Genomic DNA, 144,179 nt, shown 5'->3' with positions numbered 1-144,179 from the left:
TTTTTCTTTCCTTTTTTTTTTTTTTTTTTTTTTTTTTTTCCTTTTTTCCCCTCATTGGGTTTTTAGATGTGGATATGAAGAAACACTGCTGGTATTTAGCAGGCCTTTATCCTTTAAGTATATCATACCTTTTTCCTTAAGGGTTTAATATTCTTAAAGTAGGCTTGGCTGTCTATGGATGGAGATTGCTTCAAACAGATATTGGACTTATGCGTGTATGACTTTATGCAGGATTGAGACCAGGTAGGATATACGATCCCAGCTGCGGTGTTCAACTGGAGCTTTGTGTCCCCCAGATAATCTTGCCTTGAATATTTCAAATGCTTCTGATTGTTTCATATGATCCAAAAGATTGCTAGTGGCAGGTAGTGCGGTGTTGTTGTAACATTCAGAACATTGGCCTCTTTTAATACAAAGAAAATTGGATAAAGCTGGAAACGGTATGACTCACTCATTCTCTTCTAGAAAAAAGAAAAAAGACAGGACCCAGGAGCTTTCTTAAAATTGGCAGGATATTGGATTTGTCCATCTAATGGAATAACCTGCAGCCCTTTGTAAGGGAACTGTTAGAGGTCACTGTGCTCTCCCTCTTGAACCTGAATCAATTCTTGTATTATTGAACTTTTTCTCCTTCACCAATTTCCCCCTTTTCTTTTCCCCATTTTCTTAGCTTGTCCTTCTCATGACCTTTCTCCAGTCTTTCCACATTTTTCCTTCCATTTTTCCCCTCTGTTACTTAACTTAGAAACAGTCAACTTTGTATTCTTGCATTTCTTCTTTATGGAATTTAACTTTTTCTAAACTTCAGAGTAGAAATAGGCAAGCTTTTATTTGTTACCATAGAAGTATTAGGGGAAAGAAACACAGTTCAGAAGCAGCTTTGTCACCCAGTGCTTGTAACCACGAAGCATCATCATTAGAAAATGCAGTGAAGTACTTCAGAGAAAAGTAATCCAGTGATGTTTGCTATTCTGGTATGCTGACGGTATAATAGCGAATGGCTAGTAAATCTTAAACCCACACAAGGAGAATAAAAAGAAAGTCTTACCAATCAGTTTGTTCTCCATTGACTGCTTGAAAAGTTTGTTTTAAATGTCTCGATCCTGCAATAATAAAACAACACTTTGCAAGTGGTCTCCTCGTGTGTCCACAAAGCAAAGTAGGATACTGTGAGGTGAAGGCTGACTACTGCAAGCGATGTGGAAACGTAAAAACCTCCTCTCCCAAGTCCTTGTAAATTCTTAATTTAGACAATGATCGAACAAACCACTTGAGTAACGTGCTCGTCCCCTGGAGCTCAGTCGGAATGCTAACCTGCTTAACGGGAGCGTGAGCTTGCTTGCTACAGTGGATTAGGGCTCATGTGAAATGATTATACTCTAAACAACAACAATAAAATTAGAAAACCTTTAAATACACAGTATTATGGGATTCTTTTTCTTTGCAAGGGGCCAGGATATTTATAGTATCAGCTAAAGCTTTACCTTTACTTTATGCTTGTCAGAACTTTCTCCTCCAGATTTTCATGGACTTGGAAACTTAAGAAATGCTTCTGGTATTTCAGTAATATTATAGGTATCTGATAAAGCTATTGTTCTTTCGGATAAGTGTGCTCTAGGCTAAATGGAAAACTCAGTAAAATATTTTCTGTTGAGAATTTACAGAGAGAAATTTGTAAGTAAGGGTAAGTTGGAATAAAACAAAGCAGATACATTCGCACCTTTAAAAATATTAATATTTTCTGTATTTATTATAGCAAATGGAATGTGGGCATATGACTATGTGGATCTGTGTGTGCTTGCATCGCTGTAATGTTTATCATAAAGTCAAGCTTATTTTTGTGAAACAGACAACATATTTTGTTGTGGATTTTAGAATTTGGGCCATGTACTTTCTTTAATCCCCAGCATCCTCTCTGCTTCAGCAGCAATAATTTGAGAAATTTCAGTGCAGCTTGTATTACTAGCCTATATTCCAAATAGAGCTGAATGTGCTGGTGTGATTTTTGAACTTGCATGATGTTTCTTGTAAGATGGTGAGGTTCTTATGGCCTTGCAATCCCTATCAGCAGAACTTGTTTAGGATCTAAGCCATAGTATTTTATTCATGAATTCAGCATCGGTAGGTAATAGGGCTGGGGGTGACAGTACAAGGCGATTGCACTGTCCTTGCAGTTGCTGCTGTTTTTCTACACCATTTTTGCATACCTACTCTGGATTCGCATAGTTGCGATTATATAGATTTACAGTTAAACTCCAAAAAATTCTCTTCAAATGTCACTGCTAGCTTTCAGTTTTGAAAGTACCCTTAGCTGTACGTGTAGTTTCACAGCTGCTGTAAGCCTACAACGTCAAGAAGATATCAATGCACGGTGTTTGACTCTTAGGCAATATTTAGAAGCTTTTCTATTGAGAGCTTGAAAGATGACTTGAAAATAAGTGCATACTGCTGAGTTTGTAATTCAGCGGCTTGTGGTTTGGGATCATATTCAAGTGGCCCAGATACATGATGTGACTCCTTGTTAAGGAGAGCCTGGGAACTCCTGATTCATCGCACTGCTCTGCCGCCCTACAGCAGGTCACTTAACTTGTCTTGTACATTACAATTTCATATCCTTCCCAGAGCTTAATGTTTGTGCAGCACTTTGGAGATTTATAGTCCTGCTCAATCTTACACTGATGCAAAGACTTGAGAAGGTCTCTATGCATCTGTGAAAGGTGTCTTTTTATTTCAGGTGGAGTAAACAATAACGCTTATGAAGAATATGTTATTGTTTGTACTATCTGTTTTTTAAGTAATTTTTTACTGGAGCCTTTTTATGTCTCTATTTACCTTAATGCTATTCTTATTTGATATAGCTGTCATTAATAAAGTATTCTTCCATTTAATTTCTGTCCTAATCTCTAATTAATCTTATTTAACAGTGTAATTTAGTCTTCATGTCCTCATTTGTTTTGTGTAAACCAGGGCCTAAACATTTATGCATACCAGGGAGCTTTTAAATGAAAATAAAATCTATGGCCTCTTGCCACATGTTGAAAAGATGTAGATTTTATTTAAGAAATGTAAAAGACACCTGTTTAGCTAAACCCTGTGGTACATTTTTATCTCTGGTGAGTTGCTTTTGTCTGCTTAAGACATTCTGGAGCAACGGATTAGCTAAAGGGTTTTCTTTCAAATTGTAATTGGGCTTTGTTTGTTTATTTTAAGTCTACTAGGACTTATTTATAGTTTCTTTATTTCTCTTGAAATGGAAAACGCCAAAAAGGATTGCTGGTAGGAATCATAGCTGTTGGGCAGTTGTAGGCATACCCATTATATCATGTCAAGTGATAAGTGATTTCAGTGTGAACTTCAGCCTGAAAATAACAAGGTGTTTGACTGGCTTTTGACCCTCAAAAATTTTTTTTTTTTTTTTTTTTTTTTTTTTTTTAAGGAAAGGCAATGAGTTAGTGAAATTCTCTGCATATAATGTTAAAATGAGTGTTGAAAACTCGGTGTTGAATGCTTGATGCTTAAGAAGAGAGTACATGCGGAAGCTGGCTTTCAGGTGAACCAGTAGTTCATTTTTATCGAGTCAGCCAGGATCAGGCACAAACCATTTCTATGTTTGTATTTAAACCTGAGTTAAAAATATCCCCTTTTCATTGCATTTGGAGCTTTCTCTTCTTTTACTTGGTGATAGTGTGGAATGCGGCTGTTATTCCTGCAAATTACACTTGTAACTAATTCGTAATTAAATATTCTTGTACTATCATCCTTGCTTAGCAACATCCCTTTTGAGATGTTTTTGGAGACGTTACCTGATGCATAAAACAATGTCTGTAAATTAAGGAATGTTGCCACATCCTACTCACTTACATTGTTTAATACTTTTTATATTACTCTTCTTGAGAAAACCTAACACAATAAGTTGCTCCAGTTTATTGTAAGACGTAACTGCAAATGAACTCAGACCTGATCTTTGAAATATGCTTACCATGTCAGTGTAGGTTGTTTATGCAAGTCAATAGTACCTGCATGGGTGTCATGGATCCAAGCAGCAAGTAGTTTTCACATTCCAAAATAACCTGGAATTAAAAAAAATTATTAGGCTCTTAGTTCTTATGCTGTAGAAGCTCCAATTTGCATTTTCCATTTCATTTAGTTGCTGAAAAATACGCTATCTCAAAGTCATATGTTCAAAATCTAAATGCGATGTGATAAGCCTCTTTTGCCATAAACCCTGGGTGCCCTTTATGCTGCATGGAATTAACCTTTCAGACACCATGAACAGTTATTTCTATATTTATCCTCTCATTCTGCTGTTGGATCCCTTTCTATTCTTTTTTTTTTTTTTTTTTTTTTGAAAGCTGTATCTGTCCTCTGACTGAAGTGTGCATGTGGGATTTTTGTTTTGCTAGGAAATTGCTGCTCTATTTCTATTTCATCTATCTTGCTGCTCCACTAGGAGCTCCGTCCATACAGTGTTCAGGAACCATACAGAGGTTCTTTGTTGTAGAGTGTTGTGAGAAACCCACCAAGTACTTTTCATAAGAAAATAACCTTCCTAACTCTAAGAATCAAAGAGGACTAGTGTATATGTGGCTAAAACAAAACAAAACAAAAAAACAAATAACCCCCAGGATTTAACTCTTCCAAGAAATTAATAAATTGGGCCGCCAAGCTTATCTGGTGATAAGCTGATTGTAGACATTACTTATTTTCTGGTTTTGGACAAAAGTACTGGAACTCAGTGCTCTCCCTGACAGTTTCAGAAAATGTTGGCTATCACTATTATTTTTAATCTATGCCCTGTGACACATATTCCCTCTCCTTTCCCTCTAAGAGCCTTGGCCTTGCTGTGCTTTTGTGGTATTGTTCAAATACTTTCTCTGCTGAAAACTCTGTTGTCTAATAGCTTTTTTTGATCTTTTTGGTCAGTTCAACTCTTCATCTCAATTCAAATTTCAGTGGAACAAACCACTGATTTACATACATTCTGGGCTTTTCTGCCCGTGTATTTCACTATAAACGTTTACATATGGTTGTGTTAGTATGCTCTTTGTGCAAGGCAGGTTGAGCTGGCCTTTAAATGAGGGTTACTATAAATCATAGGCCTGTTGCATGTTGGTGATAGAACTGTGATTGATCTTCCGAGGAGTCTAATCAAAGCCTTTAGGGTTCTGTTGCAAGGTCATGAAATTGAGAAGTTTCATGAAATCAAAATTGAACCAGAAAATCCTAAATTGCTTGTATTAATTCTTTCAATTGTAAAACTGCATACTTCTCCATTCTGTTCTATAGCAATAAGGAAAAATAAAAATAAAAATGCAGGTAACCAAAGCTATCTTAGCTTGTTGAGGAGGAGGATAAATGAATAATAAGTTTTAAAAATAATTTTGAGGTTATCTATTACTCTTGAATTTTAAGAGGCTTTTCAAGATCTTTTTTATATATTTATCAGTACACTAGTTCTTGAATTATGCCATTATGCTTCCTATAAATATAAACTTTGTCACTAACAATATGAAGTGTGGAAATGAGGAATTGAGGTATCATTTATTATTTAACATTTGAATAAATACTGTTTAGTCAGATCTAGAACAGCTGTTAATCTCTCTGGTTTGTAGTGAGCCTGAGCTGCAACCAAAAAGGTACAGGTTATTTCTTGAGTGGTAAAGACAGGTGGACAAGAGGAGATGGCTTTATGCTGCAGGTGAAAATAGGCAGTAATCTTCTGGAAGAGCCCTGTGATCTTGCTGTTTCTGCCTTGCATGAACTGAACTTCCAGCTCCCACCTGTGCAAGCTGAGTTTTGCTTACCTTAGCATAAATTGAAAAAGTCATAAACTGCTGGTGTATTTGTCTGTAATGAGATATATTCAAATAGGGACAAGGGATTTCTGAAGAACTGTTAGCATCTTCAGTTAGCTAAGGCAGCTTATGATAATGCTCTCCATTTAGCTGATCTTGCAGTATATTATCGTGTGCCCATAGGTGTCTAGATACAGGTTATTAGCTATAACTATCTGTTAGGGAGGCCACTTCTAAGGTTTGGGTTGTTGGCAGTAGAGAGATTTTTATGTTCTCTCTGTTCCACCAGTTTCACAGACCATGCTGGCTACTTTCTATTTTTTTTTCTGGCAAGTAGTGAGCATGTTAGATAGTGCTATCCTTGTTCCTAGCTGTCTTTTTGCTGCCTAGAGCGTGAATCACAACAAAATAAATTTACCTTATATTTTATGAAGTGTTATGTAGAATCATAAAGTATTGCATTGGAAGGGACTCCTGGAGTTAGTTCATCTGGCCCAGCCTTCCGCTTGATGGGAAGTCAATACAGGTCTACAGCATGTTACAAAATATGCAACACCCAGGTCTCAGCTCATTAATGCATAGGAAACGTTGATCTTTATTAGCAGTATCTGTGACAACAGCATATAGCTCTGCAAAGCAGGTGATGCAGTGTCAATTTACTGTATGTTTGCATAGTCCTTTACAAATACAGATCTCCCAGAAATCTGTGGTGAAAGTTCTGCATCCTAAATTTTCCACTTCTGTAACAATTTCCTGTTCTTAGACTGGTGTTAGAAGTGCTCTAATTGCTTGCATTCAGATTCAGGCCAGAGTACTAGCAAACTGTCTCTTGTTTAAAGAACCTGGAAGAGGAAAAGAACATAAAATCCATGATGTATGTTGCTATTTCTTTATGTTGTCATTTGCTCTGGCAATACAGAGACATTTATCTTCCCTCTAGAAGAAGAAATTTGAGGCAATTTCTCTGGGGGTATGTAGTTAGCAAGAGAATTGTTAGTTGTAGTAGACTACACTGCTTCTCAGGTACCATTTGTTTCTCATCTTACAGCTTTTGTTGTCAGCACAAGCAAAATAATGTCTAGATAAGAAATGTCTTGTGAGCGGGACCTTTTGAGCTTCATCCTGCAAGTTAGTTGGGCACAAAGGTGTTCAGGTACCCGATTTCTGTAAATGTTATTCAGCCAGCATTGAGCAATTGTGGCTGTTTGCCAGACAGTACTCTGTGCATGGAGCACCTTGCTTTTCTTTCTTTGTACAAGCTGCGGATCCGAATCTGAGAAGTCGGCCTACCCAGATGCTTAAAAATTAATTAGAGGCAGCGAGAGACCAAAAACAGCTCCTGGTTCCTGGAGCTGTCAATGCCCATAAATCAGCTCTGTTTTTCCTTTTGAAGCAGGACAAGAGAATGGATTTAATTAATGGGTTTGACTTGCTTTGGAAACACGCTGTAGAGAAATTGTCCTCCCCACACCTTTCACAGATGCTGTAAACATACAAATGTTATTGTGTATTTACTCACGAATGCTTGCCAGCCTCATTGTGCTAGATACAGTTGAATGCCTCAAGCAGGTGGCAAGCCAATGATTGCAACAAATCCTTGTTCTTTCAACACCCAGATCGTAACCACAAAGCAGCAGCAGGTTTGAAGGTGTTGGGCAGCTGGTGTCACTTCCTTGGTTCCACCTGAGTTCTGCTCAGCAATAATGGCTGCTATAGGATATGGGAGGGGAAAACAAAAAGGCTGTTTTTCATCTAATTGGGAATTTAATCATGTATTGAATTCCCCTATATATGTAAAAAAATTGGTAGGTTTAATCTGCCACTCTGTTTAAAGAAAAGAAAAGCTTATTCTTTTTAAAGCTGTTCCTACAGTGGATAATCAGGAGTATTTCTGACTTTATTGTTTGATTTTCCTTGTATTTTTAATTCTATCTTGTGATATGTAGAGAGACACCGAAACTGCCCAGCTCAATCAAACCTAATTTTGGTCCTGTGGTCAGCATTAGACACCTTAGAAGAAGTTGTGCAAACTCCCCTCAGGGAGCTGATATGCAACTTGTACTTCCCATCAAACCTGGCTTAAGTCTCTGTAGTGTGAAGGCTTGTATCTCCTGGGACTTTTAGCTTTTTTAAACTTATGTTTCGTTTTGTCATATTCACTGCTGAAACACTTGATAATGCTCACTATACTCTTTCCCTTGGTGACAAATTTATAGATGTCAGTCAGCCAAGCTAGTTGTGCTGGAGGAAGAATTTCATTTGCTCCATTCTGAATTTTTCCCTATTTTGATCTGACTAAATGTTTCCTGGAATATATATATATTATATAACAAGACAGCTATGCCTTCCCTATAGTCTGTACTGCAGTGTATGTTTCATGCCCCTAAAGGGCATCTAGATAACTTTGGAAAATGTATACTAAGAAATGCTAGTTATGCTAGAAGAAACAGTAATTCAAAGCATTATATTAACTTTTCTATGTGGATGAGTTTTATTTTGGGTTAGTGTGGATGTTTCTGAAATGTGGGCCCAGTCTCCAAGGAAAGAATCATGGAAAACAGTGGTGCTTTATTCAAATTCTGAAAAAAATAGCTATAATGGCTGACTGCTGCCTTGTATTAAAATCTGAGTTTTGTTTTTCAGAGGTATATATGTGGAACCTAAGATTTAAAGTGAGTGTTAAAAGTGCAGGTCACTGCACATTTTAATCTGGCAAAATTCTTAGTCCTCTCCTCCTTTCCATGAAACGCTCATAGCTTGAAAAGATCCATGATCCTTCCCTTTTAAACCTTTATGCCAAAACAAGAGCATGTATAACAAGAAATGTTTGCGAAGAATGCCAAACACCAGGTGACTGGTATGGTAGGTCTCTGTGTTTGTTATGAGAGAACATTTTTTCATTAAACTGTAGAATAAATATTTTAGCTTTCTCATCTGTATGTAACAGCTGTGAATCAAAAGATTTTAATCATTCTTTAAATGATTGAATTGTTATTAAAGCTATACTAGGAGGCACTTTATCATATGAAAAATCCTCATCAGCCCAGTTTCAGGAGTGCAATTTCCTGTAAAGGCTCTGTGTTGCACGCTCTAGTGTCTCGCATAGGAACGGCTGCAAAAGTCACTGTCCTCAGCTGTAGGTCCCATCTCATCATTGGGCAAGGCCATTTTCGGAGTAGGGAAGGTGGAAGAGGCAGCGTTTCTTCTATTCATTTGTCACCAGACTTCACAACACACATCAATATGAAAAGAGGTTAAACTTAGTGCTGCCTGTTCTGCTGTGTCTTCTCTGTGGCAAGATCCAGTGGCTCTCCAAGAGGCAGAAACTTGTGGCCTCTAAGTTTGATAAACGCTGGACTGTGAATCATTTAGACTTGAGTCTTAGACATAGCTTTGTGTTGGTTTACTACGATATTGCTGAAGACTGACGAATTAAAGGCAGGTTGTTTGTTGCCTTATCTACAGTTGTGCCCTGCTTTTAGCTGTCTCACCCATCCCTGCATTGCGTCAGAAGCTTAATGGGTACGTGTTTGGGGAAAGGCTTGTTTCCAGCCCTTGTGTGCTCTGCTACGAAGCGTTGGGGCTCAGTTCCTCATTGTCATTTCTTAGTGTTATGCAACAGTAAGAGGTGAATTATATGTGGGCAGAGCCAAGGGCATCCTGCAAGTCCAAACACGTTGTCTCCCTCGCGTTCAGCTGGAGAGATGGCTCGCTAATGTGCCTCTCTGCTCCACTGCGGCTGGGGGCATGGTGTTTTGGACCGTAACCTTGTTTGCGTTTACCTAGGAGCTTGTGCGCTCTACATTCTTACAACAAATCATGGATTTGTTGGGGGGGGAAGGGGCAGGGAGGATGGAGGGAGGGAATGGGGGCAGGAGGAAGACATTTGTGCACTGTGGGTGTTTTCTTTCTCTTTCCGCTGCCACCTGCATTAAAACTACCTGATATGTATGTGTCCAATGCTTTCTACTTTGCCAGTTTTGATCTGGACTTGTCCATAATTTAGAGTGAGAAGATTGCAGAGTGATTCCATAAGTAGAAAAATCCCTTAAGAAAATACATCGGGTCTATAATCCTTTCAGTTAGAAGATTAGAGAGTCAGTCAAAAACAAACATATAGAAATGGCTTAAAAGTCAAGCTTTTGCTAATAGAGGTAAGAAATAGATGATACTGAAGGCTATGAATATTGGAGAACTTTGAGAAATGGTATTTCCTGTGGTTGCAAAATGTTCTGAGTTATAATTAGTTGAACATGACTCTTCTAGTGCAATATTTGAAATAGATTTGTGGTTGAAAGCATCCTGGTGTGCTCAGCGTTTATTCATATGTTTGGATAACACATGGAGCCTTTAAGGCCTCAACTTCAGTCTGGGACTTACTCATTATAGTTCCTAATTGTGTAGTTATTGCACTGACCCAACTGAAGAATGAACTGATGTGGAACACAAGTGCTTCAGCTGACGTTTTCCATATTCAGTGCTATCAAACACAGGGCTGAAAGCAAGATTCTCTGATTGCGTTTGCTATATCTGTCCCTAGTTACTGTGATTAGTTTGTAGATTTTATATACATGTCATATCAATATCATACTTATATATTTTCGTACTTATATATATATATATATATATTTAAGTGCTTATTTCTCCATTAAGATAGAAAAATGCATCAAAATGACTGCTGCCTCCTGCACTATCCTTTTGAAAACAAGATTTCATTCAGAGGGTGGAGCCAGCTTTTCCTCTTGCTTAAAAAGTATGATATTGAGTGGAACAAATAGAAGGATCCTTTTTTATGGTTAGCATACATTTATGTATTTCATCTTAGATCTGTAATCAATACAACCAACATAGGCTCAAAATGATATGTGTACTTGCCGTACAATTTTCTCTGACCTGTTTGCCTCCACTGCCTCGCCACCGTGGTCACCCCTAGGAGGTGGTGACAGCACCCAAGGGAGGTCCACTGTGAGCTAAGAGGTGTGCCTGCACCTTTCCCGCACACCCACGTGAGGCCGGGCCGGCCTTCAGTGGCGTGAAGGGTTACTGCGGGGTGTATTGCTTTTCCTTAGGTTGCTCAGGTTGCATGGGGGAGAGGTAACTCTGTGCCCAAAGGCCAGAAAGCCCCATTGCCAAGGTGTCAATTCCTCTACCCTTTTTTCCTTCTGCTCCCTGTGTAGGTAGTATTCTGAATAAACCAAGACCAGCTTGGAATAACGTAGATTTTCTGGGTGAAAAAACAAGGCATTTTTGAGGAAACCTAATGTGCATATAAGGGCATAATAGGCACGTAAAATCTCACTGAAACTACTTCTCCTGGTCCATTTGCAATTTCTAGGCTTAATGCTAGCGATATTTGTATTCTCCAACCAAATTTCCATCCAGGAGGATGCATCAGCAGTGAGTCCTCTGAGCAAGGCAAGCAGTAACAAAAATAAAGATTTTGAAAATGAAAACATTTCCCTAATGTGGTTTCTTAAGCCTTTCAAAGTGGACAGTAAAGGTATTTTTCAGACAAACTACTGCAATTCAATTAGACTGACCTAATTTTCATTCCTTCTCTCCCTGCAAGAGTTCTTGCACAATGATAAAATTTAACTTTCTTAAGATCTTGTTGTACCTTGGTGGGACTTGGGTCACAGCACTACTGACTAACATGGTCAGTATATAAAAATATAAAACGTTGTCTGAGTGGGTGTCACGTGTGTATGTTCATCTGAGCTAAGAAAACTAAAAAAGGACTTTTTTGATATGGGCCGATGAAGGGAAAGAAAGGGAAATGCTGTAGCCCAAAGTAAATGCTATGGGGTACGATTTATAAACTTGTATACTTTTTTTAATTGGAGGAAGTAGAGGCCATAGACCCATTCTTCTATATTTATAAAATATAGTGACATATTAAATGGCACAGAAGTCTCACTAAATACCTATCAACTCCATCATGTGTATCACATGCCACTGAAAAATTGGTTATGCATTTAACACAGTTCTATTTAGAAATGGAAGTTCTTACTGGGCATTTCTTCAGCAGCATCTGTTTTCTTTATTTAACTTAATTAAATGCTGTTTGAAAATGCATTGACGACATCAACATTTGGATAAGATTATGGAGTGATGGTTCTAGGTTCCAAGCCTTTGAAATAAATGAAAGTTCTTGTTGGAGCACTAAATTACTTTTCACTAATTTATAATTGTTAATTCTAAGAGAGTGAATTATTCCAAGCATCTATGGCCTTGTTTGCCCACAGAAATAGCACTGTTATGAAGCAAGAGTAAACTAATCAACATAAAACCGATTTTAAAATCAGTGCATCACTCTTATGTATAAAATTGCTTCAATTTATCTATGCCAGTGCAATACCACACTTCAATTAAAGCTGTGTATGTAGTATGAATTGGTCTTTCTGTGAACAGCTCTGAGCAATGATTTTGCAACTAAAGCACTGCCATTACAGCATTTAATAAAGGCTCGATTCTCACATCTTCTCTGCCAAGACCTGCTCAGTGTCTGGGCATAAGACTGGCTTCCTTGGGTTTTGCCAAATATTGGTATTTACCTACAATTTTCATATGCAGATTTGAGACCAATGGGATAGTTTTAGGTGGAGAGAGACTTCCTTCTTGTTCGTGGTCTTTGCATGATCTGCAAAGAATGCCTCAAATTTAGATATTCATTTTTCTGTTGTGAGTTTAACTTAACTAAACTGGTGTGATTTATGTGTATTGCCATAATTTTAAGTGTTTTAAGTGGACAATGCGGTGATCGTTGTAAATCAATATTCCTTCTGACTTTATGCTAACAAATGCTATGTATTGTATCTTGTATGAGTTTTACTTAAATTTGGGACTTGCAGAGGACCATTAAATTTCTGGCACAGACTTTCTTTTCCTGCACTGTACAGTAATTATTGAGATTAAGGTATTCTCATTAGAATGAAAATTGCTGCCTTTTGTTATTTGGTCCTTCAGTCATGTGACTTGGTTCTTCCAATGAATGGAAAGCTAATTAATAGCTCCCCAGCTTTGACAAGACCTAAATTTTTAATGTTAAAATCAAAGAGTAAAAATTAAAATCTTAGGCTTTCGTTGCACGTCACAAAGCCAATACTGATGACATATTTTTCTTTCACAGAGCTCTAAATGCTCTGTGTGAACCAAAATGAATAAAATGCCCAGTGAAAAGGATTTGTTTCCCCTTGGCTGCTTAAGTTTCAACATGTCTTACTGATATGGGCACCTGTGACCATATGGACTGGGGACACTGGAGCACATAAGGGTCTGTGCTGTCCTTCACCCTGCAGTGTTCTAGGTCTCTTGAATGAGGATGATTGAATACCAGTCTTGACTGAGTGATAACTTACCAGATACATTGCCCAACATTCTATCATCTAAAGACATTCACATTTATTGTATATATATTTTTTAAAGGTATGGAGAGAAGATGAGTGGAGAATTCTGGTTTACAGAAGATAAAAGAAAGCAGTTTTTTCAATTAAGAAAACACATGGGTTTTTTTTTGTGGTTTCCCTTTTAAATTTTCTATGAAATCACCATTTCCCCCTTAACTTTATAGGATGATTTTTGTGGTGGTATTTCCCCGTTCTTGAGAGCACTGGGACCCCTGTACTCTAGGAAAACCATCAGAGCTTAACTTTTCTGCTCCTTGTCAGGCTGTTGGGTTCACTGCCAGAGAACTGAGCATCTTTCCATGTTTGGATCACAGGGCTAGTGAGAGAAGATGGTGAAGTGACAGGGAAGTGGTTGAGTTTCTGATGGAGACCTAGATGGCATTCCAGGTTCTATCAAATCCTGCCGTGTTCATGTCAAAGAGACACCAACGTTCATTTCAGTTATGTAGAATTAACAAATCTATGTAAAAATATAGGCAGCACTTTCCTAACAGTTTTGTTACCTGGTCAGGTTTCAGTCCACATTGCTTATTGTGGTGAGGAAGGGGTCTGAGGAAAAAAGGTATTTTTGTCCTTTGCAAAAAAGAATGCTTTTCCACACTTTGTTATCTGGTATATTATCTCTTGAGATATTTTAGATGCATCAAACTTATTTTCTTTGTAGCAGAACTTTTTTTCCACCAAGGGTGACATATGACTGACTTAAGGTGTAGTTTGCTGTCACAACTAAATTTCTGTAATGCTGAATTGCTGCCAAGAGAGGTCTGCTCTCACCAATTTCCTTGTGCTGTGCTAGATGTATTAAAAAGCAAAAAGTAAATATTTATTTGAAGGTTTGTCATGGAGGAAAGTACCCCCTAAAAAACCCAGTCTGCTCCAAATACTTTACTCTGAACTCATAAGGTGGTAAGAGCCTGTGCACTAGAGACCTTGACAGTGGTGAAACTTGTGCCATCCTAAGACGGCTGGAGTGAGCACAGCCCGGAGGTGCCTCTGGGGTGCTGGCTCAGATCCCCACAGCCTGGAGCCAGGCAAAGGGTTTGCCTGAGAGGTGAGGGAATACAGAGGCAGCACAGCACTGATTTCCTCCTTCCTTCATTTAACAAAAAAAAGCCTACTTATTCAGATAGTAATTAATAGTCAGAAAACAACAAGGAGTTTGCAAAGCAAGTGTACTGTTTAATTTGTAATGCCTGTACTGTTGTGACATAGTTTAAAACAAGAGCCTTGCTACAGACTGTAGTAAAGTGAAATTCTTTGTTATTGTCTCTGGAGAAAGGAAAACTATTGTGTAATATTTTCCAACCAAAACAAAGTTTGGGTAGTTCAAACTACTTTGAAAGATCGCTGATACTGTATTTTTTCTATTTGTTATGTTTTCACGTAGCAGAAAGTTTTATAGACATGACAGAAGTGTGGAAACTTGGGAATTCTTAGGGAAAAGATGTCTCCATAATCAAAGTCTATGAAGGAGGAAATAGGTGAAAATTAGTATTAGAGCAGTTACTTGTGTGGACTGGGAAGAATAATGAGTGGGAGATGACGGCTTTGCGATTAAAAGGGCCAACTAATCTGCTTGTGGCCTTCCTTATGACCTTGTGGACCAGCATTCTCCACTCCTATAGCAAGTGGCTTCTGGGAGAAGCCAACAAAAGTCAAGTGCCATGCTCTCAAGAAACAACTCGCTAAAACCCTACCTATCTACTTGGGTACCTTAGTGCTTAGTTGTAAGCAGTTGCCATGAAACGTGTAGCTGTAAAGTCCTGTTAATGCAATGTGCCCGTGGCATATACACTTTTGGTAGAGCTAGTAGTTTGACAGCTGGGTTGCCAAGGTAATTTAAGGTTCACAAACTTGGTGTTCCCTTGACCTTGAAGAGTCCTTTCTGTTGGGTGAGCTCTGAGCCTGCTTAATACACACTGTAGACATCTGGATCCAATGCTGACAAAGCGGCATGTGGCAGTGGCAGCCCACCTTGCACAATGGCCACCTGATTTCACCCATTGCTTGGGATTTGAGATATCTGTGGTTAAGTCCCTCCTAAATCCAAAGAGACACAGAGCTTTTACTACTTGGGATGATAGTTTCATCCATCATCCATTTTGGCCATTTTTTTAGGTCAAATGGGACTGGGTTATTATTGCCTTTTCTCCCTAAAGTAAGTGGATGCTAAGTATCTGGATCCACTCTGGATTCTGGAGCTACTCTGTCTGTTTAATCTATAAGTGTTTAAATAGGCTATGCCTTGTTGGGTGTCTCTGTGACAGCTAGAAGAACAAAGAGGCCTTTATCTCATCTGGTGCCTGTAGATGCTGCCGTAAAGCAAATAAGGAAATACTGTAAAAATCTGAACCCAACTGTCTTGTTCCTGATAAGCTCAGCTGCAAAGGACCTACAACCTCCTCATAAAGGGAAATCCTGTATGCCTGTTCAGTGGTGACCTTCCTCTGTTCTTACTGAAGGGGAGGGAGCAAAAGCCAAAAGTATAATGGGAAAAGGGTAATTTCACACTGAAAGGCAAACATGTCAGAATTGTTCCAGGCATTTCACCTGAATGCTTCAAATAAAGGTCATTCATGGAAAGCTTTATTGCAATCAGCTGCAATCTTTGCTTCCATGAAGAGATTTCAGTCCTCCTGGAAAGTAAAAGAAACATGTGGAGGAAGAAGAAAGGAGAAGCCCAGACTGTTTCAGGCGTATCTGAAAAAGAAAATTATCTAGGGGAAAAAGCCTGTTGTCTCACTGACAATTCTTTTTGAAATAAGAATTTTTCAGGCTTTATGAGGTTTTACTCTTTATTTTCTATGCAGGTGTGTTATTTTTTCCATGGCAAGAATGTAGGAAAAGATCTCTCTGTGTGGGAAGATGTCATGGTGAAGCTAATTCTGCAAACAGACTTATTTCAAATACTATCTTGGAGAGACACTTCAGATTTTTGGGGGACTAGGCTCCATGTGATAGGTGTGAGAATACTCTGTACTATTGATTAATTTCAAATTGTGAGAGATTCTTTTGGCATAAATGAATATGATCTTTGCCAATTTAGGCTTAATTTTTCTTCAGTCAAATGAGCTGTGAGACCTCTATAATGAGGAAGTTTTGAAGATGTTTTGAGAATGAAGAACTCCTAAATCTGCAGGGCTTAGTGGGGTTGCTTTCCATTTGCCCAGGAAAAGGAGCCCTGCTTTTTCTGGACAGTAGTATATTTACTCATACATACTCCTTTGCAAAGTTTTCAGCATCCTTGTTCAAGAAACCCTACATGTCTCCTGTACCACAAAAGGTTTTTTTGAGATATCTTTGGGTACTGTGCTCTTTACTGGGTATGACACAGAGAAGAGGGAAACAAAAACAACATAAATAAAGTACAAATCCTGCAGAATAACAATACCGTCTTGCACAGACTGAGGAACAGAAGGCCAAGCCTGGAAAACAGGTGGCTCTTGGTAGACTCAATCCTTGGGATAGAGAATTTGTGTCAGTATCTAGGTGAACTGTTCAACTGTGTTGAGACTGTACTGTGCAGTGGGCTCTGTGGACAGAGGAATATTGCAGGCTGTAAGAATGCCAGATAAAAAGGAATTGAACAGGCCAGGAAAAATCTGTTTTACGAACAAAGAAATCTCAGTCTATGATTAACTTTATTTCATGTCAAGGGTGGAACATGTAAGTCTAGGCTATTTCATGGCATGATACTGAACAATACAAGCCCTGTAGCAGAGCATACCGCTGCTGGATTATCTGTGCTAAATGTGCTTTAGAGAAGTTCAGTCAAGTTTACTTTATCCTAACAAATACTCATTTAAAGCAGTTATTAGGAAAAGTGCAAACCACAGACTTTCAAATGAGCCATGGTTCTGGGGTTCATCTCAAGTACTGGTATTATGAAAACAAGATTTTTTACAAATTTGTCTTTTCTGCATCAAGCTGGAATGATGCAAAAAACAAGGGAATTTCATAAGATTTAAAGAATTAAAAATTTGCAGACTCCAAAACTGTAAGACAAAGACAACTGAACAGGCTTGGTAACCTGACAGATTTGGGGAAAAACATGAAACTAGCTTCTTAAAAAGCAAATAATGTCTACAGGGAAAAGAGTTTATGTAGGTTTCAGTGTTCCAAAGGAAATCTAGGTAGCAAAAAAAATCACATTTTGCATGGCCAGGCTAGAAAATCTTCTGGGAAGATTTCAAGTTACAACTGGATATTCAAATTGGAATGTAAACAGCAAGAAAAGATACTGAAACCTGTTTATAAATACCTTGAGTTTGTAAGAGTTACATCCTTGATTTATTACTGCTGACCTAAAGCGAATCCTACACAAGGAGTAGATATGACCCACAAAGCATGTGCTATAAGTTCGTTGCTCAGCCAAAAGGTAATCTTTCTTGGCAAGACCGAAAGAGAGGGCACCACGAGTTAACAGCTCAGCCTTCTGCCCGAACTGACGGCCGCTAGCAGAGCTGAGAATCAGAAGGCTGCGCACAGGCCTCAGGGTTTGGGCTCAGGCGTTCGTAGAAGAATGGAGTGGAAAAAATAAATGCGAAGGCTGAAGAACATTCTGCTTGGTGCAAATGAGTCAGTGGGTTTTACAGAAAAAAATTAACTTTTCCAATCTCAAACAGAACTCTCTTTACCCAGTTGTCCTGTATGGCAGCAGTGGTAAAATAGGTTTTAGCACCCTAACTGTGATTTCTTACCTTGTTTTTTGTTAAATTGGATCGCAAGATAAACTAAGTAATATAGCTTATGTTGGGACGCCTAGAGAAGATTGTTTCCTCCGTGGAAGATTTTGACAATCTGTGGGTACAGAGTTAGCTTGTTTAATGAGCAAAATGGGAATATTGCCATTTGTGTTAGATACTGGTTGTCCACAGTTCAGAGAAATGCCAGCACTAGCATGGAGGGGAGCACAAGTGCTCAGCGTCGGTGAACGGTAACGCCGCGGCGCTCCTGGCTCAAGGAGTTATTTCCGAGGCTGTTTTACAGCCTGCTTAAATCCCTTCAGCTCTGGGGTTGTTTGAGAATGATCACATGTAAGAATAAAAGTATGAATAAAAAGTAGAATGAAAGTATGAATCTGTCTAAAACGCTATATGTAAATCAGTTTTTTAATGGGATGTATCCGTATCAGACAGCTCTCAGATCAGACATAGCCTGAAATGCATTTTTTTTTGCCTAGTCCTTCCCTTTTCACCTGCCTTTTTCCCTTTCCTCCTTTTCCTTTCACCTCCCCCCACCCCTGCTTTTTTCCCTTTTCTAGCTCTTTTCCCTAGTTTCATTGCTCAGGTTGCTCCCCTACTTTGTACTGCTTCTACGTAGGTGTGGGGAACATATTAGGAAACACTTTTTCCTTATTGTTCCTGAACATTTCACATAAAGAGTGGTCAGCACAGTAGGAAAGCAGATGATTATTTAGACTGTAGTTTCAAAGTACTATGAAAATGTATAGAAAACCTTTTTAAACCCATAAATAAAGAAAACACTAAAGCTACCTAAGGTCACACTCAGAAATCTTCAAGAAAAGGCTCTGATACAGTATCTTAATAAAAATTCTTTCATTTCTTTTTTCTCCCACTTGAGTTCTTTTAGACTGAAAGGATTTCTCTTTTCTTTTAAATACAGTATGGAGATAATTTAATGTAGAGCTCTTTAGAGTGCCTGTAAACTGTCCCATTTGCTTATTTTAAACCAATTTCCCTAAAAGACACTGACCGATGATGGCTGGCTAAGGGAATGATTAGACACAATGATTTAGTGAATAAGAGTAAAGGGTTTTTATTTGTAATTACAATAATTATTTCTCAGCTCAAGACAGATTCAAAGTATTGACCAGTGCATTAAAAAGGTTCAAATGTGTCTAAAATATGGTAATGGTGAGAAAGCCGTGAAATACAACTGCATCTCCATTTTGTTACTGAATTGTAACATGCTTATCTTGATTGTATTTGCAACCTTTTTCAGTCCTGCACTGGAACAATACTTGAAAGCTACAAAAAATTACTCATTCCCTTAAAAGACTTAGTGTTGTCTGGAATCAAGCCAGCTTAGCAAAAAAAAAAAAAAAAGAAAAGAAAAAATTAATTCTGTGTGAAAGAATGGGCTGTATTCACCAAAGTTATCACCCAAAATTACATATTTAAGTCTGACCCGTGGAAATCCGTTTTGGTCACGGAGCAGCTTATGATGCCATGCACTAGGATCACACTGACGTTTCAAGCCGAGCTCCTTGTTCCAAAGAGTTGTGCTGGGCTATGAAGGATGGGTCTCGGGTAGCTCTACGGTAAAACAAATATCTGCTGCCCGTAAGAACTTTGCATGTTGGCCCCTCTGACATACTTCCTCATGGCGAGGTAGTTACTGGCAGTGATAACTGATAACACTGGTTGAAATTTAAAAGTCTGTTAGTAGCTAGAGGCAGCTCGCTCTGTTGCACAGAGCATTCGGGAGACTTGGATGCAAATGCTGCCTCCCATGCGGGGCACTGCGCCAACCTAGCTCCTCGCTCCCCAAACCTGGTGCGCCCCACGGGCGAAACAGCCGTATATATTCTGAGTTACAGTCGCCCCCTCTCCAGCAGGGAAGCCCAGCCGTACCGATTCCAGTGGTGCCAGTGTAAAGCTCTGTTACGGAAGCAAAGCCGAGGCGGCAGCGTGGTGAGCACTTGCAGCTGGGACCGGCTCGCAAGCTTGCCGTCCCAGGACGGGGACGGGGCTGCCGGAGGCGCGGGGCGAGGCGGCAGCCCTGCCCGTGCTGCCTCCCGCGCTTCCCCTGGCAGCCCGGGCAGGTCGGGGCGTCCATCCTGCGAAGGACTTATCCCCTTCTCCACTGGGCGCTGCTGCCTTATCAGCTATGAGCCAAATTAGGTTCTTGGTACTGACTTCACGCAGCAGAAGCAGTTTATTTATTTATGCCTAGGTGAGAGCATGTCTGGGGCATGGTGATGTAGCGTGAAAACTTTTCTGTCCAGACCCAGAGACGCAAGTGCAAGCCTTGCCTGTTAATGGGTATTTGGTTAGTCAGGCCAGGCAGCCCGTGGGCCTGCCAGACAGTTTTGTCAAAGGCCCCTGGGGCAGCAGTATCCAAGTCTCAGACTTAAAGGCATTTTCTTAAGCGATTGATTTTTCTTTATGTTTTTTGATCAGTTATGCATTAGTAAATTTGTGTGTTTGTGCTCTATATAAATGTATACATGGACAGAAATATTTTTATGGAAGATAATTAATTAATTGGATAATTGCACCGAGCATTAGTTTTTAATGCATATTAGTCAATATGGACTAGCCTATTCACAATCTGAGTGCATTCATCCAATGCAATGGAGAATGTTCCCAAACAATTTTAATTTAAAATGAGATTTTAAAGACAGAAGTCAGACCTTGTACTATGGCTGTAGCTTCCTGGGCCTCTGGAGACCTTCAGTCTGGGGTTGATGACTGTAGCTTCTGCCTCATTTACATTTCAGATAAAATCTTATGGTATTTTTGTCCTTTATGCATCTTTCCCTGTGAAACAGTGCCCGGCAGTTGCATGTGTATCTTTGCCACACAGATGCAGCCTGTTCACTGCTGATGCTTAGTAGAGACATGCGCGTATTCTGACAACAAAAACGCAGTGCGGATATCAAGCCATGCAACGTCTGCCAAATTCACATTGGGAAAGAGAACACAAAAACAACTACACACAGGGCATAGCTACTGAGATGGTAAATATTGTTTTTTCCATGCCACACCCAAAGCAAAAATAGAGGCAGAAAGGACCTTGACAAAGCTTTATTCAGTTTTCTGAAAGCTGCCAGTAACCACTTTTTCCACTGAGCTGTGAGTGAACAAGACCATCAGTTTGCTTCCAAAGCCTGGCATTGCCCGGACCTTGCTCTGCGCTGCTCTTCCTACAAGCAGGTCAGGACGGCAGCTCCTCGGAAATCAGTAGTGTTAAAGTCCCCCAAGCAATATTGCCGCCAAGTGCGCGTGCCTTGGAGTAGGAGGGTGCTCCCAAACGTGCCGCTGATAAAACTGGGCTGCAGAGCGGCTGCAGGAGGAAGAGGGAAGCGAGAGCAATGACCGCAGCCCGGTGGAGCGGGAGGATGGGCTGCGGGAGGAAGGAGGCATCCGCAGCCCCCGTGTCCCGGGTGCTGTGGGAGCGTGGCGTGGAGGCTGATCTGGGAGAGCCTCTGCCCCTTGGCTGCCTCGGAGCAGCCTTCAGAGCCTCCACACCGGCGTGCGGCCCAAAGGGACATCAACATGACCCTGCCTGGGCAAAGTGCCTTAACATCCACCTGCATCTGTCCTGAGCGTTGGAGGAGTGAAATCACCTGTTCTCGGGTGGACTGCAGCTTGGAAGGGTTCGCAGTCTGTCTTTGTGGACATGGGATGCTGCTATCCTTGTGCTTAACTTGCAGGAAAGCAGGTTGCCTGCTGCTGCAACAAGGAATTGGGTCTGTTTGTATAAAACGCAACAATTCAGCAACTTCTTAAGAGAAATTCACGTCTACCTTAAATAATCGAGAAAGGGTTCAAGGTGAAGCCAAGCCTGTTTGACAACACCAAAGAAAGTAAGCCCCAAGGAGGTGGCTTACCCCTCACTCTCCCCAGGGAAAAAGCAACTTGTGTGGATTATTAATAAAATATTCAACAAGCAATATTGTTCTAACCATAAAGCATCTGTGGCTTTGCAGAAGGCATTTTTAGTTAAAGTGAAGAATTGAGAGTTAAACAAACTCTTGTATAAAAATTGCAGACAGAGAAAGATCACACCAAAAAGGATACTTATGCTTTTTGTTTTTCTGCTTTCTTTTGTTACAGATTAAATGTTTAATTTCCAGTATTCAGTTCTTAATAAATTTTTAAAGTTTCTCTGTATGTTCAAGTGAAAGTGACTTGGAGGAGAGCTTACAGGAATATTGTTACTATTTCTTCTCTTTCTGATAATCCCTTTTGACCTTTCCACCAAAACTCATTTTGTCCATTTGATATTAAACTTTCAATAAGCTAAAAGCTACATTGTCTCATTCCAATTCTCATTAGCTTGTGTGCCAGCACTTTTCTTCTGTAGCAAAAATCAACTATTTACTTGCATCATTGCCTGCAGCCGTACATGGGAGTTTGGACATTATTTCTGCAGCACCATGAAGTGAGAGAGCCATTGCTGAATACAGTGGTCCTAAGCTGGGAACTGGGATTTGGTTTCCTGCTCTATATTCAGCCAGGGCCCAGGCCACGACATTTCACAGCACCGCACATCCGCTGAGAAACAGAAATTCTCACTGTTCTGTTTCAAATAGAAATCTCAGGGGATTTCTGGAACAACCAGCCAGTGCTAAAAATACCAGCAGTTTTTCCTCGTGAAGGGAAGGAGACCCAGACAAAATGCTAAAGATTTTACTATTGCAACGTTTTTGTAGGAGTTTCAGGCATAATCTACTGACAGGTGACCATACGTAATTTTCAGATGAACCAAGTTAGGAGGAGAAATGTTAATTCAGATACAGAAGTGAATATTCATTATCTGGCTAAGTTTCATTGTGTTTTAGTGGGTTGTGTGTGTCATTGAGTTTCTCTTCAATCTTCCCCTGCCCCAGAAGACATTTGTGAAGCAATAGCAGTGGAAGATGTAGACAATATTGAGGCCGTATTTTTGTACAAACAGAAAAAGACTATGCCTTCCTGAAAAAGCTTACTGTCCAAACAGAGGTAAAGAAAGATTTTCCTAAGGCCGTATAGCAGGACCGTGGCAGTGTTCGAGGTGGCCCTGACTGTCACTGCAGGTGTCCAGAGCCTCCTGAGCTGCCAGTGGGAGCGGGGGTACAGAGTGCTCCTTCCCCGAACTGGTCACCCTCCTTCTCTGTCCCTGCTTCCCTCCTTGCAAAGGTGCACCAGAGGGCTGTGCAGGCGTTTCACACGCCTCAGCCCCCCCCTCGCTTCTGCCGGCTCTCTTTGCTGCTTCGCTTTGGAAAGGAGATGATTGCGCTCTGGAGGGAACGCAGCACCTCAGCTTTCGGGCAGTAAAGCCTTGGAGCAGATCCTCACTTTGAAGTAAGTTTGTTTCCCTGGGATCAGATGTGCACAGCTGCATACTTAGAGAAGGGCCTCAGCGCGCAGATGTGTGCCAGGAGTCATTCCTGCATGTTTGCCTCACGCAGTGACCCCTTTCTGCTGGGCTTCCCAAGGAAGCCACAGTTCACTTCATCTGATGGCTTTGGTCTCTGCTCACCTGCCTGGAACTGCACAGAAATAATCAGGTTGATGATTTCTAGTGTAAATTTTAAAACTGGTACATCCTGATACATAGAAATCTTCTGGCAAATCAGAGTTGGCTTTTGACAAATGCTTTGTTTAGCTCTGGTTTGGGAGTAAAGTGTAAACTGTTCCATACTTCTGCAAGTGTTTTAATTTGTGTTTTTACTTGATTTCCCCCAAGATCCAAATGCAAAGTCATCTGTTGGGTTTCCAAAACTATGTTTGCAAGAATCTCTCTCTCTCCCCCCTTGTATACCAGAATGAAAATATTTGAACTGTATTTTTGCCCCATAAAACATTGCTACCGTAGACTTTATGTTGATGTGCCAAAGCAAGATAATAGGTTGGATTATTTCTTCAGCAACAAGTAATAATTAAAGTAGTGCAAATTACTGTAATGATTGTAAAATTGTTGGTTTAAAGAGCATCTGAACTGCTAGAGTGCTGGAAAGCAAATGCCTCATTTATATTTCTTTCTTTAGGAAATGAGTTACTTCTCACTCTCATTCAATGTCTAGTCTTTCTAGTTGCAGAGTAACTATACCATTCCTTGTGTGCTCAATTTCAATGTGCGCCCAATTTAAAAGGGCACTTTACAAATTTAACATACAATAAATTTAACTACTGAACTGCTAAGTGCTGGTTTTCCCGTGACCTGCTGAATTTGTACAAACATTTCTTTAAAAAAATAGCCATGATAGGCTTTTCTTAGCCATTGAGACATAATGTTCCTTTCAGTGAAAAACTACGTAATAGGATGGCTGTTTGTTTGGGAGCTGGTTGCATTCCTCTCTCTTCCCCAAGATTTAAGTGTAGCTATGCAAATAAGCCCCTTATCTACAAAAGTTTCTGAGTAGGTTCAGAGGTCAGTTACATAAGAGTAAATAACGAATAGTTCTTTTAAAGTGTAGTGGCTTCTCTACATTCCCAGCAGTGTAGTTGTGAGCTCCTCTGATGGGAGCTTAGAAAAAGAATTAGTTTGATAATAAGATTTTTGATGTCTTAGACTGGACATACTAATTTCATTTTCACCCTTCTGAACGTTGGGCCTTTTATGTTTCAAGTTGAGCACCCTGGAAATGAATGGTAATACTCTTTTTTTTTAAGCATTATTAGTAAGCTTGTTGAGGCTCAAATTTTTTTGAATTTCTTTTAAGTACTGGTAATGTCAGAATACATTTTTACAAAGCACTTTGAGAGCTTATCTGAACTAGAGTGATATATATATATTGTTGTTCCCCACTTCGTTTCAGCATGTGTAGGAAGAGGAAAAGCTGATGGGTTTTATAGAATAAGTGAGGAAAAGACTTTGCTTGCAATCACCACTCAGTCATTATGTGAGTAAATTAGTAAACCTTGCTTGCTTCTTCTATGCAGTGGGAATCCCCAGGAGGTGGAAATCTTACGATGCAATAGAGATCTTCTAGTGTAATGTAAAATCTGCAGCTGTATAGAGTAGTCTATAACTACATTCTTGCAAAGGAGTTAAAATAGTAGTTAGAACACAATGGAAAAGCTGTGCTGAGAGAAAGAACTTTGTGATAAAGATTGTACCCTGGAAAAGTCCTTTAGCACAGGTGAAAAAAATTAACTCTTGCAATACTGTCAGCAGTGTCAGTGAACCTTTATCACTCCATGTGAAAATTGATGTGCCTTTATGTAATTTCAATTCTTGATCAACTGTGTTTTAACTGAAGTGACAAGGTCACTTTCCTCCTCTATTTTGTAATTTTTTTTCCTTTTATGTAGCACTGAAATACACTCCTCATCTCCCTTGTTGTGCCTTTTTAAGATTTTTTTTTTAAGTGCACCAAATTATAGGAGGGAAACTCAGAGCCCCTGTAAGCTCAGTGAGGAAACCACCTCCATTAGAATACATTTTCACTGAAGTGACTGAAACAATATGCAATTCAGACTGCAAGTAAAGTCAGAAGAGCTCTAAATCCCTTCATTTCAGACATCAAAGATGTATTAACTCCCCCTTTACTCCACAGACTCTAACATATCCAGTTCAATAACTAAACAACCTTAAAGAATGTTACTTTTAGCTTTATAATAATCAGATTTTGTTTAAAAAATTGGTTTATTTGGATTTCCACTGAGCTGACTGTGTTTCTGAGTATAAAAACAATGTTAATTCTACAACAGGTGAAACAAAGGAAATTGTTTCCTGAAAAAAGGTGTTTTCAGGATAAAACTAATAGAATGTTCTGAAAGCTAAAATATAAAGAGAGTACAAAGTAAGTGCAGTAAACAGCTTCTCTTGTAAGCACAATGTTGCAAGTTTAAAGGAACAAGAACTTTTCCTACCTGTAGCTTTTATGCTGATCAGGAAGTGCAGCTCTTCTCTGATTACAATCTTCCATGGCTTAGCCTGGCTTCTGCATTTGAATGTTAAATATGTAAGAATGCCTTGTTTAGCTTGGGAGTTTGCATGACCTCTTAATGAGATACTGTAGTTAGTGTCATTGGGTATTAAGGCGTCATGTGACTGTAGATGAAAATAAAATCCTTTAAAGTTTGCATTTAATACTTCCTAGAATCTGTAACCCTTTACCTGCAAGCTCGTTCAAACATCGTAGACGTCTCTGTTCTCTGGTCAGAGTTGAAAAACGAAAAAAGAAAGAACATGCCAGATCGTTCCTTTCTTCTAGGATATCACTTAGGATAACAACAAAGTCCAAGCCTGTCAGTGTATTAATAGTGTCATTTGCATATTCTTGAAATTAAATCTCCCTGTGTCACAAATTCTGCTAAAGGATTTGGCAGAAAGTTCCTCTGTTACATCAGATAGTTTTGCCTAGCAATGAAATCTTGTCCTTGCTGTATTGGGTGATGCTCTGTAAAGGAGCTCTGATCTACGGTAGGTATTTGCAGGTATCATGTCGCTTACCTGTGAAAGTTGCTGACTTTTCTGGAATCATGTTGTTCTGCTGCCCCAGTACATTCAGGAAGGTGTTCCCTGTGCAGGGATTTAATTTAGACTATATCTGCAAGCAGCTGGGTCAGGTATTTTCCGTTTGCAATCTTTAATGTATATCGATGTACCTGGAAATGGTAAAGTAAGTCCTGGAAAGAACTTGCCAACTCACACTAACATTGCATCATCTAACTGCGTGTCACAGTCTGCCGGTCCAAAGCTGTAGAAAGAGAGTCAGCTAACTCGATAGTGCTTGGGAAATGTTCTATTAAACCTTTTGGGTCGTTAAGCCTTATGGAAGGGATTGTTTGAGGTTTGGCTGCTCTACAAGAAGGTGTGCTGTTTTCACCCTACGTAGTCGTAGCCTACGTAGTGAGGTGCAGCTGCCCGTTGTTCTGCCTGGCCGGTGCTGCCGTCCTGCCCTCCCTGGGAAGGAGCACGTCCAGTCCTGCTTGCCTTTCTCATGCCGAGCGTCCTCCAGATGTCCCAGTTCGGGAGTGAGCGTGGCTGGTCCCCTCACACGCGCTGCGGTGAGCTAGATCTGAGGCTGTCAAACTCATTCCAGTTCTGAGCTCAGCGGAGCGCGAGGGGGTCCCCATGCCGAGACAGGAGGAGAAACAACTGCGCCACCTAGCCTCAATGTCCCTTCGCGCCGCCACGAACTGGAGCGAGAAACATCAGATGCCAGTAAACAAATCAATAAGAGCTGCTTTGGCTATGCTTATTTTAAACGGAGAAATGTGTCATTTAACAAGGCCAGACATCATGAACAGTCTGAACTAACTCCAGCAAAACTGCTGACTCCAACAGCTCTGCTCTCTAACTAGAAGTGTTAGTTGTGCTAACTCTCTTCTGCTAACTTAGCCAACTCCTACAAAACTCTGCAATTGCCTCTTTACAGAGTTTCTTTTTTTCCCTACTACTGAGTTTTTAGCATTAGCTGAAAATGGACTTGAGGTGCTAGAGAGCGTCTTATTACAAAAGCCTGCAGTGACCTCTCCAAAAGGCTCTGATCAGTAAGTAAGGAGGTCTTGGGCCCATATGCCCCAGGGTGCTGGAGGCTGTGGGGTGGTGGGAGGTACAGCAGGGCTACCCCTGCAACGTCTGAGCCGTGCTGTGCTCTGAGCTCAGTTAAGCTGCACGCCTGGTGTACAGTCCTACAGAGTCGGAGTCAGGCCCAGGTCTGCTTCTGGGGTTATTTTGCCATTACCTTTGGTGGCAGTTAGGCTACTGAGCTGGACTAGTAGGCTGAGAAACTCCCCAGCTGAAGAAGCGTGCTCCAGGACCGGGGCTGCCGGCCGGACCTCGGGAAGGCTGCCTGCGCCGTGCAGGGGCACTCTGCACGAGGACGGTGGCAGGCGCTGCCTCCCCATAGTTGGCCTCCTTGTCAGACTGATTCCCTCCTTTCCAGGGCTACTGTGTTTTTGCCTTCTGAGAGATTTTTTTTGGAGCAAGTTCTGTGTCCCTTGGGATTTTGTAGCTTGTGTACAGGAACCTGGATGCAGTCGCCATGCTGCAAGTGCATGCTGTGAGTGAATATTGTGTGATAGGTGCACATTTTGGAGCATACCTGGCCTATTGCAAAGGCATGTGGGCATGTCTGGGTTTCTGGCAGAACATCAGGCTTTTCTTGCTGTAAGCATTGGGCAGGTGTTCCTCAGCCCCCATCTATGTGGACAAAAAGTCCAATGTTTTCCATATGAAAGGGGTCTCACACTTTGGGGAATTGCAGAAATATAGTAAATTCTCTGCATCTCTTCAGCTGAAAAGATTGGTGTGCTTAGTATTTCCATTCTCTTCCACAGTCCAGGTCTATCTGAGCAGGCTCTCTTAGCTTTTCCCTGTCCTGGTTCCCAGTATTGCTCCTTATTTTCACCCTGATTTGTGGTACTGCTCTCCTCCTTGATCTTCAGCCTCAGTCTCCTCCCAAGAAGAGACACCAAGTGCCCACATCCCTCACTGGGAGCTGCTGCCTACCTCTGTCCCACCTGTTCCTGCAGTAGTGGAGAAGCTCTGCATCAGCCCCTGCAGTCCCTAGCGGACTGTGTCTGTTAGGGCCAAAATAGGTATATGATGCTGTTTCTGAAGCCTAACATTTTCTATGAACATGTGCAAACTGATGGGATCTTTCCAGGCTTACAGTTTGGTTAGCTTTTCACAGATGTGTCCTGGATGAAATGACCACTTGTTTCAGTCATCCAAGGTCCTTATTCTAAAACACAGGTATGAAAATATTTTTTCAAAAGAAAAGTCATTGAGATGTTCAGCCTACAGAAATCGGTTTCCTCTAGCCTCCTTCTTGTACTTTACTATATTATTTTGGCTGAGGTTTTTTGGAGAACATTCCTGCTGAGGTAGGAGCCTGCCTTGAAAAATTACAGCCCAAAACGTTAAATTTGTAAGTTCAGATACTAGTGTCATGATCTTAAGAGTGGGAAGTGGTGGGCAGTTTACTTGCCTGTGGTGAAACAGTAGAGACCAGTGACAGTCTAGAAAATATCCCGTTGCTTTTAGGATCTTCTATTTTCATCTGTATTGCAGTGTGCCTATATTTTCGTTTCATCCCTAGCCTTGGAAATGTAAATATACATATATATATATATATACACACATATAACTTTAAATATATTGACTAGATCTGTTTTAGACTATACACTTTCTCATATCTTTAAAGCAAAGAACGTGCTGAGGTGTATGTAGAATCATGACTGTGGCATGAAAGCAGGGAAGTGGTTTCCTGAGTACCCCGCAGCTTTGCTGGATGCTTGGCCTATGTTTTCAGGGCAATTTAATGCTGTGTAGATGGTTCCAAAATCACTTTTTCACAGAATGGCAGTGGTGCAAACTGCTCCTCTGTAAGAGGCAAAACGCCTCATCCTGCCCCTGGAAGGACCACGATGAATATGCTTCCAGCCTTTGAACCTGAGAATTGAGACTATGATTTAGACCCCTGCTGCGATCATCAGTTCTTTTCATATACATTACTAGACCACCTCCAAAATGCAAGGAATGATGTTCAGTGACCAGACTGGAAAGGTAAACCAAAAGAAAAAAAAGTAACCCCTGCTCTCCCTGCAGCTACTTGTGTTCCAAAAGGAGATATGGAGTAATTTCCTTGGTAGGGTATAACAACTTCAGAGGGTCACATTTAGCCTCATGTTTGTAGTCTAAAGGCTTGATAATGTCTCTTAATAACAAATCCTTCATATTCAAAACTATCCAAGGCCCTAGTCCACCTTTTGATATGATTACATGAAAAATAATGTGTGAAAAAAGTCTTTAGTCTTATAACTAAAAGAAATAAAAATATATTTCAAATTCTGTCCTTCTGCAGGCTTAATATTGATGTTAAAACGTATTTTTTAAACTTATTAACAAATAAAACATTGCAGACTGTTGTAATTGCCCAAATGCCTGGAGTCCCATTTTGTGACATCTCATACAGACACGCAGGATGCATCAACCTGCCCTAAAGAGCTTTCAGTGCAGTTTTTGGCAAAGCCACAGTGAAATCGCAGGAGTTTAAGCTGAAATCTGGGGCTGATCTGGGGCTGAAATAGCCCACCCTGTTCATGAAAGCCATTTTAGTGGTGTTTTTTTGTTTCAAACTACCTTCGTTAGCTGGCTAAAATTTCTGTTCCCACAGGTTCCTGCAGAGCACTTGAGTATGTGCTATGTAGCAATTCGGGCTGGAGAACCACTGAGACCTGAACAGACCTTCTGAATGCCTTTTCTAGGCTACATGTTAACTCACATTTTGATGTTATCTGATAATAATGTGAAAAAGTCAAATGGCCACAGGCTGTATGAAATGAAGTCATGGGCTGTGCATTCGCCAGCTGTGGTGCAAAGGAAATGACTGATAAAAATATTTTTTTCTAGCTGACCTCTGGCTTACCTTTGTCTACCAAAGAATTTCCGGCTAATTCCACTTTGAAGCTTTCTTCCAGCTATAGCCTTTCTCTAGCATCTTCTGTGTTAGAAAACACGGACTCCATGTGAGCATATTTACTGATATGCTTTAGATAAGGAATACATTTATGCTCTGTTCTAAATGTGCAAATAGTGCTCCTTGAAAGAAAGTAAATTGCTCTATTCCTATGTGGAGACAGAATAGTATCTGGCATTTTGGTGGCTCAGTGTTGAAGAAACTATTTTGCCTTTGTGCAGCAGAACAGAGATACTTGGGGACAGATTTGTGAGGGGTCTGTGCAATGTTCCGTTTTGCAGCAGCAAGTATTTCAATACCTAGCAGTCGGAGGACATTCAGAGCCGAGGCGCAGTGCACGTGAGGAGTTTAACACCTAAGAAATAGATTCAGGAAGCTGGAAAGCTGAAAGAGGTACAAATATGTTAAGACATAGATAAATTATGAAGAGGGATGGGACCTAAACTGCTTTATTTAGCAATAATTATGAGCCCAACACCAGGCTGAAGGAATTAGGTGTCATGGATTAGGGGTCATATTCATGTCAAATCATGTTAGTCTTTCTGTTTGATAACAAAGGAGAAAAAGTGGGGCTGCCTGACTCCTGATGTCCTTAGCTAGAACAGAAGACACCAAGGTTCAAAACATGAGGAAAGCATCCAAGCCTTTTGATGTACAGCATCACTGATTTTATGTTTTAGTCTATTGCTTTGACCAACTAGCGAAGGGCCTGGGATCAGTCCCTGCTTTGGCCTGAGATCCGGGAAAGACGGCTCTGGCTGGCAGGCTGCTGCCCTGTTTTGCTAGGGACTATCTTCTCCTGCCCAAAGAAGCTGTACCATTGTCCAAACTGACCACAAAGTTCACTGAGCCAGAGAACTAGAGGAGCAAGCTACTCTCTTGGTAAGACCCTCTGCTGGAAGTAGCAACAGCTGGCTTCTGGTACTGCTTCCCAGAAAGGAAAAGTTTCTCTACATCTATGTTTTACTTTGCTTCTGAGTCATACCCAATTACTGTCCAATGTTAGCCACTTCCCTAGCAGAGAAGTGTATTTTTTTACTCTTCCAAGATAATAAAGGAATTAACTCTCCAGCATGATGTAGTTATACATAAGGAGGTCGGGTCACCAAACCTATGTTGAAATGTGTGAGTCATGCCCAGTTTTTGAAAGAAAGTGAAGTTGCTTACCTTCAGCTCTACAGCTCTAAAGAGGAGTGGGGTTTCAGTACTCCTCTCTTTTCTGTGCTTTCTAGTGGGTAGGCTGCACAAGCCTTTGCCCTGCTGGTTGACTTGCATGTTGGCAGTGCTGAATCTAGTCACAGGCAGCAGCTAATCTCCTTTTTTTTTGTGTGTGTGTGTGTGTGAATTTCAGTGACTTTTGAATATTTTATTTGGGTACCTGAAGTGGAAAAAATACTGGATTTTTTCCTTATGAATATAGTCCTTTAAGAATTATTTAAATACAGGCTAATGGAAGCTGAAAATGTCTTGTGTCCATCTGACAGTGAAATTTGCTGTTGTGAAATAGCCAGTATAAATTTGGCACATCGTTCACTTCTTGAGAAGTAGCATCAGCTGAGGATATTAGTCTACTACTGGAGCTTTCCCTTAAGATAAAACTCTACACACACACACAAGTCTGTTTCCTTAATTTATTAGTACAAACAATGCATACACAAGACTGTATATTGTTTGAAGACTGCAATAGATTTCTAATTTAACAACTCTGTAACAAAATTTAACTAAATTTAACATTTATGAAAATATAAATCTCTGATTGGGTAGGTTTTCCCAACAATACAAAGTTTACATAAAAACATTCAATATGATCTATTAGTTGCAAACAAGTTAGGAAAAATCATTCAAGTCACTTAATATACTATATTGGCTTGTACATAGAACATTCACACACTACATTAAATCCTAGCTTAGCATTCATTTCTTGGAAATTTGTGGCATGGATTTCTGACTTTAAAAATAAAATTGTTTCATTTAAATCATTTGAAAAATTTTTTACAGACGTGCCATCTTTAAAGATAAGTAAGAAGGGAAAAATTTTATCACCCTTTCAGATGTTGTCAGCCTGGGTGAAATGGAATTTTTTAAAGTGTTTGTTAATATTTCACAATTTCTGCCTTAAAACTGATAAAACTGTACAAAAGGCTCAGAACAATTTTAAAGCAGAAAGTGAAACTTGTAAATATGTGGAAGTAAGAAAAACTCATTACAAATTGGAGCAGTAAAGAACCTTTGGATAGCCTTTGTATTTAGTGGAATAGTTCAGAACATATACAAGCATATTCTGCTAGTCCCAGAGTGTTTGGTCATCTGATCTGCCTTTATCATGAGAAAGAATAGAAATGATAGTAAGGCAAATGTATCAGGATTAATACATGGCATGTCTGAAAACTTTCTATTAAGATTACTTTGGAGACATGGGAGTTACTTTAGACTTTCCTACAACAAAAAGAAGAGCAACCTTTTAACATAAAGAAGTTAACAGGTGTTTAACTGTGTGTCTGTAATGCCCTTTTTTTGGGGGGGGAGGGGGGAGTTTTCATTACACCCTGTACTAATACACACTGTGAAGACAAAAGATTCCCCAAACCAAAAAGAAAAAGAAAACTCCTATATTCCTGTTACGACCTAGGTTTTTATCATTTTTATCACAATACAGAAACCTGAAATCCCTGCATGCAATTAAAGAAAGATCTTTCAGTCCTTTCACTGAGGTATTTATCACCTCAAATGTTGACATTTTTGCAGCTGACTGGTGCCTACTCTGTTCAACCCAAAGACTAATCCTAATTTAAAAAAAAGTAGCTATTTTTTATATGATGATGGAATGTATCAAGTGTTCCAGGTTGGCAGATGACATCTTGTCATTGCACCATCAAGCAGAAAAACATATTTTTGCAAGTGGGTATAAAGTTGGCTGTTAGCAATAGACCCAGCTCTGACCACATCTAGGCGACTTGGTTTAGAAAACAGTGGTCTGCCTATACTCACAGGTCATGTGGAACTTTAGTTCTAGTTAAAACATTTTGCCAACCCCAAATAAGATCTCCTAACTTCTATAATAGTATAACAATTTTGGTAGTATTGCTAGAAATTTTCAATCAAGGCCCTGGATGGAATATTGGACTGAACCTTGTATTCCGAAATTTAAAAAACCCTGCAACCCATTGGTTAAATGCTTCACGTTTGCTTTCTTTGTTTACATAAATGTAAGAATATTTGTTGAGGAAAAAAGCTGGTCTGCCCTCTGCTGTTTCTGTCTGTCTTCCAAGAAATGCACTGATTTTTACTTGAATTCAGAAGACAAATCTATGCATGTATACTATTACTCAGGTAAACTAGTCCAGACAGATACTCAGTTGTCAGCAGCAAAACTGTGTCCTCTGCAATCTATGGCTGAGCACACTTTCTCATAGCAATAGTTGTGTTTTTTGGTTGGTGTTGCTTCACTTACCTCAGGCTCTGCAACTGTAATGGGGCTATCCCTTGCAAATACTTCAGTTGATTCCCTCCAAATGCAGTCTGCAGTCACTTTGAAGCTATAATTGTGACATTTGGGTCTAATCACTTGTGTTGTGTTGTTGAAAATTTGACGGCTGTTTGAAGTGGCAATTTTGATTTTCAGTGCGGCATCTACTCGATCAACTACTGTGTAAGTACCTATACTTCCGTCATCAAATCCAATAATAATATTCAAATGCCTCTGTGAGAGTGCAAGGAAAGTGGGAGTTTTATAAAGAGAACAGGCACCTATGTTTTTGCCATCTGCTAGCCTCATGACTATTAAAGTAGAGACTGCACCATTGTCGTCATCATCTTCACTGCGAAAACAGATGTACACAAGATAGCGGCCATCACGAGACAGCCTTTGCCGCCAGATGACACCTGGAGCATGAACCACACGAAGTTTTCCGCTGTGTAAATCAAGTACATTGATGTTCTCGTCCCCACGAGATATAATTCCTAGCTTCCCATTTGGGGATATTTCAAAGTCTTCCAAATTTTTTAAGAAATTGTTAGGCAATTGTACACGTCTGCAGATGACTTCCTCTGTTAGGCTCCAGATGTTCACAGATTCAGTAGATGTTATAAATACAACAATATCTGGGCAATCTGGTATCAGTTTAATATCCACAATGCTTGCACCATCATCACAGGAAAACTTCTTGGTTATACTGCCTGTCCAGAGACTCACTGCCAACACTTTATTCTTTGCCATTCCAACTACAAAGGTATTTGCAGTAGTTATAAATGCATTCTGTAAGGCAACTAGAATATTGCAAACTCTGTGTCCTGTAGCCAGCCGCCAAACTCTGGATGCATTCTGCTCACAGAGGGAGACTACAAATTGATCATTATGTGTAATCATCAGTTCTGAGATTTTCTGTCCATTAATGCGAAAGATATTTTCTCCACTAACAGTGTGCCATACATACTGGCTGCATTTATCATCTGATGTAACCATTATTTCTCCAGAAGAGGTCAGCACACAGTTTTCAACAATACCTTCATGCTTGAACACAGCCTCAATAAATCCAGTACTGAAATTCCACTTATGGACGGAATCTGATCCATCCAACGTATAAATTAATTCACCTCTGGCTGGCAACACCAGTCTTTGGATAGGTTTGCCAGATTTGTCAATATTGGACATAGCTGTTATGATATCTATATCCCAAATAGAAAGGACACCACTGGTGGATAAGGATAGCAGCATGTTATGATGATTTGATTTAATTAGCCTGACTATAGTTCCTGAGATTTCCTGTAAGCTTGCCATACACTGTCCCGTATCTCTTCTCCAAACAAAAATGGCTGAGGTATTTTCTATTGAAGCAATTATACAGTTGCCGTTTTTGGACAGCACGGCAGATACAAAACGCTCATTGTGTTTGGCTCTGAACTTTTCAGCCACCTTCCACACACGAGTGTCAAGAAGTTCGATGCTGACAGCCTTACAAATTAAAATTGCACTTTGGTCTTCAGAAAGCTCTATGCTGACAACTTCGCTGTCTTCTCTCCTGCAGTCAAAGTCATCTGTGAGCTGGGGATTTGCGATTTCCTCCGTATTCCAAACTGAGAGGCTCCCCTCATTGTCCACCATCACCATTTCTTGGGCTGTGTCCAGAATGAGAAGGAATTTCACAAATCCACTAGAAAATTCGGAGGTCACAGTGGCCAGCTTCTCTCCACTGCCTAAGTGAAAAATGCTTGTGGTATTCAAATACTGTCCGCAGAATGCATAAACTCCGTCTGGAGAACACTGCACACAGGTCACTTCATACCAGCAGTGGAAGTGATAGAGAGGCCAACCATAAAGTAGATCTATCACTGTAACATCTTTGCTGGCCTCCAGCCAAGCAAGTGCATGGTTGATTGATAATGTAAATCCATTTATAAAATTTGAGTCCCCCCCGACTCCACAATGTTTTGACCCCTTAATTTCTACCTCGGACAAAAGACAGGAATTTATGTTATCGTATATCAAAAGAGTGTTTTTTGTTGTAGCCACTACAAGGTATTTTTCATCACTAGTAAGTTTCATCCCTAAGATAACGGATGGAGCTGTTGTAATTTGCCTTAATAGCTGGCGAGTCTCTACATCCCAAGTGCTGATGGAGCCATTTTCTAAAGCAGCAATAATTGTGCTGGGATTGAAAGTAGGCAGAACTTCCGTGACGTGCATGCAACTGGAGGACAGAGGCAGGCGCTCGGGGCTGTACGTCACATCCATGGAGGAATGCAAAGGAACAATGGAGCAGTATTTGGGTCCGTCTTTGTCACACTCTAAAAGGAGGTGTCTCAGTTTAGGCAACGAACTTACTACTGGGAGGAGCCTCTGCTGCAGTTCAGCAGAGAGTGAACCTGGATATTTTACTACTTTGAACTTTATGCTACGGAGAGTACTAGCCAGAAATTTCAGCTCCTTTTCTTGTGAGTAGGTGTAAGCCAATTCTATGTCTGAAAGTGCTTTATCAAAGTGCCCTATTCTAATCATGGTGTATAGCCAGCTGAAGTTCATAATGACTCCATACAGGAGATCATCTGTTCTCCCACATCGTGTCAAGTGATGTATAAGCTCTGTCATTTTTCTGTGATTGATAAAAAAGATATCAGGCTCCAATGGGTTACACTGAAAGACCCATGGCTGATCAGGTGCCTGCCTGTCAAAAGCAGCCTGATCCATGCCATGCTTTTCTTCTTCATTCATGCCTCTACTGTCATGGTCAGGACAACCATTCAAATATTGGTCACTGCTGTAAAAAGGTTTTCTCCGCCCACCTGACCAAACACCAAGGAAATATTCTGCCATGACTGTGTGCATTTCATGCAAATCTTCTTCATTGTGCAGGTACAATTTCTGGGCAATTAGATGCAAGTGCCTATTTGCCCAAAGAAGAAGTGTTACGTTTTTCACTTGCCGTTCTATTAAGTATCCCTGCAAGCCCTCCTTAAGCCTTGCAATGTATATATATGGTATTCTCAAAGGGTTACTCTCTCTGACGCTCTCACTTAGTTCATATATAACACTGTTGTCAAGGGCTAAAATATCTTCCAATTCCATTTCACTGAGGCCAGATTTGGACATAGTGATGTAGCCAAGGGCTCTTGACAACAGTCTTGATCCGCACTTGCTTTCCAGTGACCAGAACAACTGCTCTATGCTTTCATGTACAGTGACACAGAGGGAGGACTCATCAACATCTTTATGAGATCTCCAGTTCCTGACCTCTTTGAAGGTTAAGTTCACAAACATAGGCAGTGTGCACCTGGAGAATGCTTCATTGACATAGATTTGTTGCCCTGATGTTACTTTTCTTTTAACTCGCAGCAGCTGATGTTTCAGTACTTGGCTACACATCTTTCTGTCCCTTGCAGTCAGTTCAATGTAGTTGTCTTCTTCATGAATAAGGCACCTCAGTTTTTGCAGGATTCCATGTTTGTTTGGCAGTGTTGACAAAATTATCCGTACTGAACGGGGAAGGTGAATGGGAAGCCACCAGAGCTTCCTAGCATCATCAGTATCTGTTAGCTGTTCTAGAGCATCAAATATTATGACAAGTGGCCTGTGGAATGAAGACTCATTCAAGAGATTTATGAACAAGTCCCGAAGATCATGAATCTTTTTTGGGTAACTTTGTACGAGGCAACGATAGTTGACTGCTAATTGTTCACAAGTACTTTGAAGTATATTCTTCAGATCTGTACTGGTTTCTGTTGATCCCAAAAATCTTATAACTACCACAGGGTCAGAGTCTGGTCCCATCTCTTCTTGCAGCCAAGAATAGGCCTATAGAATGCAGAACATAATTTGTTAATCTCTAAATGTAGCACAATAACAGTATTTATAAATAGCAATTATCTATATAGAAATTAAGCTTATTTTTTAAGTGTTACTGATTCAACGGAAATGTTCTCTCTGGCAGAGCTGGTTTAATTTATGTGCACTGAATAAAATTGATATCATATGTCATCCTTCTTTAGCCCACGTAATATCTCAAAGCACTAAGACCCAGATCCACAAAGAGCTTTGGACTTGAGTAGAATCTAGTCCATAAATCCAAGCGTACTCTTTGCAAAATCTATGCCTTGTTTCCAAAAGTCAGTAGGTAGATGTTTTTTGTAATTAGGTTCCTTGGACATAAAGTGTCCTGCTATTACACATACCTGAAGTTTGACATTCTTGGCACCTAAGCTTGTTCATTATTGAATATAAAGTCAGGCAGTGGTTTTGGGGGCAGGAAAAGGATGGGGAGACTGCCGTTCCTTACTGGTTACCTTAATTCCTGTCCACAGAAGTATGCTCTTATTTTTGTGTGCCTGTGACTCCTGTACTCCTACACATTGCTGCAAGAGGTAAAAACTCTCTCTTGTCCATTCTTTTGGTTAGACTGCTCTCTAGGCAACAGAGGAATGTGGCTTTACATCCTCTTGGTCTGTAGAGGCTAATAAACTCCATCTGCTCACTTGCCAAGTCTTTTCATCTCACTTGAAGTTATGATAGAATATTTTAAAAGAAAAGTGTAACTAGAGCCTCTAAGTTAGCTTACATACTGAGATCTGAAATAAGATCTTGAGCTGCAAATCCCACTTTGACATAGTCAGCTAACTTGAGCCTATAGAAGGTCACTTACATTTGATAAAGAGACAGGATTTTAAACATTATTGTTCTCTTTCTATTTCTTTCTGGCTGATATGCCTGTTTCCTGGCCTACTGTGCCAAATTCTCTGAGCAGCCTGCAGGAAACTCAAAGTTGTGACTTCCAGCTACAGATTTAGGCTTATAGATGCAAGCTGGGTCATCTTCCACATCTGCTCTTGTGTTGCGCAGTGTTTCTCTTGCCTTGCTGTAGTACCTGGCTAAATGACTGAAACGGTGTATGTCAGATAAATAAGTACAGGTATTTTTACAGATAGATTTTCTAATAAGTGTAAATCAGACTAATTCTGGAATAATTTCTGAAGAGAACATAGAACAAGATAGCAAGACTTAGAAAGACATGTTGTATTTGTGAATAATACTAAATCTAGCATATGATGTTTAAATGGTTCCACATTCATAGGATCTCAGTGGAACACACGGGAAAGAGATCATACTAAAATACAGGTTGGTAATTCAAAAATACATTAATTCCTATTAGTGGAGTAGGGCCAGTTTTTAAAAGCTCTGCTAAAACCATTTTTGTTTTGATTAAACATATGGTATGATACAGAGATGTTGTTATTAAAAAGTACAATCATCTTCCTGGATATGTGTGCAACAACATTCAGAATATCAGTTTTAGTATTTTTATTTTATTGAAGGCTGGTATCAGAATCTAATGGCAAAAAGAAGAATGAAAACTAAGCTGGCCTTCACACACTAATGCTCGTGAGCTTACCACATTATGTAAGGTATTTATTTACCTTCTTTGCCACTTCAGCCAACAGAAGAGTTTTTCCAGTGCATGGTCCTCCGTATATGATAAGAGGGTTAATGTGTCCTGTTTTGCTGGGTAGAATGTACTTGTGAACTATGTTTAATGCCTCACATCTATATTCATAAAAAGTGGAGTATGTTTTACATAGTGATGAGTGTTGAAGAACTTCATCATAGAGCGAGTCTGTCTCAGTGTCAAAATTCTGTTGCACTGTTGCTTGGATTATGTCAATCATGTCTTCATAGAACTGTTTACCCAGTCCTTCAATGTAATGATTCTCCACTTCTTGCGAGTACCCCAGTTTCATGTCACAGTGAGTGATGGAAGTGTACACTCTCAGGTTGGATGATGCAACTATGGTAGGAATGAACTCATCCCTGAGCTTCATCAGCTTCTCATGGGCCTCAGGATCCCGTAGAAACTTCCCAGCTGTGTGCACTACATCCATGTATTTTCCCATCTCTGGGATTTTAACGAAACGCTCGATGTTGGCAATTTTCCGAATATAGCAAACACACTTCTTTAGGAAAGCTGGTGTTTGTTTACCCAAGGCAAAATCAAGTTCATCTTCAATTGCTGGGGATGAAAAGAGAACACTGAGATTCTATTATTTTTTCATATTAAACAGGTTCAAGAATCGCCCTGCCCCAAACATGTAGATTCTGAAACGATTGCATATGTAAGATACTGACAGAAATATATTCTCATGTTTGTGTAAAGGTTGATAGAAAAGATAATGAATGAATACATTGAAATGGTTAATCTAAACTTTACCTGAGGAAAGATATCTCTTTGCTTGGCTGTGTTTCATTTTTCCTTTTTCATACAGCAATTTCACAGCAGTCTTAAAAATCTTCTTAATCTCTTCTGATACATCTTGCCATTTGTTCTCATTGATAGGATTTGAAGAAGATTCCATCTTTTAAAAATATCCATAGTTAAACAGTAGCTGTAATACCCATATCTACAACTTTAGAAAGTACAGATCTAATATTCAAGGTGATAAGCAACAAGGGAACAGAGAAATACATACATTATAAATAGAGTTCAACATTTTGTGTTGCAGATAATCATGATTCTATTCCAGAATGACATATTATAGTCTAGTATTCTATTCTAGAGTTACAAAAGTTACCTATTTTGAGTATTTGCTGAATTCCTCCTTCAGACTGCTAAAGCAATATTCTTCAAGAATAGGACTCAGAAAAACTTTATAGAAAGAGAGTTTAGAAACCCAAGTCTGATAGTAGAGTAGTAATAATATTTCTAAAAATTATTATCACTTCTATCACTGAGAAGTAATAGCAGTAATAATTAAACCTGGATCTCAAAACTGAAAATGAGGCTCCTGGTATACGTAATTAAGCACCCCATTTGAAAAATATAGGATTTTATCTGTCACTACTGTAGGCCATTCCTACGGCTGCAGTAATCCTGTCAGTGAGGGATTGTAATATAAATTCACAAATCCTGTGAGAGGGCATCTCACAGATGCCATGATGGAAGTTTCTTTAAGCCAGCTGGTAGTCACTGCTGCATTACTTACTGCAGCTAAAATGTTGAAGGGGTCTCCTGTTTTCCTGGCAGTTGAGGGGTATAATAAAAGAAGAACAGCCTTAAGGATAAATTCCTTATTGACTCTTTCTTGACATACATTCAGAGCTGTGCATCTCTATTGCTTTCTGCAAGATTATGAAGTATAACTCTTAGTTTTTAGTTATGAATATCTTTTGGCTTACTCCTTCGTGTCAGTAGCTTGAGGAAAGGCTAAGTAACTAAGTACAAAGACTTAGTAACAAAAAAGTCAAGCTTTATTCAATGGGATACCTTGGGGTTTAGCAACACAATGCATGAAGTTATAAAACTTGCTTTGATTCTTGTGAAAAATATTTCAGAATCAGCCACACTGTGTCTTCAACTCATTAAAACTCTCTGTCAATGTTTTTCATGTTTTCAATGTTTTTTTCATGTCACAGAGCAAATACTGTATTTTGCTAAATGATTAATGAATGTAGTATAATGCTTTAATTCCATTTTCTAGTATAATACAACATGCACTCAAAATGAAATGTTTGGCCCCTACATTAAAAACTTTGGTTTTTGTATACTGAATTCTGTCCTTGGATACATAGGATGTATAGGAGGGTAGAACTAAGCTCCAGGTAATACACAATTTTCATTATAATCCATTAAAGGCAAATGCATGTTTTAAAAATGAAAGTTAATGATATTCAAAAGCTTCTGTTAAAATACATTTAATGAATCAAAAGCATGGGATCTGACTCAGGACAGCCCTTAAGCACTTCATTAAGAGCTTTGCTAATACTGCAATAAGAGAGAAAAAGCGCATTTCCTCTGTGAATCTTATTCATTGAATTCTAGTGAAAACACAATACAACGGCCAGGAGAGACCAAGCTCTCCCTATTCCAGCATGAAGGAAGAAAAGAGATATCAGTGTAATTACGCCCCTGTGGCCCCAACACTTCATCAGGCACTACTGACTAGAGTGCTCTTGCTGAGGCTGATGGCCAGAGCATCAACACAATAGTCATGACCCATCATGTTTTTTGGCATTTCACAGCTTCTCCCGTCACGAGGTATCAGAGGGGAACATTACAGAGCCAGCTGCTCGTGTGTGGACTGGTCTATAAAAGTTAATTCTGTCAGCAGTAAAGTTAGTAGATGTCTGGCCCTGGTGACTGCCCTCCACTGTAACTGATGGAGAGGAATTTTTTAGAGGAGGTATGTATGATTTACCGTATTGTGGTAGTTCTTCAGCATTTCAGATTTTGGTCTGAGGTAATATGCTGGTGGCACTGCATTCTCATCCCTGCAGTACCAGTCTTCCAAAATCCTTGTCTCCAGCTTAGCTTCTACTGCAGCATCTAGGATCATTTCAAATTCTGATGATTCAACTTCTCCCGGTATTCGGATGTTCCCGTATTTCTCTCCCAGTAGGCCCTGTGTAATTGCAAGAAAGTAGGGGTTAAATTTCTCTTTCTAGTAATGCTAAAACTCTCCTCAGGATCTGACTTTCATAAGAATCAGTGTGGTAACAGTTTCATGACTTTGAAATTGATAGGAAGGGAAACAGATTCAGCACAGGATGAATTATTATTGACAGCACTGTACTGAGCTACAGCCTACTGCCATGACTTGGTAGAATTTCAAGTAGATCCATTCTCTTTCTCAGTATTAACAGTTAACAAAAATACAAAGGCATTCAAAAAGTGTAATTAAAGAAGCCCAACTTATTTTACAAGCACAGTATTTACTGATTTCTGTATTATTGATAAACAGCAGTCACAGGTTGGCATGAATCTTAGGTGCAAAAGTGAATGTGGAACTCCCCTGGAATACACAGTATGAAGATGATCAAGCTCACAGCCCTTGCTAGAACCTCCTTTTTTGTTAAACACATTGCTGTTTAAGTAGTCTGGCTGCCAAATACGGTAAAAAGACTACGACTTTCCACAGTATTAGTGATTTTGACTATTTCACAAATGGTTCTATGCCACAAGACCCATACCACCAGCATTAGGTGTGCTATACCAAATTCATGTGCACAGCGTATCACTGTGACCAAGCAGCTTATCCCTAGGGCTTCCAGTGGCATCCAACCATAAGAAAAACCAAGCTCAGTTTTGGTTCTAAGTGTGCATCTCTGGATTCCTGACTTCTTGTCTTTATTTTTACTTTCCACAATAACGGAACAGAAAATTTTATATTCTGTTTGATGAAAATTCACGTTATGTACAGCCTCATATTAGTATTACTAAAAATGTGGCTTTATGGCTTACACCAGCAATACCAAGATCAATACTGCAGAACCACAAGCTGCTTGGCTGTCTCATGTCCCCTTGCTGGCAAGACATGTTGAATCTCTTGCCCTAGCAGTGCCCAATAAATGAACAATGGGACAAGGGAAAGCATTTCTGAACAAATACCAACCAGAAATGGATCAAGCACTACTTTAATACTTAAGTGCATATATTTGGTATAAAGGTAGGGGTTTGTGGAAGTCAGTCCTTAAATTGTAGCACATCAGATCTTTCACCTTCAAAATTAAGGATTAAATATTGGTTAAGATGCTACAAATATATCAGCTAGTACCAGGGAATAGTTGCCTCCCTTGGCTGCTGCTTTCTCTTCACTCATTTAGCGTGGTTGCGATTAGATAAATATCTGGCTGTGTAAGCATAATCTATAAGGATACCACAAAAAACACCCAGACTTTTAGAGGTCTATATTTAAATGGCACACCTTCCTCCAGGGGCTTCAGTTCTGAATTGCATCTCTGCAAGAGGCTTGCAGCAGCCTCTGGGAATACCTGCCTCTTTCTCCATATTCTCTGAACATGCAAGTAGGAAAAATAAAACCATAGCATTTAAACAACAAGATACTATTTTTCACAATTTTTGTGTTCTTCCATACTAAGTCTGCAAGTAAGAATATTGCCATTTCAGACCTTTATGAAAAATATCACAGTGCTCTACAGTAATAACCTAAAACTTCAATTTGTGATAGCAACATTTCAGCATTTTGATGATTATTATATGAAATTATTTTTAAAGGGAACAGCAATGTTTACACTATGTTTAGTACCAAGAGACAGCTTTATATGCAGACTCATGAATCAAAATCTCCCACCTGATGAGTCATTATCCCTTAATAGTAAAACAACAAATTAAAGATTCATTAGATTGAAGGTGATTAACTTTAAATCTATGAGGCTGGCAAACATATATAAAACCCTCAGAAACCAATTGGATCTAACAAAGTTTTGCAGAATTAACACAGAGCAACCTCAGCAGTAGTCTTGTTAGAGCTGTTGAGCCTGCAGCTGAAGTTACTATTAAAGAAGAATAAAAAATTACTGTTTAGATTCAGATGGGAAATATTTTTCTTTCTCACCTTCTTTGTGTGGAAAGATAATAAAATTACAAGCACACTTGTCATAATGACCAAAAGGAGATTTTGATTTATCTTGAGACATGACAGATTCATAGTGCACGTGATATAATTATTTCAGACCTCATCACTAAAATGTTCATGAACCTAAATACAATAGCTTTTATTAATATAGCACAAGTTGAAATTTTAGATATATTTTAGTTCCAACTATGAAGTCCTCAGAGATATTTAGTAGTAGATGTTAATAAAAACAGTGTCAAATTACAGCAAGTTACGTTCACTAGTGATTTGTTCCATTCACTCTTTTTTTTTAAAAAAAATTACACATTCACATCAGAAAAGTAAGTCATTTAAGAAGTTACATTTTCAATGTTTTAGCAAGTAATTTCAGATAGTTTTCACTGTAGGAACAGCTGCTGTTGCTAGTTGTCAGCCCTGTTGTTCTTACAGAAACTGCTTGCTACTGAAATAGGAAAGCCTTGCCCTCTTTTGAGTTAGCTCCCAAGTGACCCAGCTTTCAGTCTGCTCAGTTTATGTAAACTAAAACTGAAATCACCTACACAAAGTGGGAGAGTGCCATTAGGGAGAATCTCTCACCTGACTGAAGACGTGGTGAATGCTTCGTGCCGCAGGCTGAAAATTGCCTGCAGGCACCTAACTCAGGTGGCCCTGAGAGGCACTAAGTGGTTCTTCAGCTGCTGTCGGACCTGTATGTACCTAAGTTTTAGCTGTTACAACACCTTAGGATTTTGCATTGTACACCAGTCACCAGAGGTTTGGAAATGCTGTTCCCGTGGATGTCACAGAGGCATCCTCCCACCAGTGTCCAAGGCAGCTGTGGCTCACAGTCTGATACGAAGTCTCAGCACATGCCACAGGGTCGTCTCGGGCAGAAAACAGGAGGAGCAGACTACTGCTAGTGGAGAAAGATCTAGAGAAAGGCTGGTGCTGAGGGAGCTCACCTGTGGAGCAGGAGACCTGTTTCAAAATCTCCTCTGAATTATCCTTCTCAGGACAGGCACGTGCCTTCATCATCAGGCCCCTAGGCATGAACGATGGGGTAATGTTAGGGTGTCAAGGCTCCTGGCAGAGCTGTTCCTCTCTGTATAACGAACTGAAAAGCTTCATCTCAGTAACTGAATGCTAACTGGAGCAGGGACATGAACCTTCTCCTTCCACCTACTGCACGAGGACCCTAACCAAGGGCTACCAAGTCAGTCCTCAGACTCCCTCTCTCTCCTGGGGTCACTTGCTCTCTGCTGCCTTCTGTGAGTCCCAGGGCTAGGCTTCTTAGACAAAAAAAATTAGAATAAATTCAGGATCTTCTAAAGGATCTTTTTAAAAATTCAGATACCTGAAGGTAGAATCACCTCAGCATAACTAGCAAGAAATGTTCTATTGTATTCAAACCTTACTTTTTATATTTATACTGTCTAAATGCTGTGTCCTTTGCCCTTCATACTGAATTTGGATGTGCTAGAACAGTGTGATTGCATATGCAAACCTGCCTAGACGGCATGTTCAAGTCAGGGAAGAAACGCAAGATTTCTAACATGTCAGATGTAGTTACCCTCCTGGTCTGCAGAAATGTGGGCTTAACTGACATAAGCAGATACAGGTAAATCATGTCTTGAAAATCTGGAATGAAGAGGCCAGGATACCAATTTTTAAGGGCATTTTATACAAAATTTCTTTGAATAGGATGTTAGATCCTACAGATTTTTTGTTTGTTTGTTTCTGGTATACTGTAACTCTACTGTAAATCTACAGAAATTACTTATGACATACTCAGCTGCAGCTAAGAATAGTTGGAGAAAAAAAACTCCAAATATACCAGGCTTAGCTGGAATGTTGTTTCTGAGAAATAAATATGATGTGAATTGAACTGAGAATTTAATACTAGGAACAAACAGAACATCCTATTTCTTTTTATTCCTTGAGGGAGTAACAGCCAGTTCCTCTCAATCTCAAAACAAAAATGCTAATATTTAAAACCAGTAAATTCTTTGAATTGAATCAAAAAAAGTGTACAAAACCGTGTTTTAGAAAGCTAGACTGGACTCGCTTCTTCTTTCCTCTTTTGCTTCTCATCAGCATGGAATCTGGCACCTTGCTGCTGCTTTTGCCACTGCCCCAGATTGCCCATCTATAAAATGAGGTTAATAATAGCTTGCAAAATAAGCTTTACTATTTTGACTGTTAATATGTAAAGGATCTTGTGTCCTTAGGTATCAGCAGGGAGGGGATTACCACTTTAGATTGTTCATCTTGTTTAAAGAGAAAAATGATGCCATGGAGCAGTATCAAACATCTTCATTTGATTCTCCCTATATCGAGGTGATAATAATAACGTGCTCATACCTCCAATCCTTTTGCTGAAGCATACAGGAAAACAGATTTAACTTTTAGAACTTTGGCTGACTATACAAAAGATAAAATAAGAAACATCTTTTTATTTTTAAACTGAAATTATTCATGTGAACAGAAAATTGAAAGTATAATAAAGGTATTTTTGTGCTGAGAAATAGATTTTTTCATCCCTGGCTTGAGAAATGTTATGGTACGGTGTTCCACAAAGGCTCTTTTTCCCTTGGAGGCACTGCAGATGTACGCTGGGGGAAGATATAGGTATTTCAAAAAATTCAGAGTCAGTGACTTACCAAATGGGTATTGGTCTCAGTTCCTTGAAAAGCAAGAAAGGGCTGCTGAACTACTATGTAAGAAAGCTGACGAGGGGGGACTGGAAGTATGAGGTGCAAATACCTAAGATTTTACTCTTAGTAAGTGAGTAATGTTCCTGACATGAAGTGTAAGAAGCAAATGATGGTGGAGTTATTTGACCCTTAACCTGTCCTTCAGAGAATTAAAGATAGCAGCCAAACCCAGCTGTAAGCGAACCAATTCCCTCATCTCTGAACTTCACCCACAGTGCAACATTTTTAAATCTCGAAGCTTGTCCCTAGTGGCAGAGAGACTTGAAATAATAATGAATGACTTCCCAGGACATACCGGACAGGAGCTAACAGCCCATCATGCAGAATGAATGTACCTCCTCAGAAGACACTCATGACACACATCTGTAATTACCTCCCTGACATATCTTGCTTTATCAGAACTCTCCTTTCTCCTGGATGTGAAAATATCAGTGCTCTCTTTCTCCAACCCCTTTCTCCCATCTTATACATGATCATGGAGCACCAGTTTAGTTAATTTTGTTGCCTTTCCCCTCACTGCTTGTTATTGCTGGGTCTTTGATCTCCCTGAGCTGGGGTGATAGGTGAGAAGATCAGCCAAAAGAATAAATAAGGAAGGAGGGCTGTGAGTAAAGGTAGGGTAGAAGAAGGGTTAGAGAAGATTTTTCCTGCCTCCGCAGGTAACTGCAGCAGTGGAGGAGGGACCTTCAGGACTGCAAATTCCATCCTAATCCCACATACTCTTTTGAAGTTAGACCACATCCTTATACTATTCAGTAACATAATTAAGGCTGTGCTTCTCAGTAACGTATACAGACACTAGAAAGGTATCAGAAAGTGTTAATTAATGAGCATTATCAGAGCAGAGAGCACTGATGATATAACGGAGGGATAAACATTTACAACAGCCATTGTAACCAAGCAATTTCTAACAAAATGAGCTGACTTTGGGAAAGCTGAAGCTAGTTGTAACATGATATGCCATATTGCTGCAAATTTCTTTTTGCTGTTTTTCTTTGATTTCTTATTAGAGCTAAACAGATTGGAATTCATTTAGTCTGTAAATGGAAACCTAATTTTTTTAATTAAATGTCAAGAAAACGATGTCACTACTTGCATGGAGTAATACAGTCCCCATGAGCCTGATATGACCCTTGAGTGTGTCCTACAGCAGCTAAACACCATTAATAGACTTGTTTCTCAGGGATGTAAAGTAAATGAAGGTTCGAAGGCAATTTTTTACTGTCAGGGACATTAGACATTGTCTGGTAGACAATAATGCCACCTCTCCACAGTGCCCAAAACTTAGTGTTTATCACAGTATGCAGAACAGGATAGTACAGTTAAACGGTGATGGTGAAAAAAAAAAATCTCTCCAACAATAGAAGAAAAATATGCATTAAAAAAAATACACCTCCATTAGTATCTTTCAGCCTTCTTGTCATGGACAAGGAAGTGTATTGTGCGATAGGACCAAAGTCCAGCAAGGATTTCTAATAACTGGAACTCCCAACTTCTACTCAGTTCATCAGATAATTGCGAACAGTCCAGATAATGTGCTGTTGCAAAGCTTTCAATACTATGAATAGCAGCTCAGCAAACAGTTTTAATAAAGTTTGTTTCTATTTTATCTCATTTTGTGTCTCTTATGCATGTCAGGCTTATCTCCATAAAAACAAAAGAAGCGAGGAGAAGCAAAGACAGGTAGTGAAGACTGTTTCTGGATAGGACTGCAGGGGAGGGCAGGAAGGGCAATCTCTTCCTTTTGATGTGAAACAGGCATCAGCGGTAAAAATCTGGATATTCATTCATGGGGGAATAGGACCATGAAGAGAATGATATGCCCTTGACTTGAGAAGGCTGAACCACAGTTTAAACAATACATCATACCAATGCAAGAAAAGAAAGCTAAATCAAAGTAGCAAGGCTAAATGGTTACTTTTATGCACTCCATCCTATTGCATACTTTACGTGACTTGCAGACACAGGAAATCATCACAAAAATGAACAACGAATGAAGCGCTTGTCTTTTAAGATGATCGGGAGATAATATAACTTCAGAGAAAGCATTTAATGCAAAGAACTCTTGGGAAGCTGCAGAGCCTGAAGCCTTTCTTCAAAAGGTGCACTATTCCCCCTCAAACAAGAGCAACTGGAAGTTTTGTCACGAATTTTTTGGAGCCTCAGTAATTGGAGAAGAACAACCGTCAGCCTCCCTTTTAGGTCAAGGTGCAGGTGCAGCCCATTTCACAGCAGCGCTCCGTGGTTAATACAGAGATGTTGCCTCCATGTTCAAGATGAGAGAGAATGGAGCCTGCAGCACTGCAATGCACTTTTATTATTCTTGAAATGGATACATTACGGGCATGAGGTGATCAGGAAAAATTATTTCAAAAGTAATGTTTTGCAGTCACAGTGTCAGCTACATAAGACTCCAACAGATGCTTTCATCAACAGAAAAAAAATTAAATGTACTAGGAACACTGGCTTTAGAAAGTCAAACTTCTTACAATTTTGCTACAGGAAGAGCTATGACTGATGGTTGAATAAAAATTTTTTGATAGTGATTACATTATTGATATCTGAAGTAAGAGGATGATGGATATTAGGAGTGATGGTAACAATCTCACTTAGAGCTAATTTGACCTATAAGTTTTTGTTTGTTTGTTTGTTTTTTTCTGATGGTTTTGCCCATGCTTACAGACAAATTGTGCTCAGTAATGGTTCGAGGTTATTTTTCTCCCTGATACATATTGTCAGCAGAAGAGAAACAGGGCTCAAAGGGATAGATTTCTTTTGGAAGACTGAATCTAGTCCATGCAGAGAAGCAGACTGGCTATCTTCACTGGCTATCTTCTATTCCAAAAAATAACGGGAATCCTACAATAGACAAGGCAGTGCAAACCAGGAGCTCTACTATGGGCAATACAATGCAAGCCTTAGCCAAACCTCTGCAGCTGCAGAGGATGGTGCTATATAAGCAGTATTTAATAAACTTTTCTCTAGAATTAGCCTTGCTGTCAATCAGGCCTAAGACACATCCTGGGAGGGAAAGCACTTTCACTTGTAGGTGCTTTTCTGGTGTAACATCAGATCAACATTAAGTACATGTGGAATATTACTTATTTTGGCTTATTTCTGGATTTTGATGACTTTTATTTATGATTTCTGTATGCTTATTTGCCAGCTATAACAAAACACTCTTTCTAAGCTGACTAGCATTGGATTCAGGGCTTGTTATTTGGGAAAACTGATAGCTGGTATTCTCTGAACAGATAATTGATATCTAATCCTTCAAAGGCGAAAAGAAATGATTAGTTAACTCCTTGGGCAAGAAAAGACACACACAGTAAGACTATAATTTTCCTTCCTAAACAGGGCCAGCAGTGCTTAGGTAAAGGTGCAGCTGCAGCCCATTTCACAGCAGTACTCCCTCTGAGCCATCGCTCGGAAAACACTGACTGATGAAAAAGTATCAAGCACTTCGGTATGTTCATAAATGATTGGTACGCGTGTTTCTCACCTTTCACATGGCGGAAGGGGAGGAACCATTTTCATGGATTATTTAATTACTATCTGAAGAAACTAAACTGAAGCAAAAGGAGGCCTAAAGGCTCTGTCAGTTCACAGCTGGAGGAAGAAACCACTGAGCAAATATGATGAGTGGAAAACTACTGGGGAACTGCAGGAATTTCAGATAGGGGCATCAGCTCACGGTCTGGTACCTGAAGGCCACTGCCATTCAAGAGCCGGTCGCCGGTCTGGTCACCAGTCAGGGACCAGCAGCAGTAAACCACGATCCTCCGCGGAGAGGCTTCCCCGCATGTACGCGCCCCGTCCGCCTCTGCACAGAGGTAGCACGTTTTCTCAGGCACCACGGGATCTGCAAATACTCCTGTCAAATACTCACAAATACTTTGCTCGTGCAAACCAATCACATTTGCGCTAGACCCTGAACTGCCCCTCAAAAGAGACCGGTGGGCTGATTTTTCGGATACTTATGTGTTCTTGATGACTGGCAATCCAATCCTGGATTAAAGTCTTGTCTTTTTTTTAAAGGAGAGACAGCAGATCTTTTCTAAATAATGTAAAATTGCCATTGTTCATGGGCCAAACATGGGGAATGTTAATTACCTAGAATACTACTTAGTGAATGAAAATGAGATTACTGTAAGTTAAAGCATTTTATAACTTTGGTTGTGACTGATGCCACTTGGCAGCTTCTGAAGGGCATAATTAGGAATTTCAGCTGATGAAACCATTTCATCCAGTTGTTTGAAGAATCACAAAGAACATCTAAAGAGAACATGCAATGGCAGGGGGACAGAAAAATGTTGTATCAAGAAGAAAATAACACACGAACAAAAGTTAAGATAACGTGATACAAGCAAACTAGTGGATGCAAGTTTATAGCAGCATTGTAGGCTTCACAATAATGACTATGCTAAACCAAAATTCAAAATAACAATCTCCTCTTTTCTTTCTATATTTGAATTAGGTTATTCATGCAAAAATTTGAATATTTCCTTAGAACGTCTTAAGAGTATTATTTTCAAAACTGATATAAGTACTTGACCTAGATTTTGACTTTGTAGCCATTCAGTTGGCTTGGAATATTTTGCTCATAAACCAACAAAAAAGGTAAAGTGGTTTTGTATTTTTTTTAATTAAAATCTTCACTACAACACTCTTTGGATTTTCTACTTATTTTTTAAAATATTATTTCTTTTCTTAACATTCTGAATACATGGAATTATGCTCAGAAATGTAAGTATTTTATCTGTAGTTTTTAAAAAAATCAATGACATAGCTAGTCAGGTACCTTAAAGTATTAGTTTTATTATTTCCACTCATATTCCTTTATTTAGTGATGTCTATCAAGAGGAGATAGACTTAAGCAAGTGCTGTGATAACAGAGATTAAAACTTTCCTTGGCTTCATAAACCACATCCTCTATATACTTGATAAGGGTTGTGGCTTATGAAAAATCAACATTATTTCAATTATTCAGAGTACCAACAGCCTTACAGTCAATATTGCACTGAGAATCAACCAAATATTGCACTGAGAATGCTAACCCTAATCAGCATAAATATAAATCCATCCTTTCATAAAGCCATGTTCTCAACTGCTGTATTTCAAATATTATTGTTCTTCAATACTAGCTGTTATTAGCTTTCAATTTAAAATATAAATTAAAAAAAATCATCTTTACAAATCCTCTTACCTTTCATTTGCTGTACTTCTTCAAAAGTGAAACAAGTCAAAATAAAACCTTAGATGTAGCAGTTTTTTGTTAGGCATCTCCATGTCTTTTCTACCACTTACTTTTAACTAAAAGGTAATCAAATCTAAAATTAATGGGCAGTATACAGCAAATCTGTGAATATTGCCTGCAAGTAACAAGTCAAGTTATTAGCCAGAAGTTTGCAAATTCTGCAGCAAGTCCCCATGGAAATGAATGAAAGATAGCAAAGATCTTCAGGTCACGACACTGATCTCAGAAGAACGCTGTTTTGCACGTGCCGTGTGATGGGGCGGCTGCGGCCCCGTAGACGCTCTGCGGTAGGACTTTGCCAGGTGATGCACTGTTCTTTCAGCTACTGAGTAACACTGGTATTCTGCATTTTTTTAAACAGCTTCTATCCCATGCAAAATACTTGAACAAGAAAAGAACAAACAGCTTACTCATAATAATTATAGTTTCTATAGTGTTCTAAGCAAGTGAAAAATCACTTTGCACTGAAAGCAAATATTTTAACAGAGGAGAGGCAATACCTTATGGATGCAGAGCAGCATCACAAGATAGAACACTCATACTTTCTCCTATTTTACTCTGTAAGTTCATATCTTTTCCTGAAGGAAAAAATCCTGTAAAACTATACACTGATTATTTTTTTAAAAAAGACCCAGCTACTATTAGCTGGATTTACCAACATTCAGACTGGAAAGTGAACTAGTTACTTTGTGGGTAGGGGTTTGTGTCCAGTCTGTTTCTGGAGAACCAAAGGTTTCCAGTAGTCACAGTAAGTATTTGGGAAAAGGGGAGTTTTATACACTAGGTGCAAGCAATAGTGGTTAAGAGCTCCCTTTGAACGTATCAACTACCTGCTAAGTACAGTAAGGAAAGGCATTGCTTTACATAGAACTGGAAGTTTTAGGATTATTATTTTTTCTCACGTGCACAGTAGAGCTGATGTTGGCTTTCTGATTCTGGCTACTGTTTCATTCACAGAGCAGATCATTACATCTGGTTGACTACAATACTATCTCAGGAGATGGTTTGGAAAAGCTATTCTGAGGGTCAAGAGAAAATAAATCTCACATCTCAGCCAGCCTATTTCTTTCTCCATCTATTATACACAGCTTGATACAAATCTGAGTTTATACAAATCTTAGTCTCACTAACATGGTTATTTGTTTTAAATATAATACTTAACCTTTTTAGAAGACAGCTTGAAGAACTCTATGTCAAGAAAAAGAAATGCAGTGACTTAAAAGAAAATCATACAGTCTTGCATAGATTAAAAATGCAAGCTATTTTAAGACTAAATCAAGAAACAACTGAAAAACATGTAAATTTTATGTTCATGCAGAGGCTGCCTTATATCTTTGCTTTGATCCTATGCTTTGATCCCGCTACATGTGTGTGCGTGTGTGTGTGTTGTCCCAGAGACAAATAACACAGAAAGGGAAAATACACACCCTTTGCTTGTTAGTCTGCAGACTGTGGAAGAGAAAGACCAAAGTTCACTCAGGGGAAAGTCACATACTACGTTTTTAAGGTTTAATCACTTTTTTCTGGTTTTGAAGGGTTTAAAAAAATATGCAAAGCTTTCCTTAGACATTGGCAGAAAAGTCTTTCCAGTTGGCCTAGTCCATTCCAAAACAGGATTATTGTCCTCAGACATCTACTTCAGATAAATGCCAGCAAGTCCTATGGAGCCATTCCTGATACGCTATATGAACCCAAACCCACTTATGTTAGTGCAAGTTCTTATTTGAATGGATTTTGAATCAATGCTAAGTTAGAAGAAAATTTAATTTCAGACTTTGGTAGTTTATGATATTTGTTTCTTGGAATATATTTTATTGGGAAAGTTGGGTTGTGCATTCTGGATCTGGTTCGGTCTGTTTCCCCACACTTAAAAACTATAATCTAAATCTGTTTTCTTGAGAAAATTAAATTCTGAAATGTACCCATCAGTTGTACAGTCTCCTTGGTTTTACCATATGTCATCTTTAATTACAGGGTGATTTAAGGACATGACAAATATTGTAAATTGCTAACATACTTTTAAATTCCTACTAGGATCCTCATTTTATAATGCTTGGTTTTGTCTAATAATGCATTAATGCTCAAATTAACAACAAACTGTCAATAATTTTAGAGTGATAATGTAAATTGCAATGCCTGTTTGAGCAGAGGAGGTAGAAAAAGTGTCTGCTATTCTTTGGATCAGCTGATTTCAATTACAGGGGGCAAAAAATCTCCAAGGTTTATACCAGTGATCACAGATGAAAGCTCAGTTTGAATTAACAGATGTATTTATGTGCTTTATATCTAGATAGTTGCCAAATCTACTCAGTGATTTCTGTTATTTGATTCAGTTACTTTCCTTCAGAATTAGCAGTCAGTTCTGCTTCATAAATTAATCCCTCATCCTTTCCTTACTTACATCCCTTGCTGAACTCTGAATTGCATTAAAGCTGTTATTTTTTTGGGGGGGGGAGGGGGGTAATAAATATATCTGAATGGAATGCACTGGTTCCAGGCAGGTTCTCATTACAATTTTATGCATGTAATCTATCATCTGTCGAGGCAGTATTCTTCCTTATACTATTAGGAGTATGCTGACCTTAATAAGAGAAAGTAAGTAAAGCTGAACATACAGCATTAATATAGGATAAAACAGAAAAGAAATCTGGGGGATAAATAAATTCAACATGCTGTTTTTATTCACCGAGGATCTTGTTTTACCTGTATGATTTTGCTGAATTGCCAAGAGCTGGCTTTCCATTCTTTACCATGTTTTTTTTTGATTGCTATTTTTTTGCCCCCAGAGACAAAGAACCAGTACTTTTTTGCACAAACACCTGCCAAAGGTTGCGCTCTAATAATTATACATTCAAAATGTACTCGGGTAACTTCAAAGTTCATGTTGAGGGTAGTTAAAAATTTGGTATTCGTATTTCCTTTGTATTGACAATAATTCCATTAGGAAACTCTCCTTTGCTCTGTATCTTGGTATGAATATGAAAATAACTTCATCTTATTGCCATATTTTTGGAGGCTATCATTAGTAATGCAAAACAGAGATCGTAAGGGAAGATTATAGGCTAATTAAGTATTCTCTTCAGACAATGAAAGGGAACAACTGATGAACTTAAGCTATTTTTTATAAAAAAAAGTTTGTTACCTACATCTTGGTCTAAGACCATTAAAAAGTGCATTTGAGACCCTCTAAATGTACCAAGTAAAGAGAAATATGAACTTCGGTGCTATCCCTAGCACTACATTAGAGTTTTGAAGACAGAATAAGCACCTTTATTATTATTTTATTCTGTTAGTGCTATAATTCAGTGCTGCATTTTCCATTGCATTTTGAATTGCAAGGCTTTTAGAATTTGGTATGCAATTATAGCAATGAGCTATAATTCAATTTGAAAGTGTTGGCATAACTAACATTTAAGTACAACTCTAAACATATTTAACACAGCAAATTGCTACAGGTGACAAACTGACATTTGATTTCCATTTCTCCCTTTAAAATTTACAGGAGACAGCCATGCAAGGACATCAGTTCAGGCAGAGACCGCGTGGGGTTGCACAGGTGGCAGAGCGCACCCACATGCTATAATCCGCAAGGTAAGTTCTACAAGATCTTGTAGAGAAGCTGGCCAGTTCTTGTACCCACCCAAGGGCAGGTTTCAATCATTTAAACCACAGTCTTATTTAGGCAATATCAATAAAAGGACAGCAAAATAATTGCACAAGTAACCACTATATATTAACGATACTTTAGATAGCTAAAGGCCTTAATTAATATCAAGAGCTGAACTAAATAGCCTAATTGGCTAGTTTTCACTTGCTGTCGGTGGAAAGCCAGCTCCAGGTGATGACTCTGATACGAGTGGAGGTACCCACACCTCTCCACTGGCCCTAAGGGTGTCTAGTCCAGACTGAGATGAGATCTGTAAGGACGAATCCCGGCTATCATCAGTACTGATCTGGGGATGATGATGTGACCTGTGTTGTCACCCTGACACCTGACTGGCTCCACAGTGAGGACAGGAGGCTCTGAAGCACATTGACAGGCTCATGTAAGCAGGTGGACGAAACGGGGTGAGAGAGAGAGAGAGACGCCTGTGCAGGCACGATAAAAATACAAGTTGCACAGTACCCTACAGCTTGCTCTTTGTCTAACCCTTGTCGTAGAGAGAAAAAATCTGTAGCCTTTGTAGCACACGGAGCATTTTGTACCCTTTCAGTACCTTCTCTGTACCCACAGAATTCCAGGTTATTACTTAAATTTTTAAACTTGTTTGCTTAAAAAAACCCTAAACCCTAGGACTTGCAGTTTTTCCAAAACTGTTCTTTTCCTCATTACGACAAATCTAAGAATTGCAGTTCAGTTAGTCTTCCCTTTTATCTAAATTCAGCTACCTTCTCCAAATTATTTTTTAGCAATACAAGAAAGGACAATTTGGAATAGCAAAGGTATGGTCTGAATACTTACCACTAAATCAAACATCTAAAGACTCAGGTCAAAATGTTAGATTCTTACATATGATGGAAGATGTTAGTGTCCTTGTAATCTACGCTAGAGCCCATTTTAGAAACTTATCCTTAAGATGCTTTATGCTATAAATACTACACTACTGATATATGCAATGTGACATTTAAGTTCAAAAAAATATAAATCCTAGATCCCCAAACATTTTCTATTTTCAGGCTGCAAATCTTAGGATTTCCTGCTTTTTTGCAACATGCAGTAGTTCTAGTTTGGCATTATCATTTCAGTAACTTTTTCCTAGTGGTTCTTAGAGACTTGTGGAGCTATCAGTTCTTTAAACTATTCTAGGTCCTCTTCTTCCTATAGCTGCCTTTCAGCTACTTTGTACTAAACTTAGGAAAATGGTTCCTTAGTATGATCTTTCATGCTTGACAGATCGAATATGTTTTGCATTTGATTGGGGCATAATAGGAAAGATTAATTTATGGAATTAAAGCTGTCAAAGGAAAGCTGCTGATGTCCTTCAAAGTTTTTACAGGGGTTTATTCAGCTAAATACTTTTCCTAGTATCTTTGCAGTCCTACAATTATGCACAGAAAATTTTTTTTGTATATCCCCCATTTACTTCTTAAAATGCTGGAGACTCAAGACAGCTGATAAAGAGTTAAATACATGTTAGAATAGTAGTCAGATATACGTTTCTTCAAGAGAAGTATCCTTGGTCATAGCAAATCTTACTCATTGTGGTCATTTTTGTACTTTAATTAAAGTCCCTCTTTCACCTAAGTCCTCTCATATGCAAAATAAATCCAAATTCTTCCCAAATCTCTTCATCTTTTGTTTTGGTACTTTAACAGAAGATATCGAATATGCAGTTTATAGCACAAAATAACCAGTCTCATTAGAGTTACATCTAGATCTGTCCACAAAGTTTTTTTAAAAAAAGTCTTAGTCTTTATGGACAAAAAGGTTATGCCTCTCTAAAAAGCTGGTAAAAGTATTCCATTTATCAAAAATCAGTACATTTCTGTCTATGCATCAAAACTTAATACAGTTGGTATGCCATGCTCTAAACTGCTCTTAAAATATTTTTTGTTACTTATGTTCACCTTGAAACATGCAACAAATCTTTCTAAGCACCACAGTGAAATACATTTTTGTACTATTCTGAATCATATAGTTAATATAAAATCAGTGACAGCAAAATCTATTGTACATGGTTCACTGGAAAGAGTGAAAGCATACCTGGCAGGATTTAATATATGCAGTCTATTCCCAGTGCCTTTTCACTTATTGCACCCTAAACAATGTTTGGCATGACTTCATAAATTCATATTACTGCAGCTGAAAAAGCTATGAGGAATGGCTGGACACTGTCTGTTGTGCTTGATGTAAAATATCAGGTTTGTCCACAGAGAAGTATCTCTCCACCATTCAGAGCTTTAGAAACCACTTCTGTAAAGGTGTTTCAGTTGCTGTTTTAGACCTAGTAGGAAAAGCCAGTGAAGATGAACCCTTTTTGCCAGTTTTGCTAACTCTAGAAGAATCCTAAAAGCAATACTTTTTCTGGCAATAGTCAAGAGAAGGTTGAAAGTAGGGAAAAAAATAAAAAGAAGAAAATCACAGTCTTCTCAAGATGCCACTGACCTCCAGTCTTTTGACCCTCTAAAACATGCTATCCTAATTTCTCCCAGGTTTACTGCAGCCCACAGCATAGGGTAGCTCATAGCAGATAGCCCTTGCCTGCTGCTGTGCTTTTGTAAGTAAGTCCTTCCAGGCCTTACTTACATCATGCCTTTGCGAGAAGTGCCAAGGACTAATTAGTGGTGGTCTCCTTAAACGAGCAGTCCAGCCCTCCCCGGCCGGGCACTGCTGGGCCTGGCCATGTAAGGCGCTTCCCCACTAACGCTGCATAAGCACTGATAACCTGCAGCACCGTGTAGGAAAACCTTTGGCAGCAATATAATAAGCGTGCAGCAAAGAATATCAAACATTTTAGAGAGAAAAACAGAATACATTTGTTACATGTCACTCATGTTAGGATGGCTAATAGCGTATTTTTGTTTTAAAGTAAAACATTATTTTTATACCCACAACAAAACATGGACCTGCAGAAGTTTTCAAGCAATCTTCTAGCAGCTTCATACGAGTCTTTTGCAGCTCAGGACTGTCCCATTCGTCTGCTTCAACTCCCCAGTACAAGTCTATAACCTGAAAATCAATATGCAACACGGTTAATTTATCCTACCCCTTTTCTAACTATCAAACTACAAATTAACCTTGCCACCACTGTGTGTATTGCTCAGCATTGCTCTGCCGCCCTGTTAAAGTCTGCGAGTCCTGCGTCTGGTCCTTGTGCAGCCTGGTCGGCTGTCCTAGGTGAACAGCAACTCAAGGCTCTTCTCCTGCCTAGATTTTTTTTCTGTTTTAGATACTTTTGGATAGGGACAGTCTCTCATTTTGTATTCATATTTTTGTACAGAGATTAACATGACAAGATCTCGATCTGAGGTAGTCTTTAGGTGCTGTTAAATTACAAAAAACAGATAGGTAGCAATGGCAAGCACATGCATAAAATCCTGGCTTCATGGAAATTAGTGGGAGTTTTGCTGGGGATCAGTCAGGACCAGGACTTGGACCCTGTGTCTTTTGTATTCACTGGACGTAAAATCATACAGCACACATGGCCCAAAAGAAAGAATATGTGCACCCCTGTAATACTGTATTTCCTTGGTTCGTTGCTCTCTGCTACTTTGGAAGCACAGATTGTATAGATATGCAGTGGCAGATAGCCTGCTGTTCAGCCTTTCATTCTTAGCTACAGACTCAGTTTTGTGATGGTAATAAGTTGCAAACAAATTCCTAGAAGAAACTGGAATATGGCTGTTAAACTTTAAAGAAATTAAGCGAGGAAGTGTGATTTCACTACACATTTAAATTGCGAAGACTTTAAAATTCTTATTGTAGGAAACTGAATTTAAAAGAATCATACGTATGCATTTCTCAATTTTGGAATAAAACTTCTGGTTTATGCAAATACTCTCTAACTTAAGCTACTACTGATTTTTAATAACATATGTAACCTGTAAAAAAGCCTGAATGGATAATCTTAAAATAAAATCAAGCTGTTTTGAGACACAGCTATACTACAATATTTTATTATAGTATTATTGGTACTGTGGGAGCAATTTGATAGTGCAGTGACAAACTGAACCACAAAACTGGTTGTTGTCTAAGTTGATCATAAAATCAATCTGAAGATCTAATAAAAGAACCAATAAGAGGTTCATATTAAAGTTAAATTCACCATTTTACAGCAGGTTAATCTCCTTCAGAAATTTCTCATAACAATAAATGTCGAGGTTTAAGACCTAATCCTACAAGTATTTATGCCCATGTTTGATTTTATTACCAACAACCATATTGGATAGTTCTGGCAGAAAAGTTAAGGACCCATGTCAGTGTTTGTAGGATTAGAAACAAAATTGTCAAACATGACAGGTAATGTGCCATCTGACTGATGTGTTAAATAGCCCATGGTATGAAATGCATTGTAGATCACACTGCCAAGAAAATACACTTCATATCTGTATTTTTGTACAGAAATTCTGTTCCAAAATTTTGCTGAAACATAAGGCTTCTGCTTTACAATTCCATCTCCAGTAGCTTTCCCATCTCTCTCAATTTCATGCATTTTTTTCCTCCGTTTATTCTCATTAGAAGAAAAAAAGACTTGTTCCTTCTTTTCTCTCTCCCCCTTGTTATTTATCTTTATGTCTTTATTACTGAACTTTGTGTTGTGTTCAACTGTCTGATTGTTTGAATTATTACTACTACTTTCTTTAGCCTTTCTGTCTTCCCCTAAAAATGTAGTATATTTCAGGTATGAAATACCAAGCATTCTGGAAGTAACTTTCCCACCTTACTTTGTCTCTGTCTTAACCAACACCTGCCCTTCAGAAATATTTTCTGACTGAATAGGAAGTGAAGTCCATTGAGGAAACAGATACAGAGATGGAATGAATACACTGCGCTCTGTTTCCCCACACGTGCTATTCGCGTTCTGTAGCAGCACCCACCAACTTCAGGCTGCCTGCCTTGATTTTGCATGCTAACATAAAAAACACAACACATCAGGAATGGAAAAGGCGAGAAAAGATGAAGTCTACCTCAGAGCCTTCTCCAAAATGCTTTACTAATTTTCTTGGGCACTTTTTTCTACAATTTTTCCTACTTTGCTTCCGCACCACTGTGATAACTTCCCAGTCATTTTTGGAAATGTATCAGTGGAGCTGTCTCTCACACCTCATCCCACGTAAGGACTCTCCTGGTGTTGAAACTATCATCTAATAAAATAATTTGCTTCCATGAATATCAGCTTGGGTAAACTTAATTATTCCTCCCTTAGAGACGACATCATGGTCCATTTGGAAGTGGAGGTGTTTTCTCTTGCAAGGAATTCAGCGCATTGTGAGCTATTTAGAGGAGACATTTCACTTCTGTCACTGAGCTGTCTCCTCAAGGATGGCTGAGAAACAAAGATACCGAAGGAACTTATATCAGCATTTCCCATGAATATCACGTGGTAGTAAAAGGAGAAAAATGTTTTATTATTTAAATCTCTTTTGATATTCCTTTCATGTAGCACTGCAGCTGAGACTCCCCAATCAGCTGATCAGCCAGGACCTTCAGATGAAGCTCTTGTATAGCCCAGGATCTAAAATCATGCTAGATTTTCCCACCATGCAGATTCAGCAATTCCACTGTGACTCAGGGAATTAAGACCAAATAGCCCCAAACTTGCTATTTTGATTAAGTAACAGCTGCACATACATCAAAAATAATCTAATATGAGGAACAGGATGTTGTCTAATAGGCTTTAGCAGTTTTCAAGTAGAACAGTGTTTTTATACTCTGAAGAGTTGGATTTTTGGGAGCAGTGATCTGGCAAGTAATACTAGCATACTAGGAAGGGCTGGAGATTTAGAAGCAGAATTTGGGGAAAACTGAACAACATTTTTACAACACTTTATAATGCATTTGTTGTTCTTATCAGAGAGCCGGTTCCAGGCTTGCTGACATAAATGGGACTATTTTAATTAACTTTATTGGACTATTAACCTGACTTTCACTGTGATGTCAAATTCCTGTAATTAAAGTCATATGTAATTATTTATTACTAACTGGCCCTTACCAAAGATGTGGATGAGTCACTGTTTTCTGTAACACAAGGGGAAACCTCCATCCACTCAACGCAATAGGGAATTTCACCACTGACAGTGAGGGAAGCAAATTCCATATTATGCAATCACAGTAGAAATTTTAATGAAATGTTCCACATTCAATTAATTTTGGTAATGAAAGTTTCAATATTCTCCTAATTAAATTAATTTCCACATTACAGTAGAAAACAAGCCCATATGCAGAGCAGTAACTATTCCATGAATACAGAGACATTTTGATGTAAATGCTGCGTTTATTAAATCAAGAATAGGTTGCAGGGCTGACATTAACCTGAGTATGATTTCTAGAAGTGGAGCACAGTATTTATATGCAGCTTTATTTCTCCTTAAATATTTTGAATATTTAAAATAAGGACAGTTTTATTAAGTTTCAAAAGTGAAAGTTGTCAGTTTGTTGCTGTATTGCTTTTATTATCAGTGAAATATTGTATGGTAAAATTGTGTAGAATTTTCTCATCTACCTAGAATTTACCTCAAATCTTCCTGAAAGACAGTTTAAGTACATCAATTCAGTACAATTAACATACAAAATACATTTTTGTTATTTTCTATTTTACCAGTGATGTGACAATTACTTTAAAAATATTATCTGTTCTAAACAGAGGTAACTTCAAGAAATAGTATTTATCATAACAGAAGATACAATGCAATAAAACCTACCTGAAATTCTAGCCCATAGTTTTCTCTGCAGAATTCTCTCAGCTTAGGATACACATGCTCTCTTAGGGCGCTCCTTTCTGCTATTGTATCTGTGGGGGGAAAAAGATATCACTAGCAATATTCACACAGATGCTGTTCCTTTAGTCAGAGATACAGATTTGTCACATAAGACTAGCCCTTATAACACACACGCACCCCTAATGAAAAATCTAAATCTGGGGTTTACATTTCCAAACTGTATGTTGTACTTTGTCATAATTCACATAAATATGTTTATATGTGCAACATTATGTTTAATACACATCTTAGCATTGCAGTATATTTCAGTAAAACTCAGCCAAATTAACTTTGTAATTCTGCAGTCAGAATTTCTTTATCAGCTTGACTTTTATTTAATTTTCAGGAAGCTGATTTTTACAGATTAGCAACACCATAGAACAGAGATACACCAATGATGGCAGTGAACACTACATTTAGTGTAATAAAAGATTAGTTTATTTCTAAGTGTCAAATGCTAGCACATTCTTCACCACCTTTTCTTCACCACCTTTAATCTCATAGTATCTTAAAAGGAAAGCAGCTGATGTTAGCATCGTATTTATTGGTCCATGTGATTCCCGCTATCATACTAAATGCACAGTTCAGATACCTTCATATAATTTTCACTATGCAAAAAGATGTACATGCTGATAACAAGGTACAATATGGCAACCAGCTGCCCAAATTATTATTGTAAATTCTGTATGTCCAGATTAATCTGAATATATCATATAACACCCATCACTGAAGAAGCACATTAACAAATCTGAAGTAAATTTGATTATTAACAAGATCTTGTTTAGATAATAAATTTTATTTTCTCTCCAAGTAAAATTAAGATGTGATGAATTTTGCTAGGTCTACATTGTGGTCAGTGTTGACTGAGTTAAGACATGAAGGGATGACACTGTTGCTAAGTTATTATTTTTGAAAATAAAATATAACTGTTGTAAACAACTGGATCCAAGCACCACATCATGAAAAACAAATGGTGTTAACTTATGAATGTTGGAGAATATCAACTGCAGTTAGAGCAATATTTGTTGAACTGTGTTGAAATGTAAGCGTAGGTTAGAACTGATTTAACCACCTGGTTGCTGTAAGTCAGAGATGTCCATGCAAATCTAACCGTATTTTGATTACCAGTACGTTCAGCTGAATCAGTTTTTCGCTTATAGAATCATGGTCATAGATTTTTGAATTTTTTTATCTGATAATTTTCTAGAAGAGTGTGAAATCTGTAATTTAATTCATTAGACTAAATTCTTAATAGCCTTAATATTCTTAATATCCTACTTTAAAATAGCTGTGAAACATTACATAAATATGTAGTATAATTAGTGTTTCTCTTTACAAACAGAAAGCATTAATTCATTTAATCCATGGCAAAAAAGTTAAAAAATAAGAAACAATTCTTTCCTGTGAAAAGATAAAGCGTACTGATAAAAATCCTTAGATTAGAGACACTTGGACAAATAATTGTGATTTGACTGAAATCAGGGTAGACTGCAGACTGCAGACTTCCTCCATTCGCCCTTTACTCCAACACAAGGTTTTCACTAGAAGAAAGAAAAAAACCCCCACAACCCAGAACACACCCAGAGAAGTTACTTCATGTGAAATCTGCATCAAGAAAAAAAGACTGCACCACAAAGGCTTAAAAGTATGACCACCAGCTTAATCCCATTTATCTGAATTATTTATCATAGCTCTTCCTTCACAAAACTTCTGTGAGGAAAAATATCAACAGCACAGTAATTTTTATAAAATATCGTCTCTAAGGGTAACAATTTTAGGTTTTCACAATTTTGTATTTTAAGGTATACTGCATATGTTAAGGTGCTCTGAAGACAAGGAATGGCCCAGAAGTTTTGGCCAGCTCCTTGCTCTGTCGCAAGCTTCCTGTCTCAGCGTGGACGTGCCACTCAAGACCCAATCCTCAAACTGTAGCATGCAGCCTTTTATATCCAAAATGTGTATTTAGCAGCGTGCTCCCTTTGCAATTAAGCAAAACCCGGTCCTGGGCTGCATCAGGAGGAGTGTGGCCTTGCTCCCTCTCTCCTCACCTCCCTCTTGGGAAGTTTTGCCCTCCTTTCCTCAGCACTGGAGTCTTAGGCACCGCAAATTGCAAGGCTGTAGAGGAAACCAGAGCAGCCATGGAGATGGCCAGGGCCAAGGGCTCATGGCCTGCAAGAGGAGGTTGAGGGAGCTGCGCTTGTTAAATCCAGCAAAGGAGTCTGGTCTAAGGGAGGATCAACTGCAGCCTACAACTACTTTTATGGACGTTATCAAAATGATGGAGCCAAACTCTTTTGGGCAGTGATAGGTGGTGTAACACATGCCCTGACAAGGCATTATAGCTTGGGAGTTTCAGGTGGGACATTGGGAAATGCTTTTTCACCAGGAAGGGGGTGCAGCACTGGAGCAGGCTGCCCAGGGAGGCTGTGCACCTCCATCTTTGGAGATTTTCAAGACCTGACAAGTCCATGGCTGACCAACTTACTGTTGGCAGTGCTCCAAGGGGGTGGTTAGCCCAAACGACCCCCCAAACTCCCCCACCTCAGCAGCAGTGATTGATCCTGCCTCTCAGCAGCACCCACAGGTTTGACTTCTACGGTTCTGGGGAGACCTTTGCTGCTCCTTGCCAGTAAGAGCAAAACTGCAGGGCAAAATAGCCAGTGCCAAGGACCCAGTGCTCACACCATATGTATTTTGGGGTATTTTACACTGGACTGGTTCTAGCCCAAACCACCACAAACACCTGGAGTGCACCAAGTGAGATCCTGCAGCTTATCTTCAGGGTTATTTTCACAGGAGGAAACCAGCTCATGCACACCAAGACCAGGCTGTGACGTGACTCAAAGTATATTTGGTGGCGATAATCAAGAGATCCACCTCAGGCATGTACTCCAGACCTGGACGAAGACGGAAGTGTCTTGCAAACACTGCGGAATGGAAGGCACCGGGGACCAGAGGGATGGAGGAGCTGTTCCCTCCTCAGGATCCACAGCCCTGATAATTTTCCCTGATACTGAAGCTCCTTCACCGACCCTTCCTTGCAGCAGGTCCCCCATGGCAGCAAGGCCAGTTCGCTAGAGGGCTGCACGGGGCTGGCACAGCCGCGTCCTCAGGCTCCAAAGCAAACCCTCCCGGTGCTGGCTCGGGGTCACTGTACTGCACAGTGTTGCCATGCCTGATTATAAAAGATACCTGGGCACTTCGCTTCATTTGAAATACTTGATATTTGTGCTTTCTACCCTCAGAGCCACTGAGTCTTAAGCCCTCAGATCAGTCATTGATACAGGGCTTTATCATAGAATCACTAAGGTTAGAAGGGCCCTCTGGAGATCATCTAGTCCATCTGCTAAATTACCTGCCTTAATACTGGTTAATTCTGGCATGCAAGTCTACCAAAACACAGAGCGTCATATCGTCACAGCTGTGGAGGATGAATTGTTAAAAATGACTTATTACTCAGTTACTGAGCTAAAACCAAATGATTCTTGCCTCTCTGAGGTCTAAAATGAAGCACGACTATAGCTTTGCTGTGAACAAGCAATAACTGACAGGTGCTATGTGCAGTTACTTAAATCAGCAATGTGGCAGCAGCCAAAATAGTCTTACTAGTAAACTAAAACAAGCTATGTTTCAGGAACAGCAGAAATACGTAACAGGGAAAGCGCAGGCGTTAAGAGGGCTGGAGCATCTGCCCTGTGAGGAACGGCTGTGAGAGCTGGGCCTCTTCAGCCTGGGGAAGAGAAAACTGAGGGGGGATCTGATCAATGTGTACAAGTACCTGAAGGGAGGGTGTCAAGGGGACGGGGACAAACTTCTTTCAGTTGTCCCATGTGACAGGACAAGAGGCAACGGGCAGAAATTGAAGCACAGGAAGTTCTGCCTGAACGTGAGGGGGAATTTCTTCACTGGGAGAGTGACGGAGCACTGGACCAGGTTGCCCAGAGAGGTTGTGGAGTCTCCTTCTCTGGAGATCTTCAAGGCCGGCCTGGATGCAACCCTGTCTAACATGCTGTAGGTGAACTTGCTGAGCAGGGAGGTTGGACTAGCTGATCTCCAGAGGTCCCTTCCAACCTTACTGATTCTATGAAGAGTAAACACGATTAAATGATAAATGGTGAATAAATGGTCTGAGGTATGTAACGAGTAAAACTACATTCTGGTGCTTTCCATGCATCCCCATAAGACTCACCCTGCAGAACCCCACTGGATCTAATTTTAGAGCAGGACCCTGTTCCCTGTGGCATAACGTGTAGAGTCTTGTTCAGAAAATGAAAAAAGAAGGCACACTCGAAGAGTAGTGCTGCATTTTAAATTCCTTATAAATCACCTGGAAATAAAACATTCCTCCAACTAGAATTCTGTTCAGGATAAAGACACTCGGCATACTCATCCCATATTTTTATTGCCACCTACAAATCTAATTGAATGTGCCTAACTGGAATTTGACGCTGCTGCTTACACTAAGGAAGTTTAAGAAATTTTGTATTTGTGATAATTTGTGAAATGCTAAGAAAATAGAATTGTGCATAGTTAAGATGAACAACAGTAATTAGTATGGATGGCAGATAAGCTGGTTTAATTAAGTAAAATCTAACCTGATCTCTGCTGACAGCAAGTCTGTGAAGCTGGCAGTTCCTACCAACAAGAACGTCACACAGGCACATGCCACCTTGCAGGCTGCTGCTGCAGATGACTGGATTAGCTCAATGACATTCTTCTAGCAGGCAAAATGTGACAGTTTTATACATGCTCTAATGTTAATTCTGATATTTGGAAATCCAAACAATAGTCCACAATAAACTATGGGAATGAAACTGTATCTGCAAAATGAGTAGACAAGATAAGACTTAAAAGGAAAAAAACCCTCACTATTTAAGTCAAACCAAAAAAAAAAAAAAAAGAAAAAAAAAGACAGTCCTAAGACAGTGACTTGCTGAATGCACAGCTTTCTTGCAAGTGATACATCTTCCCGACTGCTGTCTGCTGTGTCATAAGCCAGTCCATGACCACATTATCACCAGAAGCAGGTCCTGCCTCCTGGCCCTCTGCCTCAGCTAGTGTTACCTCCAACTTGTCTCAGTGCCAGTGATTACAGAGATGCTCTGAAAATCATTTTTTTTTTCCTTGATTAGTTTCGGCTAGAAGACAGGCTCCTCTGACTTGCTGCGCAGCCCCGGGGTCCTGGTGTCAACACAAGGAAGGCAGCGCGATTGCGCATTATCCGGGGCTTTGCGGGGGGAAAGAAAGTGCGTACCCACCTGCTTTGGTGGGTGTGGGGTTTTAGATCAGCTCCGGCTGCACACAGCACTGTGCAGCCTTGCAAACTGCCTGCCTTCAATCAAGGCCTGATGCAAAGTCCACTACAGGCAATGGAAAGCGACAGCCGACAGCAGTAGGCTGTGGATCAGGCTGGGAGACACCAGATACCTCTCTTTGAAAAGGTGTATTAAATTGATCCAAAATGCCATCCGAGCTCTCCTTCTTGCCGTATAACTCCAGGATGAAGCTGAGGACAGAACCGAATTAGCCATATATACCCATGGGACCTATCTTCCTGCCCAACAGCTGGCAAACACTGTTTCAACGTTACCGCTGCTGTAGCTCAGTCAAATCACTGCCAGCTTTCATGCGAACGCTCCGGAGTACTGCTTCTCAGTGAACTATTTCCATGCCAAAGGCTGACCTTCAAACACAAGCTGTTTTGTTATTAAAGTTCCTTCTTTTATTTTTAATAGGGAAAGTTCTTGTATTAGTAAACAGATGATGTGTATTTACTCACAGTTGCCAAAACATTCATCTCTGGGATTAAAAAAGTCATGGAAAACAGCCCAACTGAAGAAAATTTCAAAAAGTATATGCAAACGAACAGCAAGAGCTAACGCGGAAGCCCTCGGGGGGTTACATGTTTTCAAGCACGAGTTTCGCTGCCCTGGGGACGCAGAGGACGCAGGGTCTCCTCTCCCTGGCCGCCAGACGGGCCGAGGTCGCGGCAGCGCTGGCACCGGCCGTCTCCCGCGCGTGAGCTGCAGACACGCCGCAGCTCGTGGGCGTTGAGCCGCGGCTGCGGATGGGCGGAGAGGCCGCTCAGCCCCCGGCGGTGCCAAGGTGGGGACGGGGAGCCCCGCGTGAGCCCCGCAGGGCGTCCAGCCGGGAAGCACGACTCTGGCGAGTAACCTCACCCCAGCACGGCTCCAGCTCAGGCCCTGCGGTGGGGAAGGTCCAAGGTGAGGAGGGTCTTTGCACTGCCACAGGCTGACTGACTGGGGATTTTTGCATTTCCCGGCTTGCAGGAGGCAGCGGGAAAAACGATGCCTGATGTAACAGGATGAGGCAGCAGCTCAACCTGGGAGAACCAACGCTGAGAATGAAGAGGAAGGAAAAAAATCAATCTCCAAACTGCATCGTAGAAACAAATTTTGCCCTGGGTCACAGAGCTACCTGCATGTTGTAACTGCAGCCAATCACCCGGGAAAGAGCTGCTCCATTTCAACAATTTCTGTATCACTCTTCTGTGCTTGGTTTTCCACTGTTTTGCACTAGATGAGCACAGAAGCTTGCTGGGGTCCTGCCCTCACCTCTTTCACAGCCGACCCCTTCTTTGCTGGCTTAGTCTCCTGTTAAACACACCTAAGCTACGTCCACTATAGCACAACATGGGCAGAAATTGAAGCACAGGAAGTTCCGCCTGACCGTGAGGGGGAATTTCTTCACTGTGAGAGTGACGGAGCACTGGACCAGGCTGCCCAGAGAGGTAGTGGAGTCTCCCTCTCTGGAGATCTTCAAGGCCAGCCTGGATGCAATCCTGTCCAACATGCTCTAGGTGACTCTGCTGAGCAGGGAGGTTGGACTAGATGATCTCCAGAGGTCCCTTCCAACCTTACCAGTTCTGTGATTCTATGGAGCCTCCTGTGCAACTACTGAAGTCTGTGGCCCTGGATGAGCACAGAACATCTTCTAATCCAGTCCTCAATCCATCTGCACCAAGATTCCTATCAGTTTGCTTCCTCTACGTAAGCACTCTGAATGCTTAGCTTTGCCGGATGGGCAGGACAGATTCTTGTCAGAGGAAATTTTTGAAGTGGTACAGTATTAAAAAATTGTGAGTATTTAATCATTGTCTGTAAATCGCAGTGAGACCTTCTGTACTTGAATTACCTAAGGATATAATGCAAATAAGGTTAAAAATTACTTAGCAGCAATACCAAGTAAGGAAACGGCTGCCAACCTCTTAATGCTAATATGTTCTTGTCACATAAGACTATTCAGCAACAAAATTATCCCTTTTGAGCTGCTTTTTAAAACTAATACTGCACAATAGCATTGTGTATCACCTCTGTTACCAAGAGCTTTGAATAGCAATAGGAAATTAATGTCCTCAAATATTATGGAAACCTTGTCTTTGCAAATAATATTGTAATAGTAAGTCATTTGCATTTCTATAGTGCCTTTCATCTGAGAATCCTGGAGCACTTCACAAACGTCAAGTTTGGATCAGGTAAATAGTAAGAGAGGGAAAAATAACTTGTGCTACCTAGTACCCTTGAGTTCCTAGAAAATTAACTGGAAAGAGGGCTGCTGTGTTGTCACTTTATTCCCTTGGGACTTCTGTAAATAGCGAGCACTGGAAAGCAGCAAAAGGTCCCTAAGACTCTTTCTTGGATTGACTGGAAAGGGGCCAGATTAGTCTAGGTTATTTCTTCCACATCCTTTTCCCAAACAACACTGCGAACTTCCAGGTCTCTGCTGACCCTTCAAGAAGGCACATGAGAAGCTGGAGAGCCTATGGGCCATTCATTAATTAAACTAAAAAAACCCACCTCAACTGATTTGTGATTCTCCAAATAAATCCCGATTGGCAAAAACACGACGGCACTTCCGTGATGCTGCACACAGCTGCTTGTCCTGCTCCAGCCTGCAGGCTGGCGTTATCTCCTGGGATGTGCACAACCCATGGGCTGCTGCAGTAAGGATGGCCGCAGTCACCGGGCTTTCAGCTCCTACCTGGCACTCTAGCCACTGGGCTTTTATATGGCAACATTGCTGGCATCTTGCTCTCCTCAACCTCATCAGTTCTTACAAGAAACCCATGGAATGAGCATCTGAGCCCAAAAGAATGGCTGCCTGGCATGAAAAATCAATAAAAGTAATGTAAAATATCATTAAAATAGCAAGTAACCCAGATGTATGTCTCTCAATTGTGTGGAAATGATAGGATGTAACTACAAATGTCTAAGCTACTTTGGAACATTTAAACAAAATGTTTTCAAAACAAAAAACATAACTACCCGAGGCAGGAGTCAAAGCATAGTGCATAATTATAAGCCTAACACTTCTAGTAGCAGCAATTAGCTTCTCCTTTTTGCCCAAGAGCAAACAATATCTAAAGTAAGGCACAATTTAAAAAAACATAAATATTTATTTCTCTGAAATAGTCTCCACTGTCAGTTCTGTAAGACGGCAAATTTAAAACAACATACATAGAACATGTACCTATAAAATTTTTTAATTACAATTTTTAATAGCTAGGTGCATTTCACAGTGACAGCCTTATTTATAAAATACTCTGTATCTTGGCTGTTAATATGATTAACCAGTACTATCTATTGGCTTAAAAATAACACCTAGCTGTCCATTTATATACATAAAAAAATGAGGCAACTAAAAAATACAAAAGGGTCAAGACTGTTGTTAAAATACAGAATTTAGAAGAAATCTCAAAACTGACATGGCAGAAGGGAAAAGAAATTCCTATATCCAAATATCAGCAGACTTTCAACAAATACATTGATTTTCTTGTATACAGAACTGTGTTCTCATTTTAAAACAAATGTTGGTTTCTGAAAGTTCTAAGTTTTATTACACATATAACATGCTTACAAGGAACAACTTTGGCGTCTGATCCAAAGCTCAGTGAAGTTAATGGAAAGCTGTGTTAACTTTGGTGGGTTTTAAATGAAGTATTTGTGGCACAAACTGAAACCCAGTACCTTTTGATGTCTTACTGACTTCCATAGGGTTTGGATTAAATCCTTCAGTCCATAAAGAATGAACACATGAATACTAAATGCTCATTCAATCTAATGGGTATGGCACTGCTGAGTACTCTGAAGCAGAATTTTATCTCATAAAGTATAGTTACAACTATAATCTGACGTTGCCCCCCAGGGACATAGCCACCCTCATATGTAGGTGTTCTTAAAGGGAAAAAAAAGAGCTAAGTTGGCTTGGAGCACTTTCCCAGTCCTGCAAATGGTCCCTAGATTGCAACTTGGCAGCCTAAGCGTCTTTGCATGCCTTGTCTATGGTTTGTGGCCAACTGTCATGCAAATGCGCAGTTGGTGCTTTAGCAACATCATGGGTTGAAGGCAGAAGCCCTACAGGAGGGAGAATTTTGTGTTTTGCAAACTGCACAAGTGGAAGAATTCAATAAAATGTAATACTTTCATTTAATAAAGAAAACTGAGAAAGGCTCTTGGAAACATGACAATTTACAAACAATTACTGTCATACAATTAAATGATGTGACAGGAGAAATTGAAGACACAGCACATTTAGAGACACCAAAATTAAGTCTCAAAATTACCTCTGCAGAACACCAAAGCTTATTACAACTAAGCACTGCCAAACAGCAAAGCCTGCAAGCACAAGAATTTGCAACTATAATCAAAATTAATGTGAAAGAAAAAGTTCTTGTGAGATACAGAAGAGGAATTATGGGTGAGCTGTGAAAAAATGCTTAACATAAGACTTAGAAAGAATCAATGCAATAACAAAGATATGTGCAAAAATGCTACTAATTCATTTAGTAGTATCAACTTACATTTCAAAAATGCATGTAATTACCTAAAAACAGGGGAAAAAAAAGGCTGTACAAAAATGAGAAAACTTTTTAACAATTAAATTGTGTGTACTGCAGTAGTTTTACCATTTTTGCTGATAATATGAGAAAAAAGAAAGGGAACAATCAGGGTATGTTACTAAAGTGCTGAAGGCAATGACTCAGTGACAATCAATAAAACAACAGGATGTCACAGACATTTTGTCTCCTAACTAAGCTGCAGATTCAAGTGTTGGGAGCAAACAAACAGTATGCTATAGGCTTTGAGAAGACATAAAACAGAGGAGAGCCATAAAAAATAAGTGAAAAGCAAGTAAGGCTCATAAAACCACACATGTATTTCACTGCGCATCATAGTTAATGATGAAAGAAAAGTAATTATTAAATCTGTCAACATATGGGTTGCTGAAATAAGGAAGTCATATGAAAAACGTACTGCAGATGAACCGTAGCTCAGTACAGGTCCATTAAATACACCTAATTCCGAAGAAATTGCAATAAATAATCCCGTGTGGCTTTAAATCTGGCAGCACCGCAGGAGTTTTGCAAACATGATCTGCTCTAATGCAAAGTTGCCCTTCTGTTCTCTGAACTTTCTACTTAAGTTCTTTAGTCACAAAAGTCTTATTTTCCCCTGATTTTGGAGGAAACTGGCCATGTTTTGGGACAGTACAAAATTGCTGAAGTCAGTGGGAGCTGCTGGAGAAGTCTAACCAATGAACAGAATTAGCGTAGCCTAGTGCACGGGCATCAGGGGAGAGAACTGAAGACTTCTCGCAGGAGAAGAAACGGCCTTAGGCTGGACACTCGCGGGTGAGCGGAGACATACCGCGAAGAAGTGAGAGGCGCTTATCCATAAGTACGTTCATTTTCAGAGATGAAGGGATGAAATGACACTGTCTGCAATGGAGAGCAGCTACAACAGGGCATTAAGCCCAGGACAACAGGACTGTGCGAGGGAGGGATGCCAGAAATTCAACCATGCCTTCTCTAAGTAAGAGACTCCCAATTGATTATTTATACAATTATTGCATACACCTACAGTCAAGCTGGCTATAACCACCCACTCTCAGGTACTGCAGTATAACAGGTTTTAAAACACAACAGAGAGTTCTGGATGGAGTCGGAACTAAAAGCTTTAAGCCAGACTAAATAACTGATAAAACTGGCTTGCTTTGATGGATCATGTCTTGTCTGCGAGGAAAACAGTGATTGACATGTAAGAGAGTGATTTATCGTACCTCCCTGCTGCCTAACCCTTTCTAATTCTATTCATTCATGTAACATTTTTTTTTTTCTGTAAGATAGTATGATCTAGTTGAAAAGGCTATTTTTAAAAATAAAATTTCTAATGTTTCTGCTTTTGTGAGTCCAATACACTTGATGAATTGATTTTTCTAGATTTTGTTTTATTTTCTCCTGACTTCTAATTAATTTCTTCTGCTTGCTAATCACACTTGGTATGTGATATACTATATATAGTCAACTAAGGGAATAGTAAGTTTACAGTTTATCCCTCTTGGGGATTTAGAAATTGAAAAAGGCAATGTATGTACTAACCACTTGCTCCTTCTGAAAAGCAGGTGAATTTGAAACAGTGAAGTATTTTTCACAAATAAATACCTTTCACAGGTGCTATGCAGAAAATAACATTTGAAGATTTTTCCAGAACTGGCATACCATGTTGATTAATCAGTGACTGAATTGCAGGATGTCTTCCAAACTACTACTTTCAAAGGACTTTAGCTATTCTCCCCAACTCTTTCCTTTTATTTCCACAAAAATAATACAAATATTAACTATTATTCTTACAGAGTGGATTTAGAAGTACCCAAAGTGTGAATTTTTCACTACACTCTTGTTTACAGTAGGTAAATGGGACATTAAAAAGGCACACTGACAGTCACGTCTAACCAGCATGCTGGCTTCGTGCCCGTAGTATAACATCCTCACAGTAATGTAATACGAATGTCGTACAGTACGTTCTGTATATCATAGAAGGCAAATTCAAGTTCTCTGTTAAGCCCCTTTGTGTCAAAATTGTGTGCACATAAATTTTATATTCTGCATGCAGAAAGCAATTCCATAAACTAATGATCCCAGTAGAAGCAAGTAGAAAGACAAAATAAGAGCATGTTAATCCAAAGCTCCTTTAAAGCAGACAGGAAAACCATTATAAATACAATGATTTTTGAATGAAGCCCAGTAGTTAGTCTTCAGAAGTGCACCAGTGTATTCAAACTGAATTTCTCTGGCCAGGAAATTTTGATGGGTGTTATCCAATGAGCTACAATGAACTTTAGAAGAGGGTAAAGATCTTTTATGATGCTATACTCTCTACAGCAGTGTAGAAGATGGTTGAAAGGATGGGCTTAATTTCCATTTCTAGCACTGCCAGACACCATCAGTCCTTCTCAAAGCCTGTGAGTGCCTCTTTCCCTTGACCACAGAATAGATAAAAACATGCACAAGTCATCTCGTACCTTCCATACCTACACAGAGTTAAACAGAATTGAGCCCACAACTGGGGATCGTTTGCTTTATTGAAAATGATTTTGAATTTACATAATGACTATGAGGAGCTGGCTGCACTGGTATTCACACTAGATAATACATCAGCCATGGGGAAAGGACTTCAGTAGTATTATATAGTATTATACATGGTTGATTATAGAAAGTATAAAAAATAAAATTCATAATTAAAATGAGTGGGCTGTAAGGAGATTGTTATGGATACTGAGGCATTTTTAGCTGTTTTCTAAAGGAAGGAGGTGATCCGTGTTCATGAGTCTACATGTGTTTTCTATTGTCTTGAGAAACATTGTAACTCATTGACTGATGTTAAACAGATCAGGCAAAATGATATTGATGTCAAATACAACAAAAATTCTATGCAAGAATAGATCACCAGTTAAATGAAAGAAATATCATAAATGAGTGTCCCCCTTCCCTTTCTAATCGAACATATCAAAGGAAAAGCTGTAACATGAGCCTATGTTACCAGATGCTAAAGAAACCAGAGATTTCATAAACGCCCCAGTTGCAGGAAAGCTCTGCCTGAAACAAGCAGTCCACTGCAGGACATAACATCTGTAGTAAAATAATCTGTATGGGAGTTTATTGCTTTATATTATCCATGTTATGTTTGGCTGCACAGATTGACTTCCTGACATGGTAAAATGATGAAGAGCCAGAAACTGTTTGAGAAATTTATGAACAATGACATTAACAAGTGAAAGTTACTGAAACTCATTCTCAGCAAGGAAATTTCCACTCATGTTTTCTGTTTGTTTTTTATTGACCAGTGAGTTTATTTTGCATCTGTATGGGTTGCTGCGAGCTGTCGTAGTGCCAAGGAAGACAGATGAGGGCAGTACGTTGCACAACCTATTTTCCTGTGTATTTTTTAATTTATTTTTTTATTAACTGATAGTCTAAATAAGATTAAGAGTTAGAGAAACTTCTATCAGGATTGGCACAAGAGTATCTGATCCTGCTTCAGGCAGGAAGACAGATTAAAAGGCCTCTGGAGGTCCCTTCTAGCCTACTTCTTGTAAAACAGTAATAGCCTAGTGAAATACTCCTCAGACCTCTGCTTTAGCCCGATATGCCTGGTTTAAATTGCATGTTATTTGATTCAATTTGAACTCATTTTGCTCACTACAGATTGCTTAATCCTCTATATTCTCATGGTACCAAATGACATGTATTTCAAAGTAAATCATCATACAAACTTTGCTACAGTCTTGATAGGCCAAATTAGGGATAACAAACAGGAATGCTTCAGTAACTTGCTTCAACAGTATTGCATAAATCTTCATCACATTTAAATATAATCCAATATATACGAAAGTAAATCAAGACCATTATCAAACAGTATTATTATTTTGTCATTGCCCTATTATTTAGCGGTGACTACTGGAAAGAAATCTATCTGAGAACTAAAAAGGAATCAACACTTGCTGCTCACTGGTTTTGGTATCTCAGATACGGTATATACTTACTACAGAGTGCAAAATGAAGAAGAGAAATAGATATTTTCTTGAAAACAAATAACTTAGGTTTGCTTTGTTACGTTGGGTTTTCGACAGTGAGGCTTAGAGCTGCTGCTTGTCAGGGTCCTCTAGCTACGCGATGCTGGCACAGGCGGGTGCGGAGCACTCTTAGTTATAACCCCCCCTCCCAGATTACTGTCTTTGACGGTCTTTTCCTTGTTTACTTCTTAGAGTGGCTCCATTTTCACCGTAACCTCCCTTTCCATATACAGATGGACTAAAATGGATCGTCGCACTGACTGTTTTCGGATATGCTTATTCTGCTAGGCGGACTGGCTTTTGGGCACCCCTCCTCCACAGGTATTTCCACTTTTGCTTTTTGAGATCTCTTCTTTGCTGAATCTGCTTGGTCTTGTTCATACAAAATACCCACTGAAGTTAGCAGGATCTAAATTTGAGTAATTGAACACAATTAGACACTTCACTGAGCAACAGTCTGTTTCAAAATTTCAAAGGTTGTTACAAATACCAAGATCACTGACCCAGGAGTGAAACAATTCATGGAAGAAAAGTACCTCACAGATTACTAAACACAGAGATAACCTTTGGCCAGGGAAGTCCCTAGCCCACAAGCTGCTGGAAGCTGGGAGATAGGCTGCTTGTCCTGATCTCATATTCTCTCCTTACGCATCTGCAACTGCCGGTGTCAGAGAAAGAATATTGGGCTGAGCGCTCCTTCGGCTGGACTCGCTATGTCCATCTCGGCGCGCTTGCTTCTTGTTTACCTTCGCTGTAATAACTGGTGTGCACAACTCCACAAGTGTGGATAACCTCTCTCATCTAAAAGTATTAAGCCCATGCGGTTATTTGATGGTTCTCAATCATTTAATAGTACTCTTCAGTCTAATCAAAGCTAGTGAGTGAGACCACTTGTGAATGAATGTTAAATGTAAGCTCAGGCAGTGCCAGGGCTTCAGTTACAGATGCTCTAAATGCCAACCGTTTCCTCCTATCTCGCATGGCCAACCATCGATCTTGTACCACAATATAAATAAATAGATAGTACGCACTTAGAACATTGTACTCAAAAGGGTTTGTAGGGTATATTTACAGTTCTTACTAGCCATCCATTTTGGCAATAATGTCTAAATTTGCACTTTTGTATGCTTCTGAATATCTATTTCTGTACTTACACAAAATAAGTGCTGTAGCTTCTAAGTGCAAGTGCTTTTTAATAACATGAACACATCAAAGGGTCCAGCCTTCAGAGTTGTTCGGCTAATACAAAGCACTACAGGTTGGAGAGTTATCTGGAACTAAGGCTGTCCAAATAGGACTCTTGGCCATTTATTCTCATTTGATTACATCTTGTAAAATGCAACCAGTTAGAGACTCCAAGTAATAATTTTACAAATGGTATTTCTAAGTATCATTCACACATTCTAGTAACTCCATGTCTTAGCAAGGATACCTGACTCAGCAAGGATAACAAGAGTTGAAAGGCAAAGGCAGAGATCTGTAAAGCTGAGACTGTGAAAGTCGGCAATCGCTAGTATGGTAAACTGGACTCTATTCACATTTTAGAGCGTTTCATCATAGCACAGACACGTTACAGTGGTGTACAACCACAGACAGTGGTTGTAGGACCACAAAGGCTTGCATAAATATGAAGTTTGTAGAATAATATTTTCCAGCCTATGACAATTTGAAATCTGATCCATTTACCTATTTGACTGTCTCAACGACTGATACTTAGCAACAGCATGGCTCTGGATTAAGTCTGATGTGGAAGCCCTGCCATTGCCTCGTCATTCCAGCTTCTGGTGCTGGGTACATTTTGAACAGCCTGATAAACCTGGCCTGTAGAGATGACTTCATTCTCCAGATGCAGCTTCTATGTAAGACTGACTATAGGTGGTCAGACCTAAGGTCTATCAGGCATAGTATCTTGTCTCCAGGAATGGGCATCAACAGATGCTCATAGAGGGGCTTGCGAACAGGCGAGATACAGAGGCAGACAAATAATAACGGGTGACCGGGTGGCCTACGAGAGTTGCACATGGCATGTCTCCCGCTGGCATGCTGCACGTGGTGCTCTGCACGGGCTCACAGCTGCCTCAACTCTACCTTGCTTTAGCTACCAGGGATTTAGGCCTGCTCCCCTTCTGACTCAGTATTTTTGTGGTAAAGACATCACTCTGATATAATACCTAAACTAATGAAAGTAGAATCAGGCCAATGGAGTTATTCTGGAGTTGCACTGGTATAACTATGATTTAATTGGGTCCTTTAATTCTATCTATTATTAGCCTTCTTTAATTAAAATCACAGCAAGGGGATAAAGTAGTTGCCTTGAACAGCATTGCCTATATTAAAAATTTTGTCAGATTTCTCTGTATTCCTTACACATGACTACCTATGACTACATTATATTTATCTATGATATCTACCACCTTCAATTTATCAAAACCCTAAATTACTGGTGGCTAAATATTGCTAATGTATTAAGGCAACCTGAAAGTGTACCACCTCAAAATACTATTTCAGCGGCTGACAATTCAAAGAAATTTAGTTTTTCGTATAAAAAAATGCCATTTTGGTATTACTCAAATATCTATAAACAGATGAGCAGTAGCCCCTTGATCTAAAGTTCTCTTTCTCTAATAAATAAACATTAAAAAGCTCTAAACAATACTTAAAATCTAATATAGGATTTTGTCTTGTATGTTTACACACCTGTGAACACACGCAGACCTCCACATAGTAATATTTCAGTGCATAAGCTTTAGACAGGACACCAAGTTATGCACGCTTTGCTATTCACTGATCCGATGTGACTACTACTACAAATGAAATTGGTTTAAGCGATGCAAGCAGCGGGCTCTGCTACTCTACCCCAGAATACCTGCGGTCCCCTTGAAACACAGCCTTAGAAATCTGTGCTAGTTTGCTGCACGGCGACTGCTGCTCAGCTGAGAGCTCGTCTCGCCGTCCCTGACCGCGCGGGGAAAGCCGGCCCTCCCTGCCGACCGGGGAAAGGCACTGTAACGCTCCGCGTTTCACGCTAGGTCTCCCACCTTGCTGCAGGAATGAGTCACGATACGAACTCGATTCAGTGCTGCTCTTGTCCATCACCCAGCATATTACTTCAGGTGTTAACATGACATGGAATTTGCGTGTTTTTCGTATTCCCTCACTGTACCTAGAAATTGTGCCAAGCAAATAGGAGCCTCAAACTCCTCTTCATGTGTCATTAAAAGCGATCATGTGGCAGAAGAACAGGGCAGACCCCCGTGCTCTAGGTGCATCCAGACTGCTCTGTATTTCTCATATAATAAAGAGATGTGTGCACAAATATGTTACATACAGAGAGACCAAAATATACGGAATCAATCTAGTAGGAAATACATCTGAAGAGATAAAGCAACACCAGCAAAGTTACAATGGCAACCAAGAAAAGGAATTACAGTTTCTGCTCATTTCTTCAGTGCTATCAAAATGGGTATGAACTGCTGCAGATTCATACAATCCTGAACAATTACAAGTTTCTACTGGCAAAAATCTCAACTCCTCTGTAAGGGCTTACCTTTAAAATAGTGCTAAACAAAGCCTAGAACTTGAACTTCTCTATATTCAACAAAAGTTTGAATTACTACTACAGTTTTGTGTGCCCCGGCTGTTTTTCAGCAATACTAGAAGTACAACTCTGAATGATGCCCTCTGAACATGAGCACGCAGCTCTCACAAGAAGCCCTAATAGCAGGTTAGAAAATTGTCTACAGAAGTGTGGCTTGAGTTTTATACGTATGTAAATAATATATAAAATGCAAGTGTGTTTGTGTGTGTGTGTATATATAAACATATGTGTGTATATACACACATATACACATAGATACATTAAAAAAGACATGTATATACATATATACACACACACACATAAATATGTATATACACACACAAACACATATATATATTATATATAAAAATAAAAAATATGTTTGTCTTGAGGATTATAATTGAGTACAGCTTTTTAAGCAGATAGGGCAAATACTTGATCCAGACTTTTAGAGTTGATAATTCTGGATGCTGCTTAACAGGAAAGTGACCTGCTTAATAGGAAAGTGACTGGCTTTCAGGTAATTTTGCTTTTTTCTAAAAAAGGAGAAGAGAGAACAAAACCGACAAACTAAATAGCTTGCTGTTTTATTGGAAAAAAAAAAAAAAACACTCTTGGTCATACTGCTTGTTCTCCAAGCCCACATCCTGCTTTGTGAATGAAAAATCTGCTGAGCCATTTTTTGTACGAATTAAACAAAAGCTTCTTCGTGATTCCACTCACACAGTCGGTGCCTGTAGTGCAAATCCGGCGCCCAGGCCCCAAGCCGCACAAGCTGGGGACCCAGCAAGAGCGCAGCAGGTCATGAAGCGGCTCTTTTCATGCAGCAGAGTCACTGCTGCTCTGTAGAACAAACTTCAATCCAACCCAGCCTCCTTCCTGGCCTGAAATGATCAGTTCTTCTACAGGGAACAAATGCTTGAGGATTCGTTCAGCAAAAAACTCTCTGTACTGGTTGTGGTTTACATCTACCCGCCTTGCACTGCGGGAAAGGTAAAGCCCACAGGAGACTTCGTGCTGCAGTTGCGAGGAGGTCTGCACGGCATTCACATCCTGCTTCCTACTCACCCACACAACAAGAGCTGCACTGGTGCTGTGGCCCAAGAGGAAAGAGAGCAAATCTCACACCAAGGCACTGAAAATGGCTAGTTTCTTTCCAAAGCCTAATAAACTGCAAGTACTTTTGACATCTGGCCTTCCTGAAATAGCGATAATTCAAATTAAGGACAACCAAAAAAACAACAAAAACAAACCCTTGAACCACGTAGCTCTCTCAAACTCAGCTGAGATACTCAACTTTGTCTCTGAAACTACTGAGTTCTTCTTTTCAAGCATAGTTTATTTGTAGTTTTTAAACAGTGCAGTGATGAGTGACATGTAAAACTATAAATAGGTACAAAGTTAGGTAACCACAACTAACACTTAACATAAAAAAAAGTCCTGGAGTTATTTGTCTCCACATCTCCGCAACACCTCCCTTGCAATTTCATGCACTTGAACATCTGTGTTTTCCTTTAGCTAAGGAAAAATTCCACCCAGATTACATAAAATTGTCTTTATAAAAAGACCTTCAAGCAATGTATCTACGTAGAGACACCATATGGTATTATGGGACAGGACAAAATGGACCATAGTTAACTAAGCATTATTCTGGCTTTTCAGTATTCATTTTTCCCAATTAGCATTGCCTCAATGCTATTTTCCTTAAGAGAAACAACATTTCAAGTAAAATACAGTACACCCCAAAATGCTACAGAATGTAAAGCTATACCTTTCTCTCATCACAAATGGCAATTATGCTGTAATTAAAGCAAGTATAATTCTTCATCTGAGTTACCCACCCTTATGTTCAGTAGCAATAAACTAGAAATGCATATACAAATGCATATCTCATTTTATTTTTTTCCTTTCATATGTACATGAACAGGTATAAAAGTAAATACATGTAATTCCTGCAAAGCAGCCTAGAAAGATAACTCCAAACACTTAGAGCCACTCCTGCTTTCATAGGAATAATTCCTATCTAGTGAACAAAACTAAATGCAGGTGTGAATTTTGCTCTATGTATCATCAGCAAAATGTAAACTGGGCACCAAACATTTGTCCTGAATTAGAATTGAATGTTTTACAAATCAATACAATGTTCTAGATTACGCATGTCAATGAAAAATAAGAAATTGAAAAACTGCATAATAATTACAGAAAGTCCAAACCCATTCAATAGTGTAGCACACGGAAATCTCACTTCGGCAGTCTAAAGTGACATCGATAAAGTTTCAGCTGTACAGTTTAGATTTATACTGTGTACCATGGAGGCATTGAAATGGTGGTATTATCAGTAGCATTTTCTATTAGAAGAAGATCTTTATATTGTATTCCTACATGTATACATAGGGTTTCTTAATTAAGATTATTAATTACAACAAAAATAGTATTGTATAGACTTTTTTAAAAAATTGGATTTCAGTATCCTTGCTAGCGATTATAACAATTCCATGAAAAGTATGCGATTTCCTGTTATTGTCCCATTTTAGTAGAAAATTTATTTTCTAGACAAAATAACCAAATTCAGTAGATATCTATCTAGCAAAGCTTGTCAGCAAGCAATTAGGTAAACATTTGGGTGGGGTACTTTTTTGGATCATGGGCTACTTTTGAGAATCCAAACGAGCTATGGCAATCTCTCGTTATCCTTTCAATTTTACAAATAGCTTTAGTATTTGAAACTTTTAGTCACTATCAGAGTAACAAAACTCATGAAGAGGATAGCTTTTCTGCTTTAAAAATGGCTTTTAAAGCAGTTGTTCGGGATTTCATCATAATTGTTCCTGTTTATACAACAAATGTTTTGAATGGCCAAAAATCGGCTTTGCAAGTATTTACTATCAAGATCCAGTAAAAAGAAATTCTGTGTTGGAACTTAGGAAGCTTTCAGAGATGATGCACTGAGAAGAAAGAGCAGTATTTAGCTCATATGATGGATGCAAAAATGAGCATCTTTATCCTGTGAAGAAGCTCGGAGAAGTGCTAGGTGTAACTGAAGCCCTACTTACGCTTTAGGTAACACTGGCTCAAGCCACCCATGTCAGAACCCACTCGGCTGCTATATAAAGGTGTTATCATCCCGTCTTCAGAGGAGCCGCCTCTGTGCGGGGCTTCCTTTTGCCAATATTCCTCTGCAATGCCTTCATTTGGCTCTGCTGAATGAATTGCAGCCTTGCCAGAGACAAAAGGCAGCGGTAAAAACGATCAATGTCTTAAGTAATGGCAACAATAATACCACCGTCACTAGAACTAGCAAAGGGTAACTTCCCTGCTTTCGGAGCCAAGAGAATTTTAAATTGTCACAATTTTGAACGTATGTTTCAATTCACAGGATTTCATTTTCAAAAGGCAAATTCCCAACTCTTACTAAGGCATCAGTTACTACTAGGACTTGTAATACTATCTTACACCACCACATAATTTCTTGAAATAGCAAACTTTGCTACTCAAATAATTTTCTTCTTAAAGCAGTGCCAAGAATCATCTGAATGTTCTTAATCTATAAAACACTGATATCATAGATCAGGATAATGACAGTTTATACCTGTTATATTTAATATGAAGAGTATGTTAATGGAAGAATCTAAATAGGTGCTATTGATTAACATATATTAGTAGAAGTTTAGAAAAAATGACATTATTTATGCTATTATAGTCCACAGATTTCTGCCTGAAGCAGTAAAGGCACTTATTAAAATCAGCAGAGTATAACTTATTTTCCTTATCACTTTAAAACAACAAAAATATCTTGAGAAAACTGATAATTTATCTAAAGCAAAATTTTCCATCTCTCTTAGCTAAAATGCATTATTTAAAAGATGCCTCATTGTTTATATCTACTGAAACTGGAAAGCAGTTATATTCAAATGAAAAAGCAACTTTAATATTTCCAAAGCTCCAGTCATCTCCAGGTATACGAAGATGTTTCACCTTGTGTACTTTACATTGCAGACATAATTAAAAACCCTGAACTTCTTTGACAGCATAGTCCCGAAGTGTATGGAGAACAGCCCATTGGTATTCAGTTCTGCTAAAGGAAATCAGAGGACCTGCAGCCCCTTTCAGTATTGCTCAGCACCAAAAACAGGTATCAGTTGTATTAATATGCTGAAGCTTAACAAGAAAGGCCTAGATCATGCAAATACAAACTGTGGTTGAGGGCTTAAATATGCTAAAGAGCTTATTAAGTAGGAAGAATAGATATATTTTTTCAGAATGCTTGCCCTTTTAGCTCTTCTAGATGTTTTGCACACACTGTTTTTTTTTCTAAGTAGCTTTCTAGATGGTATTTAAATCCCAGTGTAGGTCACTTTTTCTGTTTATCAATAGATATTTTTATACATGTATGTATGTATTTAATATCAAGTGCAGTTAATAATATGCCAATGATATCATTGATAAATACAATTACAGATGTTTATCATGAATTTAGAATCTCTAAATGTTCAGTAGCCATTAGTGATTTTAGATAGCTCCTTCTGATAATCCAAATGGTAGTCAATTAGAAGTTTTGTTTCGACACTAAAAGTAGAAGTAAAGTTGCAAATAAAATCTTGGAAATGAGAAATAAGTGTTAATCCCTGTGGTCTTCTGTAGTGTGTCTTCATTGCAGTGTGTTTCTAAGGCTGAAATTTTGAAATAACAATCTAAGGTGAAAGCCTGCAAATACATATATATATAGCTTTAAAACCCAACTTTTAGAATGAGCTCAGTGTTACTTATTTTAGTAAATATTTATTAACATACCAAATTAACCTGATGATAAATGGCATTCTTACGGAGGCATCAGTAGTGCCACAGGTAAAGTGATACCGATAGAAATCTATTTCTAAAGAAGAGCTTTATCTTCTAAAAATTCACATCAATTTGCTTTCAGGGCAAAGTAAACACCCTTCGGATTATCACTATTTGTGCATTTGTTTAGCTGGCAGCAATAAACCACGAACATTTTAAATGCCTGCTTCTAAGGGATAAGGCTTTTTAAAAAAGCGAAGCGCCAGACCTGGAAGGCGCCCGGTGCCGGGGGCAGCTCGGCAGACCGGGCCGTGTGGGAGCTCCTCAGGCCACTGCCTAAAGTCTGTGCGAGCGCGACTGCTCGTGGTCAGGTAAGTATCTGTTTAAGGCTGTTTCGTCATTTTAGGCACGATTTTCAGGTCTGCGATGTTCGCGCAGAAAGGCGACCGCGCTGCTGGAGCGGGAGCGCGGGGAAGGGGAGGTGGTGGGTGGCGGTGCGGGCGAGAACTGCGAATACCGCGAGCTCGTTCCCGCAGACCAGCAGGGACAGAGGTGCGAACGCCTAATTTATCATTTCCTTGCTTCAATGGGGAATACACTTAAACGAGTTAAGTAAATCTTACGGGTGGGAGTGCCACCTCCTGAATGCATGCCCAATTCCGCCGATCGAAAGGCAAATTTTAAAATAGTTTCTAAGGAGCGGGTTGCTTAATGATCTCAAGCACAGAGTATCCGGTCCCGACTTCACCGACCCAGAACCGCTGGCTTCCCCGGGCGCCTCCTTCCCCTTGCCCGTACGGCAGCACCGCGGGCCGGGGGGTGTGTGTGTGAAGGGGGGTCCCCACATTTGTTTTGCCCTGCATTATCTCGGAAAAACGCTCCCGGCAAGCACGCCCCGGGCAAACCAGCGACGGGCCGAGGCCGCGGACGGCCCCCGCGGGACGCCGCGCCGGGGGGTCGGGGGCTCGCGGGGAAGGGCGGCCGGTTACCTTCGGGGTTGGCGCTGATGAAGACGCGGACGCTCCTGCCGCTCGGCACCAGGTGAGACGGCAGCGCCGAGAGGTTGCCGGCGAAAGCGGCCCGGCGCAGCGCCGCGTCCCGCGGGCAGGGCGCCCGCCCGCCCGGCCCGCCCGGCCACATGCCGCCGCGCCGCAGGGCGAGATCCTCGGGGGCGGCCGCGCCGCTCCGCGCCGCTCCGCGCCTCAGGGCAGCCCCCGCGCCGCCGCCGCCGCGGCGCTCGGCGCCGGCTCGCCGGCAGCGGCCATGCGGACCCTCCGCCGGACCCTCCGCCGGGCGCGGAGCGCGCGGGAAGAAAGTTTGCGGCGGCGGGCGCGGAGGCGGCGCGCCTGCGGAGCCCTTCCTTCCGCGGGGCGGGCGGGCGGCCGCGTAGCGCCGCGCTCCCTCCGCGCACGCAGCTGTGCGATGTCCAACGCAGGGACGTCTCCGGCAGCGCTGGCGGCGCCTTCTCTCCTCCAAGCGTTTCACGGCGCCGGCATCGGATTTTTATAGGAAAACGGCTCCCGGCTCATCCTTTGGGCTCTAAAGAGTTCAGAGACCTTTCTCCTGTTTTGTTCTGTAATCGCCACCTGCTCAGATACAAGAGAGAGATGCCCTTGCTGCTTCCCCCCCCTTTCTTTGTTTTTTATTCAGTTATTTATTTGTCGGAATAAATGCAAAGCTCTGGTTTGAAGAACGCGAGAGGAAGGACGCGAGCGGAGCAGCTGTCGGGGAGCGGTCCCCGTGCAGCAGCCGGTGGCGGGCATCCCGTCGGGCGGCGCCGAGGAAATATTCAGGAGGGCGGCGGGGCCGGGCGGCGGGGCCGGGCGGCGGCTCCGGCGTGCGCCGGGGCGGGCGGGGGCGGCGGGCGGCCCCTCCGCGCCCCCCCCCTTCCCCCCGGCCGCGGCCCCGGCGGGGCTCCGCGAGCGCGGAGGCTGGAAACCTCGCCCGGGGTGGGGGGGAGGTGCGTTTTCAGAAGGCTGGAGATGAACGCTGGCGATGCCGGCAGTACCTAGAGAGGCTCTTTCGTGCGCTAAATGTCATACAAACCGAGTCGGTGTGTTATAGTCACGTATCGAATAGCTAATACACTGTATGCAATGCATGTGAAACATGAGTAAATGCTAGGCAATATTTAAGAGCTTTCCTTTCCCCGAATGCTTCCAGTGCCCGGTCCCGGTGTGGTCCCTGCTGGAGGAGTTCCCCGCTGTAGCAGGCAGGGTCAGCAAGAGGGGCAGCTGAGCCGGCTCCCGAGGTGCTTAAGCTACGAGAATAAGCAAAAGCAGACTGCTCGGCTCTGTTTCAGCAGCAAAGGTGACAGGCAGATGGGTTGCTGAAGTGTTGCCGAGCAGGATTTTTTTTTTTCACCTTGGTTTCCTAAAGAAATAAGACATAGACAAAATTGCACCCCATGTGTATTTGCATGTGGGTATAAGAGTAATTTTGTTGCTCTTTGCTTACTGTTGCTTTATCAGTCCTGTAGCCTCTAAATTTTGAGCCAATTTCAACCAAATGTAACAGAAGGACAGATTTTAAAATACCAGTTCTCAAAGATGCTACATTCCTGTAAGCTCTGTGAAAATAGCTGGGCAGGGGAGAGGGAGCTCATCTGCAAAGAGGAAAAGTATGCAGCATACATTCAACCACTAATATTGAAATGTCAACACTGGATGGAGAAGTTGTGCCACTGTCAAGGGAAAAAATTCAGGGCCTAGAATGCCTAGAAATTGGAAAATACCTGTTTCAGTCAACATTTCTCTTTCTGTAGGATTCTCTAGTGTCCAATAAGGGGCAGATCTCACCTGCTGCCTTTCGATAGGCATTCATATTTCTCTTCTCTGAATTCGTCAGTGTGTTATATAAGGCAAGCTTGTATGGAAGCTTTGCTATAATTCAGTTAAAAAGTCCTGCAGTCAGGATATGCGATTCCCTAGGAAATGAGGCTTCATGTATATTACTACTTACAAAACTTTTGGCCTCAAGTGGACTTTGCTTACCCTTTGTATACTCAGGGTTTACCAGTGACTCAGATGCACCTTTTTCTGCCTTTTGTCTCTAGCATGTCGTTTCTCTAATACAGAACTGCAAAACAGCTCCTTGAGGTTGCAGGCAGCTAATGAATGCATGAAGGAAATGATTTATAGTGTAGGCTGGACTGTAGCTTTTGTACTTTCCTGGGACTAACTCTCAGCCGGACTGTCTCATTTTATGCTCTCCAGCATAAAGTACTAGGCAGTCCTTACATATGAATTCAGTTGCGGAAGCAGTTCCTGATGAGGCTGCAGAGATTCTCACTTTATGCTACTGCTGCCTAAGAATGCTGATCAACAAATTTCTCAGTTTCTTTGGAAAATTAGGCTCATTGATCTACCCTTTTGCCACTCCAGCCGTAATACACTATGCTTTACAATTCTTTTTGGCAGTCATTTTTACTGGATTCAAAATGGCATTTGCATCATTTAAATTCTTTTGGAATTTTGTCTTTGACAGCATTGACAATACCATCGGCTTTTAACTGAATATATTGTCTCAAGAACCCAGGATGAATAAAATGGGGCCAGGCTTACCATTTCCAACAGTATACCCTGCCTGGTGCCTGGACGTCAGTGCCCTTGTGGCAGGGATGGTTGCACTGCATATGCAGCAGCTAGTTCTTGCAGTTTGCTGGCTACCATTATGCAATGCAGAGTCTGTGCTGATCTATATTACCATTTTGGTCTGTAAACTGGCTTGCCTTTATGCATGACTCAGCCTTTCCTGTCGTGGTAGCTGCCACCTCTGTGAAAACTGAGGTGGAGTGATGCCATGGAGTGGTAGGCTTCAATCTGCATGCATCTGGGAGTCAACGTCTTTAGATTCAGCTCCTGTGAGTGTATAATATGGGGAATGAAATAAAATGAGGCTGAAGTGAAGAGGATAAAGAAATGATTACAGAGAAACTAATTTATGGCTTTACCTGAGACTTTATCAGTATGAAAGCACTCTGGGTTAACTTAGTTTGGAGATTAGTTGGTCGCTTTTCTTGAATAATACAATTTTTCGTTTGTTAATTCAACAAAAGGAAAAAGAATATCAAAGAATGTCATGTAAAGTCAAATACAAATTATGAAGAGGATAGTGTTGTGTTCCTTATGGAGCATAAATCAAAATTACTCTATTAAATTTCATATTGAATGAATAACAGATTTTGTAAATTTTGTCACGTAGCAAAGTATACATGGTTACAAAGCAGGTTTAAGAGTCAGTCTCTGTATTTGAGTCCCAAACTAGTTATGTGGAAGCTGTCTGTCTGAGCACAGCTTCCCAGACAGTAGAGGTGATCGCAAAGTATTGCCTAAAGGCCTGACTGCAAACTTTCGCACCGACGTTGCTGGATTTTGGAGCACTTATTTTGTGTCTGTCATAAAAGTTAATGAAGAATATACTGTTGTGCTGAACAGAAATAAGAATGTCTGTAGTTCTGCAAGAGACATCATATAAAGATCTATGACTAGTAGCATGATCCTGAAAAAACTTAATCTGCAAGTTAACAGAGTTGCTACACGTGCATTCAGTATACCTTTTTACCCCATCTACTTGAACGTTTCTTGGTTATCATTCTGGTCTTAATTGCTTCCAATACAAATACATTTAAATAAAGCTATAGAATGCATCCCTTGGTAAAACACTTGAGTATAATCAAGTTATTCTGTTTCCTGATGGCCTGATCCTGCTTTAATTCATGCTGAGTAGCACTTTACTTCTTGAGCAAACCCAAAGGAGATGGTAAAACTACTGTAGGTATAAAGTATGGCTCTGTAGTCCTGATCGAAATCCATGGAGGTCAATAAAAAATGCACAAAATTGTTTGGCTTAAACTCAGCATGAATAAGGGTTTGAAATTCACAAACAGCTTACTGAGATATTCATTCTGAGTTCAGTTTTGTATAAAAATGAAGACTATATATCAACTATAATAGTCTGAAAGTCTTGGGAAATAAGACTTTCCCATGATGTAAGTGATACATCATGGGCAGTGTTACAATACAAATTTAACTATGTGAAACATTTATTGCGACTGCAAGCTAAACTTATGTTCTTGTGAATATGTGCTTCAGTACTGAGATACGTCATGGGTTTTTCAAAGGGGTTCAGCAGTGATCTAATTCAATCTCACCAAAATCAGTGGAGGTATCACTGATATTGCTGAAGTGAAGGCAGACTTATAGTTAACACTTTTGGAAGTTCTATCCCATTTATATGTAGTAGGGTCGTGTCTGAGTTTTTATGATATCTTTCAAGTAAAGCATTTTGCGCTACACTAAAATATAGCCACTGAGGTAAAACCAAGCCTGATTCTGTAAGGGGCTGCATGTTTAGCCTTCCTATTATCTTTTTTTTTTTTTTTTTTTTTTTAATCCTAAGATGCTGGCTATTTGCAGCAGTTGGGAATGCAAAATTGAAGATCAAGTCAAAGATCAAATTGGCTGGCACTTCCCTTCCATGCAGAAGCTAAAAGTCTCTTGGGTGGATTTACATTTCTCTATTGAATACTAGCTTAAAGTAGTGTGATTTTTGCAGCTGCATAGCAGGCTGGCCCAGTTTTAGGAGCAGGTGAAGCAGGCAGTTGCCTAGAGTGACAGATTAAAAGAGGCACTAAAATCATATGTTAAACAAGAGAGAAACCCTGTGACTCTTTGTCTGTTTTTGCCAGTTTAATGAAGGCTAGGTGCATGCCCCAGGCGTCACTCTCCACAAGCTCTGAGCTGCTGAGATGGAGCAAGCTCCTTTCCCCAAGAACCATGGAAAAGGTCCTGTTGTTTGAATATCCCATAGTTTTGTACTTGTCTCTGCCTCCAATTTCTGCGGCTGAAACTGAGAGGAAAAACTTCTTATGTTCCTTCTCTGCTCCTTTTCCTTGAGAGTACTGTGTTATTTTTGCAAGGGTGGTTGCAGTAGCAGGAGAGCAGGGGCAGATGTGCTGGGACTGAATTCATAGAATTCGTGCTTCACTAAAAAAACACCTTCTATTATTACCCTTGCAAATTAGGAATGACAGGCTGCTTAGTCTTACTGGGTTTATATTTATATCAAGAAACTAACTGCAAGAAGTAGGATATGTTGCTGCAAATGTTATACAGGTACTGGCCAGGGGTCTGTAAGAATCTGTGTCTTTTATAGCTATTTTAGGGCTCTGGAGTTACTCCTACCTGATTTAGACTTACATTCTTCACTCAGTCTTGAAATTATTATTTAAGTGAAAAAATACTTCTTCCCCATCTTTCTTCTCTTGGTTCTTGTGCTCTGGGACCTCTACACCTCTGGGGTGGGGGTACCTTTTCCATGCTAGTGAGTAGGTTGCTGACTAAAGGAATTGACACCAGTCTTGTCAGCCTCACTGATGATGGGAGTATGAATAACCATGGTGAAGATGTCCATGGTGATGGTAATTTTGCTGTGCTGCTCTTTGGGAGAGATGCTGGAGTAGCAGAATTTTGTGAGCTGACTGCATGGTTTGGGAGCTGATGCTGTCTCTGTTCATGTTAGGTTCACAGTTAGAAGGTTTATCATATCATTCATGAGCATACACTGAAAGCTGTCGTCACTGCTGGTCAAGATCCTTAGTAACAGGATAGGAAATGTATATAGGTTCAAAAAAAAAAAAAAAAAAAAAAAAAAAAAAAGAATTCAGAATATCAGAATATTCATAAGTAGTAATATGAATTTGCAAAGCATACTCAGTTTTATTAGACTTTGCAACTTCATTCAATCACAGTCCAAGAGGAGATGTACACGAGGCAGATTATCCCACATTGGCCTAGTGGAGTTACATTTCTTGCACATTCTCTGAAACACCTGTTTTACCACATCCAAAAGAGGTGCTAAACTAGATAGGCTATGGGTTTTATAAAATAAGGACAAGTTTGAGTTTGTGTCTTTTTTAATCTAGCAATGATTTTTTTCTGTACATGAGTCTTTAATGAAATCCTGGTAACATCTCCATGTTTTCTGCACAAGTTAATAATAATTTTTTAAAAGCTCTATTTTTCTATTTTACTTTCAAATATATAGTATAAACTGTGGGTTATAAATGCATTTCTGCTCAAAAGCAAATGGATTTTATAGATGATGTAGCTCCAATGATATTTCCTCTGGACTTATTTTCCTGTGAATAAATTTGGATTTGGGGAGTGTTCATGCAAGTTCATCTACATGTAGCTATAAGGATACAAAACTTCCTGTCAGTGGTGACTATTCAAATAATCATTTGGCATATATAATACAAGAATGCAGCTTTTGATTTCATTGTGCAAGTTTCTATATACTTACTTACCTAGTATGTATCTAGATACAAAAGTAGCTATCCTGAACTTTAGTAGAAACTGGGAGCAACCTCCTGATGTTTTGAATGCAGTGGGAGTTTTGTCATTGACTGGACAGAATGAATATAGTGAGTCTCAAAACCTGCAGGCTTCAGGGTGAATATTTTATTCCTGTCTTTCTTAAAACAGACTTTTATTGGAGTAGAAGAAACCATTTTTGAAAGCATTATAGATGGTGGATTTAAGTTTCCTGCATGAAAATGAGTGTTAAAAAGGAATTAGGAACAGGTCAGAGACTGGCAGCTGCAGTAGTAGAAAATGTGTGTAGCTGAGTTCAATTGAAAGGCAATTATAGAGGGGAGATTTACACCAAAAGTGGGAGTTGCCAGTGGAAATCCTTGGAAACTTCAGCAACCGATTAAATTCTGCGTGTGGGACTTGAAAGACATTTGACTTTGGAATCAGAAAGAGGCTTTTTGATCACTGTAATTCAAAATATTCTTTCGTTGCTGGCCTCAGATGAGATTTCATTTCCATTTGCACAAAGGAGGTTGTGTGTCCCATGGTTGAAGAGACAGATATCCCTCTTTTATTTTTTCTAAAGCAGTTTGCTTTATATTTCCTTGGATATGTTATGCCGTTAGTGAACCTGTCTGTGTTCTTATGATAGTTAAGCCTCCAAACTACATCGCTTTGAAGTGAGCTAAGGAAGGCGCTCTTACTTGGAATAAGATTCCCAAATATAGAGGCAGAAGAACACTCATTGTTTTCAGGAGCTGCCATATTGTGAAATTACATATACAATATACACGTTAATTTGCATTTCAAGTAAAACAGGGTGGACAATACCTCCAAGCTGGTTATTTTGGTGGCTGTGTAAGAATGGGGGTACCTTACTGTCACCTCCAAATGAGGTGACACCACCACTAAGGATCTGCCTTAGCTCTTGTAATGACAGTGATCTGGAAAGACTTAAAATGAAAGGCACTTGGGGTTGTTTTTTTGGGGGAGGGAGGAAGATTCTTTAGAAATTCTATTTCCTTTGCATTCTAGAAGAGCAAATATAGCCTTTTCTCTTAAAATATTATGGTAAGTGGCTATACCACATCTTTGTTTTTTATCTGTCATACTTCATTGAAAGGTTCTTTGCGGCTGAAATAACATGATGAAGGCATAGAAATTATTCTTTTCTTACTTTCTACTGGAAACATGAAGTGAAACTTGTGTCCTCATACAGAATTAGCATTCTCTTTCTGTCTGTCTCTTGCACACATACATAGATTTACCTTCCCCATGCACACATGCACACATACGCAAGGATATATAGATTACTAATTTCCTGCAGGGAATACCTGACATTAAGATTGTAAAGTCAGTCATTTGACTTTGCCCATGTAGCTTTAAAATTTACCTCATTGCCTGTATACGTTATAGCAGTCTTTAATTAACTGACTCAATATTCCATTTCATCATCCTTCGGTATAACTCAATGCATAAAAGAGAGGTGTTCACTCAATGCGCTATATTCAACTGTCCTTCAGTGTGTTTTCAGTAATATAGTTGCTACTCACTGTTCAGACCCTATTTGAAGTCAGAAGCAGTCCTTTTCTCCTCAGTGCTTCTACAGCATTTCCAGAGATAGTATCTAAGCACTTCCAAAATCTGTATTTATTTTCATAACACTGAGGCCAGAGAAAGTTCCATTCCTGAAGCACACATTCTGCTGAAGCACAGGAAAATTAAAACCCAAAGTATCTGTTAATTTTGGATGCCCTCTCTGCGATACCAAGGACTACTTTCTCCAAAGTAACTGGTACTGTATAGCAAGTACAAGAAGCAGTATTTATCAGCTTTCTCAGCTGCAGCTGAGAGAGTTCAGTATAGTGCATGTAGTTCAGTATAGTGCATGTTGTGTTCAGTAAATTGCATTTTAAGCACTAGACCTTCAAGCCAGGGGGGCAGAAAATGAAGAACCTACAGTTAATGACCATCCATGAAATATTTATATGACTTGATTAGCATCTTAGGAAATCTGTGGTGAAAGCAAGGATAGAAACAGTTCCTTGCCCTTTCCCCTAGCAGCATGCCTTTTCCTAGCCATGAGACAATCTGTTTTTCTCCTGTAATTCCTTGCCTCATTCTTGCACCTCCTAACCTCAGCTAAGAATAAATCAGGGTCCTCTGACAGCAGTCTGCTTTGTTTTATGTTCCTGCATCATCAAGAAAGGTTATCTGTAGTTACAACAAAATAAGTAGGAGCTTGTTGAGGAGGTAAGGAGAGAAAGCATATTATCATGTCATTAAATCCTTATCACTATGCTTGCGCACATGTGGGTCAAATTAAGCCTACAGTAGTAACCTTAATCCTGGCATATCCTAACTTCTGCAATGTCACATAGCAACATAGATAATAAATGATAAATATGGATAGGAAGTGTGAGTTCCTTGGTCCTGGGAAGTCAGAAATGCCATTTTATGAAGTCAACTGAATCCCACTGTATTTATCAGCAGAGTCACAGCACCCATCTGCCACTTGAGCTGGTGCATTCATTGTAAGCTGCAGCTAATCATTAGTTGGTTGAGAGCTTGAAAGTTTGTGAGATGGTGCTGGGTAGTTTCACAGGTATTTTCTAATTTCACAGAAATAGAGAGTAAGGAAATTTGACATAGTGCTCTGCTGTATGCTTTCTTTTTCTGTACATACTTCCCAAGTTTGTTCTCTTTTGTCTCCTGCCTTTAAATCTGCTCTTGTGCTTATTCTTGCTTCCCCATGGCACTCCGTCGTGTATGCTCCCACGCATTTTTAACACCTTATTCAATAAGCTATAGTTTCCCTTCCCAGCACCCATCACAGTCTTTCTACATATTTTCTTTCTCTAGGGGCTTTCTTACTCCACTCTATTTCTTCATTCCCTACAGCTTGTCTTACCCTGTCCTTTTATTCCTTTCCCAGATTCTTATCCAATGTGTTTGTCTTTTTGCCTCTGTTTTCCAGTTGACCACCACCTTTTTTTTACTCATCTCTTTTAGCTGCTAGTCCTAGTGTCCCATTATGTGCTTTTTGTCCTATCTCAGTGTCAGTCAGATTTTTCCACCTTGTCCTGATCTCCTTGGCCACACCGTTTCCTTGTAGCTCTTCTGTCCCGCAGCTTCCTAGCAGTCATCACTCTGCCTAGCTCACCTTCTCACCAGTTCTCCATCTGACTTCAGCCCTTCCCCTCCTGATGGCACTCCTTCCTCCACCTTCTTTGCTTTTCTGTCTTTCACTGTGAACCTTTTTGGTGCAATATCCCCTGTTTTTCCCAGTTCCAGTTTCTATGCCTGTCCTCAAATTTCAGTTTTGTCTTGCCTATTCTTCCCATCCCCTAACGACTACGCTTGCTCGCTCTCCCCTTGGCTCTTGCCTCTTCTCATTCAAGCTGTGCAGCTTCTGTGTCCAGCCAACATGGAGCTCTTTGAGATGGATACTCATAATTCAGGAAAAAGTGAAAAGAGTGTAGTGAGGATGCTCCAGAGCCAGCACCGTAGCTCTGGAACCAGAAACACTGTGTTTTCATGTCCATACATCGCATTACCTCAGCATAAGAGTCTATGGGCCCTGTGTTAGCTGGGTTGTGGGAGCGCGGTAGCCCCAGGTGTCTGCGGGGATGCCATGGCCGGGGCTGAGTCCTGCCCAGGAGCTGCTGCCTGCCGAGGCTGGGGCCATCCCTGGCCATGCTGCTCCATGAGACACACTTCTGGTAGGTCAGTAAAAACAAGCCTTGATCTTTAAAAATATATACCGGTACTGGTGACAGGTACTGTAGCATTGAATATGGTGAGAACGTTTGTGATACACCTCATGACTGCTGTGTCTAGAAGGTGGTTCAGGTGTCAAAGAACATACATGTTACACCCTCTGAGGAGATTAAATCTCCTAAAAGGCCAGCAACTAAAGGAGGAGGAGATGCTTCTCTGCAAGCTGCTGTGCCACGGCTTCTGCAGAGATTGCTATGGCGAGTAATCCCGGAGTCCTCCTCCACGTGAGCTACACCTGCTGCACAGGGGGCAATTAACTTTCAAGCAGAGGAGTCAAAAAAATTCCTCACTGCAAGTTTGCTGATGAATAAACCTAGCAATCTGATTATGTACAACTATGTATATTTATTTGTGCACATTACATGAAAATTAGAATTACCACTCTCTGATTTGTCTGTGCTAATAGAAAATGGATGCATTTACACCCTACTGTTAATGCGATTTTATAATATTTATGGCATGGCAAGTTTATTTTAGATATTAGAAGACCCAGGGGAGTGGGATTATAATAGCAACACTAATTTGTCTATTCAGTGCTAGGGAAGGAAAATAAAACAGACTTGCAAAGCTTTGTTTTACCTGCAGGTGTTCTAAATGCAGCTGTCATTTTTTTTGTCTTATTTAGTATGTGTCATTATTTTTCATCCTGATCTTGAACTGATACTGCAGTTATGGAGAAGGAAAAGAAAGTTCTCCACCTGTTCTGAGTCCAAAAAAAAGCGCTTAATCTCGGAGACAAGCACAGAATGAAAAAGGGAATTTATGAGTCCAGTTGCTCTACTGCAGAAATGATAGCAGTGGATTTCTGTACCTAGTCTACTGTATCTAATGCTGATTTCTGTAAGCTGATGGAGCATGCAGTATGCTATCACCAAATGCCGTTGTGGACATGTTTTGCAGCCGTTGCTGTGCCACAGTTGTACAGTGCTGTGCTCTGAAGTGTTATGAAGGCCCTGAGGCAGCCTGAATGTAAGCGCGTTCACTGAAGAATCATGAAGACAACCATCATCATCTGAGGGTGAATTTTAATTTGAAGTAATCACTATCCCCAAATAAAATCTGTCATCTGGGTCATTGCTTTTGTTGAGTGAATATTTTTTCTACAGAAGTAAGAATAGTTTAGACTCATTCTTGGCAGTCAATCATATCTGGTAAGCTATTTAAATAATTCAGTAAGTCTCTTTGCCGAGTTAGGTATTGCTTGTTGTAAAGAACAGCATTAGACTCTGGCCTTTCATCAATGTAGGTATTTTAAACTAGCAGATCCAAAAATGTTTTTTTTTGCTCCCACGTATATATGCTCATGGTTGTATCAAAAGCCCTATCACGTTGAGATTATGTACCAGCCTCTGATGCACATTTTCTTGTGAAGAAAATCCACATATTTGGGCTACATGGGAGCAGCAGCAGGCACCAGAAAGGGAGAGTAGTGCTCTGACACTCACTGGCTGTGTAGGCACAACCTCTAACTCTCTTTCTCAAGTATTCTGCTAGCAGGTAAGTGTGCAAAATCTCAGATGTGTGATTTATTAATAGCATTTTATATTGGCTGAGCTGTCTGATGGGTGCAAGCGCTCCTTTTTCAGTTTCCCTAGTTGGCTAGTGGTCTTAAAAGACATGCTGTTTCCTTCCGTTTGTCCGGGTGCCAGTGTGAACCGGTTGGACAGCTTTAAATCTTTTATAAAGGTGATTCAGTAAATAAAAGCCTTGCTTTAAAGTGTCCAGCCACTCACACACACACACACACACACACACACACACGCACACACACACAAAGCAAATTCCCTTCTTTTCAGAAATACAGCTCTTCTGCCACTAGGACTGCATGAACTGGTTATTGGCTTTTTTTGCAGCACTCTTCTCTTGACAGAAGTGAAGCCTGGAAATGCCAAGTGATAGCTCAGGTATGTTTGAGGCACACCTGGGAGCTAAACCCCAAACTCTTGAATCTTAATAGAAGTGACTGAAACTCAGGTCTGGTTCTTACTTTATTTCTGATTAAAAACAAAAATGAAAGAAAACTGAAAGCAACTTATCATTCCCTCCCAAAATTCTTTTAGTCATGCAAGATTAGGAAAAGTGCCTTCCTTGACAACATGAGAAATCCTGTTGATTTCCGTAGGAGACTGAGCACTGCTGGAGGTGGGTTGAAGCCCTCGGCTTCCTTCTTGACTGTGTCTTGCTCATGAATAAGGAGTTAAACAGTTTGCTAACTCTTGAGTGAGCAAGGTTTCCCTGAAGGTCGGCTTGGCTGGGACTATTGGCTACTTTTGCTACCTACTGTAAAGTGTGTCCTGGTCTGCTTTGAGCAGTCATTGAGTATAGTCACCTTACAAATTCTCCTACCTGCAGTAATTTTTGTGGCTTTGTGCTTTTGTACAGGCTTCAGTTTGTATGTTAAAAAGTGTTATGGTATGTAAGAATGTGTAACTAATTAAAACAATTTTCTTTTTAAAAAATTAATTTGGCCCAAATATAGATTACAAATTTTCTTCAGCTCACTGAGAGTATAGTTTCCTAAATGAAGGATAGTGAGGCTGTAAGGAGACTTGCATTTAATTTCCAGGCATGTCAAAATTTTCCTATATAATGACTAAGCAAGTCAGTTAATGCCAGATTGACAGAGATATTTAAGGACATAACACCAGGTGATCATGATCCTTCTCTGGCTGTTGCTTAATCCTTACTTTCATATTTGCTAATTTAGGTCACTTACTACTCAGCCTTATGGCTTCTGTGAGTCTCACGCCTAAGAAAATAATTCTCCTCCTGGGTGTTCAGGAGCCAGGGAGTCAAAGCTGTGGCTGAGGATTTAACTGAGTAGCTTTAGCAATAAGTCCCCATACCTCATTTCCTTATTTGTAAGCTGTAAGGCAGTCGAGAGACAAGCTGTAGTACCTCTTTACCTTGAAAGGGTAATGGAAACATTGGAGACCACGAGGAAAATGTGAGCATGAGTCCCTGGACAGGCAGAACTGTGTCACCTCCAGGTAGTGCTATATTTCCTTACAGATGTCAATGACTCTAATCCTCAAGAAGGAAGAATTTAATTAGAGAAATTGAAACAATCTAATCTACCAAATTACAGTTTGACCAGGACAGCGGACTTAAATCTGCTCTTGAGGTGATTGCTTTTAGTACTCTTGTAATGCAAGTGCATAAGACATCATTTAGCTTTTCACCTGGAAAATAGCATTTCAATCCATATACTGTGCTAAGTTCATCCTGTGATATTGAATCAGTGAGAGCAGATAGGCATTACAAGTTACCATGGCACCTCCTAGGTGATTTCAACTTTATGGTTCCCTTGAGGGGCAGAGTCTCTTATATGAGTACTGATTTTTTCACAAAACTACTTCCTGGGACAGTATGTTTGCATTAACAGTGTTCTTTTTTCTACTTTTTGTTTTCTGGTATGAAATTGAAACTGAACTTTTCAGATTGAACATTTTTCTTCGGAGACACAAGCTTCAGGTGTTAAAACATTATGGGCCTAAATGTGCTGAACTTATTTGCGTTGCTAATTTTATCTGCCTCTATGGACCTACTTGGCAAGTGATCGCAGTTTGGCAGTATTTTGGAAGTCAAGAGCAAAGAGGCTTCTTGATGTATAGGTGGCCTATATTTAGGAATAAATTAAGGTTTTGTTCTTCGTATTAAGGATGCCACAGAGGTTACTTGTTGATGTCCAGAGGGTGCGGCCAGCTGAACTGTTCAGAAAATAAAAGCTTACTGCCAAATGATCCATTGAGCAGCTAACTGGCCCTGCCTTTGTAGCTCAACCTGCAAGATAATGATACTGTGACTGTTAAGAGCAAACATTACTGGAAATGTCTGGCAATGGTAGAATCCAACTATTACTTGGAAACCTAGTTAGGTATCACAGTCAAATACGTGGAGCTACTTACTTCTATACTCTTTACTGAAGAGCTTTGTTAACATTTTGCAATAATATAGAAATAGGTGGCACATTACAGCTATTACATTTCAGGGTCTTGCTGTGTTTTTAGGAAGCACTGGGCTGATTAATGGACAGATTTTTTTTTCTTAGTCATAGAAATTAATTGTGTATATATTACAGATAAATAGATTTAGGTTTAATTAACAATAATTTTCTTAGATGTGAATTAATTTGCCATCATACCTATGCTATAATTTAGTTAGTGTCTTAATGGATACTTATGTGACTATATTTTGGTCCGATCTCCCCTGCTTTCCCATGCAAATAAGCAGTCATGTTGTAGTTAACGAATCAGTGGATTCTGAGGAATAGAGTTGCCTTTTGCTCTGTGGTGCAGGTTGGTTTTGTAATCCAGAAGTGGCAGCTATGAAGAGCGGCCACCGCTAGGTGACAGTGGGTGCAGCCACATCCACCCACAGAAAAAACAGCTGTTTTTCTTTGGACTGAAGTGAACTTCTGAGGCAACTGTCCCACTTGTCCCAACTTGCTGCATTTGGCCTTGCATTATACAGTAGTCTTGGAGTGCAGGAACTGGATTCCTTTCAGGTAATACTAAACAGAAAAACAAGCTTCGGGAGTACACCTGAGTGCTCCAGCTGTGGGGCCAGACTGGAGATAATCTGAGGTGAAATACCAAATCCTAAAATGTGTGTGCTGTTGATATCAAGTCCTCCACATCAATAATTTTACTCTATAGACCCATTCCTTTTGGTCCTCACTACTTGCTAATGTCAACCTAGCTAAAAGCATAGAGCAGTCTGCTACTATAATCTTTTTTCAGTTTTCATTTCCAGAAAACGGGGAACAAGAAAATATCCTGCATTAGCAGAAAGACACAAAGACCATGAGATTCATATGTTTTCAGTAGTCAGAAAAGAAATAATATTCTTTTGAGTTATTGTTCATTATTTAAATTGCAACATTTGAATTCCTGTGCAATTGCAAAATCAGAAACAAGGTTGCCAGGAACTAGTTTAATCTGCTGCTCCAGTTTCTCAGTATTGCTAGATAATCAATTTTTGATGGAGAATGTGTATTTTCTCCTGTATGGTCAGTACCTTTTATTTGTTTAACGTTAGTTTCTCCTGTTACACTGTTCATGAGAATGAAGTCACTTTGTAATGAAGACTTATGTAAAGATACTTCCATTCAATCCAGTTATGTGCCTTCTCATTTTATTCTTTTTCTCTGCTTACAGTTATGATAAACATACATACTAAGTGGTGAACACTATGTAAATGTCCACAGTTAAATAGAAATGCCTACTTATAATGTCTGCCTATAATATCTCTAGTAATATTTATCCATACATACACAGCCTACATATCACAGAAACACACGTATACCAGCAATCGTATATGCACACACATTTATGACATACACATAGGCACACAGATACACACACCGGGCTGGTCCAAACTGATTGGCAACATGCATTCCAGTGCTGCAAATATATTTAAGGCCATGGGTACCAAGACTTTTCTCAGGTCATTTTTTCATATTGCAATGAATAAAAGTCAGTGTTTGGCCTTATTAACAGCAAGTGCTTTCTCCTGGAAAGCTTTTCACAAAACTGTCCTTACACTCTGTGTGTGACATAGTGTCTGTAATAGAATAAGTGTAGAACATGCATAGCCTGTCTTCATTAAACAAGGGAAACAAAGTTCCTCCGGTGAGTTCAGTGCAAAGCCAACTAACATTTCATTGACTTCAAAGAGCTTTGGCCATATAAATACAGCTCCTGTAAGTCCTTTTGTCTGCTTCACTTCCATCAACTGGTGATGGCTTTTTTGCCTGGCAGGGTGCCCTGAAACTCAAGGAAAAAATTCATTATGCATACTCAAATGGCTCTTTCTTCATACAACATGTTCTTTTCTCTGAACTCCTCTTTTCTTGGAGCATTCAGGAAACATCAGGGTGAGAGATACCATGAATTATTTATTGCAACGGCTGGGTCAAGCATATGGCAGCAGTTTATTTCAAGTGCAAAATAGTGTGCAGTGAAAATAAGCGGTTTGATAAAATTTTCTACCTATCATGGCTTTTCAGTCTCTAGGAACCAAAATTTAGAGTATATATTGAAATGGAAGCTCCTATTTTCTGAGCTGGTATGAGGCATGCATGTCTTTAAAGCTTAGCAAGCACTCTTATTACGAGGTGTTTGTCTCAGTAAGGCCAAGCACTCACCTGTGCCTGCGGTTTCCTGAGAAAGAGTACCTGACTGAGGAAGAGGAATACCTGCTACGAAAACAAGCTGTGGGAAGTCCAAGTGTTCAAGGAAAGAGGCTCTGTATCTGGAACCCCTTTAGGGACTCCTCAGAGAGAAGGCCACCACATGGGAAGACTTGCAGGGAAAATTAGATGCTCAGGATGATTCTAGCTGTGCTTAAAAAGAGGTTGCTCTGGAAAAGAGTGAAAGAGAAGACCTAGGAACAGGGCTGCTGGGAGGATCCCTGGGAAACAGTAAAGCAGATCAGGCTTACCACAAGCAGAGATGACTTTCCATTGACGTAGGAGCCTGTCTCCAACGTCTCCAGTGACCATGGTGAACATAATCCTATGCCCCTGACGCTCCCCTGGAGATGGTGGTAGAGAAGGACTGCTAAGCTTTAACAAAGACTACCATACCTTGATACGACAGGAAAAAGGGCTCCCAGAATATGGACTTATTGAAAACAGCCGATTTGCTCTTCTTGTCAAGAATTTTTATTTTGCTTTGGAAAAGGGGAACTCATATTTGAAGACACTGTGAAGCCATGTAGCACATAGCTGTCACTTATTTGTCAGGAAAAAAAATCTATTTTTGTTCTTGAGCAATCTTTTTACTTTCCATCCTTTTAAACACAATGACAGTAATGATTAATAGACATAGTCCACCGTGCTGTCAGCAGGAAGCCAGCCTAAATGTGTGGGAAGTCTAAATAATTGAAGGGAAAAGGTGACAGAGGCAGCCATCAGTTCTACCAGATAAGGGAGGCTTCATTGCCTGGCTCTTTTCCCAAACAAAAAGGAAAATTTACCATTTGAGGAGTGCAATCTGTAGACTTCATGATGCACTTCCCTTGGGGGCAAAAGTAAAGAGAGGGCTCAGTGTTTCTAAATTGGTAGAAAGTGATGCAACCCCCCTCATTTTTAATTGCATTACAGCACATTAGCAGGCTTGCAACACAACCAGCTTGTCAGAAACAACTGGGCAGGATTCCAGACACAGAAATGAACACCCAATACCAGCCTGAATCATGGAGCGCTGGGCAGTGCCTTCAGAGAGCGACTCTCCTCAGTGGAACAGAGGCGTGGACATGCTGGTGGTCACAGGAGACCTGGTACACTTGCAAAAAAAGGGCAGTAAATTTTATGTCTGAGCTTGAGTCACTGGGATTTGATTTCTAAGAGAAGGAAACCATCAAACTTCATGTCAGAGCAACAGATGTTGAGCAGAAAACTAGCTCCAGTCTTCTCAAACTGGACAACAACCCCCAAAACTTTCCAAAATGTCGACTTTAGTTTGTTTGCTGAACTGTCCATTTTGGAGCTCTGTGTCATGATTATAATTGGAGCATATTGTTTCAAATTATTATCAAGAGAAGAGGATCCTTTCCTCCATTTTGAATAAACTATGGACTACTGTTTCATCCAACATTATGCATCATATAGTTTCTAGGCAGAGTTTGATCAAGTGCATATCAGAGACTGTCCTGTCTTCTACAGAAAAGTTTTCTAGAGGCTAAGAGGTCTTTCCTTTTGCCTGAACAATAACAATAAGGCAATTGTTAAATGTTTTAATTTAACTGGTGAGGTAAAATGAGACTGTGATGAAAGGAGAAACCAAAACCCAAACTGTTATCTATATATGGTTGTTCAAACTTACAGAAGAGACACAGGGCCCACTCTGTTCTCCCAAGATGCGTACGGACACAGCAAAACTCATACTGCTCACCCCAGCCTCAGCACTGGAAACACTGGGATGCACAGTGAAGCACATGAACGTGTGCTGAGTCATTTGGATGTCCAAATCAGTCTCCACTAACTCTAGGGCTCTCCACATGGCATCTACCACATGGGGATGACCCACGGCAGTAGGTAGATCTGTTCAGCTGGGGAGGTCCAGGAAAGCATCCGTACTAGAATAAAAAATGTTCAGTAGGAGCATAATTGGAATTCAAGCTGAGCTGACTAGGAAGAACTGAAAAAAACCCCCAGAAATATTATTGGAAGTTTGTATCCTTCCTTTGTTTTAGGCCATTTTTGACTCTTGGCAGGCAAAATATTCAGTAACAATGAGTACAGACTGGGAAGCAGGGAAAGATGGAAGCAGTAACTACATCTAGTCCTTGATAATATTTCATCCTGGATAAAGTTATTCAAAGCTGTGAAGTGATTAGAGTGGTAGCCACATCCTGTGCAGTGAAAGAGTTATATTGACACCTCTCCCCATGATGAGGAAGCTGAGCTTTCTGTCAGCTGTGCTGTTCTGGGAGAAAGCCGTGGTAGCATATATAAGGAAAATCATTCAGCAAAGCAAATCTGGGATCCTTGAGAATGTGGCAGGATTTCTTGCAGTCTGTTTGCTGCTATCCTGCCCTCTTGATAAGGCCTTGATGCTAGTTTCAGGATGCTGCTTCTGCTAACTGATTGCCTTCTATATAACTTTTCTAAGAGGCAGCTGGTTCAGAGTCTTCCTAAGGCTTTCTGATTTTGAAGAAATGTATAGACTAGATCTGAAATGCTGCTATATTCAGCTCAACTGTGTATAGGCTGAAATTCTTATAGAACACCTTTATCTAATAAAACCAGTTAAATTAGATCCAGTTTGATCTCACTGTTCCATCAAATGGGACATTTGTGGCTTTGTGTAACATAAAGTGGCTCTTCAGATCCAGTCATCTGTGTTTTTGAAGTATTTCAGAACAGTACTGAAGCAACATTAAGACAGTAGTAATGATTAATGCCCTTTTCAAGCAGCTTTGAAATGAAGGGGAAACACAAATGGCTTTTGAGTATGTTTTCTAGAGGACAGAGTTATGCTTGGTCCAAATGATGAAAATACTAGAAATGGAGGCTGAAGAGAGAAACTGAAGTTAAGGGACTTTATTTTAGCAGAGAATACTGATGGTTCCTTGGCTGTTGATGAGAAGGAAAGATGTCAAAAGAGAGAAAAGAAATCAAGTGACAAGAAAAGCCAAGCAAAGGAAGCTTACGGAGGAGGAAATAGAAAATGGCAGTGGCAGGACAATGATGGCTGAATGCACGGGAGCAAGTGCTCCGTGATCCAGACTCAGAAGCATTTGGCTGATTCAGGGCAACTCTTACGTATGTTTGAAAGTCAAGTATATATTCTGTTACTTATGTAAGTGGGAAACATCTATAATAGTATTTTCTGGAGGCATTTTCCCTGTAGAGCCTCAGGATATAGCACCTACATTCCCACAGTGACAACTGGAGAGGTAGAAGGCAGGGAAGTCAACCTGATTCCTCCATTATTTTACAGCTGGTGAAGCTAAGATGATTTTCCCTTTCCTGCTTAACAATCCCTGCAGCAAAAGGTGGCTGCAGTCAGATAACAGAGCAGTGCCTAAAGGAAGGGCCACAGACAGACGGCATTATAGGAGAAGATGAGGGAGGAAGAGGGCTCAGGCAAACACAGGGGCCTGGGGGATGAAGGAGAGACCACTCTCAGTATGAGACCATCATAGTATTAAAGAGAGGGTATGTCTAGTCCTACTGAAGGGTAAACTAGAGGCTTCTGTTGCTTTGGGTTTTCTGAAGCAGAACGGATGTGTTTACTTTGATCTTTTAGAGAAATGGAACATAATTATTTCTTTTGAGCAACACTATTTATTTCAGAAGTTTGTATATTCAAGCTATGAGAACAGTTCTAATGCTACTGCTAATAGGGCTAGATTATGGAATAGAGGCTTTATTTTTATTTATCATATAACACATTATAAGCTTACAGTGGTTCTGAATGAGCTTGGGGAAAAAAAGTCAACATTTTGTTAGATGTGACCTTTTTAGATTGCTTCATCTGTCATGTTTCTCCTCTACTGGTTCTTCTTTTCACTATTTTATTATCATTAAGTTTGTTAGATAAATTATTTCTAAACACATAAATGATCAAAACTACAAGAACTGACTCTCAGACTGCTTAGTTATTGTCCTATATAAGGATAGTTTTCGTTAGTACCCCACCATAATTAAAAATACTCAGAAGCTGATATATTACCTTTTATAAGGTATAGGTTTGCCAACCATGAAGATATTCTGGATGAAATTATAGTATATAAATACCTGACACAGGTAACTGTTAGAGAGAGTGATATAATCATATACATATTAGTTATCTAAGAAAGGCCCCTCATTGCTTATGTGTTCGCCTAGATACTTGCATCCCTTCAGAGCACATCTCCTGAGCATTCTGCAGTTCTCAATGGATATTTTCCCAAGCTCCTGTGACCTCTGGCAGTCTTCTCTCATTTTGGCACATGAGAAACTGATGTATCAATCAGCTTTCTTAAGCTAATGAGAAGGGCCATGTTAGGGATAGGTATTGAATCCAGATCACAAATCCTGGACTAGTATTTTAAATCTATTTTTAAACAGGCCATTAATAGGTTGAATCATAGTAATTTGGCTTCCTCAGGTTAATCTCACTAAAGTAATATTTTCAGTGCATTGATATCCTTAATTTATTCTATTTTCTTTTCATTTTCCAATTTGGTTTGCAAAGAAGTTCAACCAGCCTTTATTTACTGGAGTATCTCCATGTAAAGATTTTACTTATTGACAGAAAAGTCAATAAAATCACAAGGGCAATATATTCCATCAATGCTTCCATTCTGCATCCGTGATGTAAAGTTTAAAGGCACCTTATTTATCTGGTAGGAAGAGAATCACAGAATCACAGAATGGTGGAGGTTGGAAGGGACCTCTGGAGATCATCTAGTCCAACCTCCCTGCTCAGCAGGGTCACCTACAGCATGTTAGACAGGGTTGCATCCAGGCAGGCCTTGAATATCTCCAGAGAAGGAGAATCCACAACCTCTCTGGGCAGCCTGGTCCAGTGCTCCGTCACTCTCACAGTGAAGAAATTCCCTCTAAACGAACATGTTCCTAAACCATTTTTCTCAAAAGGAAAAGACAATCTTTTCCTCTATTCAATGGAAGCATCTTTCTTTCAAGCTTTCATCCTTAGACTCAGAGAAATAGCTTAAGTGTAGTCTTTTATAAGGATCAGGTGCTCAAAAGTAGGTGTACTGGTGTGGATATAATGTTAATAAACAAGGTCATTGGTGAAGGCTTGGTCCATTACAGTTTGGAAATTTTCCAAGTAAATTTTTTTAATTAAATATATTTGCTATATCTTGAATTGGAAACTTTTGTCTAATTCATGCTGGTCAATAAAAAGAATGCATGAATCACTGAGCTGCTAAAATCCCCATGTTTGTGCTTTTGGCTAGAGGTAGGAATTTTAGATTCCTAGCTCCACTACAGAGCTAGAATCATGTTTTTTGGTTTTGGGGTTTTTTCCCCAACAAAAGATCCATCCTGGATGTGTGGTCCTTGAAAGCTGTGTTACTAACTTTGGGAAAGTCCTAGGGATAGGTGTACCTGGACCAATAGTCTAGATTCCACTAGATCCTAAACCCTAGAGCATTCAATCAGCATTTATCAAAAGCCTGAGATATTTTTGATAAAATGATCTGTGTTCCCCAAATTGACATTTTTCAACAAGCATTCATCAGAACATTTCCAGCCAGATTAATTCCTATATAACAGAAGCCATAAGACTTTCCCAAGCATTCCTACAACAATAGGATATATTTAGGTCAAATTACAGCATGCATTTTCAGTGCTAAATTAATATTCTCTCTGCTATTGTTAATTCGAGCAGTTCATAGCTAGCCAAAGCATAAGCAAAGCTAATATTAAAAATTACTGGGCAGTAGCTAAAATGGCCAGTGAATTCGTTATGTAATTATCTTGATTATTTGAAGAAGCACTGTTATCATCTATTCAAGTTATATATATTCTGTATATATAACGAAAGCCATGGCACTATGACTGTGGGATGATTTAGATGCCTTTGTCTAGTCAGGTTTAAATGCAACTTTTATGAGAAAAGTAACCTTGAGATGTCCAGTAAAAATTATTACAATGTTCCAGTATTCAGAATAGAGCTTATGAACAAGGGTGATTTGCTATTGAATTAACTGTAAATGATGTAGTCAATAACTCAAACATATATCCCCTTTGAGGCACCTAACATTAGATTTTTTAATACTTTTATTGTAGATAGCTGCAAGTTTTCTAAGGAATTAAGCTGAAGTCCGTACTATGTTATCACACAATATAGATTAACTTTGCTTCACCCATGTAGACAGCACAAATTGTTGGGGGCAACATCCATAGCTCCTGCTCTGATTCTGTGCTAGATTATTTTAAAATAGAGATAACGATGTTTCACAATTGCCTTCTGTAGATGTGGGTCTGCTGCAGGAGCATAGCCTGACATAATAGCGTAGCTACTTTACTACGTTGCTTGATTGTAGAAGGATAGGATTTTAAACACCTGTTCAGATATGAATGATACATTTGCTTTTCGTATCTCTACAGCGAAAACTCATTTTGCTCCAAAGATGAAAGTATAGTTCCTCCTGCAAAATCCCCAAACACCCTCATTTCCATCTAGGACCCTGCTGACCTCTCAGAAGCAATCCATTTCTCCTAAACTCAGATCCGCTGGTTCCATTTGAAATGAGTCCATGCACAGGAACAAGTTTCTGAGGAAGGTAACTGGAATAAAGCTACGTATATTGCCTTGATTGCTACTCTTTAAAATTGCTTCTAATACATCGGTCTGTTTGGAAGAGATACCTGCTGGTAGGTATAGCCCACATGCATGACAAAAATTTACTTAGACCATTTATGAGAAGTACATTAGGCCTGTCAAGATATTCCAAGGTTATGGAACAAGATAGGAAAGGTTTATTTAGTACCATAACAGTAAGTCATAAATTTGATGGAGCCCAAATGTAAGATGTTTTGATCGCAGCTTCCTTTTTATACTGTGTGTCACATTTTCCCAATGTGTTCTGGGATGCCTCCAAGTCTAGTATGTGGGAATACTGTTTGCTCCTGTAGCTACGTGTGATTTTGAAGTTGTAATATACTTAATGCTCAGCGGCCAGTTATAGGGAAGAGCATATAATGCTGAGACTAGTGAAAGTGTGTTTCTTGCACTTACACTGGCGCCAGCTCTGCATTTATTAGACCAGACCAAGTCATCTGTAAATAATATGAAAATGCCTGCTGAGGGAGGCATTCAGTCTGTAGAAGTAAGTCATACTCAATAGTCCAGAAAGCAGAATTTAAAAGATTACAAGAATGTTTCATGCTTCTAGGAATGTCTTTGCTGTTATAAAATCAAACCCTTAAGGCTGACAGTCAAGTTTCTGTAATTTTATGATTTTCAGTGCAATTTTCAATGAGAATTCTGTTTAGAAGTAAGAAAGCTCTTTACAAGATAGGAAAAAAAATATTGGCTAGTTAGATATTGTTAAGCTAAATCATGCTGCACAGGCCTTCTGTGAAAAATTAGCTCCAGAACTTACTGTGCTGTTTAAATGTGGCCTGTAGTAAAAAGCAAAATAATTTGCACTATGAGCAGATTAATTCATTTCCTATTCTGCAGGACATGCTTATAGGGGAATCAGTTCCTCAATGTCGGTTTACTAACAGTCTGTCTCTGTACACCTCTTCAGATACAGAGCTGGTAATTCATTCCATTAAAGACTTAAATACTGCTTTGATGCTAAAACATTTTTCTTTATTCCATAAATATTTGGTGGCACTTACTCTAAATTGCAGAGAAGTGGGATGTACGGCCTAATGTGACATAGTGAGTCATAAACTCAGGGCCAATGAGAAATGCTATTTATCTTTTTCAAAACAATAATTTTGACAAAACTTGCTTTAATATGTTCTATTAAAAGACCTGCCAACATTGCAGAGGCCCAACGTAAGTATTTCTTTTCCTACACCTGGATTTAACAGATGTGAGGGTAAATTTTAAGAATTTTTTTGCAGAAACTTTCTGTAGTGCCAGTGCCACCAGGACTCTGTATATGGTGCTGCATAGTACAAGCACTTATCTGAGCATTTATCCACCATCTCTGTTTTGACTGAAATCCTCCACAACACTGATCTCTACAGGGACGAGTCTTTAAGATTACCAGAAAAGGTAAGTAAAGATAAACTGGTAGCTGGATTTCTGCTTAGCCATGGTTTCTTTGAAGGGAACATGTAGAATTGAGGTGACCTTCTTTTGAGAGGCTCTCATTAGTTTTGATGGATGTTGGTTCAGAGTTTTAAAGCACCTCATCTCTTTCTCTTCTCAAATCTAGACCAACCTTCATTCCACCCCATCAAGGAAAAAAGTGAAGCTGGGCAAAACTGGCCTCTTTCATGTTTCTTGGGATGGATTTTGTCTCATCAGGAGAAGATGCTCAGGAGGATGAGGAGAAAGTCCCAGGCTTCTCAAGATAAAATGTGGAGTGTTGGCAGAGGTAGTATCATTGTGGTAAATGAACGAACATGGTGATAAATGCATTGTGCTCTTGCTTCACTGCAAAATAGAAGCTGCAAAGGGATTTCTCTTTTCAGTTTAGTCTTATTATTGGTTAGAGGAACTATGTGCTCGTCCTTCATCAAGCAGAAATGTAAATTAATGAAATGAAATTAGCTGATGTTTGAATTGCGTTGGCTTTGTATTACCACATTTATCGCTTATGATTTTACCAAAGGAAAAATATTTGGATTATATCACTGTCAGATTGCTGTCCTTTGTGAGCTGTGAGGACAAATTGGATTAATGTAACATATGCAAAATACAAAACAAATGTTGTTTCACATGCATGTTGATATTTACTGAGACCTTGCAGAGTCATCATTAGGTTTAATTCTATATAAAGATCTTGGATAGAAGCAAAAGCATCAGCAATTCTTGTAGTGTTGCTCTTGCAGAGCTGCCCTTCCTGCTCTAGGGATTTTATCAACATTACAGAAATTTTATAAAAGCTCCAGACTTTTGCCAAGGAAGAGAAGAAGCTGGATAACTGTGAAGCAAAGCACCCAACAGCAGTGAAACAGAAGAAAATAAATAGTTGTTGGCAACTTTTTACAAAGCAATCTTATATTTTGGATGGGGTAAGAGAAAAGTACTAACACATATTAAGATGTTCTAAACATGCTAGATAAGAGTAATTTTAACTTATCTTGTATTAGACGTTAGCAAATCAAAAGAGAGTTTACCAGTGTCTTTGCATTAGAGACTGGGTATGCCTGAGATACTTGCTTGGTCTATTTGACATATTAAGCTCTGTGAGAGTACTGTTTTTAGTGTTATTCAGTGTGTATCCTCTTCCTAGAATACAAGGCATCACATAAACAAGCTTTATGTTTTGACAGGTCTAGATATATTCCTGGATGGAAGCTCATAAAGCTGCTTTGCTTTTAGAGGTAAAGATCTTTCTTCTGGAAATTCTGTAATCTTGGCCTTTGTAGAAGATTCAAAATAATTTTAGATGTATTTTTTTCTGGCTGAAGTAAAACATACACAGGCATGACATAAGGCATCTACTTCTGACTGGATACTTTCAAATGGATGAATATGAACTCAATACATATGGGGTGTCATGTTCCAGCAATAAGCCAATATTTGTGCTGTTTAGTTCACCAAGAGGTGGCAGCCTTCGCTCAACTCCCTCCAGATTTGTCCTCTCCAGAGGTGGGCTGACCAGAGGTGTAGCTGACACACTGACAATGTATTGGTGATAATGATTGTGTTTTGTTTGGTAATTATTTCTTCTTGCAGGGAAATTAGTATGGAAAATCTAACCTGAAGAGTTTAAGTAGGATGTTTTTTACCTAGATTAATTTTCTAAGAGTCAGGGATTTAATTTAAACCAATCATTTTGGGCTTTCTTCATTCATGACAATGAGAAGAAACATCTCCATGGGCTGTTTGTCCCAGCCTGAGAGAGCCTAGGACACGTGAATGGAATTACTTGTTAAATGGGCCTCTCTTTTCACAGGTTGTGGAGGAAACCTAGGTAGCTAGCTGAAATTGAATCTGAATTGTAGAGTTAAAGTGAGATGACCAGAACTACGACTTTAATTTCTATTTTCATAATCCTTCTAAGATTTCGCGCAAATGTTTATTAATGAAATACACACAGAGTCTTCCTGCTGATATTTGTGGCCTCTTTACATCAGAAAATAGTGGTAGGAAAAAGCACGTCCCTATTTTTGGACATTTTTGTACCTCTCGATTTTATGTGCTTTGAGATGACAATGTTTAGCTATTTCACAAAGATTCTGTAAACTTTACAGCTAATCAATGCTTCCAAAACTTTACTAAGAGCAAAGAGCACCTGAGCCAGAACTGTATCTTGTGAGAACTTAGTTTCTTATCTTTTACTTAGTAAAGCATGACATATATTGATTTTAGATTTTCTTACCTATTAGGAGGAGGAATACTAGCAGAAACCAGACTGAGATACAGTGTTCTGTTTGTAATTTAATCTCCCATATGTAGTTTGAAATACATGTCCAACCAAATCAGTAAGTTCTCTGATCACTTGCATTATTAAAATTATAGGAAAACATGCTGGTGAATGATTTCTCTCTTGTTCGTAACAATTCTTGACATTTGAATTATTCCTTTGGTAACTGTAATAGGAAAAACACAGCCGAAGCTATAGAAGGGCAGAGAAGTCAGCACAGATAAACCACGCAGTAGCTGTAAGAATAATGCAGATGCGTGAGCATGCTGCAAGTGTCTCATTAGATCACAACAGTCATCCCCTGTTCCTGTGACCTCTGCTGGAACTCCACAAGCTTTTATTTTGTTGTAGAGGTCCCTAGAAAGGTGATCTAAAACTAAGGATTCATCTTCTGTTTTTTAAACTATTCCCCTATCTTAACACTAGCAGTGTTAAGGGAGGTAAGTATGTTTTAATGCTCCTCATTACAGTTTTCTTATTTCTAGGAATAAGATCTGCAGCAGTATGCCTATATACTAAGAAACTTCCAAAGGATGTTTACAATGTTTTAGTCTTACTTATGACTTGTTCTAACCGTAATCAACATATACGTGTCTTAGGCCATTTAAATAAATGAATATGGGAGCAAGAATAATCTGCACAGGGATGAAAAAGAGAGGAAGGTTAAAAGCTAAATCAGACCGTTCAGAAGATTTACAATCAGCTGTGAAACATATTTCCCTGCACTAAAGCTGATCAAGACAATGAATTTTTAATGTTTGCCATGTACTACAGAGGAAATTGAATCAGGCGTCTCCTGGGGATTCCTTTATTACTTGGCGCTCGCACACTGGCACCCACACTTCTTCGGCTGCTGCCAGCAGTAGGATAACTTTGATGCACATATGGTTACTAGGCTCCTTGCAAGAAAGCGAAGAAGCAAGATTTCCCCACAATCCCAAATGTGCGTTATGGAACGAGAAGAGATCCCGCGCTCCGTCAGGGGACGTGCGCGTTTGCCCGCTGCAGCGCGGTCCCGCTCTGCCGGCTGCGAGGGGCAGATGCGGGGGGTCGCAGCCCTTGTGGCAGCCAGCGGCGAGGGGCAGCCGCCCGCCTCCCGCTGCGGCTGGCGGAAAAACAGGAGGAAGAGCTTTTCGGGCTGAGATCACTGAACAGACTGTTTTCTCCTCCTTTAGGGAAGAAGCAGCAAGCCAGGGCTGACAGCTGGACCATGCTGTATAAGGACTGTGTATTTATAAATTGAGGAGCACTAAAAAAGCTACACAGCAACATTAAGTCTATTCTGAAACATGGGATATTATTCTATTGCTTTCTATAGCTTTTTTTTGTGTTAGAGGGTCACAAAATAAAATGTACTCCTTTAATACCTTGCACTACCTGAATTAAGAGAACATAAAAATCATTTCTGCAAAATCATAATTTAGCTGAAACAATAATGCACCAGTCCAACTAGAGTTAAATCTTGCTCAGGTGATCTTTTTTAAGAGATGAGTCTTGGCTAGAATTAATATGCCCTGCTGCCACCACACCAGGTTTTGCTAATTAAGACTTATTCCATCAATTCTTTCTCAAGATTCACAGACTCTAAGCAAACCTTTGAAATTTCAGGATCTGTGAAAGGTCTAAATCAGTAGAAGAAGACTATTCAGCAATTTCTGGCACCTGGAAATGTCACAGACTAACTGTCCTGTTTTTCAGGTCCAGAAAATGTAATTAGGACAACATTTATTCTGTAAAAAGCATGTAAGATACTATTTTATTAAACAAAATGTATGCTAGTTTGCAGTAGCATAGAACTGCTGTTTTCATAGGTCATTTAAGAATAGGAAAGAAAAGGTTCTAGTTGTATAAGATAGTTACTCAATATAAGCATTTTTAAAAAAGCAATACTATTAACTTTCTCTTGTAAGTGAAATACCTATGGAAACCTGGCAGGGTTTCATTAGAAGTGGTGAAGTATTGCAGCTCTTTCTAAGCCACAAAACACATGAAGCTGCTAGAGACTCACTGCCTATAGAGAAAGCCCCATAGAGCAGGTGTTCCCCATCTGACCTTGATGAGGTGGGTGGGTAAGGTGGCACCTGAGACTAGAAATGAGGAGAAGAAAGACACAGCAGTATTTGCAGGGCTTCCTGGGGGATGCCTGGTGCTTTTTAATGGTCTTGGAGGAACAGCAGGAACCAGAAGATTGGTTTGCTGGCTCTTTTTTTGATGGGAGGATAAGAAAGGTAGTGCAGCAAAAGGTTCAGTCTGAATGTTGTCTGCAGATTGATTGGAAAAAAGGGGTAAGTAGTAGCTTTCTTACTGATCTTTCTAGAGAAAATAAACCATTATGCAGAAGTTCCTAGGTAAGGGCTCTGGATGCCTTACTGAGAAAGGCTCTAAGAGGAAGGGTTAGAAAGTGTAATTACAGGGGTAGGATTGCATCCCAAAGATACTGGTATGAGCATGCTTGTGTTCCTGTGGTGTACTTAGGGACAGTCTGATATTTGACCCCAGAAATAGGACTAGGTACCTGTGACCATTCCTGCCTTTTTAGAGGCTGAGAGGAATATGGGATGTGAGCAAAGAGTACATGAGTAATGAAATATCATGTGACCCTCTCCTTCAGGTAAATTGAGAGGGAAAGCTCTGACTCTGTAAAGGGAAGTCAGGGCAGTGTGTTACTGAGTGTGCAGCTACCTGAAAAAGAAGCTGTAGCTTATCTGTAATAAAGCAGGTGCGACCTACTGGGTCCTGATGAGGAGTCCTCTGTGGAAATAAAAGATCAAGGAGGCCAGAGTGGATGTTTATAAAGGGGTCTCTGGGTGAAGTCCTGAGGGATTCCTGCTTGAGAAGAGCTTGCTGCTTAATGCCTGTCTGCTCTGGTGGAGTTATAAGGCTGTTCTGAAAAAAGGGAATATACAAAGGCTGAGGAAATGCCTTTTTTGTAAAGTAGTTACTCTTAGTAAAAAGAGTCACTCAACTACATATTTGATACTTCTGTCTTGTGTTAGTGCTTGGGGTATCACCCTGACTTGGATGACTCCATGTGGAAGTGTGTGATTCAGTCTGAGGAAATGTCTGGTCTCTTTTTCTTAGAGCAGCCGAAGCCTTAATATGGTAGCTGCATTTAAATAGTCTCTCCTGCAGTGATGCTTTTGGCTAATGTACATAATACTGTGTCCCCCTCCCCCCCTGCCAATGACTGGGGATCTCCATAAATGGTGGGGTTTTGAGCACTCTTCTTGCATGTTCCCTTCTCCTGCACGCTTTTATTGATAATTTGGTGAGAAGGCCTTGAATGTTGCTAATCCTCTCTGTGTTTAGGTCAGTCTGGCTCGGGAATGTTAGTCACCTCTCTGCATGCAGCAGCAGAGAAATTGAATCCTTCAGGAGAAGGGTAGTGTGGAGGCAGGGGAGAGGAAGGGACTTGGCTTTCAAACCAGTTGGTGAGCGCTGAGTTGTGCTAGCCAGTAAATTGTCTCCACCTGACTGTAGGAATGAACACCATGTGCTTCTATCAGCTCATGGCTGGTGGTGTGTGTATGTGTAAGGGGTTATGCTGATTCAGCAAGCTTTATTTTACCCCGTCTTCAAGTTGTTTTCCTCCAAGGAGACCCTCTCTAGTGTCACTGCCATCCTTGTGTTCCGTGGCTTTGTGCCTGCCTTACATCTGACTTTCTCAAGTGAATGCTTCGGTTTCAGGCAAGCGAATGGAGCTGATAATTTAAATTTTACAGCAGGGAGTTGTAGCAGCTTCTTGATGAGCAGCTTCTGTTTTGTGGAGAATTCTTTGAGGTAACTGTGAGGTTGGATGCACTCGTGTGTGCAGCTAAATCTGTTTAAACTGCTCAGTAGAGGAAGGAGAAGTTGGAGACTGGTAAAGTGTGAAAGTAATCTGTGTAAATGTGAAGAGACACTAGCATATGTGGCAGCAATCATGAACTTCAGGAGTTGCAAGCAAAACTATAGCAACCTAACCCATAGTTGCTTATTTTGGCTATGAATACCCATCCCTTTTCCACATCTCTTCTATATCTACAAGATGGTTGTGTGACCTGCAGGTGACAGGATTGGGGAGTATTTGGCTTTATCTTGCTATTATACCTTTGTGTTCATTGTGTTACACCAACAACTTACAAAACATCTCCCTGTGATAACATGAAAAGTGCACTAAAATTGTTTGGGTACCACCTGAATATTCATTTCCACCAAACATTCTGGAAGTACTTGGGTGAAAGAATAATTCATTTTCTCAATGAGAGAGATGTCATTGTCTAGATTTACCATGTATGTCAGTTAGATTATGCTAAAGCAACCTTGCATTAAGTTTGTATTTTGTGAAGGCTACCAAAAATACAAGCATTAATGTAAACCTGCATGCAACCTTTTCTGTAAAACTAGAAATCACTGAAATGCTACTTAAGAAAACTTATTGTAGTATAAATAATGAACATCCCTTATAGAACACATTATACACTATCTGTGCTTTTTCTGGAGAAATGGTATACTTTTGGGAAGGTAGTCAATAAAAAAAAAGATGGTATTATGTTCTGAAGTCTTTTCTCCAAAGACTTCTTTCCCATGAGATCTTGCTTGTATGATTTTAAAATTCAAAACAAAGCAGTAAATGTTATGCTTGTCTGGAGACACCTGTCTTAAGATAGCTAGTTATCCATCTTGATCAAAAAAAGAGGTAAACTTATGTAAAGTGAAAGCACTCTACATCATATCTTGCTATAGCCTATCCTGCAAGCTATTGCACTTCTGAGGCATATAACTGCATAGAGATGCTGTGTGGTGTAGACTTCTTCCTAAGTAGTGTCTGTGCAAGGGGAAGACTGTTAGACTTGATTTTTGTTTAATTGCTTTTTCAGGTAGGATTTAGTCGCTTTGTATTTGCTGTGCATTTCCACTTCTGCTCTTCATCCTTTTACTGTAAGGTATTCCAAGGGAATCAATGGCTTTGGAGTGCTCTTACTAAAGTGTGGATTAATTGAAATAAAAATGGCTTGAAGAATCAAACTTTAATTAGGAAGGCTCCTGAGCTTTAAAATGGGCTCTGCAGTTCTTTACAACATGAAAGGGTAGTGAGCTTGATATCAAAACATCTATTTCTGTAATTGCTTCATAAATATTTGATGTATTTGTCATGTTCCAATGGAGGGGAGAGAGACTGAACAGGATCTGGTTGGAGAAGTAGCCGTTCTGTGTAATGCTTGCCCACTCCTATGCACAAAGTGAGCGCTTGACTGCTTGAGGGAGTAAGGCTGTATCGCCAGATTCTTCTGGGGTGTCTGAAACTGGATCTGCCTGGGTCAGGTAGGATTGTCATGTCCAAGGACATGACTTTAAGATACTCTTTTGATCTATTTTATCACTAATGCAATAATTAGTCTTCAATGTGTGTTAAGAAGAAAAGCAGATCAAACTCTGGAGGGAAAAGACTTGTAGATATCATATGTCAAAAGCAGTGCATATAAGGGATGCTGTAATTTAAAGTCTGATAGCTGATGTTTTACACCTTTACTGGGTAAAAATACAGACTTGGCTACGTAGGCAGGTGCCCTCAGACTTAGGAGAGAAGAAAAGGGTGGTAGTGTGTGACCTCTGCTAATGAACCTGTAATTGAAGAAGAAAAAAAACAACCTTTTTTTATACTTTCATATGTAGAGATTTTCTGACTTGTGTAGAAACCTTACCTTAATGCACCTTGTACTTTCTTCTGACCTTCTTTTTGCTGCTTACATGACTGAAGTAGTTGCATCTCTTCTGATCTCTTACAGAAGTGGCTAAGCCTGAAGAAGAGGTACTCAGGACCAAATGCAGCAGACCAACCCTGCTGTCATTGCTAGAGTTGCTCCTCTTTGCTCTGCTGAGAACTGGTGCATTGTGCCTTGTAGCTGCAGTGGTAGAAAGTAACTGGCATTGCAGGCTAGTGTCGGCTTCCAATACTTGTGTTATGTCCTATCCAGCCGTGCTCTGACACTCTCCTTGTTAGTCCCATGTACAAGGCATCTTTTGTCAGCAGTGGATAGGAGAAAAAGGAGAGTTGCTCGTATCTCCTTGTTTGGTACCCTCTATCTCCTCTCCTCTGCTGAAGCAGAGACACTGTGTGTGAAGTCAGGTTTTGAGAGAGGAGTTGTGCTTGCTTATGACACTTCTGCCTGCTGCTTTGCTGTCTGGGATCCCCAAATGCAGCTGGGAGGTGAGGCCTGTCCAGGGCAGGTCCTGTCCCACCTTCCCAGTTCCTGAAAAAAACAGCATGGTGGTGGTGTGGGGCGGTTACTGGTTTCTTTCTCCTGCCTCACAAGAAGGAGATTGATTTGCCAATAGCAGTATTGCAGTTCATCAGTACACTGCCACACGAGTCAACAGTATTGCTGGTGCTGTTGTGTAAGAGCATTTTGGGAATGCCTGGCCCATTGCAGAGTTATCTTCAAACTTCTGAGAGCATTGGAGGGCATCCTGTTTATGGATCCAGTCACGTGCTCTTGGACATGTGCTTAACTCTGCAAAAACCTCTTACAGGTAACTGGCTGAAAGCAACACTTGTAAAATCTTCATGTTGGTAATTGTTTGCTGTCTGGCTTTGGTGTTGTGTGTTTGAAATAGGCATCTAGCAGCACAGAAATGAATTATCAGTAAGTAATAATTCTTCATAACGACTCTTGTGTCAAGTTGTAGTTGTAAGGTACCAATCTGACTTGTATTTGATTTCTCTAATCCAACGTTCTGACTAATCTGACATGGAATCAGTTTGTGTGGTTCTTCCTAAATTGCCAAAGGCAAATAAAACTGAAGCCTCCCATACCTCCATGTTATTCTTAAAATACCTCGTTTAGTACTGTCAGCTGATAATTATAGGTTGTATCTGTGATGCCTGCTGATGCAGTCAACATGCTTGATTTGAGTAGACAGGATATCATCTTTGTGGGATGTTTGAGGAAGTTTCCTGGAAAAGCAGCAGTTGCAAACAGAAATGTTCTCCTCCCTCTGCCTTGCAGGTGTAAGTACTTGAATGGCCATTGAGTGGTATGCAGTAGGAGTACAAAAATCATTGGCTCATTCTAAAACTAAAGAAGAAGAATTATCTAGAATACGATGTGAAAAATATTTACGTCTTTAGGAAGTACTCCTGAGACTGTAGGTATGTTGATACAATGTGTGTGTGTGGGTGTTCTCTCCCCCCTCTCCCCCCTTTTTTGAACATTTGCAGAGACTGAAACTCTTGCTAACTTTTCCCTGCAGAGATATCTGATAAAGGAAAAACTCTCTGAAATCTCAGGAACTGATGTGTTATGGAGGCTGCATTGTGCTGGTGGTGAAATGATAAAACTTTATCAGCTTTAAGGATTTTGCCAAATGTTTAAAGCAATGTTATTTCAAAGTATTCCTGAGGTCTTCTAATGAAGAAAATTGAAATAGGTCACAGTGACTTTGACCTTTGAAGATAACTCAGGCTTGCTACTGCTTTTTTTTTTTTTTAAGAGCCTTGAGGCTTTTTCCTAGCACATCAAACTTGACCTTTCATCACTGTCTATTTTGTTTTAAACACAAAGCTTCATATATCTATGTATTCATGTCAAACAAATGCTCCCTATGTCAGATAGCAAGTCAATTATTCAGAATGGAATAGCAAACACTTTGATAGCTGGAATGCATTTTGCACAAGATGCAATCATTCAATACAGAGTAAAATCTCATTTTAGTATAATGCCTGTTGGGGATCATATAAATGATGACTAATGTGCATGTTGGGATAAGTAGTTTTAAAAATAGCACCAGGAGTAGAATAAGCAGTTTTAACTTTAAATCTTGCTGTTGCCTAAGCTGTGAAAGATTGTCTTATTTCCTCTATCAGGCTGCTACTACAGGGCCAGATGGCAGCCTATGAAATATAAGGCTGTTGAGGGGTAAAAACAAGTTCTCATCACAAGCAGCTAGTCATGAACATTTAAGGCTCATGTGAGTTTGATTATATATGTGAAAAATAAAACTGGAGTAACTAGTGTTGACCGGTGTACTCACACTGGCTCCAGTATGCTACTTTGCTAAACAGCGAGTAACTAAGGGTGAAGCTACTTGATGTTCAAAGAGAAGATTGCCTGCTAGATGCAGTAAGGCTGGACAGATGTGCTCATGCCTTTGTGGTTGAAAGCTCGACTTTGTGCAGCTGGTGTTGTCTCAAGTTCAGGGTGGAAGTTTACCAAGTTCTAGATAGTTTTGCACTTATTAGAATTGTAACTGGTAAGACAGTACTTCTGGGTGGTTGAGTGCACTCCTATTGCATATATAAGTGCTTTCTTTTTCAGCCAGAAGTGAGATTAGCATGTTACATACAGTGGGCTCAGACAGCAAGAAGCTTCAGTTTATATTCAAGATCTGCTTAGATTTTTGCACTGAAATGTATATTTTGACTTGTATTTGTCCAGCTGCTGTTTGCTGGGTTAATGTGATCTGGCACAGCCAAAAATTATTTTTAAATTAACAGTATTTCCCAAGAGAATTGAAGAGATGTAGCTTTGGAGTGAATCAAAAACCTGTTTGAAAGATACAAACTAAATCTATAATATGATTATGAGCAGATGAGGCATCTATTGGCAGACTATTCTTTTGTCCTTATCAATGTGCATCTGAAGCTATAGTAAAACTTTCATGTTATTTTGTCTTACAGTAGAAAACTTGTGTAAATTTATTAGGAAAAGTGCTTTTTCCATTGAGGCTTTTTTATTAGAGTAATGTTTGAATAACCTGTAAGTGTAATTCTCAGGTTGGATGAGGCAACACTAGAATTTTGTATTCCAAATGGCTTCCAGTTCACCTAATCTTTTCCTGATCCTTTTGCAGCTACTAAAAGGATATAGGAAATAACTTCCGAAATGGTGATACTTGTGTTCTAGCTAATAAAGCTTTTTGAGGCTGAACTTCAGTACCTACTGAATCAGCCCTCAAAACAGGCATGTAAGGAGTGCTGGGTTTGTTTACCTGTTTTTCTGTGTAATAAACCCTTATGTTAAAATCTCCAAATACCATTGGACTCTTTGGAAGAGTATTGCTTTGCTTGTGTCTGCTGCTCTTTATTTGGAATTGTGATGCTGAAAACTGGAGTTAGACAGATCTACATCAGGCTTGAAAGAAAAAATTGTTTTTAATACCGACTGCCCTGCTTACCATGACATTGTATTGTCAATGATGATGGGAAAGATTCACTAAACTTGTTGGAAGGGTGTGGGAATGAGTTTATACTCCAAGTGAAGATCTTCACTTGCATGGATTTTTGCCTTTATGCCTGTTTCTATCTCTTTAAAAGCATACTGTTCTTTGAATATGTGTTCTTCCTTTCTTTGACTAAACTTAAATTCTACAAATGCACTGCATATGTGCAAAGCTATTGTGGAAAAACTCTGTATTTCAAATAAAACTAAAGATTGTCCTTTACAGGCTAGCAAAGATTATGTTGATGCTCTACATATTCATGTTTGTTTCATCTGTTAAACTGGATTGAGACAATCATTTCTCACAGAACTTGTTGACAAGATTCTAATGTAAGAAGATCTCTTTCATGGACCAGATTATCTCTGACTGTCCTCGAACTGTGAAGAGAGTTGGCTTGAGATTTAAAGCCTTCTTTCTGCTTTTTCTTGCCATACAAAAGAAAAGAATCAGTTCTATAGTACTAATATAAGGAATGTCCATCTAGGTGTTATGAGCCCAGTTCTTTGTTTGCAGCTGGTAATTGCTTATCCACAAGTTAAGTGAACTTTTTCCACCGTCACCTTGATTTGACAGTGCTTTGCCTTGCAGTCCATCTGCATAGAAAAGTGGTATGTGTGTCAGTGTAAAGCAATTTGAGCAAGGAGTAAGGAGCTTGTCTGGATTTTTATCACAACAATTCAGGTGTTTTCTAAGCAAAACTGACAGCCTACCCCCAACAACTACTGCCAAGTGCCCCCTTTTTAATAGCTTGGATCTTCCTTCACTGTACGTTTCCTGCTGTTGTGCATTTATTCAACTCTCTGCTTATGTAGCACCTAACATGGTGATGTCCTGATCCATGGCTAGGTCTTTTAGTAACAAAATTAAGTGGCAGCCTATAGCTGCTTTGAGTGAAGCATTGGTTCTCTTGCTCATATCATAGCTGTGGTATTGTGCAATATTTTTCTGTGAAGGTATCTTATTTCTGGTTTACCTGTGATTAGCTTGTTCTAGGAGTGGTTAGCTCTTGTCATTTTATAAGTGCAACTTCTATTTCAACTTACATATGTGGCTAGTTTTTGAAGAAGCCTCATAGCCACTGGAGATCACCTGGGAGATCATGGCATTCACAAGGGCTAGACCATATAAGTGAGAGTCTTGCATATGGAAGAGCAACAGAATTTTCAAAGGTGCTTCAAGATGCTCTAACTTTCTAGCATTTGCTTTGAGCAAATTATTTTTTTTAAATAGTGTTAATACAAAGACAGTGAACTTGGAGGCTTTTTTTTTTTTTTTTTGAAAAAACACCCTAGAGTACTCAGTAGGCTAATGGGAGTAATGGGAGTGTACTGTAAAAGCCCTGGGGCAAAGGACAACAAAGGACCGATGATATCAAAGTACAGTTGAGTAAGTGATTGAGCAAATATTGGTCACTGTATGTCCTGGACCACTGTGGCATTCCCAAGGTGTTTAAAGAGGTTTTTACCGCAGTGTAACTAGTGCCTGAGCAGTCTGAGTTTAGGAAGCCTGCAGGTAGTACAGAAAATATAAATAGCAAAACTTGCATTTGAGTGACTGCATCTGGTCAATATCGAAAGTGATGTGATGGAAATCTCTAATTCGTATCAAGTCAACAAAATGAGGTCTTGTTTTTCAGTGTGTAAGCAGAGTCTGTGCTATGTGTACATATATATGTTTTTTTTTCTTCCCCTTAATGATACCATGTCTGGGTTGTTCCAGAGGTTATTTGCAAATATTCCTTGACATGGATGGGATTGAAGGTACAAACTTTTGCAGTGTGCAAGTTGAGTCAGAGGCAAATGGATTAACAGATTTTGAGGCAATAAAAATTGAATTACTCAGAAGAAGTAGGATTGCCAGTTCCTATCAGTCTTCTTACTGCAGAAAATGTGTTGCTGCTGTGCTTGAGTCAGGAATGTGAATTGCTGATACCCCTTCAACTCTGTCTAGTGAAGGGGTATTATTGCAAAAGGAGGCTCAAGAAGGAGGAATTTTGTCTGTTTTGAGTCTTCTTTCAGATGTGCTGTGTTAGGTTTTGTTCATAACAGCTTTGACTACAGATGTTAACAGGAGACACCCGCAACCAATGATCTAGTTGGGGCTGAATCCTTCAAAGTGTGACTACATTAACATTAGAGACAGCATGATGTAAATCGAAAGCTGCATCTTGGCCTCTAAAGAGAAAACTGTTCTTAGTCTGTTTTGTCTCAGTATGCATCACAGGTATTGTAAAGATAATATTGCCACAACTGGCTTTTCTCACCACAAACTTTTAAGTTGCTCCATTGTGTGTGTATGGGGATATATACATATATATCTAGCAGCATTTTTTAAAACCTGCATTTGCTTTATGCTTTTCTCTGACTGCTCCTTGAGCATTTTTCAATAGCTGAATTCTATTGCCTTTAAAGATATTCATTCTTAATACTTTTTCTCCAGTGAGGTCAAAATTAGGTTCCAAGATTACTGTATTTTTCTGCACTGGTAACTTTTCAAAGGGATTAATGCAAATATATGAATTTACTAAAATTTAGCAATTTTGAAATTTAACTGATGATTACTTCTGTCCTGATGCTGAGAAAGTAACATGCATTTCCTCTAACAAATCCTTTTCCAGACACACAAGGAACTGTAAAAAAGGTCACAAATTTATTGGAGAAGTTGCACATGGCTGTGGGGTGAATTTTAGTGTTTTCATATCAAAAGATGCTCTGTAGTCCTGAAACACCTGCTATAGATGCTAGTGTTCTCTTAGCATTAATATTGAGTTAGAAAACTCTCCTAGAAGGAAATATGATGAGCAACTTCTGTTAATGAACTGTTATTTAATCCTAGAAATAATTTACTCCGCAGTTTCAATTTTGCTTGAACTAACAGGCTTTGATTCACACATTTTCTATTTTCTGTATAATTTTTTCCTAGTGTATATACTTTTTTTAAATCTACTGAAAGATTTTTAGCCTTTCCCTTTTGTTATTCACTCTTCTTAATTTGCCACTGTCCCTAAAGAGTAGATTTATTCAAATTAATTTATTTGAAAGCAAATAAATATAGAATAAATTGTTGGCAATGGCTGTACTGCAAAACAAGGATACATCTCAGCAAAATAGATCCTATAGTAATGAAGTAAAGAGATGACAAAGCATTTACTGTTAGGAAAGGTGATGTTTTTTCTGCATGAATGCACTCCATGGTTACTGATGATATTTGCTACTTTCCTGCCTGTCGCAGTAATTCAAAATCAGGCAGTGAGTAATGGTCCTGTATTTATTATCAGCCCTATTTAGACTGCTAAACAACAAATTGCCTGAAACTTAGGGAAATGGCTAAAACTGATATCACTCACAATTTCAGTTCAAATGTAAATATATAGGTCTTAACTGAGGAGATCTGGGTTGATAGTTGAGGTTAGTTAATTCTCAAATTTGTTTCCAGGTATAGTGATGGTGAGAACTTTATGCTTGCTAAGCAAGTACCTGTTGTTTTAGATCTGGCTTGTAATTTGTTGCCTTTTACTACTTGTGCTGGCTAATTTTGGGAGTGGGTTATTTGGTTTTAATCTGAAGACTTGTAAATGCTCTGGGACTTCCTTGTCTGCTAAGTACTCTTGCAACTGTTATGAAAGGGAGAGACCCTCTGTTGGAAATAGTTAAGGTATTTGCATAACTAACCTTGTATGCTGGAACTGATACTAGCCTGGTCTGCAATGGCATTTTCTGAATGATGAAATGCTAATTCTTTTTGGGATTGCAGGCTGAAGCTGGAAGGCTCTTCTAATATTGTTCATATCATTTGAGGTAATTAAACTGATGGAAACAGAAAGATCTCAAGGGAAAATTAAAGCTATAAATACCACCCTGGCCTCTCTAAGCAAGTCTTGGACCTACATACTCTTGATTACAGGTCAACAGGCTTCCCCATGAGAGGAAATGGGTGCACAAGTGGTACTGGAATATCGTTCTCATTCCTTTAGTCTCTAACATTCATGTCACCTTTCCTTCTATTAGTAAGGTTTGAGTTCCTGAAAACCCTTCATGTTGCTGATGGCTGCAAGGACAATCTAGCCTTGCTTGTGGAAAAAGGGCTTTTGAAGTTTCTGGAAGTTATAATTGCATCCTTTCCCACTTATTCCTTCTAGGACTTTGCTAATATACCTGAAATATTCCACAGATGGTGCTCCCCATGTTGTGAAGCTACTGTTTAGCAACAAAAACTGATTTGGCAAAGAAAAGGTGGAGTAGATTCTGAGGTGGCTGACTTCTGTTTCACATATGGAGCCCTTCATGAATCATGGGATTGACCTAAGGACTTCTGAACTAAGTCTTTATTTAGTAGGATTGAACTTTAAACATAGGCTAGTTAAAGCTTAATTTACAGAGGCCCTAGAGCTTTACATGATTTGAAATCCAGCTGGTGCTTCACTCTAATCTTTGAGGGTCACAATTTCATCATATTGAGAAATTGAGTGCCTGTACGCTTCAAAATTGTGTTTCGGGAACAAAAACATTTCCCACAATATGCTGCACTAATTATGGACGTTAGTGCTCACAGCAGAGGCTTGAAAGGGATTCATGACCTCAAGATAAAGAATTTCTGAGGATGGTGGGCTGGAAAGCTATTTTCATGCTCTCTGCTACTCAAAGTGGCATCTGAAAGTCAGCTACACATAACAAAATGCTAGCCTAGCTTCTCCCAGGCAGAGTAACATTTAACTGACTCTCCTGAGAGATGCATGTTATCTCCAGTGCTCTTGAAACTGCTGAAACTCTCACCATAAATGTGATGAACAAAACTTCAGAGCTTGATGATTACTGATAGGAGAAAACACTCATTTACAATAGACAAAGATGACCTTAGGGGTCTGTTGTCACTCAGGATGCTCAAACCAGTGTTTGGGTAAAGGGTGGGGGGAACACTTGTGTCGATGACTTAACTGTAGCTTTTAGTTACTGTCTGGAAAGTTCTTTTGCGATGCTTGTTTTACTTAAACAAAAAGTTACTGTGCCAGCCTTGTGAATTTATGGTGTCATGGAAGTGTTGGATAGACCTCTGGAGATCATCTAGTCCAATCTCCTACTCAAAACAGGACTATCACCAGTGCTAGGTCAGGTCAACTATGGCTTTGTTTAGTCAAATCTGGACCATGTCTTGGGCTGGAAGGTCTACAATTTTCCTGAGCAATGCGTTCCAGTACTGTTCTACTGTCACGCAAAAGCTTTATCTAATGTCCAACTTGAACCTTCCAAATTAGGAATTGAGCCAGATTAAACTTACTTATAGGAGTTATGTTCTGTTTAGGGATTGCTTAATGTGTGCTAAGATTTGTCATTCCTTGAAAATGTGTAATTAAAAGATAAAGGAAGTGAGTAGTTTCTTGCCACAGGTAGCTCAGACTGATTTAAGTTCTTGAATTTTTTCTGACTCTTGACTATGTCTTGGCTCAATGGCTTTGAGATAATTTAAAAGGTGACCGAGCTGTTAGGTAAGTTGTCACAAATCTGACCGAAGGAAGCTGTAAGGAAATGAAAAGTAGCATGACTGTCAGTTACAATGACACCTTTGATACACTGGTTGACAGTATTAAAGCAATGTAGATTTGATATTATGTTTAGAATACCAAATACTAGAGTTTAATGCACTCCAAATTTCCTTTGTATTCATAGAATGCTACATAAGTACTTTAAGACTCCTGGAATTCAGCCACTGTTCTGCTTTTGAATGGCACTTCTCTTAAGACCTTATAGTACTTCGATATAATGACTAGGAAAAAAATATTAGTGGTTATCCTACAATCTTCATACCTGCTTTATAATGCATAAAAATAGACCTTGCTAATTAGCATAGAAATTGCTAAGAGTAGATATAGCCATGCTAAGCATTTCGAATATCCCTAAAGAGAAACTGGTTGTAGTCTAAGCTCAGTCCAAGAATCTCGTGGAGGTTTAAGTGAAAGCATATAGTGGATGGAGCTGCTGTTATGTGTGTTTTTGGTGTGCAATCTTCTCTCCAGATGCTAATAGGTTGTATCTGAAAGTAGATCTACTGAACATGATGCACTGTCTCAGTAGAGCTTTGAATGAGGATGCTTGGGAAAATCAAACAGTATAGATGCATCAGGGCAGCATAACACTTGGGATAAACAACCCTGTTGAGAAGCAGAAAGTATTCAGACAGCTTTCTGTGTTAATTTTGGTTCCATGTACTGCAGGTATGGCCTAAACTTTTTTCTGGGCAATGTTTATTTATTTTTTTTAATTATCTATACTTTTCTAGCAACTTCCTTGAATCTTTCATTGGAAATCTGATTCAACAAAAGAACAAAAGGTTGAGGGTTGAGGCTAGAAGATTGCTAACTCCCTTGGGAGCTTCTTGGGTGCCATTTTCTTTGTGGGGTGGGAGAGAGAGGGATGGGGCAAAACAAATATGACCAATGTGTGCTGGTGCTTCCCCTGCCTCTTCCCCCAAACTGTGCACCAACAAGGCACAAAAGGTTGAAATACTTGGAGCAAGATGCAGTTCTGGCCCCTCTTCAAGAATGGCAGTGTTGAATATATATGCCAGGGATGCTCTTATCACTTGATGAGCAAATCTTTGTTTTCTTTTTATGTAAGTGATTTGTGAAGGGAAAACTTTTGAAATGCAGTGGTGAATCTTTGTTTTTGCTAGCAGTGAAGATAGTAAATATATCAATTCTGCATAAAAATGTGACTTTTTTTTAACCCCACTCCCCAGATATTGGGTATGCATTTAAAATACTCTTTCACAATTTGACAAGGATTAGTTTGCTGGAGATAAGCTTATTACTTTCAAGATATCACTTATTTCATTAAGAATGTTCTAGAAATGGTGTTGGTAGCAATATGAGAATAAAAATGGACATTTCAGATGTGGCTGCAAATACATTCTTTTATTATAAGATTTAAGTTTTAACATGTAAATGGATTTCTTATAAGTAAAGCTCTGTTGACCTATCTTGAGCTATCTGTTAATGTAGATGTTCTGTTTCATGCAAAGCTCCTTGCTACTACAGTGCAGACTAAGAAATCAAATTTTAGGTATGCCAGAGTTAAGGTGAAATACAAATCTGCTCTACATGTTGTCTCTCCACAGCCTTAGAAATTTGCAAACAATATGCTCTCACTATGATAGAGCAGTTCAATATAGTCTTCAAACTTGGACTGATTTCAACTTTGAGATAAAATGAATATTTCTTCAAAAAGAAGTTGTGAGGCTTCAGCTAGAGTCTTGTGTAAGAAAGCATCAATCCTGTAACTTTTTCTTTCCTCCCTAATCTTAACTGATCTTAGTAATGAAGCTGAGACTGTATTTAAGGTTCTTCCTGCAACAAGTGAGCTCAGGTGTTTTGACTGATTTGGACTTACCGGTAGCCACAGAGCAAAGCCAGTAAAGCTGCTGCTTTTCGTGCAAAATCTGAGCGTTCGTCCAAGTCTTGTCTTTATTCTGTGAACCTCAGCCTTTGATTTTCTAATACATTTATTAACAGTCTGAATGTTCCAATCCAGAGTTGGACAGTTGTTTGGGGCACTGAATTTGACAACACTGGGACCAGCTTTGCTCGGCACAAAGCTGGAAGCAGGCTGCATACCATGGATGTATTGCACCTGCTTTGGTTGCTTCTGCCTAAAGAAGCTTGAAGAGTAGAAAGTCTCATCTTTAATGTGGGTACTAGTCACGTGTGGACCAAGGCAGCCTAAAAATAAGTACTGCTGATAAATGGTAGGTTATGCTTTGTGTTGTCTATTATAATATCAAATCGTTGCATTTCACTATTGAGTGAAACTGCTGTCAAAAAGCACAACTGAGCTGTTTCTTAGCTGTGCAGTGGCAGTTGTTCTGTGAGTTGTGTGTTGTCTGGCTAAAAGTATAAAACCTTACTAAATTCAGAGGTGGAAATTTAATATAGAAGAGAAGCAAAATGAAAGACTTAGTCTGGGGCAAATAACATTTTAATAACCAAGGAGTCCACATCAGCAGCTGTTTTCTTCCATCTTCCTATCTAACACTGGTTAAGAACTTAAAATATTTGAAGTAATATGAATGATTTGAAAGAATATATAGCTCTGAAAGATGATGAAAATGGGGGAGGGAAGTGAAGTCTTACTTGACAGAACATTAAGATTAATGAAAATGGTTTTCTGTAGCCTCTGAGATGCCAGAGCTTTTCTAGATTTAAAGCCAAAATGCACTTATTTCTCATTAGCTGCACAGATTGCTTTTGGTTTTACAGTCCAAATATAAATGTCTATCTCTAGATAGCTTAACATTTAGTTAGACCAGGCTATTGCTTTCAAAAGTGCTAGCAAGTATTTTGGATGGATAAAATGCAATATGTAGTTCTAATGTAAGATCACTATATCTTGATAATTTTCCCAAAGAGCTCCAAATATATAGCTTTGGTTATATGTATTTGGCTATGGCAATGTCCAAACATTGGTATGCGGATGTTCTGTGGTAGGTACTGAAGCACAGTTTTTACTATAATTTCAGCGGGAGTTGTACCAGGTAGAATGAACTCATTCAGGTGCTCACTTGTTAAACTAGTAACTTAATCTGTTAAATTGACTTGGAGCATTTGAGCCAGACCATGTCTGTAAAAGGCTTCATGAAACCACATCAGTGTCTGTAGTACTGTCTGTTGTAAAAAGACAGGTATATTTTTCCCTTAGGATGTATTATTAGACTTGCCTGCTTAGATAATTTTAACAAATTCTGAGACTTGGCAGAGTAATACAGATTATACTTTCACTTACAGAATAATCATTTCCTAACTAAAAAAATCTACTCTCCTCAACATGAGAAATGAGTATTACTAAACCTTTCTGAAGAGCATGTATGAATTGGTTGCAGTAAATTCATTTTCTGTTTGAATAATAATTTAATGAAAAATATTTTTGTTAGTGTTTGGTTTATTCAAATTTATTCAAAGTAATTCAAATTAAGTTTGACTGGTCCCACATATGGGAAGTGGAGCTGTTCATTATGATCCCAAAGGGAAATACAGAATACTTAGTTTTGTAATGATTTGCCATTTTTAATATCACTCATGGTTTAAGGAAAAAAAAAAGCCACTATATGTATATTTGGCTAATTACTGCCATTCCTGTAGTAGTTTTGGTCACAGATGTCTTCTCTGGGTGTTGTGATAAAATATACCTAACAGTTCAGTCCTGTGAAATAAAGAACGCTTCCCAGAGACGAGATGCCTTCTGGTGGTCTTAATGGTGGCTGAAGATTGTCAAACTGTGTCTGCCTGGGGCTGCAAAGTATAAATGCTGAAGCAATGAGTCTGCTGTTTAGACTGGATGCAACCAGGATGTAAAAGGAGGGCAGGGAGGTCATCTGTCTTGTGCTGCTACTTGAAGCTTGCTGGAGCTGACAAGAACCCACTTAACCTTCCTGAGTGATGTGCTTTCTCCTTGTTTGGCTGCTTTGGAGACAATATACGGTGGCCAGATCCCACCTCATTTTGTTTCCATCCTAACAATGTGGACTTACCATTTTATCATTCAAGATTATAGAGATATAACAACACTGAGAAGTTTTTTAAGACTACTTAGCAATTTAAGTGGATTGAGGTGATAGCATTTCAAACTTTAGCTGATTCAAACCCAGAGAACTGAGTCACTAGTTACTCATAGCAATTGTATTTCTTTGTGTGATCTGTAAATTATGATCTTTATTTTTCATTTAGAATGAAAAGAAATGAAAAGTAATGATAAGATGTTCTTCATCTTTTTTTCAATTTCAAAACTTAGAAAATGAGGGTTAAATCTCTTCGTGCTCTGGAACTCCACTGTAATTGTGTTGCTGTCCTAGTGAAACAAACAGTTGCACAGCATTGAAGAAGGAATAACAAATATGCTTGAGAAATGCTCAGAAAAGCCTTAGGGTGCTGAATCTGAATTATCTAACCAATGCCAATCTAAAGACACATCTAGAAACAGTGAAGTGGTTAAGACTACCTTTCAACTGTACTGTCACCAAGCAGTCTTATGTGCCTTTTTAATCAAGTTGTTAAACTTATATAATCTAGAAGATGACAAAAATGTGACCTAGAAGAACAAATTCTTATGAACTGGGGCTCTTCAAAGCTGTAGCGTTCTGCTTATTATGAGGATCTTTCCATGCTCTAGAGAACACCATGATTCCAAGCAGCCATAGTTATTCTTGTTTCTTTCTCATTTCTAAGATGAGAAAACATAGGGAGAGGAGTGAGAGAGGAAAAAACACCTAGAAGCAGAATACCTGTAACCATTGCTGCTTATTTTTTCACTTTTATCTACCACTCTCTGGAGAACATCTAAGGGAACTTAGGGAGGCATCTGCTTAGAGAACTGAACTGGCTGGATTTCTTGGTACCTCTTATATGAACAGAACAATATCAGTTTAGGGACCAGTACAGCACAGATGGCTTGATTCACTGAATATGGGAGCAAAGTGAGCATTCTTAAAATATTTGTGTTTTCACGGGCTTCAGTTATGACAGCTGCTCTGAAGGCTTTTTTCAGAAAGGCAGGTCAATGAATTACCCTGAAACTCCAAATTTAAATTCACTATTTCTTTTTGTTATGTTTGGCTCATGCTGCTTTTCTGGGAGTACATAGTCTATTCTCTTCAGCAAGAGAAGTGATTAGTATTTTAAACTACAACAGCAACATCTCATTAAAATCATTAGATATCTTTGCTAAAGCACTGCCAGTAAATTCAAGTTTTGTCTTGCCAATTGTGACTCAAGCTTTGTTACAAAGCAGAAGGTTTTGAGCTGGGCAGTTTTGCTCTGCTCAGTTCAAGGGAGCTGAGTGCTGTTACTTGATTGCAGTAACAGTGCTGAAAATTCCAAGACTAAGCCAATGATGTGATTTATTCTTCTAGCATCTGCATTTCTCTTAGCTGTTCTGTCTCACTGGCAATAAGAAGTCAAGGTGTATGGAGTAGCGGTTATTGCAATTTTGGAATGTGGAGGCTCACCCATATTTTCCAATTGCAAGCTTGAGAACTTGTTTCTGATCTCCCCTCTTCTATGGATCATACTTATTCAGCTTTGCTCAACTTTGGGGAAGGTTCTACTAGAATGTATTATAATTGTTCTCTACTACAATATTTTAAACTTTGATGATACTTTTTGCAAACAGTGAGGTCGTTTATGTAACAACAAATGATATCTGAAGTGAGTATGTAGGTGGTATGTATTTAGGACATTATCTTTGAAGGTGATCATCACTGCAAACTTACAAGTAAATTATAAGCTCATGGAGGAGAAATACGAGTTAAAATCACTAGTGTTATCTGCAAGGTATTTTCAATGCTTGCAATTCAAAAGCTGTTTGGCTCTTGAATGTTCGTGTTGATGGTGTTATATCTAAGAGCTTAAATGAAAGTGAACTTTCAAAGAAGGATGCCGTGTGGCCTGATTTCAGAATATGGTAATGTCTTATGCTGCTATATATAGCAGGTTGGACTGTAGAAGGTGAATTTAAAGCACCTTCACAAAAGGAGATCTCACAGTCTTTCTGGGCAACCTCTTCCAGTATTTGACCAGTATCACAATAAAGTTTTTAATCAGAATTTTCCCTTGTTGCAACTTGTCTGCTGCCTTTCATCCTGTTGCTGTGCACTCCCAGAGGAATTCTGATCAGTTTTTGCTATACTCTCCTCATTAGGTAGTTACCATTAAACTGCATGTTAAAGCTGAAGAATGCTAATCTTTTAGAAAGCAGTATAATAGAGAACAGTGTAAAGTAGAGCCAGGCACATTCTTCACAAGATAGAACTAAGGCAATAGCATTTTAGGTTCTGAATAGACATACTGAACTGATCTTATAACCAGAGGTGTTTTAGTCCTGCTGCAAAGTTTGTAGACAAAAGTTATGTCTTATACATGGAGAATGTACAAGTTTTTCCTGGCTATTGGTAAGGGAGCAATTACGTATTAAATCTTTATTGCTGAAAAATTAGCTACTGCATGCTGTTGTGCAACAGTGTTGCATTAGGTAGAGTTCCAAGTAAGGATTCTGCCTTTTCTTAAGCTCTAATGCTTGAAAAATATTGGCTGGAATTTTCAAGGCAGGCAAATGCTGATTTTTCAGCTTGCTTTGAAAAAGCATTTTTTTTTTTTTTTTTGCTTTTCTGACTATAAGAAATATAAAGAATAGTTTGAACCGTTAGGAAGTGTAATGAATGTGTACTGAATTTCAGTGTTATAATTCTATTCTATTACTGTTCTGGTTTGAATAACCTCATCTTGCAGAGCAGATACTGTATGTCAAGCCATATTTTATCATAACTTAGAGCCCCCAGGACTACTTTGACTTCAGCTCCCTTAATCTTCCTGCTGTCCGTGTGTGTTTTTTTTTTTTTTTACTTCAATTTTTTATTATAATCACTCCTTCTATGCCCATTTCAGGTTGATTTGCTTAAATTAGATTTTTTATATACAGTGATCCTTTTACAGAATTTTCTTAAGCCAAATTTGTTTTAAGATTTATTTTGTTTACAAGTAGGTACTTTTTCATGTCTTTTTTTTGTCCCTATTAAACAAATCCATTGATTTGTAACACATGTAAAGAATACAACCTTGTTCTGTGCTATGAAATCTTTTATACTGACTTTTCTGACTGATTCCTTTAGATACAGCCTGAAGTGAGCATACAGAACAACTGTGAAAAGAGTCTGAACAAAAATGTCACTATGAGCTGAGGTGTCCATTGGAGATATCTAGATCATCAGATCTGCCTTGCATTCTGGACAGTGACATCTAAAAATATTTGGTACAATATACTATCTTTGCAAATAGTCTTAGATTTAAAATAAGAATAGATAGTTACTTGAAATACGACTCTGTCCTAAGTGAAACTTCTTAAATGAGTTTGTTGGCACCAACATTAGAACTGCAAAGCTTCTGGCTGGTACCTAGACCTCACTGTGCACAATCTGTGTACAGGTTCTTCCTGCCCTTCTCCTTGTGTAATTGAAATGTTTTACTGACATTAATATGAAACTTGAGCTGAGACAAGATGTGATGATTCTGGAAAGTTGCTTTGTGTGTTGAAAACTTACAGTCGTTCCCCCCCCCCCCCCCCCCCGGGGGGTTGAGGAACCCCACCAACAGACTTTTAGGCCTTGCAGGTCAGGGCACTGGAGGGGAGGGGAAGTGGATGACAAATAGGGAGGGGTGGCAAATGAAAGGGGGGGAAGTTTTTGAATGTAAGACTTCCAGGTGGGAGCTATCAAAGATTGAAAAGGAAAAAGGAAGAGCAGCTCATAAGCATGGAGCAGTGTTAAATAGAAAATTAATTGCTGGAACCTTCATAGCTATGACCATGAATGAATGACAAGTAGTTTGTGAAGCATCTGACATAAAGGTCAGACTGACATATACTATAATCGGTATATTAGTAATTGTATTGCTTTGCCAGTTTCTGCAGACTGAATTCTGAAAACAAAGATGAGAAGGGGATTAAGATGTTTGGAATATAATTTTGTTGAGCTGGGAAATGCTTTGGAAAGAAATAAAAAAAGCAAGTGCTGAATGCAAAATGAGTGGGGATGAGTGGAGAGGACTCATTCACCAAGATTGCAAGCTGTGTAGATTTCAACAAATGTCTTCATCTGTTGGTTTAGAAGATCACTACAATCTAGTATACCAATACACTATCAGGCAAGAGACCTCTGTTTCCTGTCAAGTCAGAGCAGTTTGCCCTGTACATGTTTCTCCAGCTCTTAATTCTTACTAGGATGTGGTCCTCGTACAGATTTACTTTAGCCAGGGAGCGTGTTCTGTGTATTTTTTTTCTTTTCTTTTTTTTTTTTTGTTTTTGGACAGACCTATGCAATACAAGCAAATTGCTAGCATGGAGATAAGCATGAAATTCAAGCAGGAGCTGAAAACAATTTTTGCTGTAGAGGAAAAAAAAATGCTCTGTACACATCTTCAAAGTGATGCACCAGGCAATGCAGAAGCTGCTTTGGTAAAGTTAGTGCCAGGTGTTCCTGCTGCAATTGGTCAAAGGCCAGTGAAAAGGTTTATGAAGGTCTGATTGGTAACTGTTTACGCATCATGGGCCTGGTCCAAATTGCCAAAGCTAAAGGAAGCATACATTTTCCAGTAGCTTCTGAGTTGAGTCCTACATTGCTGTAACAGATCAAAACTGTTTGAGCTTACACCGTAGGGGCAATCCTCGTATGAGAGATCCACTGTGACACTGGGCAACATTTATGTTTGTGTGATGTGAACTGTGGCAGTAGTTGTCTGACAACTTATTATTTTCTGCTGCTTTTCCTCTTATGCCAACAGTTACAGGATGTGACTTGTAGGCATGTGATGCAGATTTCACTGTCCTTGTTGCCAAGAGCAATGTTATACAGTGTCTTTGTAGAAATGTGCAATCTAACATAAGCAATGTTACCATGGTGCATTGCTGTTGCTGAGTACTGTCCTGCAGCATATACCTAGCTAATGCTTCTCTACAGTGCTTTAGACCATAAACAAAGTATGAGTGATTTTATAAATAAATTTAAATGTCAAGCACCTATTGCTGTGGAAGCTCAGTCTGTTTTTATTAACAATCTCACCTCAGGATCAAATTACCTTGACTTCAGAGGTGTCCAGTTGCCTCTGACCGTGGGCATGTTCTTAGGTCTGCAAACAGAGAATAATCAAATCTTTTCTCAAGCAGCTCAGGCAGTGTATGTAATCTTGTAGATCATCATGAATTCTAGCTCTGAAAAGGACACTGATAATCAGTGTTTTTACTACTTATTGTTACTTTCTTGGTTGTATGCCTGGTGGCAATATGTACATAAGCCCTGGAGAAGAGCAGCTGACTGTTAGATCTGCCTTCAGTCTAAGGGACTGCGGCTCTTCCCAGCTGCCCTCCCTGTTAATGCTGATGTCAGAGCACCTGGGGGCTGCACAGCCTCTGCTGCTTGGGTGGCAGTTGTCTGGCTTTGGCCTCAGTGGCAGACCAGTTTGAGCTGTGGGCTCAAAAGAACAATGATTTCTCTATTTGACTTTCTTGCATAGCGTGTGTGGGAGGGAGGCTGTACCATGTTGAGACTACTGCTTTCAGTGTTATGGCATGTTTACACTCAGTACTATTCATTCCACATCAGTTAAGAGGTGGAAATAAGACCTATGAATTGCATGCACAATGAAGATGTTAGGAGAAAAAATATTTGCGACATTTCACTGTAATCTATTTCACAAATTCAAAATGAATATGGTATGATGCTTGGGAGAAGTCCTTAAAAATGAAGAAAGCTAAACAGGCATGATACAGAAAATTTTTTTCCAAATTACATGAATAATTAATACACTGAAATGTTGAACAAAATGCAAGCTTGAGCTCCACTGAAGTCATATTTGACACCATCTCTTTCTAAATTATCTGCATAGCATATTTGGTTAATTATAGTATGAATGTCTGTTTAAAAAAAAAACAAAAAAACACACCTCTAGGTTAGTTCATACTAATTAGATTAGCTTATAAATACAAATACTCCTGTGGCAGTCTGAAGTGCTAGCTGGCGTAATGTTTGTGTTTTTAACTTATCTGCAATATTGGATCCCTATCTCAGATAATTATACAGAAAGTAGTTTCACAGCTTGCTTATGTGGATTACCAGACAATTAAAATAAATCAATAATGCAATAATAATTGGCCCTTGCATTATTAGCATAATAATGTACAACAGTTGCCAATTTTTTTTTGAGAGCAAGTGTCAAAACACTGCATAATGCTGGAAAAATGATGATAGCCTTCTGTGGACAAGTGATTCTTAATCTAATATTGGCAACTTGAAAATTGCATGATGAGGAAATATGAAAGTTTAATCTCAGTTTCTAAATTTTAAGATCAAAAGGAAAGCTAAACCAACAATTCCCTTTTAAAAACGGGGCATTTAATTGTTAAGTATAGTTAGAAGCCACAGCATACAATGAGATCCTCAAGGAATAAATCTGTGGTACCAGAGAGGAAGGATAAGTATGTCAATTCTCAATTTGAATGAGTGCGAAAAATATGTTTTGAAGTGTTAATAGTTGAAGATATTTAAAAAAAAAAAAAAAAAAAAAAGCCCTGGCAATTGAAGAATTTACTGAATTGCAATATCTGCAATACTTAAACTACTTAAGTACTTTCAAAGGTTCAACTCTTCTTGCTAGTGTTGCAATGGTTATGTAAATGTATAACACAGTGACACCCTGCTTGCTGCCACTTGATATGCTTATAGATGACAAAGGCTAAACATAAAGCGCTCCCATATGCCTGTTGAAAATAGTTTGTTATTGCTTCCAGAGTTTATGTAGTGTCTAACTGCTCCACAGGGATATGGAATAACCTTCTGGTGGGTGAGCCCTCCTACCTGCTCTGACAGCTGGGCTTGCCAAAATGAAAAATGAGTTAATACCAGAAGGAAAATCCCACAGGTATGATTGAAGAGGATGGTAAATCTCACCAACATTTTTAGAAGATCCTGAAGAATATCAGAGGGGACTACAGATGAAAAATAGGAGCAATCATCTAGGAGCTTCAGGGTTGCTATGTTCTAGCTAAAGAGCCGGAACAAACTGGAGTCCTGAGAAGTTTAGGTCTTGGCACCCAAAACTGATTCTGACTCCTTCTCCCCCACCCTCAACTATCTAAACCTGAAGAGGTCTAGATTTAATGGAAACTTTGCTTTTAAATCTCCTGTTCTTCAAATATATAGGATGACATCTTTATACCTGTCTGGAGCTGCCTATATTTTGATGGGGCTGCACAGTTCAGTGTTCATAGCCAAGCCAGTTAGGCTGTGGCAGGCAGGTGTTGCAGCAGGTTTTGTTCTGCTGCTGAATGATGCATTTCTTGTAAACAGTGAAGTAGCACTTGTAGCAGAGACTGAGGCTGCTGATCCTACCGTGTCCTAACTCATGATCACCAGGGGGAATCACACTCCCTCTTGATTTTTGGCTGGTTTTAGAAATCATTGTGCTCCTTCCCACACAGTGCAATGCTGTCATCGGAAGATAGCAGTACCCCAGAGCAATCTAAACAGTAACCAGTCTTGGCTTTCTTGTGAAATGTCAGTCTCTTCCAAAACGCAAATATTTTAAATATCAAATGACTCCAGGAACAGACACTGGAAAGAGCCCCCTTTAGTGAAGAATTAGCATCAGTCATGCCCTGTTTATAAACTGGCCCTGCTCTGTGTTTTTATTCATTTTTATTTTCTTGAAGAAAACTAGTCATGCCTTGAAGGTCCCAAGGTTTGCCCTCCCCCTTCCAAACCTGCTGTGGAATAAAACCTGTTTCCAACATTACCTGATTCTTAGAACTTCAGTCCTAGGGAGGATTCAGCTGATCATAGGAGAAGCTGGGATCTGGTCCTGTTAAGTCAGTTACCTCACAACAAGCTCCATGTGAGTCTTTAAGCATTGGTCACCTGCTTGTATTTTTCTTTTTTAAAAAATGCATGAAAATAGCTATTCCTTGTAATTTGATGTGAACAGAAATATTCTTATTTTACTGAACTGTTGGGCTTTGTGCAGTGATTGCTTTCATACTACTGCACTGTGTCCCTTTGCAGCCTGATGATCCTCAACTTGTCCATGAGCCTAGAAAATCCAGTCAGAGTTATGGCCTTTTTTTCCTTGACTTTCTGAGGGTGTCCTAGCCCTGGTCAGGAAAGAGAATCAATAGCTGAATGAATCATTCTGACAGTTTTTTTTATTATTTTATTTTACCTGACATCTTCTTGCAAGCCCCTTGTAGCTGCCTCATGCTGCTGAGAGGGTCAGTAGGTGGGCAGCTTATATGTGGCAAATACCAATGTTTTGATGGTGTAGTCCAAAAAACATGGCTTCCACATCTCCATGAAAATTGATGCATCTTATTCAACTAAATGCTTGGATGTACCTAAATGGGCTATATAGCTATGAAATGAAGCTGGATTCCCATCTCATCTGTTTTGGTTTAGAATAATTGTTAACTTCTGAGTTCTATCTGTGTAAAAAAGATTAGAATAGGGTATTGAATCTGTTCATTTTTCATTTAGACCCCTGAGAAGTGATCTAGCATTTGCAGAAAACTGCAATGCATTCCTTGTACTGATTCTGCCCACAGGTAGTACCAAATTAGCAGCTGCTCTGAGATACTGGTGATTTCTGAGTGTGAACAAGTTTTTGTATGCATTGTGACACTGTTCAAATGCCAGTTTTAAGAGTGAGGAAAAACATTTAGAAGCTGTTTCTGTGAAGAAATGCGATGTGCAGTGCTGTTGGCTTTCAGTCATGTTGTGTTACACTTTTTTTCCATCCCCAAATTTGTGATACATGAGAACAGCTACTGTTGAGACCTTAAATAGAGTCTCAGCAGCTCTTCTGAACTAAAAGCTCAGAGTACTGAGGTATAATATTTACTTTCATTCAGGATCAAACTAAAATTTAGACAATCATTTTTATGAAATCAGACTGTGATTTTAAATAATAATAATAACAAAAAAACCAAAACTTTTTCTTTGGAGCTCACTGTTTGCTCTGTGCATTCTTATTCCTCCCAATGGGCAAAATACTTCTATCTGGGAAGTAGTGGTATCCTCTCATGGAGCAGCCCCTTCTGTACCTCTACAGTGAACCAGTAGGACTGACTTAATTGACACTGTAATTACTTTTGCTAGGATTAAACAGAAAAGTACTTCCTAATTAGTTTTAGTTAAGAAATTCATAGAGAAGTGATTGTGAAATCTCCCTGAAACAATGGACTACTTATTGCAATTAAAATCTGGTAGTTAAGAAGTACAAGAACACTTTCTATTTTAAAATGGGTTCTAAGTTGTCACTTCAGTAATGCTTCAGACTTGTTTCTCTGAAGCACTGCAGTGACAGCAGGCTCTGAATTCACTGCTGCAAAGAAATCTGTTCTGAATTGCTATACCAGCTTTGCTGGTTGTGGGAGTAGGCCGTGTGCATTTACAATGCAAATGAAAGGACTTCTTCCACGTTGCTATTAGTAGATATATGCAGCTTTCACACTGAAAGACTGAAACATAACTTACTATTAACTGTAGTTGATCAGCTCATGACTTATTAAAATATTTTAATCCTGTATAAAATCAAAAATGCAGTTAAAGCCACTAACTCTTCTTGAAAGGTCATTTGTTCTAATCTTTTCAGAATGTTCATTGGTCTGAGCTTTAAAAAGCATCTCTGTATTCAGCTAGAGACTTTTATTTGACTATCTCTTGTTGTGTTATTTCTTACTATGTAATGGTGGTTTGGTTACTTAAAGATCTGTTTTTTTAATAACTAAACAGAGCAAAAATATTTTTTTAATAGAATTGGCTGACTTGAAATGTACATTGTGCATTTCTCTGATCCCAACAGATGTGGAGAATTGTCTCTGCTTTGAGACCTTTCAGTTTCAGTATCTAGATGGGAGTAAGGGCTATAACAATTTGTAACTAATTAATGGATCTGTTTTGAGACAATAAATGTCATCACAGAAGTATGTCTTTCAGAGGCTTATATACTGGCAGAATAGTGGCCATGCAGAGATGAGAAATGTTGCATCATTCACAGAGGGCATGAGGATGGAGCAAGGATTTTGTGAGAAGCTGACAGAGGAACTCTAGCAAAATGAAAGTGAGGTACATACTCTTAAGTAAACCTTCTCTTTAGATCTTCAGCATCCTTTCTGCTAAATATTGGGGTTGAAGAAGAAATGTGACTTATTTAAGATTCACCAAAAACAGATCTTGGAAAGAATTTGAATGAGAGTATGTGGGAGAGGGGTGGCATATTGGACTGAGAAGGTTTTTCATTGCAGAGTGGGCAGCATGGAGGAAGTGTGAAAAAGTAGCAGTAGGAGGAGATAAACTGGCATTTCTGACTAAGTTGTTGTGACAAGAGGCAAGGTCCAAGGGATAATTTAAGATGGTAAGCCTTTAAGGCCAAATCTGATCTAATATAGTAATGTGGAGGAAAGTACTGTAGATACTTGAGGAAAGAAGGAACATGATTTGAACACAGACCAGTTGGACAGCTGCTTTTCTAGAGTTACCAGAAAAGCAGTATTATGAGTACTCAGATACAATACTTTGGAGTATGAGAGTGCTGACAGCCACTGGGTAAGGAGAAAGACTTAAATATCCATTATGTTTGTAAAAGGGCTTAGTGAGCGAGATATGAAGGGAAAGAGTAAGGCTCTCTAGCAGTGCCAGCGTGAACAATGGGGAAAAATAGAGGGTTTTCCAAAAAAGTGGAAAATGCAGAAGGGATGTGAGTTTCATCTTGATTACCAATGGATGATGAGATCTGTTTTGGCCACACTAGGCTTTAGCTGGCTATCACTTATTTTGAGATATGCCAGCTGACAAAGGAGAGAGACTGATGAACTAGCAGGTGTGAGAGCATAAAAAATATAAGGAGTAAAGCAGATGGGAGCATATGTCAAGAAAGAACATGGTAGATAAGAAATGGCAGACGTGAGAGCTGTTAGTATAGAGCTGTAGCAAAAGTTGCATCTCAAATATTTTGCTTCCCAACGGCCATTGTGACATACATTTAATGTTTCAGTTCAGACTGTTCTTTACTTGCCTTTCCTTATGTAGTATTGTGAATCCCCTGTTCTTGTGTACTGGAGAGGCAAGCATATGGTGTGTTATATTAGGATTAATACTGCATTTTTATGCAGTTTAATTTTAATTCAAAGCTAAATTCCTACAGCAATCAATGCTAAAGACTGAAAACTGTACTTCTGTGTACAATGAAATACGGAGGTGATTCAAGATTGGAGGGCCTCATGGCCCTGTAAGGCCACGGCAAATCCTCCTCTGACTTCTCAAGCCTCTATAAGGCTAGGACTTTGTGTAGAGAAGCATATATCATCACCCTTGGTCCAGCAGAGTTGCACAGAGGTCCTATTTAGAGGTCTAGTTCTTACTAAGTCACCAGAGCTGTGCTGCCCTGGCTTCTCATGGGTGGGATGTGTACAGGCTGTCAGCGGTCTCTGCTTCACACTTGCTGGTGTTTAACCTCTCTGAGGAGCAGCTCAAGCCAGGGACAAGAAAATGTGCTGCTGATATCTGGACCTTCCTTTCAGCACCTGAAGGATGCCATCTACATGGAGAGTGCTTTGTGTCAGAAAAGTCAGCTGAGAGATTTTTCCGTGTGATCTTAAACTTTCAGAAGTACATCTAAAGCCCTGAGCAGAGGATGATATAAAGCTGTTAAATAACAAAGCTCTTCCTGATGTCCATGGTTTTCTGGTATCTTCTTTTTTGGTACTCTGCTTAAAGCAGATCTTGGCTCTGACTAGCTTGAATATCAATAAAAATTGATATTTTCTTGGAAGAAAAATACTGTGCTATGGGTTGTGATGGAACACTCTGAACACACTGCATCTGAGGCAATTTGTAATTTAGATACCTTTGTTATTGCTTGCTTTTTATCACATCTAATTATGTTTTATAATTCAGGTCTAACTCCCCTCATTCTCTTTTTGTTTTTAAAGATCAGACTACTGTCCTCTTTAAATTGAACACAGCTGTATATCTGACTCCATTTTTTGATGAATGTTAAATTCATCTTTTTTTTTTAATGGCTTAAATGGAAAGTGACTAAAAGCAGTCAAACTTGGCAAACACTTATCTCCCTTTTCTGGGAATCCAACGCTATTCTATCAAAGCCTTTTAGCAGACTTTAAGAGGTACCTCTTATAAGATTATGTCCTTTAAGAGTCTCTTAAGGAAATAGTGTTAGGAAACCATTTAATGTTATTAGACTATTTCATTTGGACTTGTGTGTGTCTGAGTTTTCAGAGTGAACTTAAATTGCTGGGGAGGGCTGTGTGGCCATGCAAAGAGTTGGGGCTGCTGTTTGTGTGTGACCGATACTGATAGCCCAGTACCATGAGGGCCCTGGAGTCAGCCGAGGTGCGGGGAAAGGCTGTTGCTGCCATGTGCCCTGGGGACCTAGGAATGCTGGCCAAAACATCCCTGCAGCCCCTAAATTCCTGGACACTACCTCAGTACTCTGAATCTGCCAAGTGCTTTTATCAGTCCTCTGAAACCTATGAACATTGAACACCCACAGCACCAGCTTTGTGCACATACCTCACTCATGTATACCCCTTTTCATTTGTAATAGTTCCTATGATAGAACAGAAACCTGAAATACCTATTCTGAGTCTCTCAAGAATATGCTTCATCAAATGGCACTTGGGAGTGGTGTCTGACAGCAACACATCAGCTTTAAATTCAATATAGAGATTGCTGGCATGCTTCAGACAAGCCACTCAACAGATGGTAAATTAAAACAATTTCTGTCCCCTAACAAGCTGGAATGGCTTTGAATCACTGACCTGGAGTGTGTTTTTTTCAATTAAAAAATAAATAAATAAATAAAATTAAAGTCAATTATTCAGTCTGATTTTTTTTTTTGTTTCATAGTAGCACAGCTTGTGTTTTTGGAGGGAACCTGTATTAGTTCTGAGGTGACCAAGACACAAAACCACTTCTGAAGTTTACCTAGGCTGTGATCAGAATAATTAGTTGCAATATTTCTTGTGCATCTTAATTTTTTTTTGCACTTTTTCTTTGTGC

General features: G+C 39.5%; 1 protein-coding gene across 1 annotated transcript; it reads right to left on the bottom strand.

The window, feature by feature from the left end:
- Nucleotides 1-33,660: 33,660 nt before the first annotated feature.
- NWD2 (NACHT and WD repeat domain containing 2) lies at nt 33,661-85,899 on the bottom strand. The gene is made up of 7 exons (XM_062574797.1): nt 85,749-85,899; nt 62,475-62,563; nt 58,666-58,782; nt 41,985-42,188; nt 40,001-40,145; nt 39,213-39,802; nt 33,661-37,596 (listed from the first exon to the last, which is right to left on the bottom strand). The coding sequence occupies exons 1-7, from the start codon at nt 85,897-85,899 to the stop codon at nt 33,661-33,663; spliced, it is 5,232 nt and encodes a 1,743-aa protein (XP_062430781.1).
- Between the last annotated feature and the right edge of the window lie 58,280 nt (nt 85,900-144,179).

The sequence above is a fragment of the Rhea pennata genome, chromosome 4 (assembly GCF_028389875.1).
Source record: "Rhea pennata isolate bPtePen1 chromosome 4, bPtePen1.pri, whole genome shotgun sequence".
Classification (NCBI taxonomy): Eukaryota; Metazoa; Chordata; class Aves; order Rheiformes; family Rheidae; genus Rhea; species Rhea pennata.
The sequence above is the reverse complement of the archived record's forward strand: the minus strand, read 5'-3'. Positions and strand labels throughout refer to the sequence as shown.

Excerpts from the sequence above, each read along its gene's own strand:
- NWD2 (XM_062574797.1), bottom strand. The coding sequence starts at position 85,899 with ATGTGGCCGGGCGGGCCGGGCGGGCGGGCGCCCTGCCCGCGGGACGCG. Across the intron at positions 62,564-85,748 it reads CATCAGCGCCAACCCCGAAG|ATACAATAGCAGAAAGGAGC; the intron begins GTAACCGGCCGC and ends TTCCCCCCACAG. Across the intron at positions 39,803-40,000 it reads AAAGAGATATCTTTCCTCAG|CAATTGAAGATGAACTTGAT; the intron begins GTAAAGTTTAGA and ends TTTCATCCCCAG.